Raw genomic sequence first — 144179 nt, forward strand, 5'->3', positions numbered from 1 at the left:
GCGGCACACCGCGCTCGTTCCCTTAATAGGGCAACTCCAATGCATTTTTTAACAGTTCGAAGTAGTGTCACCGCATAGCATAAACACATGTGCTCGTTAACCACTTCTAAGAGGACATGGCCTGCCATAAAAATGTTCATCCAGACAGCGGCACACCACGATCGTTCCCTTAATAGGGCAACTCCAATGCATTTTTGAACAGTTCGAAATAGTGTCACCGCTTGGCGTAAACACATGTATTGGTTAACCACTTCTAAGCGGACATGGCCTGCCATAAAATGTTGTCCATCCAGACGGTGGCACACCACGATCTTTCCCTTATCAGGGCAACTCGAATGCATTTTTGAACAGTTCGAAGTAGTGTCACCGCTTGGCGTAAACACGAATATTGGTTAACCACTTTAAACCGGACATGGCCTGCCATCAAATGTTGTCCATCCAGACGGCGGCACATCATGATCTTTCCCTTAATAGGGCAACTCCAACGCATTTTTGAACAGTTCGAAATAGTGTCACCGCTTGGCGCAAACACATGTACTCGTTAACCACCTCTAACCGGACATGGCCTGCCATAAAATGTTGTCCATCCAAACGGTGGCACACCATGATCGTTCCCTTAATAGGGCAACTCCGAGGAAATTTTGAACAGTTTGAAGTAAAGTCACCGCTTGGCGTAAACACATGTATTGGTTAAGCTCTTCTAACCGGACATGGCCTTCCATAAAATGTCCATCCAGACGGCGGCACACCACGATCGTTCCCTTAATAGGGCAACTCTAATGCATTTTTGAAGAGTTCGAAGTAGTGTCACTGCTTGGCGTAAACACATGTACTCGTTAACCACTTCTAACCGGACATGGCCATCCATAAAATGTTGTCCATCCAGACGGCGGCACACCACGATCGTTCCCTCAATAGGGCAACACATGTACTCGTAACCACTTCTAACCCGACATGGCCTTCCATAAAATGTGGTCCATCCAGACGGCGGCACACCACGATCGTTCCCTTAATAGGGCAACTCCAATGCATTTTTGAAAAGTTCGAAGTAGTGTCACCGCATGGCATAAACACATGTGCTCGTTAACCACTTCTAAGAGGACATGGCCTGCCATAAAAATGTTCATCCAGACAGCGGCACACCACGATCGTTCCCTTAATAGGGCAACTCCAACGCATTTTTGAACAGTTCGAAGTAGTATCACCGCTAGGCGTAAACACATGTACTCTTTAACTACTTCTAAACGGATATGGCCTGCCGTAAAATGTCTGCCCAGACGGCGGCACACCACGATCGTTCCCTTAATAGGGCAACTCCAATGCATTTTTGAAAAGTTCGAAGTAGTGTCACCGCATGGCATAAACACATGTGCTCGTTCACCACTTCTAAGAGGACATGGTCTGCCATAAAATGTTGTCCATCCAGACGGCGGGACACCGCGCTCGTTCCCTTAATAGGGCAACTCCAATGCATTTTTTAACAGTTCGAAATAGTGTCACCGCTTGGCGCAAACACATGTACTCGTTAACCACCTCTAACCGGGCATGGCCTGCCATAAAATGTTGTCCATCCTAACGGTGGCACACCATGATCGTTCCCTTAATAGGGCAACTCCGAGGCAATTTTGAACAGTTTGAAGTAAAGTCACCGCTTGGCGTAAACACATGTATTGGTTAAGCTCTTCTAACCGGACATGGCCTGCAATAAAATGTTGTTCATCCAGACGGCGACAAACAACGATCGCTCCCTTAATAGGGCAACTCCAATGAAAGTTTGAAGATTTCGAAGTAGTGTCGCCGCATGGCGTAAACACATGTGCTCTTTAACTACTTCTAACCGGACATGACCTGCCATTAAATGTCCATCCAGACGGCGGCACACTACGATCTTTCCCTTCATAGGGAAACTCCAATGCATTTTTGAGGAGTTAGAAGTAGTGTGACCGCTTGGCGTCAACACATGTATTGGTTAACCACTTCTAACCGGAAATGGCCTGTCATAAATTGTTGTCCATCCAGACGGCGGCACACCCACGATCGTTCCCTTAATAGGGCAACTCCAATGCATTTTTGAAAAGTTAGAAGTAGTGTCACCGCATGGCATAAACACATGTGCTCGTTAACCACTTCTAAGAGGACATGGCCCTGCCATAAAAATGTTCATCCAGACAGCAGCACACCACGATCTTTCCCTTAACAGGGCAACTCCAACGCATTTTTGAACAGTTCGAAGTAGTGTCACCGCTAGGCGTAAACACATGTACTCTTTAACTACTTCTAAACGGATATGGCGTGCCATAAAATGTCTGTCCAGACGGCGGCACATCACGATCTTTCCCTTAATAGGGAAACTCCAATGCACTTTTGAACAGTTCGAAGTAGTGTCACCGCACATGTACTCTTTAACTACTTCTGCCCGGACATGGCCTACCATAAAATGTGGTCCACCCAGAAGGCGGCGCACCACGATCGTTCCCTTAATAGGGCAACTCCAATGCATTTTTGAAAAGTTCGAAGTAGTGTCACCGCATGGCATAAAACACATGTGCTCGTTAACCACTTCTAAGAGGACATGGCTTGCCATAAAATGTCTATCCAGACGGCGGCACACCACGATCTTTTCCTTAATAGGGCAACTCCAACGCATTTTTGAACAGTTCGAAGTAGTGTCACCGCTTGGCGTAAACTCATGTACTCGTTAACCACTTCTAACCGGACATAGCCTTCCATAAAATGTTGTCCATCCAGACGGCGGCACCCCACGAACGTTTCCTTAATAGGGCACCTCTAATGCATTTTTGAAGAGTTCGAAGTAGTGTCACCGCTTGGCGTAAACACACCTACTCGTTAACCACTTCTAACATCACATGGCCATCCATAAAATGTTGTCCATCCAGACGGCGGCACACCACGATCGTTCCCTTAATAGGGCAACTCCAATGCATTTTTGAAAAGTTCGAAGTAGTGTCACCGCATGGCATAAACACATGTGCTCGTTAACCACTTCTAAGAGGACATGGCCTGCCATAAAAATGTTCATCCAGACAGCGGCACACCACGATCGTTCCCTTAATAGGGCAACTCCAACGCATTTTTGAACAGTTCGAAGTAGTATCACCGCTAGGCGTAAACACATGTACTCTTTAACTACTTCTAAACGGATATGGCCTGCCGTAAAATGTCTGCCCAGACGGCGGCACACCACGATCGTTCCCTTAATAGGGCAACTCCAATGCATTTTTGAAAAGTTCGAAGTAGTGTCACCGCATGGCATAAACACATGTGCTCGTTCACCACTTCTAAGAGGACATGGTCTGCCATAAAATGTTGTCCATCCAGACGGCGGGACACCGCGCTCGTTCCCTTAATAGGGCAACTCCAATGCATTTTTTAACAGTTCGAAATAGTGTCACCGCTTGGCGCAAACACATGTACTCGTTAACCACCTCTAACCGGACATGGCCTGCCATAAAATGTTGTCCATCCTAACGGTGGCACACCATGATCGTTCCCTTAATAGGGCAACTCCGAGGCAATTTTGAACAGTTTGAAGTAAAGTCACCGCTTGGCGTAAACACATGTATTGGTTAAGCTCTTCTAACCGGACATGGCCTGCAATAAAATGTTGTTCATCCAGACGGCGACAAACAACGATCGCTCCCTTAATAGGGCAACTCCAATGAAAGTTTGAAGATTTCGAAGTAGTGTCGCCGCATGGCGTAAACACATGTGCTCTTTAACTACTTCTAACCGGACATGACCTGCCATTAAATGTCCATCCAGACGGCGGCACACTACGATCTTTCCCTTCATAGGGAAACTCCAATGCATTTTTGAGGAGTTAGAAGTAGTGTGACCGCTTGGCGTCAACACATGTATTGGTTAACCACTTCTAACCGGAAATGGCCTGTCATAAATTGTTGTCCATCCAGACGGCGGCACCCCACGATCGTTCCCTTAATAGGGCAACTCCAATGCATTTTTGAAAAGTTAGAAGTAGTGTCACCGCATGGCATAAACACATGTGCTCGTTAACCACTTCTAAGAGGACATGGCCTGCCATAAAAATGTTCATCCAGACAGCAGCACACCACGATCTTTCCCTTAACAGGGCAACTCCAACGCATTTTTGAACAGTTCGAAGTAGTGTCACCGCTAGGCGTAAACACATGTACTCTTTAACTACTTCTAAACGGATATGGCGTGCCATAAAATGTCCATCCAGACGGCGGCACACTACGATCTTTCCCTTCATAGGGAAACTCCAATGCATTTTTGAGGAGTTAGAAGTAGTGTGACCGCTTGGCGTCAACACATGTATTGGTTAACCACTTCTAACCGGAAATGGCCTGTCATAAATTGTTGTCCATCCAGACGGCGGCACCCCACGATCGTTCCCTTAATAGGGCAACTCCAATGCATTTTTGAAAAGTTAGAAGTAGTGTCACCGCATGGCATAAACACATGTGCTCGTTAACCACTTCTAAGAGGACATGGCCTGCCATAAAAATGTTCATCCAGACAGCAGCACACCACGATCTTTCCCTTAACAGGGCAACTCCAACGCATTTTTGAACAGTTCGAAGTAGTGTCACCGCTTGGCGTAAACTCATGTACTCGTTAACCACTTCTAACCGGACATAGCCTTCCATAAAATGTTGTCCATCCAGACGGCGGCACCCCACGAACGTTTCCTTAATAGGGCACCTCTAATGCATTTTTGAAGAGTTCGAAGTAGTGTCACCGCTTGGCGTAAACACACCTACTCGTTAACCACTTCTAACATCACATGGCCATCCATAAAATGTTGTCCATCCAGACGGCGGCACACCACGATCGTTCCCTTAATAGGGCAACTCCAATGCATTTTTGAAAAGTTCGAAGTAGTGTCACCGCATGGCATAAACACATGTGCTCGGTAACCACTTCTAAGAGGACATGGCCTGCCATAAAAATGTTCATCCAGACAGCGGCACACCACGATCGTTCCCTTAATAGGGCAACTCCAACGCATTTTTGAACAGTTCGAAGTAGTATCACCGCTAGGCGTAAACACATGTACTCTTTAACTACTTCTAAACGGATATGGCCTGCCGTAAAATGTCTGCCCAGACGGCGGCACACCACGATCGTTCCCTTAATAGGGCAACTCCAATGCATTTTTGAAAAGTTCGAAGTAGTGTCACCGCATGGCATAAACACATGTGCTCGTTCACCACTTCTAAGAGGACATGGTCTGCCATAAAATGTTGTCCATCCAGACGGCGGGACACCGCGCTCGTTCCCTTATAGGGCAACTCCAATGCATTTTTTAACAGTTCGAAATAGTGTCACCGCTTGGCGCAAACACATGTACTCGTTAACCACCTCTAACCGGACATGGCCTGCCATAAAATGTTGTCCATCCTAACGGTGGCACACCATGATCGTTCCCTTAATAGGGCACCTCCTAGGCAATTTTGAACAGTTTGAAGTAAAGTCACCGCTTGGCGTAAACACATGTATTGGTTAAGCTCTTCTAACCGGACATGGCCTGCAATAAAATGTTGTTCATCCAGACGGCGACAAACAACGATCGCTCCCTTAATAGGGCAACTCCAATGAAAGTTTGAAGATTTCGAAGTAGTGTCGCCGCATGGCGTAAACACATGTGCTCTTTAACTACTTCTAACCGGACATGACCTGCCATTAAATGTCCATCCAGACGGCGGCACACTACGATCTTTCCCTTCATAGGGAAACTCCAATGCATTTTTGAGGAGTTAGAAGTAGTGTGACCGCTTGGCGTCAACACATGTATTGGTTAACCACTTCTAACCGGAAATGGCCTGTCATAAATTGTTGTCCATCCAGACGGCGGCACCCCACGATCGTTCCCTTAATAGGGCAACTCCAATGCATTTTTGAAAAGTTAGAAGTAGTGTCACCGCATGGCATAAACACATGTGCTCGTTAACCACTTCTAAGAGGACATGGCCTGCCATAAAAATGTTCATCCAGACAGCAGCACACCACGATCTTTCCCTTAACAGGGCAACTCCAACGCATTTTTGAACAGTTCGAAGTAGTGTCACCGCTAGGCGTAAACACATGTACTCTTTAACTACTTCTAAACGGATATGGCGTGCCATAAAATGTCTGTCCAGACGGCGGCACATCACGATCTTTCCCTTAATAGGGAAACTCCAATGCACTTTTGAACAGTTCGAAGTAGTGTCACCGCACATGTACTCTTTAACTACTTCTGCCCGGACATGGCCTACCATAAAATGTGGTCCACCCAGAAGGCGGCGCACCACGATCGTTCCCTTAATAGGGCAACTCCAATGCATTTTTGAAAAGTTCGAAGTAGTGTCACCGCATGGCATAAACACATGTGCTCGTTAACCACTTCTAAGAGGACATGGCTTGCCATAAAATGTCTATCCAGACGGCGGCACACCACGATCTTTTCCTTAATAGGGCAACTCCAACGCATTTTTGAACAGTTCGAAGTAGTGTCACCGCTTGGCGTAAACTCATGTACTCGTTAACCACTTCTAACCGGACATAGCCTTCCATAAAATGTTGTCCATCCAGACGGCGGCACCCCACGAACGTTTCCTTAATAGGGCACCTCTAATGCATTTTTGAAGAGTTCGAAGTAGTGTCACCGCTTGGCGTAAACACACCTACTCGTTAACCACTTCTAACATCACATGGCCATCCATAAAATGTTGTCCATCCAGACGGCGGCACACCACGATCGTTCCCTTAATAGGGCAACTCCAATGCATTTTGAAAAGTTCGAAGTAGTGTCACCGCATGGCATAAACACATGTGCTCGTTAACCACTTCTAAGAGGACATGGCCTGCCATAAAAATGTTCATCCAGACAGCGGCACACCACGATCGTTCCCTTAATAGGGCAACTCCAACGCATTTTTGAACAGTTCGAAGTAGTATCACCGCTAGGCGTAAACACATGTACTCTTTAACTACTTCTAAACGGATATGGCCTGCCGTAAAATGTCTGCCCAGACGGCGGCACACCACGATCGTTCCCCTTAATAGGGCAACTCCAATGCATTTTGAAAGTTCGAAGTAGTGTCACCGCATGGCATAAACAACATGTGCTCGTTCACCACTTCTAAGAGGACATGGCCTGCCATAAAAATGTTCATACAGACAGCGGCACACCACGATCGTTCCCTTAATAGGGCAACTCCAATGCATTTTTGAACAGTTCGAAATAGTGTCACCGCTTCGCGTAAAACACATGTATTGGTTAACCACTTCTAACCGAACATGGCCTGCCAAAAATGTTGTCCCTCCTGACGGCGGCACACCGCGCTCGTTCTCTTAATAGGGCAACTCCAATGCATTTTTTAACAGTTCGAAGTAGTGTCACCGCATAGCATAAACACATGTGCTCGTTAACCACTTCTAAGAGGACATGGGCCTGCCATAAAAATGTTCATCCAGACAGCGGCACACCACGATCGTTCCCTTAATAGGGCAACTCCAATGCATTTTTGAACAGTTCGAAATAGTGTCACCGCTTGGCGTAAACACATGTATTGGTTAACCACTTCTAAGCGGACATGGCCTGCCATAAAATGTTGTCCATCCAGACGGTGGCACACCACGATCTTTCCCTTATCAGGGCAACTCGAATGCATTTTTGAACAGTTCGAAGTAGTGTCACCGCTTGGCGTAAACACGAATATTGGTTAACCACTTTAAACCGGACATGGCCTGCCATCAAATGTTGTCCATCCAGACGGCGGCACATCATGATCTTTCCCTTAATAGGGCAACTCCAACGCATTTTTGAACAGTTCGAAATAGTGTCACCGCTTGGCGCAAACACATGTACTCGTTAACCACCTCTAACCGGACATGGCCTGCCATAAAATGTTGTCCATCCAAACGGTGGCAAACCATGATCGTTCCCTTAATAGGGCAACTCCGAGGAAATTTTGAACAGTTTGAAGTAAAGTCATCGCTTGGCGTAAACACATGTATTGGTTAAGCTCTTCTAACCGGACATGGCCTTCCATAAAATGTCCATCCAGACGGCGGCACACCACGATCGTTCCCTTAATAGGGCAACTCTAATGCATTTTTGAAGAGTTCGAAGTAGTGTCACTGCTTGGCGTAAACACATGTACTCGTTAACCACTTCTAACCGGACATGGCCATCCATAAAATGTTGTCCATCCAGACGGCGGCACACCACGATCGTTCCCTCAATAGGGCAACACCTCGTAACCACTTCTAACCCGACATGGCCTTCCATAAAATGTGGTCCATCCAGACGGCGGCACACCACGATCGTTCCCTTAATAGGGCAACTCCAATGCATTTTTGAAAAGTTCGAAGTAGTGTCACCGCATGGCATAAACACATGTGCTCGTTAACCACTTCTAAGAGGACATGGCCTGCCATAAAAATGTTCATCCAGACAGCGGCACACCACGATCGTTCCCTTAATAGGGCAACTCCAACGCATTTTTGAACAGTTCGAAGTAGTATCACCGCTAGGCGTAAACACATGTACTCTTTAACTACTTCTAAACGGATATGGCCTGCCGTAAAATGTCTGCCCAGACGGCGGCACACCACGATCGTTCCCTTAATAGGGCAACTCCAATGCATTTTGAAAAGTTCGAAGTAGTGTCACCGCATGGCATAAACACATGTGCTCGTTCACCACTTCTAAGAGGACATGGTCCTGCCATAAAATGTTGTCATCCAGACGGCGGGACACCGCGCTCGTTCCCTTAATAGGGCAACTCCAATGCATTTTTTAACAGTTCGAAATAGTGTCACCGCTTGGCGCAAACACATGTACTCGTTAACCACCTCTAACCGGACATGGCCTGCCATAAATGTTGTCCCATCCTAACGGTGCACACCATGATCGTTCCCTTTAATAGGGCAACTCCGAGGCAATTTTGAACAGTTTGAAGTAAAGTCACCGCTTGGCGTAAACACATGTATTGGTTAAGCTCTTCTAACCGGACATGGCCTGCAATTAAAATGTTGTTCATCCAGACGGCGACAAACAACGGATCGCTCCCTTAATAGGGCAACTCCAATGCAAGTTTGAAGATTTCGAAGTAGTGTCGCCGCATGGCGTAAACACATGTGCTCTTTAACTACTTCTAACCGACATGAACCTGCCATTAAATGTCCATCCAGACGGCGGCACACTACGATCTTTCCCTTCATAGGGAAACTCCAATGCATTTTTGAGGAGTTAGAAGTAGTGTGACCGCTTGGCGTCAACACATGTATGGTTAACCACTTCTAACCGGAAATGGCCTGTCATAAATTGTTGTCCATCCAGACGGCGGCACCCCACGATCGTTCCCTTAATAGGGCAACTCCAATGCATTTTTGAAAAGTTAGAAGTAGTGTCACCGCATGGCATAAACACATGTGCTCGTTAACCACTTCTAAGAGGACATGGCCTGCCATAAAAATGTTCATCAGACAGCAGCACACCACGATCTTTCCCTTAACAGGGCAACTCCAACGCATTTTTGAACAGTTCGAAGTAGTGTCACCGCTAGGCGTAAACACATGTACTCTTTAACTACTTCTAAACGGATATGGCCGTGCCATAAAATGTCTGTCCAGACGGCGGCACATCACGATCTTTCCCTTAATAGGGAAACTCCAATGCACTTTTGAACAGTTCGAAGTAGTGTCACCGCACATGTACTCTTTAACTACTTCTGCCCGGACATGGCCTACCATAAAATTGTGGTCCACCCAGAAGGCGGCGCACCACGATCGTTCCCTTAATAGGGCAACTCCAATGCATTTTTGAAAAGTTCGAAGTAGTGTCACCGCATGGCATAAAACATGTGCTCGTTAACCACTTCTAAGAGGACATGGCTTGCCATAAAATGTCTATCCAGACGGCGGCACACCACGATCTTTTCCTTAATAGGGCAACTCCAACGCATTTTTGAACAGTTCGAAGTAAGTGTCACCGCTTGGCGTAAACTCATGTACTCGTTAACCACTTCTAACCGGACATAGCCTTCCATAAAATGTTGTCCATCCAGACGGCGGCACCCCACGAACTTTTCCTTAATAGGGCACCTCTAATGCATTTTTGAAGAGTTCGAAGTAGTGTCACCGCTTGGCGTAAACACACCTACTCGTTAACCACTTCTAACATCACATGGCCATCCATAAAATGTTGTCCATCCAGACGGCGGCACACCACGATCGTTCCCTTAATAGGGCAACTCCAATGCATTTTTGAAAAGTTCGAAGTAGTGTCACCGCATGGCATAAACACATGTGCTCGTTAACCACTTCTAAGAGGACATGGCCTGCCATATAAATGTTCATCCAGACAGCGGCACACCACGATCGTTCCCTTATAGGGCAACTCCAACGCATTTTTGAACAGTTCGAAGTAGTATCACCGCTAGGCGTAAACACATGTACTCTTTAACTACTTCTAAACGGATATGGCCTGCCGTAAAATGTCTGCCCAGACGGCGGCACACCACGATCGTTCCCTTAATAGGGCAACTCCAATGCATTTTGAAAAGTTCGAAGTAGTGTCACCGCATGGCATAAACACATGTGCTCGTTCACCACTTCTAAGAGGACATGGCCTGCCATAAAAATGTTCATACAGACAGCGGCACACCACGATCGTTCCCTTAATAGGGCAACTCCAATGCATTTTTGAACAGTTCGAAATAGTGTCACCGCTTCGCGTAAACACATGTATTGGTTAACCACTTCTAACCGAACATGGCCTGCCAAAAATGTTGTCCCTCCTGACGGTGGCACACCACGATCTTTCCTTATCAGGGTAACTCGAATGCATTTTTGAACAGTTCGAAGTAGTGTCACCGCTTGGCGTAAACACGAATATTGGTTAACCACTTTAAACCGGACATGGCCTGCCATCAAATGTTGTCCATCCAGACGGCGGCACATCATGATCTTTCCCTTAATAGGGCAACTCCAACGCATTTTTGAACAGTTCGAAATAGTGTCACCGCTTGGCGCAAACACATGTATTCGTTAACCACCTCTAACCGGACATGGCCTGCCATAAAATGTCCATCCAGACGGCGGCACACCACGATCATTCCCTTAATAGGGCAACTCCAATGCATTTTTGAACAGTTCGAAATAGTGTCACCGCTTGGCGCAAACACATGTACTCGTTAACCACCTCTAACCGGACATGGCCTGCCATAAAATGTTGTCCATCCTAACGGTGGCACACCATGATCGTTCCCTTAATAGGGCAACTCCGAGGCAATTTTGAACAGTTTGAAGTAAAGTCACCGCTTGGCGTAAACACATGTATTGGTTAAGCTCTTCTAACCGGACATGGCCTGCAATAAAATGTTGTTCATCCAGACGGCGACAAACAACGATCGCTCCCTTAATAGGGCAACTCCAATGCAAGTTTGAAGATTTCGAAGTAGTGTCGCCGCATGGCGTAAACACATGTGCTCTTTAACTACTTCTAACCGGACATGACCTGCCATTAAATGTCCATCCAGACGGCGGCACACTACGATCTTTCCCTTCATAGGGAAACTCCAATGCATTTTTGAGGAGTTAGAAGTAGTGTGACCGCTTGGCGTCAACACATGTATTGGTTAACCACTTCTAACCGGAAATGGCCTGTCATAAATTGTTGTCCATCCAGACGGCGGCACCCCACGATCGTTCCCTTAATAGGGCAACTCCAATGCATTTTTGAAAAGTTAGAAGTAGTGTCACAGCATGGCATAAACACATGTGCTCGTTAACCACTTCTAAGAGGACATGGCCTGCCATAAAAATGTTCATCCAGACAGCAGCACACCACGATCTTTCCCTTAACAGGGCAACTCCAACGCATTTTTGAACAGTTCGAAGTAGTGTCACCGCTAGGCGTAAACACATGTACTCTTTAACTACTTCTAAACGGATATGGCGTGCCATAAAATGTCTGTCCAGACGGCGGCACATCACGATCTTTCCCTTAATAGGGAAACTCCAATGCACTTTTGAACAGGTCGAAGTAGTGTCACCGCACATGTACTCTTTAACTACTTCTGCCCGGACATGGCCTACCATAAAATGTGGTCCACCCAGAAGGCGGCGCACCACGATCGTTCCCTTAATAGGGCAACTCCAATGCATTTTTGAAAAGTTCGAAGTAGTGTCACCGCATGGCATAAACACATGTGCTCGTTAACCACTTCTAAGAGGACATGGCTTGCCATAAAATGTCTATCCAGACGGCGGCACACCACGATCTTTTCCTTAATAGGGCAACTCCAACGCATTTTTGAACAGTTCGAAGTAGTGTCACCGCTTGGCGTAAACTCATGTACTCGTTAACCACTTCTAACCGGACATAGCCTTCCATAAAATGTTGTCCATCCAGACGGCGGCACCCCACGAACGTTTCCTTAATAGGGCACCTCTAATGCATTTTTGAAGAGTTCGAAGTAGTGTCACCGCTTGGCGTAAACACACCTACTCGTTAACCACTTCTAACATCACATGGCCATCCATAAAATGTTGTCCATCCAGACGGCGGCACACCACGATCGTTCCCTTAATAGGGCAACTCCAATGCATTTTTGAAAAGTTCGAAGTAGTGTCACCGCATGGCATAAACACATGTGCTCGTTAACCATTTCTAAGAGGACATGGCCTGCCATAAAAATGTTCATCCAGACAGCGGCACACCACGATCGTTCCCTTAATAGGGCAACTCCAACGCATTTTTGAACAGTTCGAAGTAGTATCACCGCTAGGCGTAAACACATGTACTCTTTAACTACTTCTAAACGGATATGGCCTGCCGTAAAATGTCTGCCCAGACGGCGGCACACCACGATCGTTCCCTTAATAGGGCAACTCCAATGCATTTTTGAAAAGTTCGAAGTAGTGTCACCGCATGGCATAAACACATGTGCTCGTTCACCACTTCTAAGAGGACATGGCCTGCCATAAAAATGTTCATACAGACAGCGGCACACCACGATCGTTCCCTTAATAGGGCAACTCCAATGCATTTTTGAACAGTTCGAAATAGTGTCACCGCTTCGCGTAAACACATGTATTGGTTAACCACTTCTAACCGAACATGGCCTGCCAAAAATGTTGTCCCTCCTGACGGCGGCACACCACGCTCGTTCCCTTAATAGGGCAACTCCAATGCATTTTTTAACAGTTCGAAGTAGTGTCACCGCATAGCATAAACACATGTGCTCGTTAACCACTTCTAAGAGGACATGGCCTGCCATAAAAATGTTCATCCAGACAGCGGCACACCACGATCGTTCCCTTAATAGGGCAACTCCAATGCATTTTTGAACAGTTCGAAATAGTGTCACCGCTTGGCGTAAACACATGTATTGGTTAACCACTTCTAAGCGGACATGGCCTGCCATAAAATGTTGTCCATCCAGACGGTGGCACACCACGATCTTTCCCTTATCAGGGTAACTCGAATGCATTTTTGAACAGTTCGAAGTAGTGTCACCGCTTGGCGTAAACACGAATATTGGTTAACCACTTTAAACCGGACATGGCCTGCCATCAAATGTTGTCCATCCAGACGGCGGCACATCATGATCTTTCCCTTAATAGGGCAACTCCAACGCATTTTTGAACAGTTCGAAATAGTGTCACCGCTTGGCGGAAACACATGTATTCGTTAACAACCTCTAACCGGACATGGCCTGCCATAAAATGTTGTCCATCCAAACGGTGGCACACCATGATCGTTCCCTTAATAGGGCAACTCCGAGGAAATTTTGAACAGTTTGAAGTAAAGTCACCGCTTGGCGTAAACACATGTATTGGTTAAGCTCTTCTAACCGGACATGGCCTTCCATAAAATGTTGTCCATCCAAACGGTGGCACACCATGATCGTTCCCTTAATAGGGCAACTCCGAGGCAATTTTGAACAGTTTGAAGTAAAGTCACCGCTTGGCGTAAACACATGTATTGGTTAAGCTCTTCTAACCGGACATGGCCTGCAATAAAATGTTGTTCATCCAGACGGCGACAAACAACGATCGCTCCCTTAATAGGGCAACTCCAATGCAAGTTTGAAGATTTCGAAGTAGTGTCGCCGCATGGCGTAAACACATGTGCTCTTTAACTACTTCTAACCGGACATGACCTGCCATTAAATGTCCATCCAGACGGCGGCACACTACGATCTTTCCCTTCATAGGGAAACTCCAATGCATTTTTGAGGAGTTAGAAGTAGTGTGACCGCCTGGCGTCAACACATGTATTGGTTAACCACTTCTAACCGGAAATGGCCTGTCATAAATTGTTGTCCATCCAGACGGCGGCACCCCACGATCGTTCCCTTAATAGGGCAACTCCAATGCATTTTTGAAAAGTTCGAAGTAGTGTCACCGCATGGCATAAACACATGTGCTCGTTAACCACTTCTAAGAGGACATGGCCTGCCATAAAAATGTTCATCCAGACAGCAGCACACCACGATCTTTCCCTTAACAGGGCAACTCCAATGCATTTTTGAACAGTTCGAAGTAGTGTCACCGTTAGGCGTAAACACATGTATCGGTTAACCACTTCTAACCGGACATGGCCTGCCATAAAATGTTGTCCATCCAGACGGCGGCACACCACGATCTTTCCCTTAATAGGGCAACTCCAACGCATTTTTGAACAGTTCGAAGTAGTGTCACCGCTAGGCGTAAACACATGTACTCTTTAACTACTTCTAAACGGATATGGCGTGCCATAAAATGTCTGTCCAGACGGCGGCACATCACGATCTTTCCCTTAATAGGGAAACTCCAATGCACTTTTGAACAGTTCGAAGTAGTGTCACCGCACATGTACTCTTTAACTACTTCTGCCCGGACATGGCCTACCATAAAATGTGGTCCACCCAGAAGGCGGCGCACCACGATCGTTCCCTTAATAGAGCAACTCCAATGCATTTTTGAAAAGTTCGAAGTAGTGTCACCGCATGGCATAAACACATGTGCTCGTTAACCACTTCTAAGAGGACATGGCTTGCCATAAAATGTCTATCCAGACGGCGGCACACCACGATCTTTTCCTTAATAGGGCAACTCCAACGCATTTTTGAACAGTTCGAAGTAGTGTCACCGCTTGGCGTAAACTCATGTACTCGTTAACCACTTCTAACCGGACATAGCCTTCCATAAAATGTTGTCCATCCAGACGGCGGCACCCCACGAACGTTTCCTTAATAGGGCACCTCTAATGCATTTTTGAAGAGTTCGAAGTAGTGTCACCGCTTGGCGTAAACACACCTACTCGTTAACCACTTCTAACATCACATGGCCATCCATAAAATGTTGTCCATCCAGACGGCGGCACACCACGATCGTTCCCTTAATAGGGCAACTCCAATGCATTTTTGAAAAGTTCGAAGTAGTGTCACCGCATGGCATAAACACATGTGCTCGTTAACCACTTCTAAGAGGACATGGCCTGCCATAAAAATGTTCATCCAGACAGCGGCACACCACGATCGTTCCCTTAATAGGGCAACTCCAACGCATTTTTGAACAGTTCGAAGTAGTATCACCGCTAGGCGTAAACACATGTACTCTTTAACTACTTCTAAACGGATATGGCCTGCCGTAAAATGTCTGCCCAGACGGCGGCACACCACGATCGTTCCCTTAATAGGGCAACTCCAATGCATTTTTGAAAAGTTCGAAGTAGTGTCACCGCATGGCATAAACACATGTGCTCGTTCACCACTTCTAAGAGGACATGGCCTGCCATAAAAATGTTCATACAGACAGCGGCACACCACGATCGTTCCCTTAATAGGGCAACTCCAATGCATTTTTGAACAGTTCGAAATAGTGTCACCGCTTCGCGTAAACACATGTATTGGTTAACCACTTCTAACCGAACATGGCCTGCCAAAAATGTTGTCCCTCCTGACGGCGGCACACCGCGCTCGTTCCCTTAATAGGGCAACTCCAATGCATTTTTTAACAGTTCGAAGTAGTGTCACCGCATAGCATAAACACATGTGCTCGTTAACCACTTCTAAGAGGACATGGCCTGCCATAAAAATGTTCATCCAGACAGCGGCACACCACGATCGTTCCCTTAATAGGGCAACTCCAATGCATTTTTGAACAGTTCGAAATAGTGTCACCGCTTGGCGTAAACACATGTATTGGTTAACCACTTCTAAGCGGACATGGCCTGCCATAAAATGTTGTCCATCCAGACGGTGGCACACCACGATCTTTCCCTTATCAGGGCAACTCGAATGCATTTTTGAACAGTTCGAAGTAGTGTCACCGCTTGGCGTAAACACGAATATTGGTTAACCACTTTAAACCGGACATGGCCTGCCATCAAATGTTGTCCATCCAGACGGCGGCACATCATGATCTTTCCCTTAATAGGGCAACTCCAACGCATTTTTGAACAGTTCGAAATAGTGTCACCGCTTGGCGCAAACACATGTACTCGTTAACCACCTCTAACCGGACATGGCCTGCCATAAAATGTTGTCCATCCAAACGGTGGCACACCATGATCGTTCCCTTAATAGGGCAACTCCGAGGAAATTTTGAACAGTTTGAAGTAAAGTCACCGCTTGGCGTAAACACATGTATTGGTTAAGCTCTTCTAACCGGACATGGCCTTCCATAAAATGTCCATCCAGACGGCGGCACACCACGATCGTTCCCTTAATAGGGCAACTCTAATGCATTTTTGAAGAGTTCGAAGTAGTGTCACTGCTTGGCGTAAACACATGTACTCGTTAATCACTTCTAATCGGACATGGCCATCCATAAAATGTTGTCCATCCAGACGGCGGCACACCACGATCGTTCCCTCAATAGGGCAACACATGTACTCGTAACCACTTCTAACCCGACATGGCCTTCCATAAAATGTGGTCCATCCAGACGGCGGCACACCACGATCGTTCCCTTAATAGGGCAACTCCAAAGCATTTTTGAACAGTTCGAAGTAGTGCCACCGCTTGGCGCAAACATATGTACTCAATAACCACTTCTAACCAGACATGGCCTGATATAAAATGTTGTCCATCCAGACGGCGGCACACCACGATCGTTCCATTAATAGGGCAAATGTAATGCATTTTTGATGAGTTCGAAGTAGTGTCACCGATTGGCGTAAACACATGTACTCGTTAACCACTTCTAACCGGACATGGCCTGCTATAAAAAGTTGTCCATCCAGACGGCGGCACATCACGATCTTTCCCTTAATAGGGCAACTCCAATGCATTTTTGATCAGTTCGAAGAAGTGTCATCGCTAGGCTTAAACACATGTACTCGTTAACCACTTCTAACCGGACATGGCCTGCCAAAATGTTGTCCATCCTGACGGCAGCACTCCGCGCTCGTTCCCTTAATAGGGCAACTCCAATGCATTTTTGAACAGTTCGATGTAGTGTCACCGCTTGGCGTAAACACATGTATTGGATAACCACTTCTAAGCGGACATGGCCTGCCATGAAATGTTGTCCATCCAGACGGCGGCATATCACGATCTTTCCCTAAATAGGGCAACTCCAATGCAAGTTTGAACATTTGGAAGTAGTGTCGCCGCTAGGCGTAAACACATGTACTCTTTAACTACTTCTAAACGGATATGGCCTGCCATAAAATTTCTGTCCTGACGGTGGCACACCACGATCTTTCCCTTAATAGGGCAACTCCAACGCATTTTTGAACAGTTCGAAGTAGTGTCACCGCTAGGCGTAAACACATGTACTCTTTAACTACTTCTAAACGGATATGGCGTGCCATAAAATGTCTGTCCAGACGGCGGCACATCACGATCTTTCCCTTAATAGGGAAACTCCAATGCACTTTTGAACAGTTCGAAGTAGTGTCACCGCACATGTACTCTTTAACTACTTCTGCCCGGACATGGCCTACCATAAAATTTGGTCCACCCAGAAGGCGGCGCACCACGATCGTTCCCTTAATAGGCCAACTCCAATGCATTTTTGAAAAGTTCGAAGCAGTGTCACCGCATGGCATAAACACATGTGCTCGTCAACCACTTCTAAGAGGACATGGCCTGCCATAAAAATGTTCATCCAGACAGCGGCACACCACGATCGTTCCCTTAATAGGGCAACTCCAATGCATTTTTGAACAGTTCGAAATAGTGTCACCGCTTGGCGTAAACACATGTATTGGTTAACCACTTCTAAGCGGACATGGCCTGCCATCAAATGTCCATCCAGACGGTGGCACACCACTATCTTTCCCTTATCAGGGCAACTCGAATGCATTTTTGAACAGTTCGAAGAAGTGTAACCGCTTGGCGTAAACACTTGTACTCGTTAACCACTTCTAACCGGACATGGTCTGCCATAAAATGTTGTCCATCCAGACGGCGGGACACCGCGCTCGTTCCCTTAATAGGGCAACTCCAATGCATTTTTTAACAGTTCGAAGTAGTGTCACCGCATGGCATAAACACATGTGCTCGTTAAGCACTTCTAAGAGGACATGGCCTGCCATAAAATGTTCATCCAGACAGCGGCACACCACGATCGTTCCCTCAATAGGGCAACTCCAAAGCATTTTTGAACAGTTCGAAATAGTGTCACCGCTTGGCGTAAACACATGTATTGGTTAACCACTTCTAAGCGGACATGGCCTGCCATAAAATGTTGTCCATCCAGACGGCGGCACACCGCGATCGTTCCCTTAATAGGGCAACTTCAATGCATTTTGAACAGTTCAAAATAGTGTCACCGCTTGGCGTAAACACAGGTACTCGTTAACGACATCTAAATGGACATGGCCTGCCATAAAATGTCCATCCAGACGGCGGCACACCACGATCATTCCCTTAATAGGGCAACTCCAATGCATTTTTGAACAGTTCGAAATAGTGTCACCGCTTGGCGCAAACACATGTACTCGTTAACCACCTCTAACCAGACATGGCCTGCCATAAAATGTTGTCCATCCAAACGGTGGCACACCATGATCGTTCCCTTAATAGGCCAACTCCGAGGCAATTTTGAACAGTTTGAAGTAAAGTCACCGCTTGGCGTAAACACATGTATTGGTTAAGCTCTTCTAACCGGACATGGCCTGCAATAAAATGTTGTTCATCCAGACGGCGACAAACAACGATCGCTCCCTTAATAGGGCAACTCCAATGCAAGTTTGAACATTTCGAAGTAGTGTCGCCGCATGGCGTAAACACATGTACTTTTTAACTACTTCTAACCGGACATGACCTGCCATTAAATGTCCATCCAGACGGCGGCGCACTACGATCTTTCCCTTCATAGGGAAACTCCAATGCATTTTTCAGGAGTTAGAAGTAGTGTGACCGCTTGGCGTAAACACATGTATTGGTTAACCACTTCTAACCGGAAATGGCCTGTCATAAATTGTTGTCCATCCAGACGGCGGCGCACCATGATCGTTACGTTAAGAGGGCATCTCCAATGCATTTTTGAACATTTCGAAGTAGTGTCAGCGCTTCGCGTAAACACATATACTCGTTAACCACTTCTAACCGGACATAGCCTTCCATAAAATGTTGTCCATCCAGACGGCGGCACCCCACGAACGTTTCCTTAATAGGGCACCTCTAATGCATTTTTGAAGAGTTCGAAGTAGTGTCACCGCTTGGCGTAAACACACCTACTCGTTAACCACTTCTAACCTGACATGGCCATCCATAAAATGTTGTCCATCCAGACGGCGGCACACCACGATCGTTCCCTTAATAGGGCAACTCCAATGCATTTTTGAACAGTTCGAAATAGTGTCACCGCTTGGCGTAAACACATGTATTGGTTAACCACTTCTAAGCGGACATGGCCTGCCATAAAATGTTGTCCATCCAGACGGTGGCACACCACGATCTTTCCCTTATCAGGGCAACTCGAATGCATTTTTGAACAGTTCGAAGTAGTGTCACCGCTTGGCGTAAACACGAATATTGGTTAACCACTTTAAACCGGACATGGCCTGCCATCAAATGTTGTCCATCCAGACGGCGGCACATCATGATCTTTCCCTTAATAGGGCAACTCCAACGCATTTTTGAACAGTTCGAAATAGTGTCACCGCTTGGCGCAAACACATGTACTCGTTAACCACCTCTAACCGGACATGGCCTGCCATAAAATGTTGTCCATCCAAACGGTGGCACACCATGATCGTTCCCTTAATAGGGCAACTCCGAGGCAATTTTGAACAGTTTGAAGTAAAGTCACCGCTTGGCGTAAACACATGTATTGGTTAAGCTCTTCTAACCGGACATGGCCTTCCATAAAATGTCCATCCAGACGGCGGCACACCACGATCGTTCCCTTAATAGGGCAACTCTAATGCATTTTTGAAGAGTTCGAAGTAGTGTCACTGCTTGGCGTAAACACATGTACTCGTTAACCACTTCTAACCGGACATGGCCATCCATAAAATGTTGTCCATCCAGACGGCGGCAGACCACGATCGTTCCCTCAATAGGGCAACACATGTACTCGTAACCACTTCTAACCCGACATGGCCTTCCATAAAATGTGGTCCATCCAGACGGCGGCACACCACGATCGTTCCCTTAATAGGGCAACTCCAAAGCATTTTTGAACAGTTCGAAGTAGTGCCACCGCTTGGCGCAAACATATGTACTCAATAACCACTTCTAACCAGACATGGCCTGATATAAAATGTTGTCCATCCAGACGGCGGCACACCACGATCGTTCCATTAATAGGGCAAATGTAATGCATTTTTGATGAGTTCGAAGTAGTGTCACCGATTGGCGTAAACACATGTACTCGTTAACCACTTCTAACCGGACATGGCCTGCTATAAAAAGTTGTCCATCCAGACGGCGGCACATCACGATCTTTCCCTTAATAGGGCAACTCCAATGCATTTTTGATCAGTTCGAAGAAGTGTCATCGCTAGGCTTAAACACATGTATTGGTTAACCACTTCTAACCGGACATGGCCTGCCATAAAATGTTGTCCATCCAGACGGCGGCACTCCACGATCTTTTCATTAATAGGGCAACTCTAATGCATTTTTGAACAGTTTGAAGTAGTTTCACCGCTTGGCGTAAACTCATGTACTCGTTAACCACTTCTAACCGGACATGGCCTGCCAAAATGTTGTCCATCCTGACGGCAGCACTCCGCGCTCGTTCCCTTAATAGGGCAACTCCAATGCATTTTTGAACAGTTCGAAATAGTGTCACCGCTTGGCGTAAACACATGTATTGGTTAACCACTTCTAAGATGACATGGCCTGCCATAAAAATGTTCATCCAGACAGCGGCACACCACGATCGTTCCCTTAATAGGGCAACTCCAATGCATTTTTGTACAGTTCGATATAGTGTCACCGCTTGGCGTAAACACATGTATTGGTTAACCACTTCTAAGCGGACATGGCCTGCCATGAAATGTTGTCCATCCAGACGGCGGCACACCACGATCTTTCCCTTAATAGGGCAACTCCAATGCATTTTTGAACAGTTCGAAGAAGTGTAACCGCTAGGCGTAAACACATGTACTCTTTAACTACTTCTAAACGGATATGGCGTGCCATAAAATGTCTGTCCAGACGGCGGCACATCACGATCTTTCCCTTAATAGGGAAACTCCAATGCACTTTTGAACAGTTCGAAGTAATGTCACCGCTAGGCGTAAACACATGTACTCTTTAACTACTTCTGCCCGGACATGGCCTGCCATAAAATGTTGTCCACCCAGAAGGCGGCGCACCACGATCTTTCCCTTAATAGGGCAACTCCAACGCATTTTTGAACAGTTCAAAGTAGTGTCACCGCTTGGCGTAAACACATGTATTGGTTAACCACTTCTACCCGGACATGGCCTGCCATAAAATGTTGTCCATCCAGACGGCGGCACACCACGATCTTTCCCTTAATAGGGCAACTCCAATGCATTTTTGAACAGTTCGAAGAAGTGTAACCGCTTGGCGTAAACACATGTGCTCGTTAACCACTTCTAAGAGGACATGGCCTGCCATAAAATGTTCATCCAGACAGCGGCACACCACGATCGTTCCCTTAATAGGGCAACTCCAATGCATTTTTGAACAGTTCGAAGAAGTGTAACCGCTTGGCGTAAACACTTGTACTCGTTAACCACTTCTAACCGGACATGGTCTGCCATAAAATGTTGTCCATCCAGACGGCGGGACACCGCGCTCGTTCCCTTAATAGGGCAACTCCAATGCATTTTTTAACAGTTCGAAGTAGTGTCACCGCATAGCATAAACACATGTGCTCGTTAAGCACTTCTAAGAGGACATGGCCTGCCATAAAATGTTCATCCAGACAGCGGCACACCACGATCGTTCCCTTAATAGGGCAACTCCAAAGCATTTTTGAACAGTTCGAAATAGTGTCACCGCTTGGCGTAAACACATGTATTGGTTAACCACTTCCAAGCGGACATGGCCTGCCATAAAATGTTGTCCATCCAGACGGCGGCACACCGCGATCGTTCCCTTAATAGGGCAACTTCAATGCATTTTGAACAGTTCAAAATAGTGTCACCGCTTGGCGTAAACACAGGTACTCGTTAACGACATCTAAATGGACATGGCCTGCCATAAAATGTCCATCCAGACGGCGGCACACCACGATCATTCCCTTAATAGGGCAACTCCAATGCATTTTTGAACAGTTCGAAATAGTGTCACCGCTTGGCGCAAACACATGTACTCGTTAACCACCTCTAACCAGACATGGCCTGCCATAATATGTTGTCCATCCAAACGGTGGCACACCATGATCGTTCCCTTAATAGGCCAACTCCGAGGCAATTTTGAACAGTTTGAAGTAAAGTCACCGCTTGGCGTAAACACATGTATTGGTTAAGCTCTTCTAACCGGACATGGCCTGCAATAAAATGTTGTTCATCCAGACGGCGACAAACAACGATCGCTCCCTTAATAGGGCAACTCCAATGCAAGTTTGAACATTTCGAAGTAGTGTCGCCGCATGGCGTAAACACATGTACTCTTTAACTACTTCTAACCGGACATGACCTGCCATTAAATGTCCATTCAGACGGCGGCACACTACGATCTTTCCCTTCATAGGGAAACTCCAATGCATTTTTGAGGAGTTAGAAGTAGTGTGACCGCTTGGCGTAAACACATGTATTGGTTAACCACTTCTAACCGGAAATGGCCTGTCATAAATTGTTGTCCATCCAGTCGGCGGCGCACCATGATCGTTACGTTAAGAGGGCATCTCCAATGCAAGTTTGAACATTTCGAAGTAGTGTCAGCGCTTCGCGTAAACACATATACTCGTTAACCACTTCTAACCGGACATAGCCTTCCATAAAATGTTGTCCATCCAGACGGCGGCACCCCACGAACGTTTCCTTAATAGGGCAGCTCTAATGCAATTTTGAAGAGTTCGAAGTAGTGTCACCGCTTGGCGTAAACACACCTACTCGTTAACCACTTCTAACCGGACATGGCCATCCATAAAATGTTGTCCATCCAGACGGTGGCACACCACGATCGTTCCCTTAATAGGGCAACTCCAATGCATTTTTCAAAAGTTCGAAGTAGTGTCACCGCATGGCATAAACACATGTGCTCGTTAACCACTTCTAAGAGGACATGGCCTGCCATAAAAATGTTCATCCAGACAGCGGCACACCACGATCGTTCCCTTAATAGGGCAACTCCAACGCATTTTTGAACAGTTCGAAGTAGTATCACCGCTAGGCATAAACACATGTACTCTTTAACAACTTCTAAACGGATATGGCCTGCCGTAAAATGTCTGTCCAGACGGCGGCACACCACGATCGTTCCCTTAATAGGGCAACTCCAATGCATTTTTGAAAAGTTCGAAGTAGTGTCACCGCATGGCATAAACACATGTGCTCGTTCACCACTTCTAAGAGGACATGGCCTGCCATAAAAATGTTCATACCGACAGCGGCACACCACGATCGTTCCCTTAATAGGGCAACTCCAATGCATTTTTGAACAGTTCGAAATAGTGTCAACGCTTCGCGTAAACACATGTATTGGTTAACCACTTCTAACCGAACATGGCCTGCCAAAAATGTTGTCCCTCCTGACGGCGGCACACCGTGCTCGTTCCCTTAATAGGGCAACTCCAATGCATTTTTTAACAGTTCGAAGTAGTGTCACCGCATGGCATAAACACATGTGCTCGTTAACCACTTCTAAGAGGACATTGCCTGCCATAAAAATGTTCATCCAGACAGCGGCACACCACGATCGTTCCCTTAATAGGGCAACTCCAATGCATTTTTGAACAGTTCGAAATAGTGTCACCGCTTGGCGTAAACACATGTTTTGGTTAACCACTTCTAAGCGGACATGGCCTGCCATAAAATGTTGTCCATCCAGACGGTGGCACACCACGATCTTTCCCTTATCAGGGCAACTCGAATGCATTTTTGAACAGTTCGAAGTAGTGTCACCGCTTGGCGTAAACACGTGTATTGGTTAACCACTTCAAACCGGACATGGCCTGCCATCAAATGTTGTCCATCCAGACGGCGGCACATTATGATCTTTCCCTTAATAGGGCAACTCCAACGCATTTTTGAACAGTTCGAAATAGTGTCACCGCTTGGCGCAAACACATGTACTCGTTAAACACCTCTAACCGGACATGGCCTGCCATAAAATGTTGTCCATCCAAACGGTGGCACACCATGATCGTTCCCTTAATAGGGCAACTCCGAGGCAATTTTGAACAGTTTGAAGTAAAGTCACCGCTTGGCGTAAACACATGTATTGGTTAAGCTCTCCTAACCGGACATGGCCTGCAATAAAATGTTGTTCATCCAGACGGCGACAAACAACGATCGCTCCCTTAATAGGGCAACTCCAATGCAAGTTTGAATATTTCGAAGTAGTGTCGCCGCATGGCGTAAACACATGTACTCTTTAACTACTTCTAACGGGACATGACCTGCCATTAAATGTCCATCCAGACGGCGGCACACTACGATCTTTCCCTTCATAGGGAAACTCCAATGCATTTTTGAGGAGTTAGAAGTAGTGTGACCGCTTGGCGTAAACAGATGTATTGGTTAACCACTTCTAACCGGAAATGGCCTGTCATAAATTGTTGTCCATCCAGACGGCGGCGCACCATGATCGTTACGTTAAGAGGGCATCTCCAATGCATTTTTGAACATTTCGAAGTAGTGTCAGCGCTTCGCGTAAACACATATACTCGTTAACCACTTCTAACCGGACATAGCCTTCCATAAAATGTCGTCCATCCAGACGGCGGCACCCCACGAACGTTTCCTTAATAGGGCACCTCTAATGCAATTTTGAAGAGTTCGAAGTAGTGTCACCGCTTGGCGTAAACACACCTACTCGTTAACCACTTCTAACCTGACATGGCCATCCATAAAATGTTGTCCATCCAGACGGCGGCACACCACGATCGTTCCCTTAACAGGGCAACTCCAATGCATTTTTGAACAGTTCGAAATAGTGTCACCGCTTGGCGTAAACACTTGTACTCGTTAACCACTTCTAACCGGTCATGGTCTGCCATAAAATGTTGTCCATCCAGACGGCGGCACACCACGATCGTCCCCTTAATAGGGCAACTCCAATGCATTTTTGAACAGTTCGAAATAGTGTCACCGCTTGGCGTAAACACATGTATTGGTTAACCACTTCTAAGCGGACATGGCCTGCCATAAAATGTTGTCCATCCAGACGGCGGCACACCACGATCTTTCCCTTAATAGGGCAACTCGAATGCATTTTAGAACAGTTCGAAGTAGTGTCACCGCTTGGCGTAAACACGTGTATTGGTTAACCACTTCAAACCGGACATGGCCTGCCATAAAATGGTGTCCATCCAGACGGCGGCACATCACGATCTTTTCCTTAATAGGGCAACTCCAATGCATTTTTGAACAGTTAGAAGTAGTGTCACCGCTAGGCATAAACACTTGTACTCTTTAACTACTTCTAAACGCATATGGCCTGCCATAAAATTTCTGTCCAGACGGCGGCACACCACGATCTTTCCCTTAATAGGGCAACTCCAACGCATTTTTGAACAGTTCGAAGTAGTGTCACCGCTAGGCGTAAACACATGTACTCTTTAACTACTTCTAAACGGATATGGCCTGCCATAAAATGTCTTTCCAGACGGCGGCACATCACGATCATTCCCTTAATAGGGCAACTCCAATGCATTTTTGAACAGTTCGAAGTAGTGTCACCACTAGGCGTAAACACTTGTACTCTTTAACTACTTCAAACGGATATGGCATGCCATAAAATGTCTGTCCAGACGGCGGCACACCACGATCTTTCCCTTAATAGGGCAACTCCAACGCATTTTTGAACAGTTCGAAGTAGTGTCACCGCTTGGCGTAAACACATGTATTGTTTAACCACTTCTACCCGGACATGGCCTGCCATAAAATGTTGTCCATCCAGACGGCGGCACACCACGATCTTTCCCTTAATAGGGCAACTCCAACGCATTTTTGAACAGTTCGAAGTAGTGTCACCGCTTGGCGTAAACACATGTATTGGTTAACCACTTCTACCCGGACATGGCCTGCCATAAAATGTTGTCCATCCAGACGGCGGCACACCACGATCTTTCGCTTAATATTGCAACTCCAATGCATTTTTGAACATTTCGAAGAAGTGTAACCGCTTGGCGTAAACACTTGTACTCGTTAACCACTTCTAACCGGACATGGTCTGCCATAAAATGTTGTCCATCCAGACGGCGGCACACCGCGCTCGTTCCCTTAATAGGGCAACTCCAATGCATTTTTTAACAGTTCGAAGTAGTGTCACCGCTAGGCGTAAACACATGTACTCTTTACCTACTTCTAAACGGATATGGCCTGCCATAAAATGTCTGCCCAGACGGCGGCACATCACGATCTTTCTCTTAATAGGGCAACTCCAATGCATTTTTGAACAGTTCGAAGTAGTGTCACCACTAGGCGTAAACACTTGTACTCTTTAACTACTTCAAACGGATATGGCCTGCCATAAAATGTCTGTCCAGACGGCGGCACACCACGATCTTTTCCTTAATAGGGCAACTCCAACGCATTTTTGAACAGTTCGAAGTAGTGTCACCGCTTGGCGTAAACACATGTATTGGTTAACCACTTCTACCCGGACATGGCCTGCCATAAAATGTTGTCCATCCAGACGGCGGCACACCACGATCTTTCCCTTAATAGGGCAACTCCAACGCATTTTTGAACAGTTCAAAGTAGTGTCACCGCTTGGCGTAAACACATGTATTGGTTAACCACTTCTACCCGGACATGGCCTGCCATAAAATGTTGCCCATCCAGACGGCGGCACACCACGATCTTTCCCTTAATATTGCAACTCCATTGCATTTTTGAACATTTCGAAGAAGTGTAACCGCTTGGCGTAAACACTTGTACTCGTTAACCACATCTAAACGGACATGGCCTGCCATAAAATGTTGTCCATCCAAACGGTGGCACACTATCATCGTTCCCTTAATAGGGCAACTCCGAGACAATTTTGAACAGTTGAAGTAATGTCACCGCTTGGCGTAAACACATGTATTGGTTAAGCTCTTCTAACCGGACATGGCCTGCAATAAAATGTTCATCCAGACGGCGACACACCACGATCGTTCCCTTAATAGGGCAACTCCGAGACAATTTTGAACAGTTTGAAGTAATGTCACCGCTTGGCGTAAACACATGTATTGGTTAAGCTCTTCTAACCGGACATGGCCTGCAATAAAATGTTGTTCATCCAGACGGCGACACACCACGATCGCTCTCTTAATAGGGCAACTCCAATGCAAGTTTGAACATTTCGAAGTAGTGTCGCCGCTAGGCGTAAACACATGTACTCTTTAGCTACTTCTAACCGGACATGACCTGCCATAAAATGTCCATCCAGACGGTGGCACACTACGATCTTTCCCTTATCAGGGCAACTCGAATGCATTTTTGAACAGTTCGAAGTAGTGTCACCGCTTGGCGTAAACACATGTATTGGTTAACCACTTCTAACCGGAAATGGCCTGCCATAAATTGTTGTCCATCTAGACGGCGGCACACCATGATCGTTACGTTAAGAGGGCATCTCCTATGCATTTTTGAACATTTCGAAGTAGTGTCAGCGCTTGGCGTAAACACATATACTCGTTAACTACTTCTAACCGGACATGGCCTGCCATAAAATGTTGTCCATCCAGACGGCGGCACACCGCGCTCGTTCCCTTAATAGGGCAACTCCAATGCATTTTTAACAGTTCGAAGTAGTGTCACCGAATGGCATAAACACATGTGCTCGTTAACCACCTCTAAGCGGACATGGCCTGCCATAAAATGTTGTCCATCCAAACGGTGGCACACCATGATCGTTCCCTTAATAGGGCAACTCCGAGACAATTTTGAACAGTTTGAAGTAATGCCAGCGCTTGGCGTAAACACATGTATTGGTTAAGCTCTTCTAACCGGACATGGCCTGCAATAAAATGTTGTTCATCCAGACGGCGACACACCACGATCGCTCTCTTAATAGGGCAACTCCAAGGCAAGTTTGAACATTTCGAAGTAGTGTCGCCACTAGGCGTAAACACCTGTACTCTATAACTACTTCTAACCGGACATGACCTGCCATAAAATGTCCATCCAGACGGCGGCACACTACGATCTTTCCCTTAATAGGGAAACTCCAATGCATTTTTGAGGAGTTAGAAGTAGTGTCACCGCGTGGCGTAAACACATGCATTGGCTAACCACTTCTAACCGGAAATGGCCTGTCATAAATTGTTGTCCATCAATACGGCGGCGCACCATGATCGTTACGTTAAGAGGGCATCTCCAATGCATTTTTGAACATTTCGAAGTAGTGTCACCGCTTAGCATAAACACATGTACTCGTTTACCACTTCTAACAGCACATGGCCTGCCATAAAATGTCCGTCCAGCCGGCGGCACACCACGATCTTTCCCTTAATAGGGAAACTCCAATGCATTTTTGAACAGTTCGAAGTAGTGTCACCGCTTGGCGTAAACACATGTATTGGCTAACCACTTCTAACCGGAAATGGCCTGTCATAAATTGTTGTCCATCAATACGGCGGCGCACCATGATCGTTACGTTAAGAGCGCATCTCCAATGCATTTTTGAACATTTCGAAGTAGTGTCACCGCTTAGCATAAACACATGTACTCGTTTACCACTTCTAACAGCACATGGCCTGCCATAAAATGTCCGTCCAGACGGCGGCACACCACGATCTTTCCCTTAATAGGGCAACTCCAATGCATTTTTGAACAGTTCGAAGTAGTGTCACCGCTTGGCGTAAACACATGTATTAGTTAACCACTTCTAACCGGACATGGCCTGTCATGAAATGTTGTCCATCCAGACGGCGGCACACCACGATCTTTCGCTTAAAAGGGCAACTCCAATGCATTTTTGAAAAGTTCGAACTAGTGTCACCACTTGGCGTAAAGACATGTATTTGTTAACCAATTCTAACCGGACATGGCCTGCCATAAAATTTCCTTCCAGGCGGCGGCGCACCTTGATATTTCCCTTAATTGGGCAATTCCAATGCATTTTGAACAGTTGGAAGTAGTGTCACCGCTTGGCGTAAACACATATACTCGTTAACCACTTCTGACCGGACATGGGCTGCCATAAAACGTTGTCCATCCAGACGGCGGCGCACCATGATATTTCCCTTAATATTGCAACTCCAATGCATTTTTAAACAGTTCGAAGTAGTGTCACCTCTTGGCGTAAACACATTTACTCGTTAACCACTTCTAACCTGACATGGGCTGCCATAAATTGTTGTCCATCCAGACGGCGCAACACCGCGATCGTTCCCTTTATAGGGCAACTCCAATGCATTTTTGAACAGTTCGAAGAAGTGTCACCGCTGGGCGTAAACACATGTACTCTTTAACTACTTCTAAACAGATATGGCCTGCGATAAAATGTCTGTTTAGACGGTGTCACACCACGATCTTTTCCTTAATAGGGCAACTCCAATGCTTTTTTGAACAGTTCGAAGAAGTGTAACCGCTTGGAGTAAACACTTGTACTCGTTAACCACTTCTAACCGGTCATGGTCTGCCATAAAATGTTGTCCATCCAGACGGCGGCACACCGCGATCGTTCCCTTAATAGGGCAACTCCAATGCATTTTTGAACAGTTCGAAGTAGTGTCACCGCTTGGCATAAACACATGTACTCGTTTACCACTTCTAACAGCACATGGCCTGCCAAAAAATGTCCATCCAGACGGCGGCACACCACGATCTTTCCCTTAATAGGGCAACTCCAATGCATTTTTGAACAGTTCGAAGTAGTGTCACCGCTTGGCGTAAACACATGTATTAGTTAACCACTTCTAACCGGACATGGCCTGTCATGAAATGTTGTCCATCCAGACGGCGGCACACCACGATCTTTCGCTTAAAAGGGCAACTCCAATGCATTTTTGAAAAGTTCGAACCAGTGTCACCACTTGGCGTAAAGACATGTACTCTTTAACTACTTCTATCAGGACATGGCCTGCAATAAAATGTTGTCCATCCAGACGGCTGCACACCACGATCATTCCCTTAATAGGGCAACTCCAATGCATTTTTGAACAGTTCGAAATAGTGTCACCGCTAGGCGTAAACACATGTACTCTTTAACTACTTCTAAACGGATATGGCCTGCCATAAAATGTCTGTCCAGACGGTGGCACACCACGTTCTTTCCCTTAATAGGGCAACTCCAATGCTTTTTTGAACAGTTCGAAGAAGTGTAACCGCTTGGCGTAAACACTTGTACTCGTTAACCACTTCTAACCGGTCATGGTCTGCCATAAAATGTTGTCCATCCAGACGGCGGCACACCGCGATCGTTCCCTTAATAGGCAGCTCCAATGCATTTTTGAACAGTTCGAAGTAGTGTCACCGCATGGCATAAACACATGTGCTCGTTAACCACTTCTAAGAGGACATGGCCTGCCATAAAAATGTTCACCCAGACAGCGGCACACCACGATCGTTCCCTTAATAGGGCAACTCCAATGCATTTTTGAACAGTTCGAAATAGTGTCACCGCTTGGCGTAAACACATGTATTGGTTAACCACTTCTAAGCGGACATGGCCTGCCATAAATTGTTGTCCATCAATACGGCGGCGCACCAAGATCGTTACGTTAAGAGGGCAACTCCAATGCATTTTTAAACAGTTCGAAGTAGTGTCACCGCTTGGCGTAAACACATTTACTCGTTAACCATTTCTAACCGGACATGGCCATCCATGAAATGCTGTCCATCCAGACGGCGGCACACCACGATCGTTCCCTCAATTGGGCAACACATGTACTCGTAACCACTTCTAACCTGACATGGGCTGCCATAAAGTGTTGTCCATCCAGACGGCGCAACACCGCGATCGTTCCATTTATAGGGCAACTCCAATGCATTTTTGAACAGTTCGAAGTAGTGTCACCGCTAGGCGTAAACACATGTACTCTTTAACTACTTCTATCCGGACATGGCCTGCCATAAAATGTCCGTCAAGACTGCGGCACATCACGAACTTTCCCTTAATAGGGCAACTCCAATGCATTTTTGAACAGTTCGAAGAAGTGTCACCGCTGGGCGTAAACACATGTACTCTTTAACTACTTCTAAACGGATATGGCCTACGATAAAATGTCTGTTTAGACGGTGGCACACCACGATCTTTCCATTAATAGGGCAACTCCAATGCTTTTTTGAACAGTTCGAAGAAGTGTAACCGCTTGGAGTAAACACTTGTAGTCGTTAACCCCTTCTAACCGGTCATGGTCTACCATAAAATGTTGTCCATACAGACGGCGGCACACCGCGACCGTTCCCTTAATAGGGCAACTCCAATGCTTTTTGAACAGTTCGAAGTAGTGTCACCGCTTGGCATAAACACATGTACTCGTTTACCACTTCTAACAGCACATGGCCTGCCATAAAATGTCCATCCAGACGGCGGCACACCACGGTCTTTCCCTTAATAGGGCAACTCCAATGCATTTTTGAACAGTTCGAAGTAGTGTCACCGCTTGGCGTAAACACATGTATTAGTTAACCACTTCTAACAGCACATGGCCTGCCAAAAAATGTCCATCCAGACGGCGGCACACCACGATCTTTCCCTTAATAGGGCAACTCCAATGCATTTTTGAACAGTTCGAAGTAGTGTCACCGCTTGGCGTAAACACATGTATTAGTTAACCACTTCTAACCGGACATGGCCTGTCATGAAATGTTGTCCATCCAGACGGCGGCACACCACGATCTTTCGCTTAAAAGGGCAACTCCAATGCATTTTTGAAAAGTTCGAACCAGTGTCACCACTTGGCGTAAAGACATGTACTCTTTAACTACTTCTATCAGGACATGGCCTGCAATAAAATGTTGTCCATCCAGACGGCTGCACACCACGATCATTCCCTTAATAGGGCAACTCCAATGCATTTTTGAACAGTTCGAAATAGTGTCACCGCTAGGCGTAAACACATGTACTCTTTAACTACTTCTAAACGGATATGGCCTGCCATAAAATGTCTGTCCAGACGGTGGCACACCACGTTCTTTCCCTTAATAGGGCAACTCCAATGCTTTTTTGAACAGTTCGAAGAAGTGTAACCGCTTGGCGTAAACACTTGTACTCGTTAACCACTTCTAACCGGTCATGGTCTGCCATAAAATGTTGTCCATCCAGACGGCGGCACACCGCGATCGTTCCCTTAATAGGGCAGCTCCAATGCATTTTTGAACAGTTCGAAGTAGTGTCACCGCATGGCATAAACACATGTGCTCGTTAACCACTTCTAAGAGGACATGGCCTGAAATAAAAATGTTCACCCAGACAGCGGCACACCACGATCGTTCCCTTAATAGGGCAACTCCAATGCATTTTTGAACAGTTCGAAATAGTGTCACCGCTTGGCGTAAACACATGTATTGGTTAACCACTTCTAAGCGGACATGGCCTGCCATAAATTGTTGTCCATCAATACGGCGGCGCACCAAGATCGTTACGTTAAGAGGGCATTTCCAATGCATTTTTGAACATTTCGAAGTAGTGTCACCACTTGGCGTAAAGACATGTATTTCTTAACCAATTCTAACCGGACATGGCCTGCCATAAAATTTCCTTAAAGGCGGCGGCGCACCATAATATTTCCCTTAATAGGGCAATTCCAATGCATTTTTGAACAGTTGGAAGTAGTGTCACCGCTTGGCGTAAACACATATACTCGTTAACCACTTCTAACCGGACATGGGCTGCCATAAAACGTTGTCCATCCAGACGGCGGCGCACCATGATATTTCCCTTAATAGGGCAGCTCCAATGCATTTTTGAACAGTTCGAAGTAGTGTCACCGCATGGCATAAACACATGTGCTCGTTAACCACTTCTAAGAGGACATGGCCTGCCATAAAAATGTTCACCCAGACAGCGGCACACCACGATCGTTCCCTTAATAGGGCAACTCCAATGCATTTTTGAACAGTTCGAAATAGTGTCACCGCTTGGCGTAAACACATGTATTGGTTAACCACTTCTAAGCGGACATGGCCTGCCATAAATTGTTGTCCATCAATACGGCGGCGCACCAAGATCGTTACGTTAAGAGGGCATTTCCAATGCATTTTTGAACATTTCGAAGTAGTGTCACCGCTTAGCATAAACACATGTACTCGTTTACCACGTCTAACAGCACATGGCCTGCCATAAAATGTCCATCCAGACGGCGGCACACCACGATCTTTCCCTTAATAGGGCAACTCCAATGCATTTTTGAACAGTTAGAAGTAGTGTCACCGCTTGGCGTAAACACATGTATTAGTTAACCACTTCTAACCGGACATGGCCTGTCATGAAATGTTGTCCATCCAGACGGCGGCACACCACGATCTTTCGCTTAAAAGGGCAACTCCAATGCATTTTTGAAAAGTTCGCACTAGTGTCACCACTTGGCGTAAAGACATGTATTTGTTAACCAATTCTAACCGGACATGGCCTGCCATAAAATTTCCTTAAAGGCGGCGGCGCACCATAATATTTCCCTTAATAGGGCAATTCCAATGCATTTTTGAACAGTTTGAAGTAGTGTCACCGCTTGGCGTAAACACATATACTCGTTAACCACTTCTAACCGGACATGGGCTGCCATAAAACGTTGTCCATCCAGACGGCGGCGCACCATGATATTTCCCTTAATAGGGCAACTCCAATGCATTTTTAAACAGTTCGAACTAGTGTCACCGCTTGGCGTAAACACATTTACTCGTTAACCATTTCTAACCGGACATGGCCATCCATGAAATGCTGTCCATCCAGACGGCGGCACACCACGATCGTTCCCTCAATTGGGCAACACATGTACTCGTAACCACTTCTAACCTGACATGGGCTGCCATAAAGTGTTGTCCATCCAGACGGCGCAACACCGCGATCGTTCCATTTATAGGGCAACTCCAATGCATTTTTGAACAGTTCGAAGTAGTGTCACCGCTAGGCGTAAACACATGTACTCTTTAACTACTTCTATCCGGACATGGCCTGCCATAAAATGTCCGTCAAGACTGCGGCACATCACGAACTTTCCCTTAATAGGGCAACTCCAATGCATTTTTGAACAGTTCGAAGAAGTGTCACCGCTGGGCGTAAACACATGTACTCTTTAACTACTTCTAAACGGATATGGCCTACGATAAAATGTCTGTTTAGACGGTGGCACACCACGATCTTTCCATTAATAGGGCAACTCCAATGCTTTTTTGAACAGTTCGAAGAAGTGTAACCGCTTGGAGTAAACACTTGTAGTCGTTAACCCCTTCTAACCGGTCATGGTCTACCATAAAATGTTGTCCATACAGACGGCGGCACACCGCGACCGTTCCCTTAATAGGGCAACTCCAATGCTTTTTGAACAGTTCGAAGTAGTGTCACCGCTTGGCATAAACACATGTACTCGTTTACCACTTCTAACAGCACATGGCCTGCCATAAAATGTCCATCCAGACGGCGGCACACCACGGTCTTTCCCTTAATAGGGCAACTCCAATGCATTTTTGAACAGTTCGAAGTAGTGTCACCGCTTGGCGTAAACACATGTATTAGTTAACCACTTCTAACCGGACATGGCCTGTCATGAAATGTTGTCCATCCAGACGGCGGCACACCACGATCTTTCGCTTAAAAGGGCAACTCCAATGCATTTTTGAAAAGTTCGAACTAGTGTCACCACTTTGCGTAAAGACATGTACTCTTTAACTACTTCTATCCGGACATGGCCTGCAATAAAATGTCCGTCAGGACTGCGGCACATCACGATCTTTCCCTTAATAGGGCAACTCCAATGCATTTTTGAACAGTTCGAAGAAGTGTCACCGCTAGGCGTAAACACATGTACTCTTTAACTACTTCTAAACGGATATGGCCTGCCATAAAATGTCTGTCCAGACGGTTGCACACTACGATCTTTCCCTTAATAGGGCAACTCCAATGCTTTTTTGAACAGTTCGAAGAAGTGTAACCGCTTGGCGTAAACACTTGTACTCGTTAACCACTTCTAACATGTCATGGTCTGCCATAAAATGTTGTCCATCCAGACGGCGGCACACCGCGATCGTTCCCTTAATAGGGCAACTCCAATGCATTTTTGAACAGTTCGAAGTAGTGTCACCGCATGGCATAAACACATGTGCTCGTTAACCACTTCTAAGAGGACATGGCCTGCCATAAAATGTTGTCCAACCAGACGGCGGCACACCACGATCTTTCTCTTAATATTGAAACTCCAATGCATTTTTGAACAGTTCGAAATAGTGTCACCGCTTGGCGTAAACACATGTATTGGTTAACCACTTCTAAGCGGACATGGCCTGCCATGAAATGTTGTCCATCCAGACGGCGGCACACCACGATCTTTCCCTTAATAGGGCAACTCGAATGCATTTTAGAACAGTTCGAAGTAGTGTCACCGCTAGGCGTAAACACATGTACTCTTTAACTACTTCTAAACGGATATGGCCTGCCATAAAATGTCTGTCCAGACGGCGGCACATCACGATCTTTCCCTTAATAGGGCAACTCCAATGCATTTTTGAACAGTTCGAAGTAGTGTCACCACTAGGCGTAAACACTTGTACTCTTTAACTACTTCAAACGGATATGGCCTGCCATAAAATGTCTGTCCAGACGGCGGCACACCACGATCTTTCCCTTAATGGGGCAACTCCAACGCATTTTTGAACAGTTCGAAGTAGTGTCACCGCTTGGCGTAAACACATGTATTGGTTAACCACTTCTACCCGGACATGGCCTGCCATAAAATGTTGTCCAACCAGACGGCGGCACACCACGATCTTTCTCTTAATATTGCAACTCCAATGCATTTTTGAACATTTCGAAGAAGTGTAACCGCTTGGCGTAAACACTTGTACTCTTTAACCACTTCTAAACGGATATGGCCTGCAATAAAATGTCTGTCCAGACGGCGGCACACCACGATCTTTCCCTTAATAGGGCAACTCCAATGCATTTTGAACAGTTCAAAGTAGTGTCACCGCTTGGCGTAAACACATGTACTCGTTAACCACATCTAAACGGACATGGCCTGCCATAAAATGTTGTCCATCCAAACGGTGGCACACCATGATCGTTCCCTTAATAGGGCAACTCCGAGACAATTTTGAACAGTTTGAAGTAATGTCACCGCTTGGCGTAAACACATGTATTGGTTAAGCTCTTCTAACAGGACATGGCCTGCAATAAAATGTTGTTCATCCAGACGGCGACACACCACGATCGCTCCCTTAACAGGGCAACTCTAATGAAAGTTTGAACATTTCGAAGTAGTGTCGCCGCTAGGCGTAAACACAAGCACTCTTTAACTACTTCTAACCGGACATGACCTGCCATAAAATGTCCATCCAGACGGCGGCACACTACGATCTTTCCCTTAATAGGGAAACGCCAATGCATTTTTGAGGAGTTTGAAGTAGTGTCACCGCTTGGCGTAAACACATGTATTGGTTAACCACTTCTAACCGGAAATGGCCTGCCATAAATTGTTGTCCATCCAGACGGCGGCACACCATGATCGTTACGTTAAGAGGGCATCTCCTATGCATTTTTGAACATTTAGAAGTAGCGTCAGCGCTTGGCGTAAACACATATACTCGTTAACTACTTCTAACCGGACATGGCCTGCCATAAAATGTTGTCCATCCAGACGGCGGCACACCATGATCGTTCCCTTAATAGGGCAACTCCAATGCATTTTGAACAGTTCAAAGTAGTGTCACCGCTTGGCGTAAACACATGTACTCGTTAACCACATCTAAACGGACATGGCCTGCCATAAAATGTCCATCCAGACGGCGGCAAACCACGATCATTCCCTTAATAGGGCAACTCCAATGCATTTTTGAACAGTTCGAAATAGTGTCACCGCTTGGCGCAAACACATGTACTCGTTAACCACCTCTAACCGGACATGGCCTGCCATAAAATGTTGTCCATCCAAACGGTGGCACACCATGATCGTTCCCTTAATAGGGCAACTCCAAGGCAATTTTGAACAGTTTGAAGTAATGTCACCGCTTGGCGTAAACACATGTATTGGTTAAGCTCTTCTAACCGCACATGGCCTGCAATAAAATGTTGTTCATCCAGACGGCGGCACACCACGATCGTTCCCTTATTAGGGCAACTCCAATGCAATTTTGAACATTTCAAAGTAGTGTCACCGCTAGGCGTAAACACATGTTCTCTAACTACTTCTAACCGAACATGGCCTGCCATAAAATGTCCATCCAGACGGCGGCACACCACGATCTTTCTCTTAATAGGGCAACTCCAATGCATTTGTGAACAGTTCGAAGTAGTGTCACCGCTTGATGTAAACACTTGTATTGGTTAACCACTTCTAACCGAGCCGCCGCGGTGGCTGAGTGGTTACGGCGCTCGGCTGCGGCCCGAAAGACGCGGGTCCGATCCCGGCCGCGGCGGTCGAATTTTGATGGAGGCGAAATTCTAGAGGCCCCTGTACTGTGCGATGTCAGTGCACAAAGAATCCCTGGTGGTCGAAATTTCCGGAGCCCTTCACTACGGCGTCTCTCATAGCCTTAGTCGCTTTGGGACGTTAAACCCCCATAAACCAAAGCAAACTTCTAACCGGACATGACCTTCCATAAAATGTTGTCCATCCAGACGGCGGCACACCACGATCGATCCCTTAATAGGGCAACTCTAATGCATTTTTGAAGAGTTCGAAGTAGTGTCACCGCTTGGTGTAAACACATGTACTCGTTAACCACTTCTAACCGGACATGGCCATCCATAAAATGTTGTCCATCCAGACGGCGGCACACCACGATCGTTCCCTCAATAGGGCAACACAAGTACTCGTAACCACTTCTAATCCGACATGGCCTTCCATAGAATGTTGTTCATCCAGACGGCGGCACACCACGATCGTTCCCTTACATTTTTGAACAGTTCGAAGTAGTGCCACCGCTTGGCGAAAACACATATATTGGTTAACCACTTCTAAGCGGACATGGCCTGCAATAAAATATCTGTCCAGACGGCGGCACACCACGATCTTTCCCTTAAAAGGGCAACTCCGACGCATTTTTGAACAGTTCGAAGTAGTGTCACCGCTAGGCGCAAACACATGTACTCTTTAACTACTTCTAAACGGATATGGCCTGCCATAAAATGTCTGTCCAGACGGCGGCACATCACGATCTTTCCCTTAATAGAGAACTCCAATGCACTTTTGAACAGTTCGAAGTAGTGTCACCGCTAGGCGTAAACACATGTACTCTTTAACTACTTCTACCCGGACATGGCCTGCCATAAAATGTTGTCCATCCAGAAGGCGGCACACCACGATCTTTCCCTTAATAGGGCAACTCCAACGAATTTTTGAACAGTTCGAAGAAGTGTAACCGCTTGGCGTAAACACTTGTACTCGTTAACCACTTCTAACCGGACATGGTCTGCCATAAAATGTTGTCCATCCAGACGGCGGGACACTGCGCTCGTTCCCTTAATAGGGCAACTCCAATGCATTTTTTAACATTTGGAAGTAGTGTCACCGCATGGCATAAACACATGTGCTCGTTAAGCACTTCTAAGAGGACATGGCCTGCCATAAAATGTTCATCCAGACGGCGGCACACCACGATCCTTCCCTTAATAGGGCAACTCCAATGCATTTTTCAACAGTTCGAAATAGTGTCACCGCCTGGCGTAAACACATGTATTGGTTAACCACTTCAAACCGGACATGGCCTGCCAAAAATATTGGCCATCCTGACGGCGGCACATCACGATCTTTCTCTTAATAGGGCAACTCCAATGCATTTTTGAACAGTTAGAAGTAGTGTCACCGCTAGGCATAAACACATGTACTCTTTAACTACTTCTAAACGGGGATGGCCTGCCATAAAATTTCTGTCCAGACGGCGGCACACCACGATCTTTCCCTTAATAGGGCAACTCCAACGCATTTTTGAACAGGTCGAAGTAGTGTCACCGCTTGGCGTAAACACATGTATTGGTTAACCACTTCTACCCGGACTTGGCCTGCCATAAAATGTTGTCCATCCAGACGGCGGCACACCACGATCTTTCCCTTAATATTGCAACTCCAATGCATTTTTGAACATTTCGAAGAAGTGTAACCGCTTGGCGTAAACACTTGTACTCGTTAACCACTTCTAACCGGACATGGTCTGCCATAAAATGTTGTCCATCCAGACGGCTGCACACCACGATCATTCCCTTAATAGGGCAACTCCAATGCATTTTTGAACAGTTCAAAATAGTGACACCGCTTGGCGTAAACACATGTATTGGTTAAGCTCTTCTAACCGGACATGGCCTGCAATAAAATGTTGTTCATCCAGACGGCGACACACCACGATCGCTCTCTTAATTGGGCAACTCCAATGCAAGTTTGAACAATTCGAAGTAGTGTCGCCGCTAGGCGTAAACACATGTACTCTTTAACTACTTCTAACCGGACATGACCTGCCATAAAATGTCCATCCAGACGGCGGCACACTACGATCTTTCCCTTAATAGGGAAACTCCAATGCATTTTTGAGGAGTTAGAAGTAGTGTCACCGCTTGGCGTAAACACATGTATTGGTTAACCACTTCTAACCGGAAATGGCCTGCCATAAATTGTTGTCCATCCAGACGGCGGCGCACCATGATCGTTACGTTAAGAGGGCATCTCGTATGCATTTTTGAACATTTCGAAGTAGTGTCAGCGCTTGGCGTAAACACATATACTCGTTAACCACTTCTAACCGGACATGGCCTGCCATAAAATGTTGTCCATCCAGACGGCGGCACACCGCGATCTTTCCCCTAATAGGGCAACTCCAATGCATTTTGAACAGTTCGAAATAGTGTCACCGCTTGGCGCAAACACATGTACTCGTTAACCACCTCTAACCGAACATGGCATGCCATAAAAAGTTGTCCATCCAAACGGTGGCACACCATGATCGTTCCCTTAATAGGGCAACTCCGAGGCAATTTTGAACAGTTTGAAGTAATGTCACCGCTTGGCGTAAACACATGTATTGGTTAAGCTCTTCTAACCGGACATGGCCTGCAATAAAATGTTGTTCATCCAGACGGCGGCACACCACGATCCTTCCCTTAATAGGGCAACTCCAATGCAATTTTGAACATTTCAAAGTAGTGTCACCGCTAGGCGTAAACACATGTCCTCTAACTACTTCTAACCGAACATGGCCTGCCATAAAATGTTGTCCATCCAGACGGCGGCACACCACGATCTTTCCCTTAATAGGACAACTCCAATGCATTTTTGAACAGTTCGAAGTAGTGTCACCGCTTGATGTAAACACTTGCATTGGTTAACCACTTCTAACCGTGCCGCCGCGGTCGCTGAGTGGTTACGGCGCTCGGCTGCCGGCCCGAAAGACGCGGGTCCGATCCCGGCCGCGGCGGTCGAATTTCGATGGAGGCGAAATTCTAGAGGCCCCTGTACTGTGCGATGTCAGTGCACGTTAAAGAACCCCAGGTGGTCAAAATTTCCGGAGCCCTTCACTACGGCGTCTCTCATAGCCTGAGTCGCTTTGGGACGTACAAACCCCCATAAACCAAAGCAAACTTCTAACCGGACATGGCCTTCCATAAAATGTTGTCCATCCAGACTGCGGCACACCACGATCGATCCCTTAATAGGGCAACCCCAATGCATTTTTGAACAGTTCGAAGTAGTGTCACCGCTAGGCGCAAACACATGTACTCCTTAACCAGTTCTAACCGGACATGGCCTTCCATAAAATGTCCATCCAGACGGCGGCACACCACGATCGTTCCCTTAATAGGGCAACTCTAATGCATTTTTGAACAGTTCGAAGTAGTGTCACCGCTTGGCGTAAACACATGTACTCGTTAACCACTTCTAACCGGACATGGCCATCCATAAAATGTTGTCCATCCAGACGGCGGCACACCACGATCGTTCCCTCAATAGGGCAACACATGTACTCGTAACCACATCTAACCCGACATGGCCTGCCATAAAATGTGGTCCATCCAGACGGCGGCACACCACGATCTTTCCCTTAATAGGGCAACTCCAACGCATTTTTGAACAGTTCGAAGTAGTGTCACCGCTTGGCGTAAACACATGTATTGGTTAACCACTTCTACCCGGACATGGCCTGCCATAAAATGTTGTCCATCCAGACGGCGGCACACCACGATCTTTCTCTTAATATTGCAACTCCAATGCATTTTTGAACATTTCGAAGAAGTGTAACCGCTTGGCGTAAACACTTGTACTCTTTAACCACTTCTAACCGGACATGGTCTGCCATAAAATGTCCATCCTGACGGCGGCACACCGCGCTCGTTCCCTTAATAGGGCAAGTCCAATGCATTTTTTAACAGTTCGAAGTAGTGTCACCACTAGGCGTAATTACATGTACTCTTTAACTACTTCTAAACGGATATGGCCTGCCATAAAATGTCTGCCCAGACGGCGGCACATCACGATCTTTCCCTTAATAGGGCAACTCCAATGCATTTTTGAACAGTTCGAAGTAGTGTGACCACTAGGCGTAAACACTTGTACTCTTTAACTACTTCAAACGGATATGGCCTGCCATAAAATGTCTGTCCAGACGGCGGCACACAATGATCTTTCCCTTAATAGGGCAACTCCAACGCATTTTTGAACAGTTCGAAATAGTGTCACCGCTTGGCGTAAACACATGTATTGGTTAACCACTTCTACCCGGACATGGCCTGCCATAAAATGTTTTCCATCCAGACGGCGGCACACCACGATCTTTCCCTTAATAGGGCAACTCCAACGCATTTTTGAACAGTTCGAAGTAGTGTCACCGCTTGGCGTAAACACATGTATTGGTTAACCACTTCTACCCGGCCATGGCCTGCCATAAAATGTTGTCCATCCAGACGGCGGCACACCACGATCTTTCCCTTAATATTGCAACTCCATTGCATTTTTGAACATTTCGAAGAAGTGTAACCGCTTGGCGTAAACACTTGTACTCGTTAACCACTTCTAACCGGACATGGTCTGCCATAAAATGTTGTCCATCCAGACGGCGGCACACCGCGCTCGTTCCCTTAATAGGGCAACTCCAATGCATTTTTTAACAGTTCGAAGTCGTGTCACTGCATGGCATAAACACATGTGCTCGTTAACCACTTCTAAGAGGACATGGCCTGCCATAAAATGTTCATCCAGACAGCGGCACACCACGATCGTTCCCTTAATAGGGCAACTTCAATGCATTTTTGAACAGTTCGAAATAGTGTCACCGCTTGGCGTAATCACATGTATTGGTTAACCACTTCTACCCGGACATGGCCTGCCATAAAATGTTGTCCATCCAGACGGCGGCACACCACGATCTTTCCCTTAATATTGCAACTCCAAAGCATTTTTGAACAGTTCGAAATAGTGTCACCGCTTGGCGTAAACACATGTATTGGTTAACCACTTCTACCCGGACATGGCCTGCCATAAAATGTTGTCCATCCAGATGGCAGCAGACCACGATCTTTCCCTTAATAGGGCAACTCCAATGCATTTTTGAACATTTCGAAGTAGTGTCAGCGCTTGGCGTAAACACATATACTCGTTAACCACTTCTAACCGGACATGGCCTGCCATAAAATGTTGTCCATCCAGACGGCGGCACACCGCGATCTTTCCCCTAATAGGGCAACTCCAATGCATTTTTTAACAGTTCGAAATAGTGTCACCGCTTGGCGTAAACACATGTACTCTTTAACTACTTCTAAACGGATATGGCCTGCCATAAAATGTCTGTCCAGACGGTTGCACACTACGATCTTTCCCTTAATAGGGCAACTCCAATGCTTTTTTGAACAGTTCGAAGAAGTGTAACCGCTTGGCGTAAACACTTGTACTCGTTAACCACTTCTAACCGGTCATGGTCTGCCATAAAATGTTGTCCATCCAGACGGCGGCACACCGCGATCGTTCCCTTAATAGGGCAACTCCAATGCATTTTTGAACAGTTCGAAGTAGTGTCACCGCATGGCATAAACACATGTGCTCGTTAACCACTTCTAAGAGGACATGGCCTGCCATAAAAATGTTCACCCAGACAGCGGCACACCACGATAGTTCCCCTAAGAGGGCAACTCCAATGCATTTTTGAACAGTTCCAAATAGTGTCACCGCTTGGCGTAAACACATGTATTGGTTAACCACTTCTAAGCGGACATGGCCTGCCATAAAATGTTGTCCATCCAGACGGCGGCACACCACGATCTTTCCCTTAATAGGGCAACTCGAATGCATTTTAGAACAGTTCGAAGTAGTGTCACCGCTAGGCGTAAACACATGTACTCTTTAACTACTTCTAAACGGATATGGCCTGCCATAAAATGTCTGTCCAGACGGCGGCACATCACGATCTTTCCCTTAATAGGGCAACTCCAATGCATTTTTGAACAGTTCGAAGTAGTGTCACCACTAGGCGTAAACACTTGTACTCTTTAACTACTTCAAACGGATATGGCCTGCCATAAAATGTCTGTCCAGACGGCGGCACACCACGATCTTTCCCTTAATGGGGCAACTCCAACGCATTTTTGAACAGTTCGAAGTAGTGTCACCGCTTGGCGTAAACACATGTATTGGTTAACCACTTCTACCCGGACATGGCCTGCCATAAAATGTTGTCCAACCAGACGGCGGCACACCACGATCTTTCTCTTAATATTGCAACTCCAATGAATTTTTGAACATTTCGAAGAAGTGTAACCGCTTGGCGTAAACACTTGTACTCTTTAACCACTTCTAACCCGGCATGGTCTGCCATAAAACGTTGTCCATCCAGACGGCGGCACACCGCGCTCGTTCCCTTAATGGGGCAACTCCAATGCACTTTTTAACAGTTCGAAGTAGTGTCACCGCTAGGCGTAAACACATGTACTCTTTAACTACTTCTAAACGGATATGGCCTGCAATAAAATGTCTGTCCAGACGGCGGCACACCACGATCTTTCCCTTAATAGGGCAACTCCAATGCATTTTGAACAGTTCAAAGTAGTGTCACCGCTTGGCGTAAACACATGTACTCGTTAACCACATCTAAACGGACATGGCCTGCCATAAAATGTTGTCCATCCAAACGGTGGCACACCATGATCGTTCCCTTAATAGGGCAACTCCGAGACAATTTTGAACAGTTTGAAGTAATGTCACCGCTTGGCGTAAACACATGTATTGGTTAAGCTCTTCTAACAGGACATGGCCTGCAATAAACTGTTGTTCATCCAGACGGCGACACACCACGATCGCTCCCTTAACAGGGCAACTCTAATGAAAGTTTGAACATTTCGAAGTAGTGTCGCCGCTAGGCGTAAACACAAGCACTCTTTAACTACTTCTAACCGGACATGACCTGCCATAAAATGTCCATCCAGACGGCGGCACACTACGATCTTTCCCTTAATAGGGAAACGCCAATGCATTTTTGAGGAGTTAGAAGTAGTGTCACCGCTTGGAGTAAACACATGTATTGGTTAACCACATCTAACCGGAAATGGCCTGCCATAAATTGTTGTCCATCCAGACGGCGGCACACCATGATCGTTACGTTAAGAGGGCATCTCCTATGCATTTTTGAACATTTAGAAGTAGTGTCAGCGCTTGGCGTAAACACATGTACTCGTTAACCACATCTAAACGGACATGGCCTGCCATAAAATGTCCATCCAGACGGCGGCACACCACGATCATTCCCTTAATAGGGCAACTCCAATGCATTTTTGAACAGTTCGAAATAGTGTCACCGCTTGGCGCAAACACATGTACTCGTTAACCACCTCTAACCGGACATGGCCTGCCATAAAATGTTGTCCATCCAAACGGTGGCACACCATGATCGTTCCCTTAATAGGGCAACTCCAAGGCAATTTTGAACAGTTTGAAGTAATGTCACCGCTTGGCGTAAACACATGTATTGGTTAAGCTCTTCTAACCGCACATGGCCTGCAATAAAATGTTGTTCATCCAGACGGCGGCACACCACGATCGTTCCCTTAATAGGGCAACTCCAATGCAATTTTGAACATTTCAAAGTAGTGTCACCGCTAGGCGTAAACACATGTTCTCTAACTGCTTCTAACCGAACATGGCCTGCCATAAAATGTCCATCCAGACGGCGGCACACCACGATCTTTCTCTTAATAGGGCAACTCCAATGCATTTGTGAACAGTTCGAAGTAGTGTCACCGCTTGATGTAAACACTTGTATTGGTTAACCACTTCTAACCGAGCCGCCGCGGTGGCTGAGTGGTTACGGCGCTCGGCTGCCGGCCCGAAAGACGCGGGTCCGATCCCGGCCGCGGCGGTCGAATTTTGATGGAGGCGAAATTCTAGAGGCCCCTGTACTGTGCGATATCAGTGCACAAAGAATCCCAGGTGGTCGAAATATCCGGAGCCCTTCACTACGGCGTCTCTCATAGCCTTAGTCGCTTTGGGACGTTAAACCCCCATAAACCAAAGCAAACTTCTAACCGGACATGGCCTTCCATAAAATGTTGTCCATCCAGACGGCGGCACACCACGATCGATCCCTTAATAGGGCAACTCTAATGCATTTTTGAAGAGTTCGAAGTAGTGTCACCGCTTGGTGTAAACACATGTACTCGTTAACCACTTCTAACCGGACATGGCCATCCATAAAATGTTGTCCATCCAGACGGCGGCACACCACGATCGTTCCCTCAATAGGGCAACACAAGTACTCGTAACCACTTCTAATCCGACATGGCCTTCCATAGAATGTTGTTCATCCAGACGGCGGCACACCACGATCGTTCCCTTACATTTTTGAACAGTTCGAAGTAGTGCCACCGCTTGGCGAAAACACATATATTGGTTAACCACTTCTAAGCGGACATGGCCTGCCATAAAATATCTGTCCAGACGGCGGCACACCACGATCTTTCCCCTAAAAGGGCAACTCCAACGCATTTTTGAACAGTTCGAAGTAGTGTCACCGCTAGGCGCAAACACATGTACTCTTTAACTACTTCTAAACGGATATGGCCTGCCATAAAATGTCTGTCCAGACGGCGGCACATCACGATCTTTCCCTTAATAGAGAACTCCAATGCACTTTTGAACAGTTCGAAGTAGTGTCACCGCTAGGCGTAAACACATGTACTCTTTAACTACTTCTACCCGGACATGGCCTGCCATAAATGTTGTCCATCCAGAAGGCGGCACACCACGATCTTTCCCTTAATAGGGCAACTCCAACGAATTTTTGAACAGTTCGAAGAAGTGTAACCGCTTGGCGTAAACACTTGTACTCGTTAACCACTTCTAACCGGACATGGTCTGCCATAAAATGTTGTCCATCCAGACGGCGGGACACTGCGCTCGTTCCCTTAATAGGGCAACTCCAATGCATTTTTTAACATTTGGAAGTAGTGTCACCGCATGGCATAAACACATGTGCTCGTTAAGCACTTCTAAGAGGACATGGCCTGCCATAAAATGTTCATCCAGACGGCGGCACACCACGATCCTTCCCTTAATAGGGCAACTCCAATGCATTTTTCAACAGTTCGAAATAGTGTCACCGCCTGGCATAAACACATGTATTGGTTAACCACTTCAAACCGGACATGGCCTGCCAAAAATGTTGGCCATCCTGACGGTGGCACACCGCGCTCGTTCCCTTAATAGGGCAACTCCAATGCATTTTTTAACAGTTTGAAGTAGTGTCACCGCTTGGCGTAAACACGTGTATTGGTTAACCACTTCAAACCGGACATGGCCTGCCATAAAATGGTGCCCATCCAGACGGCGGCACATCACGATCTTTCCCTTAATAGGGCAACTCCAATGCATTTTTGAACAGTTAGCAGTAGTGTCACCGCTAGGCATAAACACATGTACTCTTTAACTACTTCTAAACGGGGATGGCCTGCCATAAAATTTCTGTCCAGACGGCGGCACACCACGATCTTTCCCTTAATAGGGCAACTCCAACGCATTTTTGAACAGGTCGAAGTAGTGTCACCGCTTGGCGTAAACACATGTATTGGTTAACCAGTTCTACCCGGACATGGCCTACCATAAAATGTTGTCCATCCAGACGGCGGCACACCACGATCTTTCCCTTAATAGGGCAACTCCAACGCATTTTTGAACAGTTCGAAGTAGTGTCACCGCTTGGCGTAAACACATGTATTGGTTAACCACTTCTACCCGGACTTGGCCTGCCATAAAATGTTGTCCATCCAGACGGCGGCACACCACGATCTTTCCCTTAATATTGCAACTCCAATGCATTTTTGAACATTTCGAAGAAGTGTAACCGCTTGGCGTAAACACTTGTACTCGTTAACCACTTCTAACCGGACATGGTCTGCCATAAAATGTTGTCCATCCAGACGGCTGCACACCACGATCATTCCCTTAATAGGGCAACTCCAATGCATTTTTGAACAGTTCGAAATAGTGACACCGCTTGGCGTAAACACATGTATTGGTTAAGCTCTTCTAACCGGACATGGCCTGCAATAAAATGTTGTTCATCCAGACGGCGACACACCACGATCGCTCTCTTAATTGGGCAACTCCAATGCAAGTTTGAACAATTCGAAGTAGGGTCGCCGCTAGGCGTAAACACATGTACTCTTTAACTACTTCTAACCGGACATGACCTGCCATAAAATGTCCATCCAGACGGCGGCACACTACGATATTTCCCTTAATAGGGAAACTCCAATGCATTTTTGAGGAGTTAGAAGTAGTGTCACCGCTTGGCGTAAACACATGGATTGGTTAACCACTTCTAACCGGAAATGGCCTGCCATAAATTGTTGTCCATCCAGACGGCGGCGCACCATGATCGTTACGTTAAGAGGGCATCTCGTATGCATTTTTGAACATTTCGAAGTAGTGTCAGCGCTTGGCGTAAACACATATACTCGTTAACCACTTCTAACCGGACATGGCCTGCCATAAAATGTTGTCCATCCAGACGGCGGCACACCGCGATCTTTCCCCTAATAGGGCAACTCCAATGCATTTTGAACAGTTCGAAATAGTGTCACCGCTTGGCGCAAACACATGTACTCGTTAACCACCTCTAACCGGACATGGCATGCCATAAAAAGTTGTCCATCCAAACGGTGGCACACCATGATCGTTCCCTTAATAGGGCAACTCCGAGGCAATTTTGAACAGTTTGAAGTAATGTCACCGCTTGGAGTAAACACATGTATTGGTTAAGTTCTTCTAACCGGACATGGCCTGCAATAAAATGTTGTTCATCCAGACGGCGGCACACCACGATCCTTCCCTTAATAGGGCAACTCCAATGCAATTTTGAACATTTCAAAGTAGTGTCACCGCTAGGCGTAAACACATGTCCTCTAACTACTTCTAACCGAACATGGCCTGCCATAAAATGTTGTCCATCCAGACGGCGGCACACCACGATCTTTCCCTTAATAGGACAACTCCAATGCATTTTTGAACAGTTCGAAGTAGTGTCACCGCTTGATGTAAACACTTGCATTGGTTAACCACTTCTAACCGTGCCGCCGCGGTCGCTGAGTGGTTACGGCGCTCGGCTGCCGGCCCGAAAGACGCGGGTCCGATCCCGGCCGCGGCGGTCGAATTTCGATGGAGGCGAAATTCTAGAGGCCCCTGTACTGTGCGATGTGAGTGCACGTTAAAGAACCCCAGGTGGTCGAAATTTCCGGAGCCCTTCACTACGGCGTCTCTCATAGCCTGAGTCGCTTTGGGACGTACAAACCCCCATAAACCAAAGCAAACTTCTAACCGGACATGGCCTTCCATAAAATGTTGTCCATCCAGACGGCGGCACACCACGATCGATCCCTTAATAGGGCAACTCTAATGCATTTTTGAAGAGTTCGAAGTAGTGTCACCGCTTGGTGTAAACACATGTACTCGTTAACCACTTCTAACCGGACATGGCCATCCATAAAATGTTGTCCATCCAGACGGCGGCACACCACGATCGTTCCCTCAATAGGGCAACACAAGTACTCGTAACCACTTCTAATCCGACATGGCCTTCCATAGAATGTTGTTCATCCAGACGGCGGCACACCACGATCGTTCCCTTACATTTTTGAACAGTTCGAAGTAGTGCCACCGCTTGGCGAAAACACATATATTGGTTAAACACTTCTAAGCGGACATGGCCTGCCATAAAATATCTGTCCAGACGGCGGCACACCACGATCTTTCCCTTAAAAGGGCAACTCCAACGCATTTTTGAACAGTTCGAAGTAGTGTCACCGCTAGGCGCAAACACATGTACTCTTTAACTACTTCTAAACGGATATGGCCTGCCATAAAATGTCTGTCCAGACGGCGGCACATCACGATCTTTCCCTTAATAGAGAACTCCAATGCACTTTTGAACAGTTCGAAGTAGTGTCACCGCTAGGCGTAAACACATGTACTCTTTAACTACTTCTACCCGGACATGGCCTGCCATAAATGTTGTCCATCCAGAAGGCGGCACACCACGATCTTTCCCTTAATAGGGCAACTCCAACGAATTTTTGAACAGTTCGAAGAAGTGTAACCGCTTGGCGTAAACACTTGTACTCGTTAACCACTTCTAACCGGACATGGTCTGCCATAAAATGTTGTCCATCCAGACGGCGGGACACTGCGCTCGTTCCCTTAATAGGGCAACTCCAATGCATTTTTTAACATTTGGAAGTAGTGTCACCGCATGGCATAAACACATGTGCTCGTTAAGCACTTCTAAGAGGACATGGCCTGCCATAAAATGTTCATCCAGACGGCGGCACACCACGATCCTTCCCTTAATAGGGCAACTCCAATGCATTTTTCAACAGTTCGAAATAGTGTCACCGCCTGGCGTAAACACATGTATTGGTTAACCACTTCAAACCGGACATGGCCTGCCAAAAATGTTGGCCATCCTGACGGCGGCACACCGCGCTCGTTCCCTTAATAGGGCAACTCCAATGCATTTTTTAACAGTTTGAAGTAGTGTCACCGCTTGGCGTAAACACGTGTATTGGTTAACCACTTCAAACCGGACATGGCCTGCCATAAAATGGTGCCCATCCAGACGGCGGCACATCACGATCTTTCCCTTAATAGGGCAACTCCAACGCATTTTTGAACAGGTCGAAGTAGTGTCACCGCTTGGCGTAAACACATGTATTGGTTAACCAGTTCTACTGGACATGGCCTACCATAAAATGTTGTCCATCCAGACGGCGGCACACCACGATCTTTCCCTTAATAGGGCAACTCCAACGCATTTTTGAACAGTTCGAAGTAGTGTCACCGCTTGGCGTAAACACATGTATTGGTTAACCACTTCTACCCGGACTTGGCCTGCCATAAAATGTTGTCCATCCAGACGGCGGCACACCACGATCTTTCCCTTAATAGGGCAACTCCAACGCATTTTTGAACAGTTCGAAGTAGTGTCACCGCTTGGCGTAAACACATGTATTGGTTAACCACTTCTACCCGGACTTGGCCTGCCATAAAATGTTGTCCATCCAGACGGCGGCACACCACGATCTTTCCCTTAATATTGCAACTCCAATGCATTTTTGAACATTTCGAAGAAGTGTAACCGCTTGGCGTAAACACTTGTACTCGTTAACCACTTCTAACCGGACATGGTCTGCCATAAAATGTTGTCCATCCAGACGGCTGCACACCACGATCATTCCCTTAATAGGGCAACTCCAATGCATTTTTGAACAGTTCGAAATAGTGACACCGCTTGGCGTAAACACATGTATTGGTTAAGCTCTTCTAACCGGACATGGCCTGCAATAAAATGTTGTTCATCCAGACGGCGACACACCACGATCGCTCTCTTAATTGGGCAACTCCAATGCAAGTTTGAACAATTCGAAGCAGTGTCGCCGCTAGGCGTAAACACATGTACTCTTTAACTACTTCTAACCGGACATGACCTGCCATAAAATGTCCATCCAGACGGCGGCACACTACGATATTTCCCTTAATAGGGAAACTCCAATGCATTTTTGAGGAGTTAGAAGTAGTGTCACCGCTTGGCGTAAACACATGGATTGGTTAACCACTTCTAACCGGAAATGGCCTGCCATAAATTGTTGTCCATCCAGACGGCGGCGCACCATGATCGTTACGTTAAGAGGGCATCTCGTATGCATTTTTGAACATTTCGAAGTAGTGTCAGCGCTTGGCGTAAACACATATACTCGTTAACCACTTCTAACCGGACATGGCCTGCCATAAAATGTTGTCCATCCAGACGGCGGCACACCGCGATCTTTCCCCTAATAGGGCAACTCCAATGCATTTTGAACAGTTCGAAATAGTGTCACCGCTTGGCGCAAACACATGTACTCGTTAACCACCTCTAACCGGACATGGCATGCCATAAAAAGTTGTCCATCCAAACGGTGGCACACCATGATCGTTCCCTTAATAGGGCAACTCCGAGGCAATTTTGAACAGTTTGAAGTAATGTCACCGCTTGGAGTAAACACATGTATTGGTTAAGTTCTTCTAACCGGACATGGCCTGCAATAAAATGTTGTTCATCCAGACGGCGGCACACCACGATCCTTCCCTTAATAGGGCAACTCCAATGCAATTTTGAACATTTCAAAGTAGTGTCACCGCTAGGCGTAAACACATGTCCTCTAACTACTTCTAACCGAACATGGCCTGCCATAAAATGTTGTCCATCCAGACGGCGGCACACCACGATCTTTCCCTTAATAGGACAACTCCAATGCATTTTTGAACAGTTCGAAGTAGTGTCACCGCTTGATGTAAACACTTGCATTGGTTAACCACTTCTAACCGTGCCGCCGCGGTCGCTGAGTGGTTACGGCGCTCGGCTGCCGGCCCGAAAGACGCGGGTCCGATCCCGGCCGCGGCGGTCGAATTTCGATGGAGGCGAAATTCTAGAGGCCCCTGTACTGTGCGATGTGAGTGCACGTTAAAGAACCCCAGGTGGTCGAAATTTCCGGAGCCCTTCACTACGGCGTCTCTCATAGCCTGAGTCGCTTTGGGACGTACAAACCCCCATAAACCAAAGCAAACTTCTAACCGGACATGGCCTTCCATAAAATGTTGTCCATCCAGACGGCGGCACACCACGATCGATCCCTTAATAGGGCAACTCTAATGCATTTTTGAAGAGTTCGAAGTAGTGTCACCGCTTGGTGTAAACACATGTACTCGTTAACCACTTCTAACCGGACATGGCCATCCATAAAATGTTGTCCATCCAGACGGCGGCACACCACGATCGTTCCCTCAATAGGGCAACACAAGTACTCGTAACCACTTCTAATCCGACATGGCCTTCCATAGAATGTTGTTCATCCAGACGGCGGCACACCACGATCGTTCCCTTACATTTTTGAACAGTTCGAAGTAGTGCCACCGCTTGGCGAAAACACATATATTGGTTAAACACTTCTAAGCGGACATGGCCTGCCATAAAATATCTGTCCAGACGGCGGCACACCACGATCTTTCCCTTAAAAGGGCAACTCCAACGCATTTTTGAACAGTTCGAAGTAGTGTCACCGCTAGGCGCAAACACATGTACTCTTTAACTACTTCTAAACGGATATGGCCTGCCATAAAATGTCTGTCCAGACGGCGGCACATCACGATCTTTCCCTTAATAGAGAACTCCAATGCACTTTTGAACAGTTCGAAGTAGTGTCACCGCTAGGCGTAAACACATGTACTCTTTAACTACTTCTACCCGGACATGGCCTGCCATAAATGTTGTCCATCCAGAAGGCGGCACACCACGATCTTTCCCTTAATAGGGCAACTCCAACGAATTTTTGAACAGTTCGAAGAAGTGTAACCGCTTGGCGTAAACACTTGTACTCGTTAACCACTTCTAACCGGACATGGTCTGCCATAAAATGTTGTCCATCCAGACGGCGGGACACTGCGCTCGTTCCCTTAATAGGGCAACTCCAATGCATTTTTTAACATTTGGAAGTAGTGTCACCGCATGGCATAAACACATGTGCTCGTTAAGCACTTCTAAGAGGACATGGCCTGCCATAAAATGTTCATCCAGACGGCGGCACACCACGATCCTTCCCTTAATAGGGCAACTCCAATGCATTTTTCAACAGTTCGAAATAGTGTCACCGCCTGGCGTAAACACATGTATTGGTTAACCACTTCAAACCGGACATGGCCTGCCAAAAATGTTGGCCATCCTGACGGCGGCACACCGCGCTCGTTCCCTTAATAGGGCAACTCCAATGCATTTTTTAACAGTTTGAAGTAGTGTCACCGCTTGGCGTAAACACGTGTATTGGTTAACCACTTCAAACCGGACATGGCCTGCCATAAAATGGTGCCCATCCAGACGGCGGCACATCACGATCTTTCCCTTAATAGGGCAACTCCAACGCATTTTTGAACAGGTCGAAGTAGTGTCACCGCTTGGCGTAAACACATGTATTGGTTAACCAGTTCTACCCGGACATGGCCTACCATAAAATGTTGTCCATCCAGACGGCGGCACACCACGATCTTTCCCTTAATAGGGCAACTCCAACGCATTTTTGAACAGTTCGAAGTAGTGTCACCGCTTGGCGTAAACACATGTATTGGTTAACCACTTCTACCCGGACTTGGCCTGCCATAAAATGTTGTCCATCCAGACGGCGGCACACCACGATCTTTCCCTTAATATTGCAACTCCAATGCATTTTTGAACATTTCGAAGAAGTGTAACCGCTTGGCGTAAACACTTGTACTCGTTAACCACTTCTAACCGGACATGGTCTGCCATAAAATGTTGTCCATCCAGACGGCTGCACACCACGATCATTCCCTTAAAAGGCCAACTCCAATGCATTTTTGAACAGTTCGAAATAGTGACACCGCTTGGCGTAAACACATGTATTGGTTAAGCTCTTCTAACCGGACATGGCCTGCAATAAAATGTTGTTCATCCAGACGGCGACACACCACGATCGCTATCTTAATTGGGCAACTCCAATGCAAGTTTGAACAATTCGAAGTAGTGTCGCCGCTAGGCGTAAACACATGTACTCTTTAACTACTTCTAACCGGACATGACCTGCCATAAAATGTCCATCCAGACGGCGGCACACTACGATATTTCCCTTAATAGGGAAACTCCAATGCATTTTTGAGGAGTTAGAAGTAGTGTCACCGCTTGGCGTAAACACATGGATTGGTTAACCACTTCTAACCGGAAATGGCCTGCCATAAATTGTTGTCCATCCAGACGGCGGCGCACCATGATCGTTACGTTAAGAGGGCATCTCGTATGCATTTTTGAACATTTCGAAGTAGTGTCAGCGCTTGGCGTAAACACATATACTCGTTAACCACTTCTAACCGGACATGGCCTGCCATAAAATGTTGTCCATCCAGACGGCGGCACACCGCGATCTTTCCCCTAATAGGGCAACTCCAATGCATTTTGAACAGTTCGAAATAGTGTCACCGCTTGGCGCAAACACATGTACTCGTTAACCACCTCTAACCGGACATGGCATGCCATAAAAAGTTGTCCATCCAAACGGTGGCACACCATGATCGTTCCCTTAATAGGGCAACTCCGAGGCAATTTTGAACAGTTTGAAGTAATGTCACCGCTTGGAGTAAACACATGTATTGGTTAAGCTCTTCTAACCGGACATGGCCTGCAATAAAATGTTGTTCATCCAGACGGCGGCACACCACGATCCTTCCCTTAATAGGGCAACTCCAATGCAATTTTGAACATTTCAAAGTAGTGTCACCGCTAGGCGTAAACACATGTCCTCTAACTACTTCTAACCGAACATGGCCTGCCATAAAATGTTGTCCATCCAGACGGCGGCACACCACGATCTTTCCCTTAATAGGACAACTCCAATGCATTTTTGAACAGTTCGAAGTAGTGTCACCGCTTGATGTAAACACTTGCATTGGTTAACCACTTCTAACCGTGCCGCCGCGGTCGCTGAGTGGTTACGGCGCTCGGCTGCCGGCCCGAAAGACGCGGGTCCGATCCCGGCCGCGGCGGTCGAATTTCGATGGAGGCGAAATTCTAGAGGCCCCTGTACTGTGCGATGTCAGTGCACGTTAAAGAACCCCAGGTGGTCGAAATTTCCGGAGCCCTTCACTACGGCGTCTCTCATAGCCTGAGTCGCTTTGGGACGTACAAAACCCCATAAACCAAAGCAAACTTCTAACCGGACATGGCCTTCCATAAAATGTTGTCCATCCAGACGGCGGCACACCACGATCGATCCCTTAATAGGGCAACCCCAATGCATTTTTGAACAGTTCGAAGTAGTGTCACCGCTAGGCGCAAACACATGTACTCCTTAACCAGTTCTAACCGGACATGGCCTTCCATAAAATGTCCATCCAGACGGCGGCACACAACGATCTTTCCCTTAATAGGGCAACTCCAACGCATTTTTGAACAGTTCGAAGTAGTGTCACCGCTTGGCGTAAACACATGTATTGGTTAACCACTTCTACCCGGACATGGCCTGCCATAAAATGTTGTCCATCCAGACGGCGGCACACCACGATCTTTCCCTTAATATTGCAACCCCATTGCATTTTTGAACATTTCGAAGAAGTGTAACCGCTTGGCGTAAACACTTGTACTCGTTAACCACTTCTAACCGGACATGGTCTGCCATAAAATGTTGTCCATCCAGACGGCGGCACACCGCGCTCGTTCCCTTAATAGGGCAACTCCAATGCATTTTTTAACAGTTCGAAGTCGTGTCACTGCATGGCATAAACACATGTGCTCGTTAACCACTTCTAAGAGGACATGGCCTGCCATAAAATGTTCATCCAGACAGCGGCACACCACGATCGTTCCCTTAATAGGGCAACTTCAATGCATTTTTGAACAGTTCGAAATAGTGTCACCGCTTGGCGTAAACACATGTATTGGTTACCACTTCTACCCGGACATGGCCTGCCATAAAATGTTGTCCATCCAGACGGCGGCACACCACGATCTTTCCCTTAATATTGCAACTCCAAAGCATTTTTGAACAGTTCGAAATAGTGTCACCGCTTGGCGTAAACACATGTATTGGTTAACCACTTCTACCCGGACATGGCCTGCCATAAAATGTTGTCTATCCAGATGGCAGCAGACCACGATCTTTCCCTTAATAGGGCAACTCCTATGCATTTTTGAACATTTCGAAGTAGTGTCAGCGCTTGGCGTAAACACATATACTCGTTAACCACTTCTAACCGGACATGGCCTGCCATAAAATGTTGTCCATCCAGACGGCGGCACACCGCGATCTTTCCCCTAATAGGGCAACTCCAATGCATTTTTTAACAGTTCGAAATAGTGTCACCGCTTGGCGTAAACACATGTATTGGTTAACCACTTCTACCCGGACATGGCCTGCCATAAAATGTTGTCCATCCAGACGGCGGCACACCACGATCTTTCCCTTAATAGGGCAACTCCAACGCATTTTTGAACAGTTCGAAGTAGTGTCACCGCTTGGCGTAAACACATGTATTGGTTAACCACTTCTACCCGGACTTGGCCTGCCATAAAATGTTGTCCATCCAGACGGCGGCACACCACGATCTTTCCCTTAATATTGCAACTCCAATGCATTTTTGAACATTTCGAAGAAGTGTAACCGCTTGGCGTAAACACTTGTACTCGTTAACCACTTCTAACCGGACATGGTCTGCCATAAAATGTTGTCCATCCAGACGGCTGCACACCACGATCATTCCCTTAAAAGGCCAACTCCAATGCATTTTTGAACAGTTCGAAATAGTGACACCGCTTGGCGTAAACACATGTATTGGTTAAGCTCTTCTAACCGGACATGGCCTGCAATAAAATGTTGTTCATCCAGACGGCGACACACCACGATCGCTATCTTAATTGGGCAACTCCAATGCAAGTTTGAACAATTCGAAGTAGTGTCGCCGCTAGGCGTAAACACATGTACTCTTTAACTACTTCTAACCGGACATGACCTGCCATAAAATGTCCATCCAGACGGCGGCACACTACGATATTTCCCTTAATAGGGAAACTCCAATGCATTTTTGAGGAGTTAGAAGTAGTGTCACCGCTTGGCGTAAACACATGGATTGGTTAACCACTTCTAACCGGAAATGGCCTGCCATAAATTGTTGTCCATCCAGACGGCGGCGCACCATGATCGTTACGTTAAGAGGGCATCTCGTATGCATTTTTGAACATTTCGAAGTAGTGTCAGCGCTTGGCGTAAACACATATACTCGTTAACCACTTCTAACCGGACATGGCCTGCCATAAAATGTTGTCCATCCAGACGGCGGCACACCGCGATCTTTCCCCTAATAGGGCAACTCCAATGCATTTTGAACAGTTCGAAATAGTGTCACCGCTTGGCGCAAACACATGTACTCGTTAACCACCTCTAACCGGACATGGCATGCCATGAAAAGTTGTCCATCCAAACGGTGGCACACCATGATCGTTCCCTTAATAGGGCAACTCCGAGGCAATTTTGAACAGTTTGAAGTAATGTCACCGCTTGGAGTAAACACATGTATTGGTTAAGCTCTTCTAACCGGACATGGCCTGCAATAAAATGTTGTTCATCCAGACGGCGGCACACCACGATCCTTCCCTTAATAGGGCAACTCCAATGCAATTTTGAACATTTCAAAGTAGTGTCACCGCTAGGCGTAAACACATGTCCTCTAACTACTTCTAACCGAACATGGCCTGCCATAAAATGTTGTCCATCCAGACGGCGGCACACCACGATCTTTCCCTTAATAGGACAACTCCAATGCATTTTTGAACAGTTCGAAGTAGTGTCACCGCTTGATGTAAACACTTGCATTGGTTAACCACTTCTAACCGTGCCGCCGCGGTCGCTGAGTGGTTACGGCGCTCGGCTGCCGGCCCGAAAGACGCGGGTCCGATCCCGGCCGCGGCGGTCGAATTTCGATGGAGGCGAAATTCTAGAGGCCCCTGTACTGTGCGATGTCAGTGCACGTTAAAGAACCCCAGGTGGTCGAAATTTCCGGAGCCCTTCACTACGGCGTCTCTCATAGCCTGAGTCGCTTTGGGACGTACAAACCCCCATAAACCAAAGCAAACTTCTAACCGGACATGGCCTTCCATAAAATGTTGTCCATCCAGACGGCGGCACACCACGATCGATCCCTTAATAGGGCAACCCCAATGCATTTTTGAACAGTTCAAAGTAGTGTCACCGCTAGGCGCAAACACATGTACTCCTTAACCAGTTCTAACCGGACATGGCCTTCCATAAAATGTCCATCCAGACGGCGGCACACCACGATCTTTCCCTTAATAGGGCAACTCCAACGCATTTTTGAACAGTTCGAAGTAGTGTCACCGCATGGCGTAAACACATGTATTGGTTAACCACTTCTACCCGGACATGGCCTGCCATAAAATGTTGTCCATCCAGACGGCGGCACACCACGATCTTTCCCTTAATATTGCAACCCCATTGCATTTTTGAACATTTCGAAGAAGTGTAACCGCTTGGCGTAAACACTTGTACTCGTTAACCACTTCTAACCGGACATGGTCTGCCATAAAATGTTGTCCATCCAGACGGCGGCACACCGCGCTCGTTCCCTTAATAGGGCAACTCCAATGCATTTTTTAACAGTTCGAAGTCGTGTCACTGCATGGCATAAACACATGTGCTCGTTAACCACTTCTAAGAGGACATGGCCTGCCATAAAATGTTCATCCAGACAGCGGCACACCACGATCGTTCCCTTAATAGGGCAACTTCAATGCATTTTTGAACAGTTCGAAATAGTGTCACCGCTTGGCGTAAACACATGTATTGGTTAACCACTTCTACCCGGACATGGCCTGCCATAAAATGTTGTCCATCCAGACGGCGGCACACCACGATCTTTCCCTTAATATTGCAACTCCAAAGCATTTTTGAACAGTTCGAAATAGTGTCACCGCTTGGCGTAAACACATGTATTGGTTAACCACTTCTACCCGGACATGGCCTGCCATAAAATGTTGTCTATCCAGATGGCAGCAGACCACGATCTTTCCCTTAATAGGGCAACTCCTATGCATTTTTGAACATTTCGAAGTAGTGTCAGCGCTTGGCGTAAACACATATACTCGTTAACCACTTCTAACCGGACATGGCCTGCCATAAAATGTTGTCCATCCAGACGGCGGCACACCGCGATCTTTCCCCTAATAGGGCAACTCCAATGCATTTTTTAACAGTTCGAAATAGTGTCACCGCTTGGCGTAAACACATGTATTGGTTAACCACTTCTACCCGGACATGGCCTGCCATAAAATGTTGTCCATCCAGACGGCGGCACACCACGATCTTTCCCTTAATATTGCAACTCCAAAGCATTTTTGAACAGTTCGAAATAGTGTCACCGCTTGGCGTAAACACGTGTATTGGTTAACCACTTCAAACCGGACATGGCCTGCAATAAAGTGTTGTTCATCGAGACGGCGGCACACCACGATCGTTCCCTTAATAGGGCAACTCCAATGCAATTTTTGAACAGTTAGAAGTAGTGTCACCGCTAGGCATAAACACATGTACTCTTTAACTACTTCTAAACGGGGATGGCCTGCCATAAAATTTCTGTCCAGACGGCGGCACACCACGATCTTTCCCTTAATGGGGCAACTCCAATGCATTTTTGAACAGTTCGAAGTAGTGTCACCACTAGGCGTAAACACTTGTACTCTTTAACTACTTCAAACGGATATGGCCTGCCATAAAATGTCTGTCCAGACGGCGGCACACCACGATCTTTCCCTTAATAGGGCAACTCCAACGCATTTTTGAACAGTTCGAAGTAGTGTCACCGCTTGGCGTAAACACATGTATTGGTTAACCACTTCTACCCGGACATGGCCTACCATAAAATGTTGTCCATCCAGACGGCGGCACACCACGATCTTTCCCTTAATAGGGCAACTCCTACGCATTTTTGAACAGTTCGATGTAGTGTCACCGCTTCGCGTAAACACATGTATTGGTTAACCACTTCTACCCGGACATGGCCTGCCATAAAATGTTGTCCATCCAGACGGCGGCACACCACGATCTTTCCCTTAATATTGCAACTCCAATGCATTTTTGAACATTTCGAAGAAGTGTAACCGCTTGGCGTAAACACTTGTACTCGTTAACCACTTCTAACCGGACATGGTCTGCCATAAAATGTTGTCCATCCAGACGGCTGCACACCACGATCATTCCCTTAATAGGGCAACTCCAATGCATTTTTGAACAGTTCGAAATAGTGTCACCGCTTGGCGCAAACACATGTACTCGTTAACCACCTCTAAGCGGACATGGCCTGCCATAAAATGTTGTCGATCCAAACGGTGGCACACCATGATCGTTCCCTTAATAGGGCAACTCCGAGACAATTTTGAACAGTTTGAAGTAATGTCACCGCTTGGCGTAAACACATGTATTGGTTAAGCTCTTCTAACCGGACATGGCCTGCAATAAAATGTTGTTCATCCAGATGGCGACACACCACGATCGCTCTCTTAATAGGGCAACTCCAATGCAAGTTTGAACATTTCGAAGTAGTGTCCACGCTAGGCGTAAACACATGTACTCTTTAACTACTTCTAACATGACATGACCTGCCATAAAATGTCCATCCAGACGGCGGCACACTACGATCTTTCCCTTAATAGGGAAACTCCAATGCATTTTTGAGGAGTTAGAAGTAGTGTCACCGCTTGATGTAAACACTTGCATTGGTTAACCACTTCTAACCGAGCCGCCGCGGTCGCTGAGTGGTTACGGCGCTCGGCTGCCAGCCCGAAAGACGCGGGTCCGGTCCCGGCCGCGGCGGTCGAATTTCGATGGAGGCGAAATTCTAGAGGCACCTGTACTGTGCGATGTCAGTGCACGTTAAGGAACCCCAGGTGGTCGAAATTTCCGGAGCCCTTCACTACGGCGTCTCTCATAGCCTGAGTCGCTTTGGGACGTTTAACCCCCATAAACCAAAGCAAACTTCTAACCGGACATGGCCTTCCATAAAATGTCCATCCAGACGGCGGCACACCACGATCGTTCCCTTAATAGGGCAACTCCAAAGCATTTTTGAACAGTTAGAAGTAGTGCCACCGCTTGGCGCAAACATATGTACTCAATAACCACTTCTAAACAGACATGGCCTGATATAAAATGTTGTCCATCCAGACGGCGGCACACCACGATCGTTCCATTAATAGGGCAAATGTAATGCATTTTTGATGAGTTCGAAGTAGTGTCACCGATTGGCGTAAACACATGTACTCGTTAACCACTTCTAACCGGACATGGCCTGCTATAAAAAGTTGTCCATCCAGACGGCGGCACATCACGATCTTTCCCTTAATAGGGCAACTCCAATGCATTTTTGATCAGTTCGAAGTAGTGTCATCGCTAGGCTTAAACGTAATTCACAAGGGTAGAAACTTGGGCGAGTCGGTAACGGTGATCCATGGAAAGTGAGAGTAGCGCAAAACGGGACAAAGGGACAGAGAAAGACAGACACAACACAGGCGCTAACTTCCGACTGAAAGAAACCAGGGCGGCCAAGACGAACGTAATCCGTGAGGGGAAACAGGCGCATGCGCCCAGAAAGATAATGAAAAACAGGTGAAAAAGGATCTACGGATGTGCACGATTCAGCGTTTCTTTAAGAAGGCCAGCTCTCTTTTGGACAGGGAGATAGACGGCTTGCTAACACATTTATCGTCCAAGGCAGCGATACGAGCTGCTTCAATAATCTCTCGCGTTAACTGATCCCGGTGTCTGGCAACGATCGAGCACTTGTCCAGAAATGGCACACAACCACACTCCTTGCAGTGTAAAGCCAGATTACTGCCAGTAAAAGTTCTCAAGTTATTTTTGTGTTCGCGAAGTCTCTCATTCAAGCACCGACCTGACTGACCAACATACCGCTTACCGCAAGAGAGAGGGATGTCATAAACAATGCCTTCAGTACATTTCACGAATTTCTTTCTGTGGTTAATGGTGCACTGCAGCTTTTGGGGACGTTTATCAGCGGGCAAAGTTTTTTTGGAAAGCGCACTTAGTTTTTCAGGGGCAGAAAAAACGACACGAACATTAGCTTTTGTCCCAATTTTCTTGAGATTGTGGGACAGGCAATGAATGTAAGGAATAACGGCAATTTTGTCTTTTTTTCTTTCTGAAGGCACGGACGGCAGTTGACCTTCCTGGCGCTTCTTCTTTAGTATGCCTTCGGCGACAGAAACACAAATATCAGCTGGGTAGCCTGCTTGATGGAACCTTGCGAGTTGAGCGTGAAAGCTCTCGCTGATGAGGTGGGGGCATGACTTTTCCAGAGCATTCTTCAAGCATAAATTAATAATGCCCCTTTTAACGAGTTTAGAATGGGCAGATATATAGGGGAGTAGAGGTTTGTTTGCCCGAGGTGCATAGCTCCAACACAGGTGGTTGTCCAGGAATTTAAAACGGATATCAAGAAAGCGAATCTCGTTGTCGGTTGGCATTTCGTTAGTCAATAGCAGCGGTGAAAAACACTCTTGTACCTTAGCTAAAATACCGGATGCAACTTGCTCTAAGCACGATGGCGTACACTCAACAAGGAAAAAGAAATCGTCAACAAAACGAAAGATCTTGACGACATGAGGGCTGGTAAGCCTCTCTTGGAGGCTCCTGTCAAGATGTGCCAGATACAGGTCACTAAGTACAGGGGCTAGACAAGACCCAATGCATATTCCCTGTTTCTGAATGTGAGCAGCGCCTTGCCAGTTTATGAAAGTGGAGCGGAGATAAAAGTGTAGCAATTCTAAAAAACCACTGACGGATAAACCGGATTCATTCTGAAATGACACAGCGCCGAAATGATGGATCGAATCTTCGACAATTGTAAGCAGGTTATGATGGGGCAAGGAGTAATAAAGATCTTTCACATCAATTGAGAAACCAAGAAGGCTCATGTCAGAAAGCGATTTTACAGCACTTAACACTTCCTCTGAACTACGTACTAGAAATGGGTCATCTATCGTCAACATGTTTAGTTTTTCTTTTAGAAACACAGCGATTGACTTTTGCCAAGTGTCCTGTTCGGAAACGATTACCCTTAAGGGAACGCCAGCCTTATGCGTTTTTGCGCTGAAAAACACTATCCGTCAGTGGTTTTTTAGAATTGCTACACTTTTATCTCCGCTCCACTTTCATAAACTGGCAAGGCGCTGCTCACATTCAGAAACAAGGAATATGCATTGGGTCTTGTCTAGCCCCTGTACTTAGTGACCTGTATCTGGCACATCTTGACAGGAGCCTCCAAGAGAGGCTTACCAGCCCTCATGTCGTCAAGATCTTTCGTTTTGTTGACGATTTCTTTTTCCTTGTTGAGTGTACGCCATCGTGCTTAGAGCAAGTTGCATCCGGTATTTTAGCTAAGGTACAAGAGTGTTTTTCACCGCTGCTATTGACTAACGAAATGCCAACCGACAACGAGATTCGCTTTCTTGATATCCGTTTTAAATTCCTGGACAACCACCTGTGTTGGAGCTATGCACCTCGGGCAAACAAACCTCTACTCCCCTATATATCTGTTCATTCTAAACTCGTTAAAAGGGGCATTATTAATTTATGCTTGAAGAATGCTCTGGAAAAGTCATGCCCCCACCTCATCAGCGAGAGCTTTCACGCTCAACTCGCAAGGTTCCATCAAGCAGGCTACCCAGCTGATATTTGTGTTTCTGTCGCCGAAGGCATACTAAAGAAGAAGCGCCAGGAAGGTCAACTGCCGTCCGTGCCTTCAGAAAGAAAAAAAGACAAAATTGCCGTTATTCCTTACATTCATTGCCTGTCCCACAATCTCAAGAAAATTGGGACAAAAGCTAATGTTCGTGTCGTTTTTTCTGCCCCTGAAAAACTAAGTGCGCTTTCCAAAAAAACTTTGCCCGCTGATAAACGTCCCCAAAAGCTGCAGTGCACCATTAACCACAGAAAGAAATTCGTGAAATGTACTGAAGGCATTGTTTATGACATCCCTCTCTCTTGCGGTAAGCGGTATGTTGGTCAGTCAGGTCGGTGCTTGAATGAGAGACTTCGCGAACACAAAAATAACTTGAGAACTTTTACTGGCAGTAATCTGGCTTTACACTGCAAGGAGTGTGGTTGTGTGCCATTTCTGGACAAGTGCTCGATCGTTGCCAGACACCGGGATCAGTTAACGCGAGAGATTATTGAAGCAGCTCGTATCGCTGCCTTGGACGATAAATGTGTTAGCAAGCCGTCTATCTCCCTGTCCAAAAGAGAGCTGGCCTTCTTAAAGAAACGCTGAATCGTGCACATCCGTAGATCCTTTTTCACCTGTTTTTCATTATCTTTCTGGGCGCATGCGCCTGTTTCCCCTCACGGATTACGTTCGTCTTGGCCGCCCTGGTTTCTTTCAGTCGGAAGTTAGCGCCTGTGTTGTGTCTGTCTTTCTCTGTCCCTTTGTCCCGTTTTGCGCTACTCTCACTTTCCATGGAGGCTTAAACACATGTATTGGTTAACCACTTCTAACCGGACATGGCCTGCCATAAAATGTTGTCCATCCAGACGGCGGCACACCACGATCTTTTCCTTAATAGGGCAACTCTAATGCATTTTTGAACAGTTTGAAGTAGTTTCACCGCTTGGCGTAAACTCATGTACTTGTTAACCACTTCTAACCGGACATGGCCTGCCAAAAATGTTGTCCATCCTGACGGCAGCACTCCGCGCTCGTTCCCTTAATAGGGCAACTCCAATGCATTTTTGAACAGTTCGAAATAGTGTCACCGCTTGGCGTAAACACATGTATTGGTTAACCACTTCTAAGAGGACATGGCCTGCCATAAAAATGTTCATCCAGACAGCGGCACACCACGATCGTTCCCTTAATAGGGCAACTCCAATGCATTTTTGAACAGCTCGATATAGTGTCACCGCTTGGCGTAAACACATGTATTGGTTAAACACTTCTAAGCGGACATGGCCTGCCATGAAATGTTGTCCATCCAGACGGCGGCATATCACTATCTTTCCCTAAATAGGGCAACTCCAATGCAAGTTTGAACATTTCGAAGTAGTGTCGCCGCTAGGCGTAAACACATGTACTCTTTAACTACTTCTAAACGCATATGGCCTGCCATAAGATTTCTGTCCAGACGGCGGCACACCACGATCTTTCCCTTAATAGGGCAACTCCAACGCATTTTTGAACAGTTCGAAGTAGTGTCACCGCTAGGCGTAAACACATGTACTCTTTAACTACTTCTAAACGGATATGGCATGCCATAAAATGTCTGTCCAGACGGCGGCACATCACGATCTTTCCCTTAATAGGGAAACTCCAATGCACTTTTGAACAGTTCGAAGTAGTGTCACCGCTAGGCTTAAACACATGTACTCTTTAACTACTTCTGCCCGGACATGGCCTGCCATAAAATGTTGTCCATCCAGAAGGCGGCACACCACGATCTTTCCCTTAATAGGGCAACTCCAACGCATTTTTGAACAGTTCAAAGTAGTGTCACCGCTTGGCGTAAACACATGTACTCGTTAACCACTTCTAACCGGACATGGCCATCCATAAAATGTTGTCCATCCAGACGGCGGCACACCACGATCGTTCCCTCAATAGGGCAACACATGTACTCGTAACCACTTCTAACCCGACATGGCCTTCCATAAAATGTTGTCCATCCAGACGGCGGCACACCACGATCGTTCCCTTAATAGGGCAACTCCAAAGCATTTTTGAACAGTTCGAAGTAGTGCCACCACTTGGCGCAAACATATGTACTCAATAACCACTTCTAACCAGACATGGCCTGATATAAAATGTTGTCCATCCAGACGGCGGCACACCACGATCGTTCCATTAATAGGGCAAATGTAATGCATTTTTGATGAGTTCGAAGTAGTGTCACCGATTGGCGTAAACACATGTACTCGTTAACCACTTCTAACCGGACATGGCCTGCTATAAAAAGTTGTCCATCCAGACGGCGGCACATCACGATCTTTCCCTTAATAGGGCAACTCCAATGCATTTTTGATCAGTTCGAAGTAGTGTCATCGCTAGGCTTAAACACATGTATTGGTTAACCACTTCTAACCGGACATGGCCTGCCATAAAATGTTGTCCATCCAGACGACGGCACACCACGATCTTTTCCTTAATAGGGCAACTCTAATGCATTTTTGAACAGTTTGAAGTAGTTTCACCGCTTGGCGTAAACTCATGTACTCGTTAACCACTTCTAACCGGACATGGCCTCCAAAAATGTTGTCCATCCTGACGGCAGCACTCCGCGCTCGTTCCCTTAATAGGGCAACTCCAATGCATTTTTGAACAGTTCGAAATAGTGTCACCGCTTGGCGTAAACACATGTATTGGTTAACCACTTCTAAGAGGACATGGCCTGCCATAAAAATGTTCACCCAGACAGCGGCACACCACGATCGTTCCCTTAATAGGGCAACTCCAATGCATTTTTGAACAGTTCGATATAGTGTCACCGCTTGGCGTAAACACATGTATTGGTTAACCACTTCTAACCGGACATGGTCTGCCATAAAATGTTGTCCATCCAGACGGCGGGACACCGCGCTCGTTCCCTTAATAGGGCAACTCCAATGCATTTTTTAACAGTTCGAAGTAGTGTCACCGCATGGAATAAACACATGTGCTCGTTAAGCACTTCTAAGAGGACATGGCCTACCATAAAATGTTCATCCAGACAGCGGCACACCACGATCGTTCCCTTAATAGGGCAACTCCAAAGCATTTTTGAACAGTTCGAAATAGTGTCACCGCTTGGCGTAAACACATGTATTGGTTAACCACTTCTAAGCGGACATGGCCTGCCATAAAATGTTGTCCATCCAGACGACGGCACACCGCGATCGTTCCCTTAATAGGGCAACTCCAATGCATTTTGAACAGTTCAAAATAGTGTCACCGCTTGGCGTAAACACATGTACTCGTTAACCACATCTAAATGGACATGGCCTGCCATAATATGTACATCCAGACGGCGGCACACCACGATCATTCCCTTAATAGGGCTACTCCAATGCATTTTTGAACAGTTCGAAATAGTGTCACCGCTTGGCGCAAACACATGTACCCGTTAACCACCTCTAACCGGACATGGCCTGCCATAAAATGTTGTCCATCCAAACGGTGGCACACCATGATCGTTCCCTTAATAGGGCAACTCCGAGGCAATTTTGAACAGTTTGAAGTAAAGTCACCGCTTGGCGTAAACACATGTATTGGTTAAGCTCTTCTAACCGGACATGGCCCGCAATAAAATGTTGTTCATCCAGACGGCGACAAACAACGATCGCTCCCTTAATAGGGCAACTCCAATGCAAGTTTGAACATTTCGAAGTAGTGTCGCCGCATGGCGTAAACACATGTGCCCTTTAACTACTTCTAACCGGACATGACCTGCCATTAAATGTCCATCCAGACGGCGGCACACTACGATCTTTCCCTTCATAGGGAAACTGCAATGCATTTTTGAGGAGTTAGTAGTGTGACCGCTTGGCGTAAACACATGTATTGGTTAACCACTTCTAACCGGAAATGGCCTGTCATAAATTGTTGTCCATCCAGACGGCGGCGCACCATGATCGTTACGTTAAGAGGGCATCTCCAATGCATTTTTGAACATTTCGAAGTAGTGTCACCGCTTGGCGTAAACACACCTGCTCGTTAACCACTTCTAACATGACATGGCCATCCATAAAATGTTGTCCATCCAGACGGCGGCACACCACGATCGTTCCCTTAATAGGACAACTCCAATGCATTTTTGAAAAGTTCGAAGTAGTGTCACCGCATGGCATAAACACATGTGCTCGTTAACCACTTCTAAGAGGACATGGCCTGCCATAAATATGTTCATCCAGACAGCGGCACACTACGATCGTTCCCTTAATAGGGCAACTCCAACGCATTTTTGAACCGTTCGAAGTAGTATCACCGCTAGGCGTAAACACATGTACTCTTTAACTACTTCTAACCGGACATGACCTGCCATAAAATGTCCATCCAGACGGCGGCACACTACGATCTTTCCCTTAATAGGGAAACTCCAATGCATTTTTGAGGAGTTAGAAGTAGTGTCACCGCTTGGCGTAAACACATGTAATGGTTAACCACTTCTAACCGGAAATGGCCTGCCATAAATTGTTGTCCATCCAAACGGTGGCACACCATGATTGTTCCCTTAATAGAGCAACTCCGAGACAATTTTGAACAGTTTGAAGTAATGTCACCGCTTGGCGTAAACACATGTATTGGTTAAGCTCTTCTAACCGGTCATGGCCTGCAATAAAATGTTGTTCATCCAGACGGCGGCACACCACGATCGTTCCCTTAATAGGGCAACTCCAATGCAATTTTGAACATTTCAAAGTAGTGTCACCGCTATGCGTAAACACATGTCCTCTAACTACTTCTAACCGAACATGGCCTGCCATAAAATGTCCATCCAGACGGCGGCACACCACGATCTTTCTCTTAATAGGGCAACTCCAATGCATTTTTGAACAGTTCGAAGTAGTGTCACCGCTTGATGTAAACACTTGTGTTGGTTAACCACTTCTAACCGAGCCGCCGCGGTGGCTGAGTGGTTACGGCGCTCGGCTGACGGCCCGAAAGACGCGGGTCCGATCCCGGCCGCGGCGGTCGAATTTCGATGGAGGCGAAATTCTAGAGGCCCCTGTACTGTGCGATGTCAGTGCACAAAGAATCCCAGGTGGTCGAAATTTCCGGAGCCCTTCACTACGGCGTCTCTCATAGCCTTAGTCACTTTGGGCCGTTAAACCCCCATAAACCAAAGCAAACTTCTAACCGGACATGGCCTTCCATAAAATGTTGTCCATCCAGACGGCGGCACACCACGATCGATCCCTTAATAGGGCAACTCTAATGCATTTTTGAAGAGTTCGAAGTGGTGCCACCGCTTGGTGTAAACACATGTACTCGTAACCACTTCTAATCCGACATGGCCTTCCATAAAATGTTGTTCATCCAGACGGCGGCACACCACGATCGTTCCCTTAATAGGGCAACTCTAAAGCATTTTTGAACAGTTCGAAGTAGTGCCACCGCTTGGCGAAAACATATGTACTCAATAACCACTTCTAACCAGACATGGCCTGCTATAAAATGTTGTCCATCCAGACGGCGGCACACCACGATCGTTCCATTAATAGGGCAAATGTAATGCATTTTTGATGAGTTCGAAATAGTGTCACCGCTTGGCGTAAACACATGTACTGGTTAACCACTTCTAAGAGGACATGGCCTGCCATAAAAATGTTCATCCAGACAGCGGCACACCACGAACGTTCCCTTAATAGGGCAACTCCAATGCATTTTTGAACAGTTCGAAATAGTGTCACCGCTTGGCGTAAACACATGTATTGGTTAACCACTTCTAAGCGGACATGACCTGCCATAAAATGTTGTCCATCCAGACGGCGGCACATCACGATCTTTCCCAAAATAGGGCAACTCCAATGCAAGTTTGAACATTTGAAGTAGTGTCCCCGCTAGGCGTAAACACATGTACTCTTTAACTGCTTCTAAACGGATATGGCCTGCCATAAAATATCTGTCCAGACGGCGGCACACCACGATCTTTCCCTTAATAGGGCAACTCCAACGCATTTTTGAACAGTTCGAAGTAGTGTCACCGCTAGGCGTAAACACATGTACTCTTTAACTACTTCTAAACGGATATGGCCTGCCATAAAATGTCTGTCCAGACGGCGGCACATCACGATCTTTCCCTTAATAGAGAACTCCAATGCACTTTTGAACAGTTCAAAGTAGTGTCACCGCTAGGCATAAACACATGTACTCTTTAACTACTTCTACCCGGACATGACCTGCCATAAAATGTTGTCCATCCAGAAGGCACCACACCACGATCTTTCCCTTAATAGGGCAACTCCAACGAATTTTTGAACAGTTCGGAGAAGTGTAACCGCTTGGCGTAAACACTTGTACTCGTTAACCACTTCTAACCGGACATGGTCTGCCATAAAATGTTGTCCATCCAGACGGCGGCACACCACGATCCTTCCCTTAATAGGGCAACTCCAATGCATTTTTCAACAGTTCGAAATAGTGTCACCGCCTGGCGTAAACACATGTATTGGTTAACCACTTCAAACCGGACATGGCCTGCCAAAAATGTTGGCCATCCTGACGGCGGCACACCGCGCTCGTTCCCTTAATAGGGCAACTCCAATGCATTTTTTAACAGTTCGAAGTAGTGTCACCGCTTGGCGTAAACACGTGTATTGGTTAACCACTTCAAACCGGACATGGCCTGCCATAAAAGGGTGTCCATCCAGACGGCGGCACATCACGATCTTTCCCTTAATAGGGCAACTCCAATGCATTTTTGAACAGTTAGAAGTAGTGTCACCGCTAGGCATAAACACATGTACTCTTTAACTACTTCTAAACGGGGATGGTCTGCCATAAAATTTCTGTCCAGACGGCGGCACACCACGATCTTTCCCTTAATAGGGCAACTCCAACGCATTTTTGAACAGTTCGAAGTAGTGTCACCGCTAGGCGTAAACACATGTACTCTTTAACTACTTCTAAACGGATATGGCCTGCCATAAAACGTCTGTCCAGACGGCGGCACACCACGATCTTTCCCTTAATAGGGCAACTCCAACGCATTTTTGAACAGTTCGAAGTAGTGTCACCGCTTGGCGTAAATACATGTATTGGTTAACCACTTCTACCCGGACATGGCCTGCCATAAAATGTCCATCCAGACGGCGGCACACCACGATCGTTCCCTTAATAGGGCAACTCCAATGCAATTTTGAACATTTCAAAGTAGTGTCACCGCTAGGCGTAAACACATGTCCTCTAACTACTTCTAACCGAACATGGCCTGCCATAAAATGTTGTCCATCCAGACGGCGGCACACCACGATCGATCCCTTAATAGGGCAACCCCAATGCATTTTTGAACAGTTCGAAGTAGTGTCACCGCTAGGCGCAAACACATGTACTCGTTAACCACTTCTAACCGGACATGGCCATCCATAAAATGTTGTCCATTCAGACGGCGGCACACCACGATCGTTCCCTCAATAGGGCAACACATGTACTCGTAACCACTTCTAACCCGACATGGCCTGCCATAAAATGTCAATCCAGACGGCGGCACACCACGATCTTTCCTTTAATAGGGCACTCCAACGCATTTTTGAACAGTTCGAAGTAGTGTCACCGCTTGGCGTAAACACATGTATTGGTTAACCACTTCTACCCGGACATGGCCTGCCATAAATTGTTGTCCATCCAGACGGCGGCACACCACGATCTTTCCCTTAATATTGCAACTCCATTGCATTTTTGAACATTTCGAAGAAGTGTAACCGCTTGCCGTAAACACTTGTACTCGTTAACCACTTCTAACCGGACATGGTCTGCCATAAAATGTTGTCCATCCAGACGGCGGCACACCGTGCTCGTTCCCTTAATAGGGCAACTCCAATGCATTTTTTAACAGTTCGAAGTAGTGTCACCGCATGGCATAAACACATGTGCTCGTTAACCACTTCTAAGAGGACATGGCCTGCCATAAAATGTTCATCCAGACAGCGGCACACCACGATCGTTCCCTTAATAGGGCAACTCCAAAGCATTTTTGAACAGTTCGAAATAGTGTCACCGCTTGGCGTAAACACATGTATTGGTTAACCACTTCTAAGCGGACATGGCCTGCCATAAAATGTCCATCCAGACGGCGGCACACCGCGATCGTTCCCTTAATAGTGCAACTCCAATGCATTTTGAACAGTTCAAAGTAGTGTCACCGCTTGGCGTAAACACATGTACTCGTTAACCACATCTAAATGGACATGGCCTGCAATAAAATGTCCATCCAGACGGCTGCACACCACGATTATTCCCTTAATTGGGCAACTCCAATACATTTTTGAACAGTTCGAAATAGTGTCACCGCTTGGCGCAAACACATGTACTCGTTAACCACCTCTAAGCGGACATGGCCTGCAATAAAATGTTGTTCATCCAGACGTGCGACACACCACGATCGCTCTCTTAATAGGGCAACTCCAATGCAAGTTTGAACATTTCGAAGTAATGTCACCGCTTGGCGTAAACACATGTATTGGTTAAGCTCTTCTAACCGGACATGGCCTGCAATAAAATGTTGTTCATCCAGACGGTATTGGTTAAGCTCTTCTAACCGGACATGGCCTGCAATAAAATGTTGTTCATCCAGACGGCGGCACACCACGATCGTTCCCTTAATAGGGCAACTCCAATGCAATTTTGAACATTTCAAAGTAGTGTCACCGCTAGGCGTAAACACATGTCCTCTAACTACTTCTAACCGAACATGGCCTGCCATAAAATGTCCATCCAGACGGCGGCACACCACGATCTTTCCCTTAATAGGGCAACTCCAATGCATTTTTGAACAGTTCGAAGTAGTGTCACCGCTTGATGTAAACACTTGTATTGGTTAACCACTTCTAACCGAGCCGCCGCGGTGGCTGAGTGGTTACGGCGCTCGGCTGCCGGCCCGAAAGACGCGGGTCCGATCCCGGACGCGGCGGTCGAATTTCGATGGAGGCGAAATTCTAGAGGCCCCTGTACTGTGCGATGTCAGTGCACAAAGAATCCCAGGTGGTCGAAATTTCTGGAGCCCTTCACTACGGCGTCTCTCATAGCCTTAGTCGCTTTGGGACGTTAAACCCCCATAAACCAAAGCAAACTTCTAACCGGACATGGCCTTCCATAAAATGTTGTCCATCCAGACGGCGGCACACCACGATCGATCCCTTAATAGGGCAACTCTAATGCATTTTTGAAGAGTTCGAAGTAGTGTCACCGCTTGGTGTAAACACATGTACTCGTTAACCACTTCTAACCGGACATGGCCATCCATAAAATGTTGTCCATCCAGACGGCGGCACACCACGATCGTTCCCTCAATAGGGCAACACATGTACTCGTAACCACTTCTAATCCCACATGGCCTTCCATAAAATGTTGTTCATCCAGACGGCGGCACACCACGATCGTTCCTTTAATAGGGCAACTCCAAAGCATTTTTGAACAGTTCGAAGTAGTGCCACCGCTTGGCGAAAACATATGTACTCAATAACCACTTCAACCAGACATGGCCTGCTATAAAATGTTGTCCATCCAGACGTCGGCACACCACGATCGTTCCATTAATAGGGCAAATGTAATGCATTTTTGATGAGTTCGAAATAGTGTCACCGCTTGGCGTAAACATATGTACTGGTTAACCACTTCTAAGAGGACATGGCCTGCCATAAAAATGTTCATCCAGACAGCGGCACACCACGATCGTTCCCTTAATAGGGCAACTCCAATGCATTTTTGAACAGTTCGAAATAGTGTCACCGCTTGGCGTAAACACATGTATTGGTTAACCACTTCAAAGCGGACATGGCCTGCCATAAATGTTGTCCATCCAGACGGCGGCACATCACGATCTTTCCCTAAATAGGGCAACTCCAATGCAAGTTTGAACATTTCGAAGTAGTGTCGCCGCTAGGCGTAAACACATGTACTCTTTAACTACTTCTAATCGGATATGGCCTGCCATAAAATATCTGTCCAGACGGCGGCACACCACGATCTTTCCCTTAATAGGGCAACTCCAACGCATTTTTGAACAGTTCGAAGTAGTGTCACCGCTAGGCGTAAACACATGTACTCTTTAACTTCTTCTACCCGGACATGGCCTGCCATAAAATATTGTCCATCCAGAAGGCGGCACACCACGATCTTTCCCATAATAGGACAACTCCAAGGAATTTTTGAACAGTTCGAAGTAGTGTCACCGCTTGGCCTAAACACATGTATGGTTAACCACTTCTACCCGGACATGGCCTGCCATAAAATGTTGTCCATCCAGATGGCGGCACACCACGATCTTTCCCTTAATAGGGCAACTCCAATGCATTTTTGAACAGTTCGAAGAAGTGTAACCGCTTGGCGTAAACACTTGTACTCGTTAACCACTTCTAACCGGACATGGTCTGCCATAAAATGTTGTCCATCCAGACGGCGGGACACCGCGCTCGTTCCCTTAATAGGGCAACTCCAATGCATTTTTTAACATTCGAAGTAGTGTCATCGCATGGCATAAACACATGTGCTCGTTAAGCACTTCTAAGAGGACATGGCCTGCCATAAAATGTTCATCCAGACGGCGGCACACCACGATCCTTCCCTTAATAGGGCAACTCCAATGCATTTTTCAACAGTTCGAAATAGTGTCACCGCCTGGCGTAAACACATGTATTGGTTAACCACTTCAAACCGGACATGACCTGCCAAAAATGTTGGCCATCCTGACGGCGGCACACCGCGCTCGTTCCCTTAATAGGGCAACTCCAATGCATTTTTTAACAGTTCGAAGTAGTGTCACCGCTTGGCGTAAACACGTGTATTGGTTAACCACTTCAAACCGGACATGGCCTGCCATAAAATGGTGTCCATCCAGACGGCGGCACATCACGATCTTTCCCTTAATAGGGCAACTCCAATGCATTTTTGAACAGTTAGAAGTAGTGTCACCGCTAGGCATAAACACATGTACTCTTTAACTACTTCTAAACGGGGATGGCCTGCCATAAAATTTCTGTCCAGACGGCGGCACACCACGATCTTTCCCTTAATAGGGCAACTCAACGCATTTTTGAAAAGTTCAAAGTAGTGTCACCGCTAGGCGTAAACACATGTACTCTTTAACTACTTCTAAACGGATATGGCCTGCCATAAAATGTCTGTCCAGACGGCGGCACATCACGATCTTTCCCTTAATGGGGCAACTCCAATGCATTTTTGAACAGTTCGAAGTAGTGTCACCACTAGGCGTAAACACTTGTACTCTTTAACTAGCTTCAAACGGATATGGCCTGCCATAAAATGTCTGTCCAGACGGCGGCACACCACGATCTTTCCCTTAATAGGGAAACTCCAATGCATTTTTGAGGAGTTAGAAGTAGTGTCACCGCTTGGCGTAAACACATGTATTGGTTAACCACTTCTAACCGGAAATGGCCTGCCATAAATTGTTGTCCATCCAGACGGCGGCGCACAATGATCGTTACGTTAAGAGGGCATCTCGTATGCATTTTTGAACATTTCGAAGTAGTGTCAGCGCTTGGCGTAAACACATATACTCGTTAACCACTTCTAACCGGACATGGCCTGCCATAAAATGTTGTCCATCCAGACGGCGGCACACCGCGATCTTTCCCCTAATAGGGCAACTCCAATGCATTTTGAACAGTTCGAAATAGTGTCACCGCTTGGCGCAAACACATGTACTCGTTAACCACCTCTAACCGGACATGGCCTGCAATAAAATGTTGTCCATCCAGACGGCGGCACACCACGATCGATCCCTTAATAGGGGGGCAACTCTAATGCATTTTTGAAGAGTTCGAAGTAGTGTCACCGCTTGGTGCAAACACATGTACTCGTTAACCACTTCTAACCGGACATGGCCATCCATAAAATGTTGTCCATCCAGACGGCGGCACACCACGATCGTTCCCTCAATAGGGCAACACATGTACTCGTAACCACTTCTAATCCGACATGGCCTTCCATAAAATGTTGTTCATCCAGACGGCGGCACACCACGATCGTTCCTTTAATAGGGCAACTCCAAAGCATTTTTGAACAGTTCGAAGTAGTGCCACCGCTTGGCGAAAACATATGAACTCAATAACCACTTCTAACCAGACATGGCCTGCTATAAAATGTTGTCCATCCAGACGTCGGCACACCACGATCGTTCCAATAATAGGGCAAATGTAATGCATTTTTGATGAGTTCGAAATAGTGTCACCGCTTGGCGTAAACATATGTACTGGTTAACCACTTCTAAGAGGACATGGCCTGCCATAAAAATTTTCATCCAGACAGCGGCACACCACGATCGTTCCCTTAATAGGGCAACTCCAATGCATTTTGAACAGTTCGAAATAGTGTCACCGCTTGGCGTAAACACATGTATTGGTTAACCACTTCAAAGCGGACATGGCCTGCCATAAAATGTTGTCCATCCAGACGGCGGCACATCACGATCTTTCCCTTAATAGGGCAACTCCAATGCATTTTTTAACATTCGAAGTAGTGTCATCGCATGGCATAAACACATGTGCTCGTTAAGCACTTCTAAGAGGACATGTCCTGCCATAAAATGTTCATCCAGACGGCGGCACACCACGATCCTTCCCTTAATAGGGCAACTCCAATGCATTTTTCACAGTTCGAAATAGTGTCACCGCCTGGCGTAAACACATGTATTGGTTACCACTTCAAACCGGACATGGCCTGCCAAAAATGTTGGCCATCCTGACGGCGGCACACCGCGCTCGTTCCCTTAATAGGGCAACTCCAATGCATTTTTTAACAGTTCGAAGTAGTGTCACCGCTTGGCGTAAACACGTGTATTGGTTAACCACTTCAAACCGGACATGGCCTGCCATAAAATGGTGTCCATCCAGACGGCGGCACATCACGATCTTTCCCTTAATAGGGCAACTCCAATGCATTTTTGAACAGTTAGAAGTAGTGTCACCGCTAGGCATAAACACATGTACTCTTTAACTACTTCTAAACGGGGATGGCCTGCCATAAAATTTCTGTCCAGACGGCGGCACACCACGATCTTGCCCTTAATAGGGCAACTCCAACGCATTTTTGAACAGTTCAAAGTAGTGTCACCGCTAGGCGTAAACACATGTACTCTTTAACTACTTCTAAACGGATATGGCCTGCCAAAAAATGTCTGTCCAGACGGCGGCACATCACGATCTTTCCCTTAATGGGGCAACTCCAATGCATTTTTGAACAGTTCGAAGTAGTGTCACCACTAGGCGTAAACACTTGTACTCTTTAACTACTTCAAACGGATATGGCCTGCCATAAAATGTCTGTCCAGACGGCGGCACACCACGATCTTTCCCTTAATAGGGCAACTCCAACGCATTTTTGAACAGTTCGAAGTAGTGTCACCGCTTGGCGTAAACACATGTATTGGTTAACCACTTCTACCCGGACATGGCCTACCATAAAATGTTGTCCATCCAGACGGCGGCACACCACGATCTTTCCCCTAATAGGGCAACTCCATCGCATTTTTGAACAGTTCGAAGTAGTGTCACCGCTTGGCGTAAACACATGTATTGGTTAACCACTTCTACCCGGACATGGCCTGCCATAAAATGTTGTCCATCCAGACGGCGGCACACCACGATCTTTCCCTTAATATTGCAACTCCAATGCATTTTTGAACATTTCGAAGAAGTGTAACCGCTTGGCGTAAACACTTGTACTCGTTAACCACTTCTAACCGGACATGGTCTGCCATAAAATGTTGTCCATCCAGACGGCTGCACACCACGATCATTCCCTTAATAGGGCAACTCCAATGCATTTTTGAACAGTTCGAAATAGTGTCACCGCTTGGCGAAAACACATGTACTCGTTAACCACCTCTAAGCGGACATGGCCTGCCATAAAATGTTGTCCATCCAAACGGTGGCACACCATGATCTTTCCATTAATAGGGCAACTCCGAGACAATTTTGAACAGTTTGAAGTAATGTCACCGCTTGGCGTAAACACATGTATTGGTTAAGCTCTTCTAACCGGACATGGCCTGCAATAAAATGTTGTTCATCCAGATGGCGACACACCACGATCGCTCTCTTAATAGGGCAACTCCAATGCAAGTTTGAACATTTCGAAGTAGTGTCGCCGCTAGGCGTAAACACATGTACTCTTTAACTACTTCTAACCGGACATGACCTGCCATAAATGTCCATCCAGACGGCGGCACACTACGATCTTTCCCTTAATAGGGAAACTCCAATGCATTTTTGAGGAGTTAGATGTAGTGTCACCGCTTGGCGTAAACACATGTATTGGTTAACCACTTCTAACCGGAAATGGCCTGCCATAAATTGTTGTCCATCCAGACGGCGGCGCACAATGATCGTTACGTTAAGAGGGCATCTCGTATGCATTTTTGAACATTTCGAAGTAGTGTCAGCGCTTGGCGTAAACACATATACTCGTTAACCACTTCTAACCGGACATGGCCTGCCATAAAATGTTGTCCATCCAGACGGCGGCACACCGCGATCTTTCCCCTAATAGGGCAACTCCAATGCATTTTGAACAGTTCGAAATAGTGTCACCGCTTGGCGCAAACACATGTACTCGTTAACCACCTCTAACCGGACATGGCCTGCAATAAAATGTTGTTCATCCAGACGGCGGCACACCACGATCGTTCCCTTATTAGGGCAACTCCAATGCAATTTTCAACATTTCAAAAAAGTGTCACCGCTAGGCGTAAACACATGTCCTCTAACTACTTCTAACCGAACATGGCCTGCCATAAAATGTTGTCCATCCAGACGGCGGCACACCACGATCTTGCCCTTAATAGGACAACTCCAATGCATTTTTGAACAGTTCGAAGTAGTGTCACCACTTGATGTAAACACTTGCATTGGTTAACCACTTCTAACCGAGCCGCCGCAGTCGCTGAGTGGTTACGGCGCTCGGCTGCCGGCCCGAAAGACGCGGGTCCGATCCCGGCCGCGGCGGTCGAATTTCGATGGAGGCGAAATTCTAGAGGCCCCTGTACTGTGCGATGTCAGTGCACGTAAAGAACCCCAGGTGGTCGAAATTTCCGGAGCCCTTCACTACGGCGTCTCTCATAGCCTGAGTCGCTTTGGGACGTTAAACCCCCATAAACCAAAGCAAACTTCTAACCGGACATGGCCTTCCATAAAATGTTGTCCATCCAGACGGCGGCACACCATGATCGATCCCTTAATAGGGCAACCCCAATGCATTTTTCAAGAGTTCGAAGTAGTGTCACCGCTTGGCGTAAACACATGTACTCGTTAACCACTTCTAACCGGACATGGCCATCCATAAAATGTTGTCCATCCAGACGGCGGCACAACACGATCGTTCCCTTAATAGGGCAACTCCAAAGCATTTTTGAACAGTTCGAAGTAGTGCCACCGCTTGGCGCAAACATATGTACTCAATAACCACTTCTAACCAGACATGGCCTGATATAAAATGTTGTCCATCCAGACGGCGGCACACCACGACCGTTCCATTAATAGGGCAAATGTAATGCATTTTTGATGAGTTCGAAGTAGTGTCACCGATTGGCGTAAACACATGTACTCGTTAACCACTTCTAACTGGACATGGCCTGCTATAAAAAGTTGTCCATCCAGACGGCGGCACATCACGATCTTTCCCTTAATAGGGCAACTCCAATGCATTTTTGATCAGTTCGAAGTATTGTCGCCGCTAGGCGTAAACACATGTACTCTTTAACTACTTCTAAACGGATATGGCCTGCCATAAAATTTCTGTCCAGACGGCGGCACACCACGATCTTTCCCTTAATAGGGCAACTCCAACGCATTTTTGAACAGTTCGAAGTAGTGTCACCGCTAGGCGTAAACACATGTACTCTTTAACTACTTCTGCCCGGACATGGCCTGCCATAAAATGTTGTCCATCCAGAAGGCGGCACACCACGATCTTTCCCTTAATAGGGCAACTCCAACGCATTTTTGAACAGTTCAAAGTAGTGTCACCGCTTGGCGTAAACACATGTATTGGTTAACCACTTCTACCCGGACATGGCCTGCCATAAAATGTTGTCGATCCAGACGGCGGCACACCACGATCTTTCCCTTAATAGGGCAACTCCAATGCATTTTTGAACAGTTCGAAGAAGTGTAACTGCTTGGCGTAAACACTTGTACTCGTTAACCACTTCTAACCGGACATGGTCTGCCATAAAATGTTGTCCATCCAGACGGCGGGACACCACGCTCGTTCCCTTAATAGGGCAACTCCAATGCATTTTTTAACAGTTCGAAGTAGTGTCACCGCTAGGCGTAAACACATGTCCTCTTTAACTACTTCTAAACGGATATGGCCTGCCATAAAATGTTCATCCAGACAGCGGCACACCACGATCGTTCCCTTAATAGGGCAACTCCGAGGAAATTTTGAACGGTTTGAAGTAAAGTCACCGCTTGGCGTAAACACACGTATTGGTTAAGCTCTTCTAACCGGACATGGCCTGCAATAAAATGTTGTTCATCCAGACGGCGACAAACAACGATCGCTCCCTTAATAGGGCAACTCCAATGCATTTTTGAACAGTTCGAAATAATGTCACCGCTTGGCGTAAACACATGTATTGGTTAACCACTTCTACCCGGACATGGCCTGCCATAAATTGTTGTCCATCCAGACGGCGGCACACCACGATCTTTCCCTTAATATTGCAACTCCATTGCATTTTTGAACATTTCGAAGAAGTGTAACCGCTTGCCGTAAACACTTGTACTCGTTAACCACTTCTAACCGGACATGGTCTGCCATAAAATGTTGTCCATCCAGACGGCGGCACACCGTGCTCGTTCCCTTAATAGGCCAACTCCAATGCATTTTTTAACAGTTCGAAGTAGTGTCACCGCATGGCATAAACACATGTGCTCGTTAACCACTTCTAAGAGGACATGGCCTGCCATAAAATGTTCATCCAGACAGCGGCACACCACGATCGTTCCCTTAATAGGGCAACTCCAAAGCATTTTTGAACAGTTCGAAATAGTGTCACCGCTTGGCGTAAACACATGTATTGGTTAACCACTTCTAAGCGGACATGGCCTGCCATAAAATGTTGTCCATCCAGACGGCGGCACACCGCGATCGTTCCCTTAATAGTGCAACTCCAATGCATTTTGAACAGTTCAAAGTAGTGTCACCGCTTGGCGTAAAGACATGTACTCGTTAACCACATCTAAATGGACTTGGCCTGCCATAAAATGTCCATCCAGACGGCTGCACACCACGATTATTCCCTTAATAGGGCAACTCCAATACATTTTTGAACAGTTCGAAATAGTGTCACCGCTTGGCGCAAACACATGTACTCGTTAACCACCTCTAAGCGGACATGGCCTGCAATAAAATGTTGTTCATCCAGACGGCGACACACCACGATCGCTCTCTTAATAGGGCAACTCCAATGCAAGTTTGAACATTTCGAAGTAGTGTCGCCGCTAGGCGTAAACACATGTACTATTTAACTACTTCTAACCGGACATCACCTTCCATAAAATGTCCATCCAGACGGCGGCACACTACGATATTTCCCTTAATAGGGAAACTCCAATGCATTTTTGAGGAGTTAGAAGTAGTGTCACCGCTTGGCGCAAACACATGTACTCGTTAACCACCTCTAACCGGACATGGCCTGCCATAAAATGTTGTCCATCCAAACGGTGGCACACCATGATCGCTCCCTTAATAGGGCAACTCCGAGGCAATTTTGAACAGTTTGAAGTAATGTCACCGCTTGGCGTAAACACATGTATTGGTTAAGCTCTTCTAACCGGACATGGCCTGCAATAAAATGTTGTTCATCCAGACGGCGGCACACCACGATCGTTCCCTTAATAGGGCAACTCCAATGCAATTTTGAACATTTCAAAGTAGTGTCACCGCTAGGCGTAAACACATGTCCTCTAACTACTTCTAACAGAACATGGCCTGCCATAAAATGTCCATCCAGACGGCGGCACACCACGATCTTTCCCTTAATAGGGCAACTCCAATGCATTTTTGAACAGTTCGAAGTAGTGTCACCGCTTGATGTAAACACTTGTATTGGTTAACCACTTCTAACCGAGCCGCCGCGGTGGCTGAGTGGTTACGGCGCTCGGCTGCCGGCCCGAAAGACGCGGGTCCGATCCCCGCCGCGGCGGTCGAATTTCAATGGAGGCGAAATTCTAGAGGCCCCTGTACTGTGCGATGTCAGTGCACAAAGAATCCCCGGTGGTCGAAATTTCCGGAGCCCTTCACTACGGCGTCTCTCATAGCCTTAGTCGCTTTGGGACGTTAAACCCCCATAAACCAAAGCAAACTTCTAACCGGACATGGCCTTCCATAAAATGTTGTCCATCCAGACGGCGGCACACCACGATCGATCCCTTAATAGGGCAACTCTAATGAATTTTTGAAGAGTTCGAAGTAGTGTCACCGCTTGGTGTAAACACATGTACTCGTTAACCACTTCTAACCGGACATGGCCATCCATAAAATGTTGTCCATCCAGACGGCGGCACACCACGATCGTTCCCTCAATAGGGCAACACATGTACTCGTAACCACTTCTAATCCGACATGGCCTTCCATAAAATGTTGTTCATCCAGACGGCGGCACACCACGATCGTTCCTTTAATAGGGCAACTCCAAAGCATTTTTGAACAGTTCGAAGTAGTGCCACCGCTTGGCGAAAACATATGTACTCAATAACCACTTCTAACCAGACATAGCCTGCTATAAAATGTTGTCCATCCAGACGTCGGCACCACGATCGTTCTATTATTAGGCCAAATGTAATGCATTTTTGATGAGTTCGAAATAGTGTCACCGCTTGGCGTAAACATATGTACTGGTTAACCACTTCTAAGAGGACATGGCCTGCCATAAAAATGTTCATCCAGACAGCGGCACACCACGATCGTTCCCTTAATAGGGCAACTCCAATGCATTTTTGAACAGTTCGAAATAGTGTCACCGCTTGGCGTAAACACATGTATTGGTTAACCACTTCAAAGCGGACATGGCCTGCCATAAAATGTTGTCCATCCAGACGGCGGCACATCACGATCTTTCCCTAAATAGGGCAACTCCAATGCAAGTTTGAACATTTCGAAGTAGTGTCGCCGCTAGGCGTAAACACATGTACTCGTTAACTACTTCTAATCGGATATGGCCTGCCATAAAATATCTGTCCAAACGGCGGCACACCACGATCTTTCCCTTATTAGGGCAACTCCAACGCATTTTTGAACAGTTCGAAGTAGTGTCACCGCTTGGCGTAAACACATGTATTGGTTAACCACTTCTACTCGGACATGGCCTGCCATAAAATGTTGTCCATCCAGACGGCGGCACACCACGATCTTTCCCTTAATAGGGCAACTCCAACGAATTTTTGAACAGCTCGAAGTAGTGTCACCGCTTGGCCTAAACACATGTATGGTTAACCACTTCTACCCGGACATGGCCTGCCATAAAATGTTTTCCATCCAGATGGCGGCACACCACGATCTTTCCCTTAATAGGGCAACTCCAATGCATTTTTGAACAGTTCGAAGAAGTGTAACCGCTTGGCGTAAACACTTGTACTCGTTAACCACTTCTAACCGGACATGGTCTGCCATAAAATGTTGTCCATCCAGACGGCGGGACACCGCGCTCGTTCCCTTAATAGGGCAACTCCAATGCACTTTTTAACATTTCGAAGTAGTGTCATCGCATGGCATAAACACATGTGCTCGTTAAGCACTTCTAAGAGGACATGGCCTGCCATAAAATGTTCATCCAGACGGCGGCACACCACGATCCTTCCCTTAATAGGGCAACTCCAATGCATTTTTCAACAGTTCGAAATAGTGTCACCGCCTTGCGTAAACACATGTATTGGTTAACCACTTCAAACCGGACATGGCCTGCCAAAAATGTTGGCCATCCTGACGGCGGCACACCGCGCTCGTTCCCTTAATAGGGCAACTCCAATGCATTTTTTAACAGTTCGAAGTAGTGTCACCGCTTGGCGTAAACACGTGTATTGGTTAACCACTTCAAACCGGACATGGCCTGCCATAAAATGGTGTCCATCCAGACGGCGGCACATCACGATCTTTTCCTTAATAGGGCAACTCCAATGCATTTTTGAACAGTTAGAAGTAGTGTCACCGCTAGGCATAAACACATGTACTCTTTAACTACTTCTAAACGGGGATGGCCTGCCATAAAATTTCTGTCCAGACGGCGGCACACCACGATCTTTCCCTTAATAGGGCAACTCCAACGCATTTTTGAACAGTTCAAAGTAGTGTCACCGCTAGGCGTAAACACATGTACTCTTTAACTACTTCTAAACGGATATGGCCTGCCATAAAATGTCTGTCCAGACGGCGGCACATCACGATCTTTCCCTTAATGGGGCAACTCCAATGCATTTTTGAACAGTTCGAAGTAGTGTCACCACTAGGCGTAAACACTTGTACTCTTTAACTACTTCAAACGGATATGGCCTGCCATAAAATGTCTGTCCAGACGGCGGCACACCACGATCTTTCCCTTAATAGGGCAACTCCAACGCATTTTTGAACAGTTCGAAGTAGTGTCACCGCTTGGCGTAAACACATGTATTGGTTTACCACTTCTACCCGGACATGGCCTACCATAAAATGTTGTCCATCCAGACGGCGGCACACCACGATCTTTCCCCTAATAGGGCAACTCCATCGCATTTTTGAACAGTTCGAAGTAGTGTCACCGCTTGGCGTAAACACGTGTATTGGCTAACCACTTCTACCCGGACATGGCCTGCCATAAAATGTTGTCCATCCAGACGGCGGCACACCACGATCTTTGCCTTAATATTGCAACTCCAATGCATTTTTGAACATTTCGAAGAAGTGTAACCGCTTGGCGTAAACACTTGTACTCGTTAACCACCTCTAAGCGGACATGGCCTGCCATAAAATGTTGTCCATCCAAACGGTGGCACACCATGATCTTTCCATTAATAGGGCAACTCCGAGACAATTTTGAACAGTTTGAAGTAATGTCACCGCTTGGCGTAAACACATGTATTGGTTAAGCTCTTCTAACCGGACATGGCCTGCAATAAAATGTTGTTCATCCAGACGGCGACACACCACGATCGCTCTCTTAATAGGGCAACTCCAATGCAAGTTTGAACATTTCGAAGTAGTGTCGCCGCTAGGCGTAAACACATGTACTCTTTAACTACTTCTAACCGGACATGACCTGCCATAAAATGTCCATCCAGACGGCGGCACACTACGATCTTTCCCTTAATAGGGAAACTCCAATGCATTTTTGAGGAGTTAGAAGTAGTGTCACCGCTTGGCGTAAACACATGTATTGGTTAACCACTTCTAACCGGAAATGGCCTGCCATAAATTGTTGTCCATCCAGACGGCGGCGCACAATGATCGTTACGTTAAGAGGGCATCTCGTATGCATTTTTGAACATTTCGAAGTAGTGTCAGCGCTTGGCGTAAACACATATACTCGTTAACCACTTCTAACCGGACATGGCCTGCCATAAAATGTTGTCCATCCAGACGGCGGCACACCGCGATCTTTCCCCTAATAGGGCAACTCCAATGCATTTTGAACAGTTCGAAATAGTGTCACCGCTTGGCGCAAACACATGTACTCGTTAACCACCTCTAACCGGACATGGCCTGCAATAAAATGTTGTTCATCCAGACGGCGGCACACCACGATCGTTCCCTTAATAGGGCAACTCCAATGCAATTTTCAACATTTCAAAGTAGTGTCACCGCTAGGCGTAAACACATGTCCTCTAACTACTTCTAACCGAACATGGCCTGCCATAAAATGTTGTCCATCCAGACGGCGGCACACCACGATCTTGCCCTTAATAGGACAACTCCAATGCATTTTTGAACAGTTCGAAGTAGTGTCTCCACTTGATGTAAACACTTGCATTGGTTAACCACTTCTAACCGAGCCGCCGCGGTCGCTGAGTGGTTACGGCGCTCGGCTGCCGGCCCGAAAGACGCGGGTCCGATCCCGGCCGCGGCGGTCGAATTTCGATGGAGGCGAAATTCTAGAGGCCCCTGTACTGTGCGATGTCAGTGCACGTTAAAGAACACCAGGTGGTCGAAATTTCCGGAGCCCTTCACTACGGCGTCTCTCATAGCCTGAGTCGCTTTGGGACGTTAAACCCCCATAAACCAAAGCAAACTTCTAACCGGACATGGCCTTCCATAAAATGTTGTCCATCCAGACGGCGGCACACCATGATCGATCCCTTAATAGGGCAACCCCAATGCATTTTTCAAGAGTTTGAAGTAGTGTCACCGCTTGGCGTAAACACATGTACTCGTTAACCACTTCTAACCGGACATGGCCATCCATAAAATGTTGTCCATCCAGACGGCGGCACACCACGATCGTTCCCTTAATAGGGCAACTCCAAAGCATTTTTGAACAGTTCGAAGTAGTGCCACCGCTTGGCGCAAACATATGTACTCAATAACCACTTCTAACCAGACATGGCCTGATATAAAATGTTGTCCATCCAGACGGCGGCACACCACGACCGTTCCATTAATAGGGCAAATGTAATGCATTTTTGATGAGTTCGAAGTAGTGTCACCGATTGGCGTAAACACATGTACTCGTTAACCACTTCTAACCGGACATGGCCTGCTAGAAAAAGTTGTCCATCCAGACGGCGGCACATCACGATCTTTCCCTTAATAGGGCAACTCCAATGCATTTTTGATCAGTTCGAAGTAGTGTCATCGCTAGGCTTAAACACATGAATTGGTTAACCACTTCTAACCGGACATGGCCTGCCATAAAATGTTGTCCATCCAGACGGCGGCACACCACGATCTTTTCCTTAATAGGGCAACTCTAATGCATTTTTGAACAGTTTGAAGTAGTTTCACCGCTTCGCGTAAACTCATGTACTCGTTAACCACTTCTAACCGGACATGGCCTGCCAAAAATGTTGTCCATCCTGACGGCAGCACTCCGCGCTCGTTCCCTTAATAGGGCAACTCCAATGCATTTTTGAACAGTTCGAAATAGTGTCACCGCTTGGCGTAAACACATCTATTGTTTAACCACTTCTAAGAGGACATGGCCTGCCATAAAAATGTTCATCCAGACAGCTAAACACCACGATCGTTCCCTTAATAGGGCAACTCCAATGCATTTTTGAACAGTTCGATATAGTGTCACCGCTTGGCATAAATACATGTATTGGTTAACCACTTCTAAGCGGACATGGCCTGTCATGAAATGTTGTCCATCCAGACGGCGGCATATCACGATCTTTCCCTAAATAGGGCAACTCCAATGCAAGTTTGTACATTTCGAAGTAGTGTCGCCGCTAGGCGTAAACACATGTACTCTTTAACTACTTCTGCCCGGACATGGCCTGCCATAAAATGTTGTCCATCCATAAGGCGGCACACCACGATCTTTCCATTAATAGGGCAACTCCAACGCATTTTTGAACAGTTCAAAGTAGTGTCACCGCTTGGCGTAAACACATGTATTGGTTAACCACTTCTACCCGGACATTGCCTGCCATAAAATGTTGTCGATCCAGACGGCGGCACACCACGATCTTTCCCTTAATAGGGCAACTCCAATGCATTTTTGAACAGTTCGAAGAAGTGTAACTGCTTGGCGTAAACACTTGTACTCGTTAACCACTTCTAACCGGACATGGTCTGCGATAAAATGTTGTCCATCCAGACGGCGGGACACCACGCTCGTTCCCTTAATAGGGCAACTCCAATGCATTTTTTAACAGTTCGAAGTAGTGTCACCGCATGGCATAAACACATGTGCTCGTTAAGAACTTCTAAGAGGACATGGCCTGCCATAAAATGTTCATCCAGACAGCGGGACACCACGATCGTTCCCTTAATAGGGCAACTCCGAGGAAATTTTGAACAGTTTGAAGTAAAGTCACCGCTTGGCGTAAACACACGTATTGGTTAAGCTCTTCTAACCGGACATGGCCTGCAATAAAATGTTGTTCATCCAGACGGCGACAAACAACGATCGCTCCCTTAATAGGGCAACTCCAATGCAAGTTTGAACATTTCGAAGTAGTGTCGCCGCATGGCGTAAACACATGTGCTCTTTAACTACTTCTAACCGGACATGACCTGCCACAAAATGTCCATCCAGACGGCGGCACACTACGATCTTTCCTTTCATAGGGAAACTCCAATGCATTTTTGAGGAGTTAGAAGTAGTGTGACCGCTTGGCGTAAACACATATACTCGTTAACCACTTCTAACCGGACATAGCCTTCCATAAAATGTTGTCCATCCAGACGGCGGCACCCCACGAACGTTTCCTTAATAGGGCACCTCTAATGCAATTTTGAAGAGTTCGAAGTAGTGTCACCGCTTGGCGTAAACACACCTACTCGTTAACCACTTCTAACCTGACATGGCCATCAATAAAATGTTGTCCATCCAGACGGCGGCACACCACGATCGTTCCCTTAATAGGGCAACTCCAATGCATTTTTGAAAAGTTCGAAGTAGTGTCACCGCATTTCCTAAACACATGTGCTCGTTAACCACTTCTAAGAGGACATGGCCTGCCATAAAAATGTTCATCCAGACAGCGGCACACCACGATCTTTCCCTTAACAGGGCAACTCCAATGCATTTTTGAACAGTTCGAAGTAGTGTCACCGTTAGGCGTAAACACATGTATCGGTTAACCACTTCTAACCGGACATGGCCTGCCATAAAATGTTGTCCATCCAAACGGCGGCACACCACGATCTTTCCCCTAATAGGGCAACTCCAATGCATTTTTGAACAGTTTGAAGTAGTTTCACCGCTTGGCGTAAACTCATGTACTCGTTAACCACTTCTAACCGGACATAGCCTTCCATAAAATGTTGTCCATCCAGTCGGCGGCACCCCACGAACGTTTCCTTAATAGGGCACCTCTAATGCATTTTTGAAGAGTTCGAAGTAGTGTCACCGCTTGGCGTAAACACACCTGCTCGTTAACCACTTCTAACATGACATGGCCATCCATAAAATGTTGTCCATCCAGACGGCGGCACACCACGATCGTTCCCTTCATAGGGCAACTCCAATGCATTTTTGAAAAGTTCGAAGTAGTGTCACCGCATGGCATAAACACATGTGCTCGTTAACCACTTCTAAGAGGACATGGCCTGCCATAAAAATGTTCATCCAGACAGCGGCACACCACGATCGTTCCCTTAATAGGGCAACTCCAACGCATTTTTGAACAGTTCGAAGTAGTATCACCGCTAGGCGTAAACACATGTACTCTTTAACTACTTCTAAACGGATATGGCCTGCCGTAAAATGTCTGTCCAGACGGCGGCACACCACGATCGTTCCCTTAATAGGGCAACTCCAATGCATTTTTGAAAAGTTCGAAGTAGTGTCACCGCATGGCATAAACACATGTGCTCGTTCACCACTTCTAAGAGGACATGGCCTGCCATAAAAATGTTCATACAGACAGCGGCACACCACGATCGTTCCCTTAATAGGGCAACTCCAATGCATTTTTGAACAGTTCGAAATAGTGTCACCGCTTCGCGTAAACACATGTATTGGTTAACCACTTCTAACCGAACATGGCCTGCCAAAAATGTTGTCCCTCCTGACGGCGGCACACAGCGCTCGTTCCCTTAATAGGGCAACTCCAATGCATTTTTAACAGTTCGAAGTAGTGTCACCGCATGGCATAAACACATGTGCTCGTTAACCACTTCTAAGAGGACATGGCCTGCCATAAAAATGTTCATCCAGACAGCGGCACACCACGATCGTTCCCTTACCAGGGCAACTCCAATGAATTTTTGAACAGTTCGAAATAGTGTCACCGCTTGGCGTAAACACTTGTATTGGTTAACCACTTCAAACCGGACATGGCCTGCCATCAAATGTTGTCCATCCAGACGGCGGCACATCATGATCTTTCCCTTAATAGGGCAACTCCGAGGCAATTTTGAACAGTTTGAAGTAAAGTCACCGCTTGGCGTAAACACATGTATTGGTTAAGCTCTTCTAACCGGACATGGCCTGCAATAAAATGTTGTTCATCCAGACGGCGACAAACAACGATCGCTCCCTTAATAGGGCAACTCCAATGCAAGTTTGAACATTTCGAAGTAGTGTCGCCGCATGGCGTAAACACATGTGCTCTTTACCTACTTCTAACCGGACATGACCTGCCATTAAATGTCCATCCAGACGGCGGCACACTACGATCTTCCCTTCATAGGGAAACTCCAATGCATTTTTGAGGAGTTAGAAGTAGTGTGACCGCTTGGCGTAAACACATGTATTGGTTAACCACTTCTAACCGGAAATGGCCTGTCATAAATTGTTGTCCATCCAGACGGCGGCGCACCATGATCGTTACGTTAAGAGGGCATCTCCAATGCATTTTTGAACATTTCGAAGTAGTGTCAGCGCTTCGCGTAAACACATATACTCGTTAACCACTTCTAACCGGACATAGCCTTCCATAAAATGTTGTCCATCCAGACGGCGGCACCCCACGAACGTTTCCTAAATAGGGCACCTCTAATGCATTTTTGAAGAGTTCGAAGTAGTGTCACCGCTTGGCGTAAACACACCTACTCGTTAACCACTTCTAACCTGACATGGCCATCCATAAAATGTTGTCCATCCAGACGGCGGCACACCACGATCGTTCCCTTATTAGGGCAACTCCAATGCATTTTTGAAAAGTTCGAAGTAGTGTCACCGCATGGCATAAACACATGTGCTCGTTAACCACTTCTAAGAGGACATGGCCTGCCATAAAAATGTTCATCCAGACAGCGGCACACCACGATCTTTCCCTTAACAGGGCAACTCCAATGCATTTTTGAACAGTTCGAAGTAGTGTCACCGTGAGGCGTAAACACATGTATCGGTTAACCACTTCTAACATGACATGACCATCCATAAAATGTTGTCCATCCAGACGGCGGCACACCACGATCGTTCCCTTCATAGGGCAACTCCAATGCATTTTTGAAAAGTTCGAAGTAGTGTCACCGCATGGCATAAACACATGTGCTCGTTAACCACTTCTAAGAGGACATGGCCTGCCATAAAAATGTTCATCCAGACAGCGGCACACCACGATCGTTCCCTTAATAGGGCAACTCCAACGCATTTTTGAACAGTTCGAAGTAGTATCACCGCTAGGCGTAAACACATGTACTCTTTAACTACTTCTAAACGGATATGGCCTGCCGTAAAATGTCTGTCCAGACGGCGGCACACCACGATCGTTCCCTTAATAGGGCAACTCCGATGCATTTTTGAAAAGTTCGAAGTAGTGTCACCGCATGGCATAAACACATGTGCTCGTTCACCACTTCTAAGAGGACATGGCCTGCCATAAAAATGTTTATACAGACAGCGGCACACCACGATCGTTCCCTTAATAGGGCAACTCCAATGCATTTTTGAACAGTTCGAAATAGTGTCACCGCTTCGCGTAAACACATGTATTGGTTAACCACTTCTAACCGAACATGGCCTGCCAAAAATGTTGTCCCTCCTGACGGCGGCACACAGCGCTCGTTCCCTTAATAGGGCAACTCCAATGCATTTTTAACAGTTCGAAGTAGTGTCACCGCATGGCATAAACACATGTGCTCGTTAACCACTTCTAAGAGGACATGGCCTGCCATAAAAATGTTCATCCAGACAGCGGCACACCACGATCGTTCCCTTACCAGGGCAACTCCAATGAATTTTTGAACAGTTCGAAATAGTGTCACCGCTTGGCGTAAACACTTGTATTGGTTAACCACTTCAAACCGGACATGGCCTGCCATCAAATGTTGTCCATCCAGACGGCGGCACATCATGATCTTTCCCTTAATAGGGCAACTCCGAGGCAATTTTGAACAGTTTGAAGTAAAGTCACCGCTTGGCGTAAACACATGTATTGGTTAAGCTCTTCTAACCGGACATGGCCTGCAATAAAATGTTGTTCATCCAGACGGCGACAAACAACGATCGCTCCCTTAATAGGGCAACTCCAATGCAAGTTTGAACATTTCGAAGTAGTGTCGCCGCATGGCGTAAACACATGTGCTCTTTACCTACTTCTAACCGGACATGACCTGCCATTAAATGTCCATCCAGACGGCGGCACACTACGATCTTCCCTTCATAGGGAAACTCCAATGCATTTTTGAGGAGTTAGAAGTAGTGTGACCGCTTGGCGTAAACACATGTATTGGTTAACCACTTCTAACCGGAAATGGCCTGTCATAAATTGTTGTCCATCCAGACGGCGGCGCACCATGATCGTTACGTTAAGAGGGCATCTCCAATGCATTTTTGAACATTTCGAAGTAGTGTCAGCGCTTCGCGTAAACACATATACTCGTTAACCACTTCTAACCGGACATAGCCTTCCATAAAATGTTGTCCATCCAGACGGCGGCACCCCACGAACGTTTCCTTAATAGGGCACCTCTAATGCATTTTTGAAGAGTTCGAAGTAGTGTCACCGCTTGGCGTAAACACACCTACTCGTTAACCACTTCTAACCTGACATGGCCATCCATAAAATATTGTCCATCCAGACGGCGGCACACCACGATCGTTCCCTTAATAGGGCAACTCCAATGTATTTTTGAAAAGTTCGAAGTAGTGTCACCGCATGGCATAAACACATGTGCTCGTTAACCACTTCTAAGAGGACGTGGCCTGCCATAAAAATGTTCATCCAGACAGCGGCACACCACAATCTTTCCCTTAATAGGACAACTCTAATGCATTTTTGAACAGTTCGAAGTAGTGTCACCGCTTGATGTAAACACATGCATTGGTTAACCACTTCTAACCGAGCCGCCGCGGTCGCTGAGTGGTTACGGCGCTCGGCTGCCGGCCCGAAAGACGCGGGTCCGATCCCGGCCGCGGCGGTCGAATTTCGATGGAGGCGAAATTCTAGAGGCCCCTGTACTGTGCGATGTCAGTGCACGTTAAAGAACCCCAGGTGGTCGAAATTTCCGGAGCCCTTCACTACGGCGTCTCTCATAGCCTGAGTCGCTTTGGGACGTTAAACCCCCATAAACCAAAGCAAACTTCTAACCGGACATGGCCTTCCATAAAATGTTGTCCATCCAGACGGCGGCACACCACGATCGATCCCTTAATAGGGCAACCCCAATGCATTTTTGAACAGTTCGAAGTAGTGTCACCGCTAGGCGCAAACACATGTACTCCTTAACCAGTTCTAACCGGACATGGCCTTCCATAAAATGTCCATCCAGACGGCGGCACACCACGATCGTTCCCTTAATAGGGCAACTCTAATGCATTTTTGAAGAGTTCGAAGTAGTGTCACCGCTTGGCGTAAACACATGTACTCGTTAACCACTTCTAACCGGACATGGCCATTCATAAAATGTTGTCCATCCAGACGGCGGCACACCACGATCGTTCCCTCAATAGGGCAACACATGTACTCGTAACCACTTCTAACCCGACATGGCCTTCCATAAAATGTTGTCCATCCAGACGGCGGCACACCACGATCGTTCCCTTAATAGGGCAACTCCAAAGCATTTTTGAACAGTTCGAAGTAGTGGCACCGCTTGGCGCAAACATATGTACTCAATAACCACTTCTAACCAGACATGGCCGGATATAAAATGTTGTCCATCCAGACGGCGGCACACCACGATCGTTCCCTTAATAGGGCAACTCCAATGCATTTTTGAACAGTTCGAAATAGAGTCACCGCTTGGCGTAAACACATGTATTGGTTAACCACTTCTAAGAGGACATGGCCTGCCATAAAAACGTTCATCCAGACAGCGGCACACCACGATCGTTCCCTTAATAGGGCAACTCCAATGCATTTTTGTACAGTTCGATATAGTGTCACCGCTTGGCGTAAACACATGTATTGGTTAACCACTTCTAAGCGGACATGGCCTGCCATGAAATGTTGTCCATCCAGACGGCGGCATATGACGATCTTTCCCTAAATAGGGCAACTCCAATGCAAGTTTGAACATTTCGAAGTAGTGTCGCCGCTAGGCGGAAACACATGTACTCTTTAACTACTTCTAAACGGATATGGCGTGCCATAAAATGTCTGTCCAGACGGCGGCACATCACGATCTTTCCCTTAATAGGGAAACTCCAATGCACTTTTGAACAGTTCGAAGTAGTGTCACCGCTAGGCGTAAACACATGTACTCTTTAACTACTTCAGCCCGGACATGGCCTGCCATAAAATGTTGTCCATCCAGAAGGCGGCACACCACGATCTTTCCCTTAATAGGGCAACTCCAACGCATTTTTGAACAGTACAAAGTAGTGTCACCGCTTGGCGTAAACACATGTATTGGTTAACCACTTCTACCCGGACATGGTCTGCCATAAAATGTTGTCCATCCAGACGGCGGGACACCGCGCTCGTTCCCTTAATAGGGCAACTCCAATGCATTTTTTAACAGTTCGAAGTAGTGTCACCGCATGGCATAAACACATGTGCTCGTTAAGCACTTCTAAGAGGACATGGCCTGGCATAAAATGTTCATCCAGACAGCGGCACACCACGATCGTTCCCTTAATAGGGCAACTCCAAAGCATTTTTGAACAGTTCGAAATAGTGTCACCGCTTGGCGTAAACACATGTATTGGTTAACCACTTCTAAGCGGACATTGCCTGCCATAAAATGTTGTCCATCCAGACGGCGGCACACCGCGATCGTTCTCTTAATAGGGCAACTCCAATGCATTTTGAACAGTTCAAAATAGTGTCACCGCTTGGCGTAAACACATGTACTCGTTAACCACATCTAAATGGACATGGCCTGCCATAAAATGTCCATCCAGACGGCGGCACACCACGATCATTCCCTTAATAGGGCAACTCCAATGCATTTTTGAACAGTTCGAAATAGTGTCACCGCTTGGCGCAAACACATGTACTCGTTAACCACCTCTAACCGGACATGGCCTGCCATAAAATGTTGTCCATCCAAACGGTGGCACACCATGATCGTTCCCTTAATAGGGCAACTCCGAGGCAATTTTGAACAGTTTGAAGTAAAGTCACCGCTTGGCGTAAACACATGTATTGGTTAAGCTCTTCTAACCGGACATGGCCTGCAATAAAATGTTGTTCATCCAGACGGCGGCAAACAACGATCGCTCCCTTAATAGGGCAACTCCAATGCAAGTTTGAACATTTCGAAGTAGTGTCGCCGCATGGCGTAAACACATGTGCTCTTTAACTACTTCTAACCGGACATGACCTGCCATTAAATGTCCATCCAGACGGCGGCACACTACGATCTTTCCCTTCATAGGGAAACTCCAATGCATTTTTGAGTAGTTCGAAGTAGTGTCACCGCATGGCATAAACACATGTGCTCGTTAACCACTTCTAAGAGGACATGGCCTGCCATAAAAATGTTCATCCAGACAGCGGCACACCACGATCTTTCCCTTAACAGGGCAACTCCAATGCATTTTTGAACAGTTCGAAGTAGTGTCACCGTTAGGCGTAAACACATGTATCGGTTAACCACTTCTAACCGGACATGGCCTGCCATAAAATGTTGTCCATCCAGACGGCGGCACACCACGATCTTTCCCTTAATAGGGCAACTCCAATGCATTTTTGAACAGTTCGAAATAGTGTCACCGCTTGGCGTAAACACATGTACTGGTTAACCAATCTAAGCGGACATGGCCTGCCATAATATGTTGTCCATCCAGACGGTGGCACACCACGATCTTTCCCTTATCAGGGCAACTCGAATGAATTTTTGAACAGTTCGAAGTAGTGTCACCGCTTGGCGTAGACTCGTGTATTGGTTAACCACTTCAAACCGGACATGGCCCGCCATCAAATGTTGTCCATCCAGACGGCTGCACATCATGATCTTTCCCTTAATAGGGCAACTCCAACGCATTTTTGAACAGTTCGAAATAGTGTCACCGCTTGGCGCAAGCACATGTACTCGTTAACCACCTCTAACCGGACATGGCCTGCCATAAAATGTTGTCCATCCAAACGGTGGCACACCATGATCGTTCCCTTAATAGGGCAACTCCGAGGCATGTTTGAACAGTTTGAAGTAAAGTCACCCCTTGGCGTAAACACATGTATTGGTTAAGCTCTTCTAACCGGACATGGCCTGCAATAAAATGTTGTTCATCCAGACGGCGACAAACAACGATCGCTCCCTTAATAGGGCAACTCCAATGCAAGTTTGAACATTTCGAAGTAGTGTCGCCGCATGGCGTAAACACATGTACTCTTTAACTACTTCTAACCGGACATGACCTGCCATTAAATGTCCATCCAGACGGCGGCACACTACGATCTTTCCCTTCATAGGGAAACTCCAATGCATTTTTGAGGACTTAGAAGTAGTGTGACCGCTTGGCGTAAACACATGTATTGGTTAACCACTTCTAACCGGAAATGGCCTGTCATAAATTGTTGTCCATCCAGACGGCGGCGCACCATGATCGTTACGTTAAGAGGGCGTCTCCAATGCATTTTTGAACATTTCGAAGTAGTGTCAGCGCTTCGCGTAAACACATATACTCGTTAACCACTTCTAACCGGACATAGCCTTCCATAAAATGTTGTCCATCCAGACGGCGGCACACCACGATCGTTCCCTTAATAGGGCAACACCAATGCATTTTTGAAAAGTTCGAAGTAGTGTCACCGCATGGCATAAACACATGTGCTCGTTAACCACTTCTAAGTGGACATGGCCTGCCATAAAAATCTTCATCCAGACAGCGGCACACCACGATCTTTCCCTTAATAGGACAACTCCAATGCATTTTTGAACAGTTCGAAGTAGTGTCACCGCTTGATGTAAACACTTGCATTGGTTAACCACTTCTAACCGAGCCGCCGCGGTCGCTGAGTGGTTACGGCGCTCGGCTGCCGGCCCGAAAGACGCGGGTCCGATCCCTGCCGCGGCGGTCGAATTTCGATGGAGGCGAAATTCTAGAGGCCCCTGTACTGTGCGATGTCAGTGCACGTTAAAGAACCCCAGGTGGTCGAAATTTCCGGAGCCCTTCACTACGGCGTCTCTCATAGCCTGAGTCGCTTTGGGACGTTAAACCCCCATAAACCAAAGCAAACTTCTAACCGGACATGGCCTTCCATAAAATGTTGTCCATCCAGACGGCGGCACACCACGATCGATCCCTTAATAGGGCAACCCCAATGCATTTTTGAACAGTTCGAAGTAGTGTCACCGCTAGGCGCAAACACATGTACTCCTTAACCAGTTCTAACCGGACATGGCCTTCCATAAAATGTCCATCCAGACGGCGGCACACCACGATCGTTCCCTTAATAGGGCAACTGTAATGCATTTTTGAAGAGTTCGAAGTAGTGTCACCGCTTGGCGTAAACACATGTACTCGTTAACCACTTCTAACCGGACATGGCCATCCATAAAATGTTGTCCATCCAGACGGTGGCACACCACGATCGTTCCCTCAATAGGGCAACACATGTACTCGTAACCACTTCTAACCCGACATGGCCTTCCATAAAATGTTGTCCATCCAGACGGCGGCACACAACGATCGTTCCCTTAATAGGGCAACTCCAAAGCATTTTTGAACTGTTCGAAGTAGTGCCACCACTTGGCGCAAACATATGTACTCAATAACCACTTCTAACCAGACATGGCCTGATATAAAATGTTGTCCATCCAGACAGCGGCACACCACGATCGTTCCATTAATAGGGCAAATGTAATGCATTTTTGATGAGTTCGAAGTAGTGTCACCGATTGGCGTAAACACATGTACTCGTTAACCACTTCTAACCGGACATGGCCTGCTATAAAAAGTTGTCCATCCAGACGGCGGCACATCACGATCTTTCCCTTAATAGGGCAACTCCAATGCATTTTTGATCAGTTCGAAGTAGTGTCATCGCTAGGCTTAAACACATGTATTGGTTAACCACTTCTAACCGGACATGGCCTGCCATAAAATGTTGTCCATCCAGACGGCGGCACACCACGATCTTTTCCTTAATAGGGCAACTCTAATGCATTTTTGAACAGTTTGAAGTAGTTTCACCGCTTGGCGTAAACTCATGTACTCGTTAACCACTTCTAACCGGACATGGCCTGCCAAAAATGTTGTCCATCCTGACGGCAGCACTCCGCGCTCGTTCCCTTAATAGGGCAACTCCAATGCATTTTTGAACAGTTCGAAATAGTGTCACCGCTTGGCGTAAACACATGTATTGGTTAACCACTTCTAAGAGGACATGGCCTGCCATAAAAATGTTCATCCAGACAGCGGCACACCACGATCGTTCCCTTAATAGGGCAACTCCAATGCATTTTTGAACAGTTCGAAATAGTGTCACCGCTTGGCGCAAACACATGTACTCGTTAACTACTTCTGCCCGGACATGGCCTGCCATAAACTTTTGTCCGTCCAGAAGGCGGCACACCACGATCTTTCCTTTAATAGGGCAACTCCAACGCATTTTTGAACAGTTCAAAGTAGTGTCACCGCTTGGCGTAAACACATGTATTGGTTAACCACTTCTACCCGGACATGGCCTGCCATAAAATGTTGTCCATCCAGACGGCGGCACACCACGATCTTTCCCTTAATAGGGCAACTCCAATGCATTTTTGAACATTTCGAAGTAGTGTCGCCGCATGGCGTAAACACATGTGCTCTTTAACTACTTCTAACCGGACATGACCTGCCAATAAATGTCCATCCAGACGGCGGCACACTACGATCTTTCCCTTCATAGGGAAACTCCAATGCATTTTTGAGGAGTTAGAAGTAGTGTGACCGCTTGGCGTAAACACATGTATTGGTTAACCACTTCTAACCGGAAATGGCCTGTCATAAATTGTTGTCCATCCAGACGGCGGCGCACCATGATCGTTACGTTAAGAGGGCATCTCCAATGCATTTTTGAACATTTCGAAGTAGTGTCAGCGCTTCGCGTAAACACATATACTCGTTAACCACTTCTAACCGGACATAGCCTTCCATAAAATGTTGTCCATCCAGACGGCGGCACCCCACGAACGTTTCCTTATTAGGGCACCTCTAATGCAATTTTGAAGAGTTCGAAATAGTGTCACCGCTTGGCGTAAACACACCTACTCGTTAACCACTTCTAACCTGACATGGCCATCCATAAAATGTTGTCCATCCAGACGGCGGCACACCACGATTGTTCCCTTAATAGGGCAACTCCAATGCATTTTTGAAAAGTTCGAAGTAGTGTCACCGCATGGCATAAACACATGTATCGGTTAACCACTTCTAACCGGACATGGCCTGCCATAAAATGTTGTCCATCCAGACGGCGGCACACCACGATCTTTCCCTTAATAGGGCAACTACAATGCATTTTTGAAGAGTTCGAAGTAGTTTCACCGCTTGGCGTAAACACACCTACTCGTTAACCACTTCTAACATGACATGGCCATCCATAAAATGTTGTCGATCCAGACGGCGGCACACCACGATCGTTCCCTTAATAGGGCAACTCCAATGCATTTTTGAAAAGTTCGAAGTAGTGTCACCGCATGGCATAAACACATGTGCTCGTTAACCACTTCTAAGAGGACCTGGCCTGCCATAAAAATGTTCATCCAGACAGCGGCACACCACGATCGTTCCCTTAATAGGGCAACTCCAACGCATTTTTGAACAGTTCGAAGTAGTATCACCGCTAGGCATAAACACATGTACTCTTAAACTACTTCTAAACGGATATGGCCTGCCGTAAAATGTCTGTCCAGACGGCGGCACACCACGATCGTTCCCTTAATAGGGCCACTCCAATGCATTTTTTAACAGTTCGAAGTAGTGTCACCGCATGGCATAAACACATGTGCTCGTTAACCACTTCTAACCGGACATGGCCTGCCATAAAATGTTGTCCATCCAGACGGCGGCACACCACGATCTTTCCCTTAATAGGGCAACTCCAATGCATTTTTGAACTGTTTGAAGTAGTTTCACCGCTTGGCGTAAACTCATGTACTCGTTAACCACTTCTAACCTGACATGGCCATCCATAAAATGTTGTCCATCCAGACGGCGGCACACCACGATCGTTCCCTTAATAGGGCAACTCCAATGCATTTTTGAAAAGTTCGAAGTAGTGTCACCGCATGGCATAAACACATGTGCTCGTTAACCACTTCTAAGAGGACATGGCCTGCCATAAAAATGTTCATCCAGACAGCGGCACACCACGATCGTTCCCTTAATAGGGCAACTCCAACGCTTTTTTGAACAGTTCGAAGTAGTATCACCGCTAGGCGTAAACACATGTACTCTTTAACTACTTCTAAACGGATATGGCCTGCCGTAAAATGTCTGTCCAGACGGCGGCACACCACGATCGTTCCCTTAATAAGGCAACTCCAATGCATTTTTGAAAAGTTCGCAGTAGTGTCACCGCATGGCATAAACACATGTGCTCGTTAACCACTTCTAAGAGGACATGGCCTGCCATAAAAATGTTCATCCAGACGGCGGCACACCACGATCGTTCCCTTAATAGGGCAACTCCAATGCATTTTTGAACAGTTCGAAATAGTGTCACCGCTTGGCGTAAACACATGTATTGGTTAACCACTTCTAAGCGGACATGGCCTGCCATCAAATGTCCATCCAGACGGCGGGACACCGCGCTCGTTCCCTTAATAGGGCAACTCCAATGCATTTTTTAACAGTTCGAAGTAGTGTCACCGCATGGCATAAACACATGTGCTCGTTAAGCACTTCTAAGAGGACATGGCCTGCCATAAAATGTTCATCCAGACAGCGGCACACCACGATCGTTCCCTTATTAGGGCAACTCCAAAGCATTTTTGAACAGTTCGAAATAGTGTCACCGCTTGGCGTAAACACATGTATTGGTTAACCACTTCTATGCGGACATGGCCTGCCATAAAATGTTGTCCATCCAGACGGCGGCACACCGCGATCGTTCCCTTAATAGGGCAACTCCAATGCATTTTGAACAGTTCAAAATAGTGTCACCGCTTGGCGTAAACACATGTACTAGTTAACCACATCTAAATGGACATGGCCTGCCATAAAATGTCCATCCAGACGGCGGCACACCACGATCATTCCCTTAATAGGGCAACTCCAATGCATTTTTGAACAGTTCGAAATAGTGTCACCGCTTGGCGCAAACACATGTACTCGTTAACCACCTCTAACCGGACATGGCCTGCCATAAAATGTTGTCCATCCAAACGGTGGCACACCATGATCGTTCCCTTAATAGGGCAACTCCGAGGCAATTTTGAACAGTTTGAAGTAAAGTCACCGCTTGGCGTAAACACATGTATTGGTTAAGCTCTTCTAACCGGACATGGCCTGCAATAAAATGTTGTTCATCCAGACGGCGACAAACAACGATCGCTCCCTTAATAGGGCAACTCCAATGCAAGTTTGAAGATTTCGAAGTAGTGTCGCCGCATGGCGTAAACACATGTGCTCTTTAACTACTTCTAACCGGACATGACCTGCCATTAAATGTCCATCCAGACGGCGGCACACTACGATCTTTCCCTTCATAGGGAAACTCCAATGCATTTTTGAGGAGTTAGAAGTAGTGTGACCGCTTGGCGTCAACACATGTATTGGTTAACCACTTCTAACCGGAAATGGCCTGTCATAAATTGTTGTCCATCCAGACGGCGGCACACCACGATCGTTCCCTTAATAGGGCAACTCCAATGCATTTTTGAAAAGTTCGAAGTAGTGTCACCGCATGGCATAAACACATGTGCTCGTTAACCACTTCTAAGAGGACATGGCCTGCCATAAAAATGTTCATCCAGACAGCAGCACACCACGATCTTTCCCTTAACAGGGCAACTCCAATGCATTTTTGAACAGTTCGAAGTAGTGTCACCGTTAGGCGTAAACACATGTATCGGTTAACCACTTCTAACCGGACATGGCCTGCCATAAAATGTTGTCCATCCAGGCGGCGGCACACCACGATCTTTCCCTTAATAGGGCAACTCCAATGCATTTTTGAACAGTTTGAAGTAGTTTCACCGCTTGGCGTAAACTCATGTACTCGTTAACCACTTCTAACCGGACATAGCCTTCCATAAAATGTTGTCCATCCAGACGGCGGCACCCCACGAACGTTTCCTTAATAGGGCACCTCTAATGCATTTTTGAAGAGTTCGAAGTAGTGTCACCGCTTGGCGTAAACACACCTACTCGTTAACCACTTCTAACATCACATGGCCATCCATAAAATGTTGTCCATCCAGACGGCGGCACACCACGATCGTTCCCTTAATAGGGCAACTCCAATGCATTTTTGAAAAGTTCGAAGTAGTGTCACCGCATGGCATAAACACATGTGCTCGTTAACCACTTCTAAGAGGACATGGCCTGCCATAAAAATGTTCATCCAGACAGCGGCACACCACGATCGTTCCCTTAATAGGGCAACTCCAACGCATTTTTGAACAGTTCGAAGTAGTATCACCGCTAGGCGTAAACACATGTACTCTTTAACTACTTCTAAACGGATATGGCCTGCCGTAAAATGTCTGCCCAGACGGCGGCACACCACGATCGTTCCCTTAATAGGGCAACTCCAATGCATTTTTGAAAAGTTCGAAGTAGTGTCACCGCATGGCATAAACACATGTGCTCGTTCACCACTTCTAAGAGGACATGGTCTGCCATAAAATGTTGTCCATCCAGACGGAGGGACACCGCGCTCGTTCCCTTAATAGGGCAACTCCAATGCATTTTTTAACAGTTCGAAGTAGTGTCACCGCATGGCATAAACACATGTGCTCGTTAAGCACTTCTAAGAGGACATGGCCTGCCATAAAAATGTTCATCCAGACAGCGGCACACCACGATCGTTCCCTTAATAGGGCAACTCCAAAGCATTTTTGAACAGTTCGAAATAGTGTCACCGCTTGGCGTAAACACATGTATTGGTTAACCACTTCTATGCGGACATGGCCTGCCATAAAATGTTGTCCATCCAGACGGCGGCACACCGCGATCGTTCCCTTAATAGGGCAACTCCAATGCATTTTGAACAGTTCAAAATAGTGTCACCGCTTGGCGTAAACACATGTACTAGTTAACCACATCTAAATGGACATGGCCTGCCATAAAATGTCCATCCAGACGGCGGCACACCACGATCATTCCCTTAATAGGGCAACTCCAATGCATTTTTGAACAGTTCGAAATAGTGTCACCGCTTGGCGCAAACACATGTACTCGTTAACCACCTCTAACCGGACATGGCCTGCCATAAAATGTTGTCCATCCAAACGGTGGCACACCATGATCGTTCCCTTAATAGGGCAACTCCGAGGCAATTTTGAACAGTTTGAAGTAAAGTCACCGCTTGGCGTAAACACATGTATTGGTTAAGCTCTTCTAACCGGACATGGCCTGCAATAAAATGTTGTTCATCCAGACGGCGACAAACAACGATCGCTCCCTTAATAGGGCAACTCCAATGCATTTTTGAAAAGTTCGAAGTAGTGTCACCGCATGGCATAAACACATGTGCTCGTTAACCACTTCTAAGAGGACATGGCCTGCCATAAAAATGTTCATCCAGACAGCAGCACACCACGATCTTTCCCTTAACAGGGCAACTCCAATGCATTTTTGAACAGTTCGAAGTAGTGTCACCGTTAGGCGTAAACACATGTATCGGTTAACCACTTCTAACCGGACATGGCCTGCCATAAAATGTTGTCCATCCAGACGGCGGCACACCACGATCTTTCCCTTAATAGGGCAACTCCAACGCATTTTTGAACAGTTCGAAGTAGTGTCACCGCTAGGCGTAAACACATGTACTCTTTAACTACTTCTAAACGGATATGGCGTGCCATAAAATGTCTGTCCAGACGGCGGCACATCACGATCTTTCCCTTAATAGGGAAACTCCAATGCACTTTTGAACAGTTCGAAGTAGTGTCACCGCACATGTACTCTTTAACTACTTCTGCCCGGACATGGCCTACCATAAAATGTGGTCCACCCAGAAGGCGGCGCACCACGATCGTTCCCTTAATAGGGCAACTCCAATGCATTTTTGAAAAGTTCGAAGTAGTGTCACCGCATGGCATAAACACATGTGCTCGTTAACCACTTCTAAGAGGACATGGCTTGCCATAAAATGTCTATCCAGACGGCGGCACACCACGATCTTTTCCTTAATAGGGCAACTCCAACGCATTTTTGAACAGTTCGAAGTAGTGTCACCGCTTGGCGTAAACTCATGTACTCGTTAACCACTTCTAACCGGACATAGCCTTCCATAAAATGTTGTCCATCCAGACGGCGGCACCCCACGAACGTTTCCTTAATAGGGCACCTCTAATGCATTTTTGAAGAGTTCGAAGTAGTGTCACCGCTTGGCGTAAACACACCTACTCGTTAACCACTTCTAACATCACATGGCCATCCATAAAATGTTGTCCATCCAGACGGCGGCACACCACGATCGTTCCCTTAATAGGGCAACTCCAATGCATTTTTGAAAAGTTCGAAGTAGTGTCACCGCATGGCATAAACACATGTGCTCGTTAACCACTTCTAAGAGGACATGGCCTGCCATAAAAATGTTCATCCAGACAGCGGCACACCACGATCGTTCCCTTAATAGGGCAACTCCAACGCATTTTTGAACAGTTCGAAGTAGTATCACCGCTAGGCGTAAACACATGTACTCTTTAACTACTTCTAAACGGATATGGCCTGCCGTAAAATGTCTGCCCAGACGGTGGCACACCACGATCGTTCCCTTAATAGGGCAACTCCAATGCATTTTTGAAAAGTTCGAAGTAGTGTCACCGCATGGCATAAACACATGTGCTCGTTCACCACTTCTAAGAGGACATGGCCTGCCATAAAAATGTTCATACAGACAGCGGCACACCACGATCGTTCCCTTAATAGGGCAACTCCAATGCATTTTTGAACAGTTCGAAATAGTGTCACCGCTTCGCGTAAACACATGTATTGGTTAACCACTTCTAACCGAACATGGCCTGCCAAAAATGTTGTCCCTCCTGACGGCGGCACACCGCGCTCGTTCCCTTAATAGGGCAACTCCAATGCATTTTTTAACAGTTCGAAGTAGTGTCACCGCATAGCATAAACACATGTGCTCGTTAACCACTTCTAAGAGGACATGGCCTGCCATAAAAATGTTCATCCAGACAGCGGCACACCACGATCGTTCCCTTAATAGGGCAACTCCAATGCATTTTTGAACAGTTCGAAATAGTGTCACCGCTTGGCGTAAACACATGTATTGGTTAACCACTTCTAAGCGGACATGGCCTGCCATAAAATGTTGTCCATCCAGACGGTGGCACACCACGATCTTTCCCTTATCAGGGCAACTCGAATGCATTTTTGAACAGTTCGAAGTAGTGTCACCGCTTGGCGTAAACACGAATATTGGTTAACCACTTTAAACCGGACATGGCCTGCCATCAAATGTTGTCCATCCAGACGGCGGCACATCATGATCTTTCCCTTAATAGGGCAACTCCAACGCATTTTTGAACAGTTCGAAATAGTGTCACCGCTTGGCGCAAACACATGTACTCGTTAACCACCTCTAACCGGACATGGCCTGCCATAAAATGTTGTCCATCCAAACGGTGGCACACCATGATCGTTCCCTTAATAGGGCAACTCCGAGGAAATTTTGAACAGTTTGAAGTAAAGTCACCGCTTGGCGTAAACACATGTATTGGTTAAGCTCTTCTAACCGGACATGGCCTTCCATAAAATGTTGTCCATCCAAACGGTGGCACACCATGATCGTTCCCTTAATAGGGCAACTCCGAGGCAATTTTGAACAGTTTGAAGTAAAGTCACCGCTGGGCGTAAACACATGTATTGGTTAAGCTCTTCTAACCGGACATGGCCTGCAATAAAATGTTGTTCATCCAGACGGCGACAAACAACGATCGCTCCCTTAATAGGGCAACTCCAATGCAAGTTTGAAGATTTCGAAGTAGTGTCGCCGCATGGCGTAAACACATGTGCTCTTTAACTACTTCTAACCGGACATGACCTGCCATTAAATGTCCATCCAGACGGCGGCACACTACGATCTTTCCCTTCATAGGGAAACTCCAATGCATTTTTGAGGAGTTAGAAGTAGTGTGACCGCTTGGCGTCAACACATGTATTGGTTAACCACTTCTAACCGGAAATGGCCTGTCATAAATTGTTGTCCATCCAGACGGCGGCACCCCACGATCGTTCCCTTAATAGGGCAACTCCAATGCATTTTTGAAAAGTTCGAAGTAGTGTCACCGCATGGCATAAACACATGTGCTCGTTAACCACTTCTAAGAGGACATGGCCTGCCATAAAAATGTTCATCCAGACAGCAGCACACCACGATCTTTCCCTTAACAGGGCAACTCCAATGCATTTTTGAACAGTTCGAAGTAGTGTCACCGTTAGGCGTAAACACATGTATCGGTTAACCACTTCTAACCGGACATGGCCTGCCATAAAATGTTGTCCATCCAGACGGCGGCACACCACGATCTTTCCCTTAATAGGGCAACTCCAACGCATTTTTGAACAGTTCGAAGTAGTGTCACCGCTAGGCGTAAACACATGTACTCTTTAACTACTTCTAAACGGATATGGCGTGCCATAAAATGTCTGTCCAGACGGCGGCACATCACGATCTTTCCCTTAATAGGGAAACTCCAATGCACTTTTGAACAGTTCGAAGTAGTGTCACCGCACATGTACTCTTTAACTACTTCTGCCCGGACATGGCCTACCATAAAATGTGGTCCACCCAGAAGGCGGCGCACCACGATCGTTCCCTTAATAGGGCAACTCCAATGCATTTTTGAAAAGTTCGAAGTAGTGTCACCGCATGGCATAAACACATGTGCTCGTTAACCACTTCTAAGAGGACATGGCTTGCCATAAAATGTCTATCCAGACGGCGGCACACCACGATCTTTTCCTTAATAGGGCAACTCCAACGCATTTTTGAACAGTTCGAAGTAGTGTCACCGCTTGGCGTAAACTCATGTACTCGTTAACCACTTCTAACCGGACATAGCCTTCCATAAAATGTTGTCCATCCAGACGGCGGCACCCCACGAACGTTTCCTTAATAGGGCACCTCTAATGCATTTTTGAAGAGTTCGAAGTAGTGTCACCGCTTGCCGTAAACACACCTACTCGTTAACCACTTCTAACATCACATGGCCATCCATAAAATGTTGTCCATCCAGACGGCGGCACACCACGATCGTTCCCTTAATAGGGCAACTCCAATGCATTTTTGAAAAGTTCGAAGTAGTGTCACCGCATGGCATAAACACATGTGCTCGTTAACCACTTCTAAGAGGACATGGTCTGCCATAAAAATGTTCATCCAGACAGCGGCACACCACGATCGTTCCCTTAATAGGGCAACTCCAACGCATTTTTGAACAGTTCGAAGTAGTATCACCGCTAGGCGTAAACACATGTACTCTTTAACTACTTCTAAACGGATATGGCCTGCCGTAAAATGTCTGCCCAGACGGCGGCACACCACGATCGTTCCCTTAGTAGGGCAACTCCAATGCATTTTTGAAAAGTTCGAAGTAGTGTCACCGCATGGCATAAACACATGTGCTCGTTCACCACTTCTAAGAGGACATGGCCTGCCATAAAAATGTTCATACAGACAGCGGCACACCACGATCGTTCCCTTAATAGGGCAACTCCAATGCATTTTTGAACAGTTCGAAATAGTGTCACCGCTTCGCGTAAACACATGTATTGGTTAACCACTTCTAACCGAACATGGCCTGCCAAAAATGTTGTCCCTCCTGACGGCGGCACACCGCGCTCGTTCCCTTATTAGGGCAACTCCAATGCATTTTTTAACAGTTCGAAGTAGTGTCACCGCTTGGCGTAAACTCATGTACTCGTTAACCACTTCTAACCGGACATAGCCTTCCATAAAATGTTGTCCATCCAGACGGCGGCACCCCACGAACGTTTCCTTAATAGGGCACCTCTAATGCATTTTTGAAGAGTTCGAAGTAGTGTCACCGCTTGGCGTAAACACACCTACTCGTTAACCACTTCTAACATCACATGGCCATCCATAAAATGTTGTCCATCCAGACGGCGGCACACCACGATCGTTCCCTTAATAGGGCAACTCCAATGCATTTTTGAAAAGTTCGAAGTAGTGTCACCGCATGGCATAAACACATGTGCTCGTTAACCACTTCTAAGAGGACATGGCCTGCCATAAAAATGTTCATCCAGACAGCGGCACACCACGATCGTTCCCTTAATAGGGCAACTCCAACGCATTTTTGAACAGTTCGAAGTAGTATCACCGCTAGGCGTAAACACATGTACTCTTTAACTACTTCTAAACGGATATGGCCTGCCGTAAAATGTCTGCCCAGACGGTGGCACACCACGATCGTTCCCTTAATAGGGCAACTCCAATGCATTTTTGAAAAGTTCGAAGTAGTGTCACCGCATGGCATAAACACATGTGCTCGTTCACCACTTCTAAGAGGACATGGCCTGCCATAAAAATGTTCATACAGACAGCGGCACACCACGATCGTTCCCTTAATAGGGCAACTCCAATGCATTTTTGAACAGTTCGAAATAGTGTCACCGCTTCGCGTAAACACATGTATTGGTTAACCACTTCTAACCGAACATGGCCTGCCAAAAATGTTGTCCCTCCTGACGGCGGCACACCGCGCTCGTTCCCTTAATAGGGCAACTCCAATGCATTTTTTAACAGTTCGAAGTAGTGTCACCGCATAGCATAAACACATGTGCTCGTTAACCACTTCTAAGAGGACATGGCCTGCCATAAAAATGTTCATCCAGACAGCGGCACACCACGATCGTTCCCTTAATAGGGCAACTCCAATGCATTTTTGAACAGTTCGAAATAGTGTCACCGCTTGGCGTAAACACATGTATTGGTTAACCACTTCTAAGCGGACATGGCCTGCCATAAAATGTTGTCCATCCAGACGGTGGCACACCACGATCTTTCCCTTATCAGGGCAACTCGAATGCATTTTTGAACAGTTCGAAGTAGTGTCACCGCTTGGCGTAAACACGAATATTGGTTAACCACTTTAAACCGGACATGGCCTGCCATCAAATGTTGTCCATCCAGACGGCGGCACATCATGATCTTTCCCTTAATAGGGCAACTCCAACGCATTTTTGAACAGTTCGAAATAGTGTCACCGCTTGGCGCAAACACATGTACTCGTTAACCACCTCTAACCGGACATGGCCTGCCATAAAATGTTGTCCATCCAAACGGTGGCACACCATGATCGTTCCCTTAATAGGGCAACTCCGAGGAAATTTTGAACAGTTTGAAGTAAAGTCACCGCTTGGCGTAAACACATGTATTGGTTAAGCTCTTCTAACCGGACATGGCCTTCCATAAAATGTTGTCCATCCAAACGGTGGCACACCATGATCGTTCCCTTAATAGGGCAACTCCGAGGCAATTTTGAACAGTTTGAAGTAAAGTCACCGCTTGGCGTAAACACATGTATTGGTTAAGCTCTTCTAACCGGACATGGCCTGCAATAAAATGTTGTTCATCCAGACGGCGACAAACAACGATCGCTCCCTTAATAGGGCAACTCCAATGCAAGTTTGAAGATTTCGAAGTAGTGTCGCCGCATGGCGTAAACACATGTGCTCTTTAACTACTTCTAACCGGACATGACCTGCCATTAAATGTCCATCCAGACGGCGGCACACTACGATCTTTCCCTTCATAGGGAAACTCCAATGCATTTTTGAGGAGTTAGAAGTAGTGTGACCGCTTGGCGTCAACACATGTATTGGTTAACCACTTCTAACCGGAAATGGCCTGTCATAAATTGTTGTCCATCCAGACGGCGGCACCCCACGATCGTTCCCTTAATAGGGCAACTCCAATGCATTTTTGAAAAGTTCGAAGTAGTGTCACCGCATGGCATAAACACATGTGCTCGTTAACCACTTCTAAGAGGACATGGCCTGCCATAAAAATGTTCATCCAGACAGCAGCACACCACGATCTTTCCCTTAACAGGGCAACTCCAATGCATTTTTGAACAGTTCGAAGTAGTGTCACCGTTAGGCGTAAACACATGTATCGGTTAACCACTTCTAACCGGACATGGCCTGCCATAAAATGTTGTCCATCCAGACGGCGGCACACCACGATCTTTCCCTTAATAGGGCAACTCCAACGCATTTTTGAACAGTTCGAAGTAGTGTCACCGCTAGGCGTAAACACATGTACTCTTTAACTACTTCTAAACGGATATGGCGTGCCATAAAATGTCTGTCCAGACGGCGGCACATCACGATCTTTCCCTTAATAGGGAAACTCCAATGCACTTTTGAACAGTTCGAAGTAGTGTCACCGCACATGTACTCTTTAACTACTTCTGCCCGGACATGACCTACCATAAAATGTGGTCCACCCAGAAGGCGGCGCACCACGATCGTTCCCTTAATAGGGCAACTCCAATGCATTTTTGAAAAGTTCGAAGTAGTGTCACCGCATGGCATAAACACATGTGCTCGTTAACCACTTCTAAGAGGACATGGCTTGCCATAAAATGTCTATCCAGACGGCGGCACACCACGATCTTTTCCTTAATAGGGCAACTCCAACGCATTTTTGAACAGTTCGAAGTAGTGTCACCGCTTGGCGTAAACTCATGTACTCGTTAACCACTTCTAACCGGACATAGCCTTCCATAAAATGTTGTCCATCCAGACGGCGGCACCCCACGAACGTTTCCTTAATAGGGCACCTCTAATGCATTTTTGAAGAGTTCGAAGTAGTGTCACCGCTTGCCGTAAACACACCTACTCGTTAACCACTTCTAACATCACATGGCCATCCATAAAATGTTGTCCATCCAGACGGCGGCACACCACGATCGTTCCCTTAATAGGGCAACTCCAATGCATTTTTGAAAAGTTCGAAGTAGTGTCACCGCATGGCATAAACACATGTGCTCGTTAACCACTTCTAAGAGGACATGGCCTGCCATAAAAATGTTCATCCAGACAGCGGCACACCACGATCGTTCCCTTAATAGGGCAACTCCAACGCATTTTTGAACAGTTCGAAGTAGTATCACCGCTAGGCGTAAACACATGTACTCTTTAACTACTTCTAAACGGATATGGCCTGCCGTAAAATGTCTGCCCAGACGGCGGCACACCACGATCGTTCCCTTAGTAGGGCAACTCCAATGCATTTTTGAAAAGTTCGAAGTAGTGTCACCGCATGGCATAAACACATGTGCTCGTTCACCACTTCTAAGAGGACATGGCCTGCCATAAAAATGTTCATACAGACAGCGGCACACCACGATCGTTCCCTTAATAGGGCAACTCCAATGCATTTTTGAACAGTTCGAAATAGTGTCACCGCTTCGCGTAAACACATGTATTGGTTAACCACTTCTAACCGAACATGGCCTGCCAAAAATGTTGTCCCTCCTGACGGCGGCACACCGCGCTCGTTCCCTTATTAGGGCAACTCCAATGCATTTTTTAACAGTTCGAAGTAGTGTCACCGCATAGCATAAACACATGTGCTCGTTAACCACTTCTAAGAGGACATGGCCTGCCATAAAAATGTTCATCCAGACAGCGGCACACCACGATCGTTCCCTTAATAGGGCAACTCCAAAGCATTTTTGAACAGTTCGAAATAGTGTCACCGCTTGGCGTAAACACATGTATTGGTTAACCACTTCTAAGCGGACATGGCCTGCCATAAAATGTTCTCCATCCAGACGGTGGCACACCACGATCTTTCCCTTATCAGGGCAACTCGAATGCATTTTTGAACAGTTCGAAGTAGTGTCACCGCTTGGCGTAAACACGAATATTGGTTAACCACTTTAAACCGGACATGGCCTGCCATCAAATGTTGTCCATCCAAACGGTGGCACACCATGATCGTTCCCTTAATAGGGCAACTCCGAGGAAATTTTGAACAGTTTGAAGTAAAGTCACCGCTTGGCGTAAACACATGTATTGGTTAAGCTCTTCTAACCGGACATGGCCTTCCATAAAATGTCCATCCAGACGGCGGCACACCACGATCGTTCCCTTAATAGGGCAACTCTAATGCATTTTTGAAGAGTTCGAAGTAGTGTCACTGCTTGGCGTAAACACATGTACTCGTTAACCACTTCAAACCGGACATGGCCATCCATAAAATGTTGTCCATCCAGACGGCGGCACACCACGATCGTTCCCTCAATAGGGCAACACATGTACTCGTAACCACTTCTAACCCGACATGGCCTTCCATAAAATGTGGTCCATCCAGACGGCGGCACACCACGATCGTTCCCTTAATAGGGCAACTCCAAAGCATTTTTGAACAGTTCGAAGTAGTGCCACCGCTTGGCGCAAACATATGTACTCAATAACCACTTCTAACCAGACATGGCCTGATATAAAATGTTGTCCATCCAGACGGCGGCACACCACGATCGTTCCATTAATAGGGCAAATGTAATGCATTTTTGATGAGTTCGAAGTAGTGTCACCGATTGGCGTAAACACATGTACTCGTTAACCACTTCTAACCGGACATGGCCTGCTATAAAAAGTTGTCCATCCAGACGGCGGCACATCACGATCTTTCCCTTAATAGGGCAACTCCAATGCATTTTTGATCAGTTCGAAGAAGTGTCATCGCTAGGCTTAAACACATGTATTGGTTAACCACTTCTAACCGGACATGGCCTGCCATAATATGTTGTCCATCCAGACGGCGGCACACCACGATCTTTTCATTATTAGGGCAACTCTAATGCATTTTTGAACAGTTTGAAGTAGTTTCACCGCTTGGCGTAAACTCATGTACTCGTTAACCACTTCTAACCGGACATGGCCTGCCAAAATGTTGTCCATCCTGACGGCAGCACTCCGCGCTCGTTCCCTTAATAGGGCAACTCCAATGCATTTTTGAACAGTTCGAAATAGTGTCACCGCTTGGCGTAAACACATGTATTGGTTAACCACTTCTAAGATGACATGGCCTGCCATAAAAATGTTCATCCAGACAGCGGCACACCACGATCGGTCCCTTAATAGGGCAACTAAAATGCATTTTTGTACAGTTCGATATAGTGTCACCGCTTGGCGTAAACACATGTATTGGTTAACCACTTCTAAGCGGACATGGCCTGCCATGAAATGTTGTCCATCCAGACGGCGGCATATCACGATCTTTCCCTAAATAGGGCAACTCCAATGCAAGTTTGAACATTTGGAAGTAGTGTCGCCGCTAGGCGTAAACACATGTACTCTTTAACTACTTCTAAACGGATATGGCCTGCCATAAAATTTCTGTCCAGACGGTGGCACACCACGATCTTTCCCTTAATAGGGCAACTCCAACGCATTTTTGAACAGTTCGAAGTAGTGTCACCGCTAGGCGTAAACACATGTACTCTTTAACTACTTCTAAACGGATATGGCGTGCCATAAAATGTCCGTCCAGACGGCGGCACATCACGATCTTTCCCTTAATAGGGAAACTCCAATGCACTTTTGAACAGTTCGAAGTAGTGTCACCGCACATGTACTCTTTAACTACTTCTGCCCGGACATGGCCTACCATAAAATGTGGTCCACCCAGAAGGCGGCGCACCACGATCGTTCCCTTAATAGGGCAACTCCAATGCATTTTTGAAAAGTTCGAAGTAGTGTCACCGCATGGCATAAACACATGACCTCGTTAACCACTTCTAAGAGGACATGGCCTGCCATAAAAATGTTCATCCAGACAGCGGCACACCACGATCGTTCCCTTAATAGGGCAACTCCAATGCATTTTTGAAGAGTTCGAAATAGTGTCACCGCTTGGCGTAAACACATGTATTGGTTAACCACTTATAAGCGGACATGGCCTGCCATCAAATGTCCATCCAGACGGTGGCACACCACTATCTTTCCCTTATCAGGGCAACTCGAATGCATTTTTGAACAGTTCGAAGAAGTGTAACCGCTTGGCGTAAACACTTGTACTCGTTAACCACTTCTAACCGGACATGGTCTGCCATAAAATGTTGTCCATCCAGACGGCGGGACACCGCGCTCGTTCCCTTAATAGGGCAACTCCAATGCATTTTTTAACAGTTCGAAGTAGTGTCACCGCATGGCATAAACACATGTGCTCGTTAAGCACTTCTAAGAGGACATGGCCTGCCATAAAATGTTCATCCAGACAGCGGCACACCACGATCGTTCCCTTAATAGGGCAACTCCAAAGCATTTTTGAACAGTTCGAAATAGTGTCACCGCTTGGCGTAAACACATGTATTGGTTAACCACTTCTAAGCGGACATGGCCTGCCATAAAATGTTGTCCATCCAGACGGCGGCACACCGCGATCGTTCCCTTAATAGGGCAACTTCAATGCATTTTGAACAGTTCAAAATAGTGTCACCGCTTGGCGTAAACACAGGTACTCGTTAACGACATCTAAATGGACATGGCCTGCCATAAAATGTCCATCCAGACGGCGGCACACCACGATCATTCCCTTAATAGGGCAACTCCAATGCATTTTTGAACAGTTCGAAATAGTGTCACCGCTTGGCGCAAACACATGTACTCGTTAACCACCTCTAACCAGACATGGCCTGCCATAAAATGTTGTCCATCCAAACGGTGGCACACCATGATCGTTCCCTTAATAGGCCAACTCCGAGGCAATTTTGAACAGTTTGAAGTAAAGTCACCGCTTGGCGTAAACACATGTATTGGTTAAGCTCTTCTAACCGGACATGGCCTGCAATAAAATGTTGTTCATCCAGACGGCGACAAACAACGATCGCTCCCTTAATAGGGCAACTCCAATGCAAGTTTGAACATTTCGAAGTAGTGTCGCCGCATGGCGTAAACACATGTACTCTTTAACTACTTCTAACCGGACATGACCTGCCATTAAATGTCCATCCAGACGGCGGCAAACTACGATCTTTCCCTTCATAGGGAAACTCCAATGCATTTTTCAGGAGTTAGAAGTAGTGTGACCGCTTGGCGTAAACACATGTATTGGTTAACCACTTCTAACCGGAAATGGCCTGTCATAAATTGTTGTCCATCCAGACGGCGGCGCACCATGATCGTTACGTTAAGAGGGCATCTCCAATGCATTTTTGAACATTTCGAAGTAGTGTCAGCGCTTCGCGTAAACACATATACTCGTTAACCACTTCTAACCGGACATAGCCTTCCATAAAATGTTGTCCATCCAGACGGCGGCACCCCACGAACGTTTCCTTAATAGGGCACCTCTAATGCATTTTTGAAGAGTTCGAAGTAGTGTCACCGCTTGGCGTAAACACACCTACTCGTTAACCACTTCTAACCTGACATGGCCATCCATAAAATGTTGTCCATCCAGACGGCGGCACACCACGATCGTTCCCTTAATAGGGCAACTCCAATGCATTTTTGAAAAGTTCGAAGTAGTGTCACCGCATGGCATAAACACATGTGCTCGTTAACCACTTCTAAGAGGACATGGCCTGCCATAAAAATGTTCATCCAGACAGCGGCACACCACGATCTTTCCCTTAACAGGGCAACTCCAATGCATTTTTGAACAGTTCGAAGTAGTGTCACCGTTAGGCGTAGACACATGTATCGGTTAACCACTTCTAACCGGACATGGCCTGCCATAAAATGTTGTCCATCCAGACGGCGGCACACCACGATCTTTCCCTTAATAGGGCAACTCCAATGCATTTTTGAACAGTTTGAAGTAGTTTCACCGCTTGGCGTAAACTCATGTACTCGTTAACCACTTCTAACCGGACATAGCCTTCCATAAAATGTTGTCCATCCAGACGGCGGCACCCCACGAACGTTTCCTTAATAGGGCACCTCTAATGCATTTTTGAAGAGTTCGAAGTAGTGTCACCGCTTGGCGTAAACACACCTACTCGTTAACCACTTCTAACATCACATGGCCATCCATAAAATGTTGTCCATCCAGACGGCGGCACACCACGATCGTTCCCTTAATAGGGCAACTCCAATGCATTTTTGAAATGTTCGAAGTAGTGTCACCGCATGGCATAAACACATGTGCTCGTTAACCACTTCTAAGAGGACATGGCCTGCCATAAAAATGTTCATCCAGACAGCGGCACACCACGATCGTTCCCTTAATAGGGCAACTCCAACGCATTTTTGAACAGTTCGAAGTAGTATCACCGCTAGGCGTAAACACATGTACTCTTTACCTACTTCTAAACGGATATGGCCAGCCGTAAAATGTCTGCCCAGACGGCGGCACACCACGATCGTTCCCTTAATAGGGCAACTCCAATGCATTTTTGAAAAGTTCGAAGTAGTGTCACCGCATGGCATAAACACATGTGCTCGTTCACCACTTCTAAGAGGACATGGCCTGCCATAAAAATGTTCATACAGACAGCGGCACACCACGATCGTTCCCTTAATAGGGCAACTCCAATGCATTTTTGAACAGTTCGAAATAGTGTCACCGCTTCGCGTAAACACATGTATTGGTTAACCACTTCTAACCGAACATGGCCTGCCAAAAATGTTGTCCCTCCTGACGGCGGCACACCGCGCTCGTTCCCTTAATAGGGCAACTCCAATGCATTTTTTAACAGTTCGAAGTAGTGTCACCGCATAGCATAAACACATGTGCTCGTTAACCACTTCTAAGAGGACATGGCCTGCCATAAAAATGTTCATCCAGACAGCGGCACACCACGATCGTTCCCTTAATAGGGCAACTCCAATGCATTTTTGAACAGTTCGAAATAGTGTCACCGCTTGGCGTAAACACATGTATTGGTTAACCACTTCTAAGCGGACATGGCCTGCCATAAAATGTTGTCCATCCAGACGGTGGCACACCACGATCTTTCCCTTATCAGGGCAACTCGAATGCATTTTTGAACAGTTCGAAGTAGTGTCACCGCTTGGCGTAAACACGAATATTGGTTAACCACTTTAAACCGGACATGGCCTGCCATCAAATGTTGTCCATCCAGACGGCGGCACATCATGATCTTTCCCTTAATAGGGCAACTCCAACGCATTTTTGAACAGTTCGAAATAGTGTCACCGCTTGGCGCAAACACATGTACTCGTTAACCACCTCTAACCGGACATGGCCTGCCATAAAATGTTGTCCATCCAAACGGTGGCACATCATGATCGTTCCCTTAATAGGGCAACTCCGAGGCAATTTTGAACAGTTTGAAGTAAAGTCACCGCTTGGCGTAAACACATGTATTGGTTAAGCTCTTCTAACCGGACATGGCCTTCCATAAAATGTCCATCCAGACGGCGGCACACCACGATCGTTCCCTTAATAGGGCAACTCTAATGCATTTTTGAAGAGTTCGAAGTAGTGTCACTGCTTGGCGTAAACACATGTACTCGTTAACCACTTCTAACCGGACATGGCCATCCATAAAATGTTGTCCATCCAGACGGCGGCAGACCACGATCGTTCCCTCAATAGGGCAACACATGTACTCGTAACCACTTCTAACCCGACATGGCCTTCCATAAAATGTGGTCCATCCAGACGGCGGCACACCACGATCGTTCCCTTAATAGGGCAACTCCAAAGCATTTTTGAACAGTTCGAAGTAGTGCCACCGCTTGGCGCAAACATATGTACTCAATAACCACTTCTAACCAGACATGGCCTGATATAAAATGTTGTCCATCCAGACGGCGGCACACCACGATCGTTCCATTAATAGGGCAAATGTAATGCATTTTTGATGAGTTCGAAGTAGTGTCACCGATTGGCGTAAACACATGTACTCGTTAACCACTTCTAACCGGACATGGCCTGCTATAAAAAGTTGTCCATCCAGACGGCGGCACATCACGATCTTTCCCTTAATAGGGCAACTCCAATGCATTTTTGATCAGTTCGAAGAAGTGTCATCGCTAGGCTTAAACACATGTATTGGTTAACCACTTCTAACCGGACATGGCCTGCCATAAAATGTTGTCCATCCAGACGGCGGCAATCCACGATCTTTTCATTAATAGGGCTACTCTAATGCATTTTTGAACAGTTTGAAGTAGTTTCACCGCTTGGCGTAAACTCATGTACTCGTTAACCACTTCTAACCGCACATGGCCTGCAAAAATGTTGTCCATCCTGACGGCAGCACTCCGCGCTCGTTCCCTTAATAGGGCAACTCCAATGCATTTTTGAACAGTTCGAAATAGTGTCACCGCTTGGCGTAAACACATGTATTGGTTAACCACTTCTAAGATGACATGGCCTGCCATAAAAATGTTCATCCAGACAGCGGCACACCACGATCGTTCCCTTAATAGGGCAACTCCAATGCATTTTTGTACAGTTCGATATAGTGTCACCGCTTGGCGTAAACACATGTATTGGTTAACCACTTCTAAGCGGACATGGCCTGCCATGAAATGTTGTCCATCCAGACGGCGGCACACCACGATCTTTCCCTTAATAGGGCAACTCCAATGCATTTTTGAACAGTTCGAAGAAGTGTAACCGCTAGGCGTAAACACATGTACTCTTTAACTACTTCTAAACGGATATGGCGTGCCATAAAATGTCTGTCCAGACGGCGGCACATCACGACCTTTCCCTTAATAGGGAAACTCCAATGCACTTTTGAACAGTTCGAAGTAGTGTCACCGCTAGGCGTAAACACATGTACTCTTTAACTACTTCTGCCCGGACATGGCCTGCCATAAAATGTTGTCCACCCAGAAGGCGGCGCACCACGATCTTTCCCTTAATAGGGCAACTCCAACGCATTTTTGAACAGTTCAAAGTAGTGTCACCGCTTGGCGTAAACACATGTATTGGTTAACCACTTCTACCCGGACATGGCCTGCCATAAAATGTTGTCCATCCAGACGGCGGCACACCACGATCTTTCCCTTAATAGGGGAACTCCAATGCATTTTTGAACAGTTCGAAGAAGTGTAACCGCTTGGCGTAAACACATGTGCTCGTTAACCACTTCTAAGAGGACATGGCCTGCCATAAAATGTTCATCCAGACAGCGGCACACCACGATCGTTCCCTTAATAGGGCAACTCCAATGCATTTTTGAACAGTTCGAAGAAGTGTAACCACTTGGCGTAAACACTTGTACTCGTTAACCACTTCTAACCGGACATGGTCTGCCATAAAATGTTGTCCATCCAGACGGCGGGACACCGCGCTCGTTCCCTTAAGAGGGCAACTCCAATGCATTTTTTAACAGTTCGACGTAGTGTCACCGCATGGCATAAACACATGTGCTCGTTAAGCACTTCTAAGAGGACATGGCCTGCCATAAAATGTTCATCCAGACAGCGGCACACCACGATCGTTCCCTTAATAGGGCAACTCCAAAGCATTTTTGAACAGTTCGAAATAGTGTCACCGCTTGGCGTAAACACATGTATTGGTTAACCACTTCTAAGCGGACATGGCCTGCCATAAAATGTTGTCCATCCAGACGGCGGCACACCGCGATCGTTCCCTTAATAGGGCAACTTCAATGCATTTTGAACAGTTCAAAATAGTGTCACCGCTTACCGTAAACACAGGTACTCGTTAACGACATCTAAATGGACATGGCCTGCCATAAAATGTCCATCCAGACGGCGGCACACCACGATCATTCCCTTAATAGGGCAACTCCAATGCATTTTTGAACAGTTCGATATAGTGTCACCGCTTGGCGCAAACACATGTACTCGTTAACCACCTCTAACCAGACATGGCCTGCCATAAAATGTTGTCCATCCAAACGGTGGCACACCATTATCGTTCCCTTAATAGGCCAACTCCGAGGCAATTTTGAACAGTTTGAAGTAAAGTCACCGCTTGGCGTAAACACATGTATTGGTTAAGCTCTTCTAACCGGACATGGCCTGCAATAAAATGTTGTTCATCCAGACGGCGACAAACAACGATCGCTCCCTTAATAGGGCAACTCCAATGCAAGTTTGAACATTTCGAAGTAGTGTCGCCGCATGGCGTAAACACATGTACTCTTTAACTACTTCTAACCGGACATGACCTGCCATTAAATGTCCATCCAGACGGCGGCACACTACGATCTTTCCCTTCAAAGGAAAATCCAATGCATTTTTGAGGAGTTAGAAGTAGTGTGACCGCTTGGCGTAAACACATGTATTGGTTTACCACTTCTAACCGGAAATGGCCTGTCATAAATTGTTGTCCATCCAGTCGGCGGCGCACCATGATCGTTACGTTAAGAGGGCATCTCCAATGCAAGTTTGAACATTTCGAAGTAGTGTCAGCGCTTCGCGTAAACACATATACTCGTTAACCACTTCTAACCGGACATAGCCTTCCATAAAATGTTGTCCATCCAGACGGCGGCACCCCACGAACGTTTCCTTAATAGGGCAGCTCTAATGCAATTATGAAGAGTTCGAAGTAGTGTCACCGCTTGGCGTAAACACACCTACTCGTTAACCACTTCTAACCTGACATGGCCATCCATAAAATCTTGTCCATCCAGACGGTGGCACACCACGATCGTTCCCTTAATAGGGCAACTAAAATGCATTTTTGAAAAGTTCGAAGTAGTGTCACCGCATGGCATAAACACATGTGCTCGTTAACCACTTCTAAGAGGACATGGCCTGCCATAAAAATGTTCATCCAGACAGCGGCACACCACGATCGTTCCCTTAATAGGGCAACTCCAACGCATTTTTGAACAGTTCGAAGTAGTATCACCGCTAGGCATAAACACATGTACTCTTTAACTACTTCTAAACGGATATGGCCTGCCGTAAAATGTCTGTCCAGACGGCGGCACACCACGATCGTTCCCTTAATAGGGCAACTCCAATGCATTTTTGAAAAGTTCTAAGTAGTGTCACCGCATGGCATAAACGCATGTGCTCGTTCACCACTTCTAAGAGGACATGGCCTGCCATAAAAATGTTCATACCGACAGCGGCACACCACGATCGTTCCCTTAATAGGGCAACTCCAATGCATTTTTGAACAGTTCGAAATAGTGTCAACGCTTCGCGTAAACACATGTATTGGTTAACCACTTCTAACCGAACATGGCCTGCCAAAAATGTTGTCCCTCCTGACGGCGGCACACCGTGCTCGTTCCCTTAATAGGGCAACTCCAATGCATTTTTGAACAGTTCGAAATAGTGTCACCGCTTGGCGTAAACACATGTTTTGGTTAACCACTTCTAAGCGGACATGGCCTGCCATAAAATGTTGTCCATCCAGACGGTGGCACACCACGATCTTTCCCTTATCAGGGCAACTCGAATGCATTTTTGAACAGTTCGAAGTAGTGTCACCGCTTGGCGTAAACACGTGTATTGGTTAACCACTTCAAACCGGACATGGCCTGCCATCAAATGTTGTCCATCCAGACGGCGGCACATTATGATCTTTCCCTTAATAGGGCAACTCCAACGAATTTTTGAACAGTTCGAAATAGTGTCACCGCTTGGCGCAAACACATGTACTCGTTAAACACCTCTAACCGGACATGGCCTGCCATAAAATGTTGTCCATCCAAACGGTGGCACACCATGATCGTTCCCTTAATAGGGCAACTCCGAGGCAATTTTGAACAGTTTGAAGTAAAGTCACCGCTTGGCGTAAACACATGTATTGGTTAAGCTCTCCTAACCGGACATGGCCTGCAATAAAATGTTGTTCATCCAGACGGCGACAAACAACGATCGCTCCCTTAATAGGGCAACTCCAATGCAAGTTTGAATATTTCGAAGTAGTGTCGCCGCATGGCGTAAACACATGTACTCTTTAACTACTTCTAACCGGACATGACCTGCCATTAAATGTCCATCCAGACGGCGGCACACTACGATCTTTCCCTTCATAGGGAAACTCCAATGCATTTTTGAGGAGTTAGAAGTAGTGTGACCGCTTGGCGTAAACACATGTATTGGTTAACCACTTCTAACCGGAAATGGCCTGTCATAAATTGTTGTCCATCCAGACGGCGGCGCACCATGATCGTTACGTTAAGAGGGCATCTCCAATGCATTTTTGAACATTTCGAAGTAGTGTCAGCGCTTCGCGTAAACACATATACTCGTTAACCACTTCTAACCGGACATAGCCTTCCATAAAATGTCGTCCATCCAGACGGCGGCACCCCACGAACGTTTCCTTAATAGGGCACCTCTAATGCAATTTTGAAGAGTTCGAAGTAGTGTCACCGTTTGGCGTAAACACACCTACTCGTTAACCACTTCTAACCTGACATGGCCATCCATAAAATGTTGTCCATCCAGACGGCGGCACACCACGATCGTTCCCTTAATAGGGCAACTCCAATGCATTTTTGAAAAGTTCGAAGTAGTGTCACCGCATGGCATAAACACATGTGCTCGTTAACCACTTCTAAGAGGACATGGCCTTCCATAAAAATGTTCATCCAGACAGCGGCACACCACGATCTTTCCCTTAACAGGGCAACTCCAATGCATTTTTGAACAGTTCGAAGTAGTGTCACCGTTAGGCGTAAACACATGTATCGGTTAACCACTTCTAACCGGACATGGCCTGCCATAAAATGTTGTCCATACAGACGGCGGCACACCACGATCTTTCCCTTAATAAGGCAACTCCAATGCATTTTTGAACAGTTTGAAGTTGTTTCACCGCTTGGCGTAAACTCATGTACTCGTTAACCACTTCTAACCGGACATAGCCTTCCATAAAATGTTGTCCATCCAGACGGCGGCACCCCACGAACGTTTCCTTAATAGGGCACCTCTAATGCATTTTTGAAGAGTTCGAAGTAGTGTCACCGCTTGGCGTAAACACACCTACTCGTTAACCACTTCTAACATCACATGGCCATCCATAAAATGTTGTCCATCCAGACGGCGGCACACCACGATCGTTCCCTTAATAGGGCAACTCCAATGCATTTTTGAAAAGCTCGAAGTAGTGTCACCGCATGGCATAAACACATGTGCTCGTTAACCACTTCTAAGAGGACATGGCCTGCCATAAAAATGTTCATCCAGACAGCGGCACACCACGATCGTTCCCTTAATAGGGCAACTCCAACGCATTTTTGAACAGTTCGAAGTAGTATCACCGCTAGGCGTAAACACATGTACTCTTTAACTACTTCTAAACGGATATGGCCTGCCGTAAAATGTCTGTCCAGACGGCGGCACACCACGATCGTTCCCTTAATAGGGCAACTCCAATGCATTTTTGAAAAGACCGAAGTAGTGTCACCGCGTGGCATAAACACATGTGCTCGTTCACCACTTCTAAGAGGACACGGCCTGCCATAAAAATGTTCATAGACAGCGGCACACCACGATCGTTCCCTTAATAGGGCAACTCCAATGCATTTTTGAACAGTTCGAAATAGTGTCACCGCTTCGCGTAAACACATGTATTGGTTAACCACTTCTAACCGAACATGGCCTGCCAAAAATGTTGTCCCTCCTGACGGCGGCACACCGCGCTCGTTTCCTTAATAGGGCAACTCCAATGCATTTTTTAACAGTTCGAAGTAGTGTCACCGCATAGCATAAACACATGTGCTCGTTAACCACTTCTAAGAGGACATGGCCTGCCATAAAAATGTTCATCAAGACAGCGGCACACCACGATCGTTCCCTTAATAGGGCAACTCCAATGCATTTTTGAACAGTTCGAAGTAGTGTCACCGCTTGGCGTAAACACGAATATTGGTTAACCACTTTAAACCGGACATGGCCTGCCATCAAATGTTGTTCATCCAGACGGCGGCACATCATGATCTTTCCCTTAATAGGGCAACTCCAACGCATTTTTGAACAGTTCGAAATAGTGTCACCGCTTGGCGCAAACACATGTACTCGTTAACCACCTCTAACCGGACATGGCCTGCTATAAAATGTTGTCCATCCAAACGGTGGCACACCATGATCGTTCCCTTAATAGGGCAACTCCGAGGCAATTTTGAACAGTTTGAAGTAAAGTCACCGCTTGGCGTAAACACATGTATTGGTTAAGCTCTTCTAACCGGACATGGCCTTCCATAAAATGTCCATCCAGACGGCGGCACACCACGATCGTTCCCTTAATAGGGCAACTCTAATGCATTTTTGAAGAGTTCGAAGTAGTGTCACCGCTTGGCGTAAACACATGTAGTCGTTAACCACTTCTAACCGGACATGGCCATCCATAAAATATTGTCCATCCAGACGGTGGCACACCACGATCGTTCCCTCAATAGGGCAACACATGTACTCGTAACCACTTCTAACCCGACATGGCCTTCCATAAAATGTTGTCCATCCAGACGGCGGCACACAACGATCGTTCCCTTAATAGGGCAACTCCAAAGCATTTTTGAACTGTTCGAAGTAGTGCCACCGCTTGGCGCAAACATATGTACTCAATAACCACTTCTAACCAGACATGGCCTGATATAAAATGTTGTCCATCCAGACGGCGGCACACCACGATCGTTCCATTAATAGGGCAAATGTAATGCATTTTTGATGAGTTCGAAGTAGTGTCACCGATTGGCGTAAACACATGTACTCGTTAACCACTTCTAACCGGACATGGCCTGCTATAAAAAGTTGTCCATCCAGACGGCGGCACATCACGATCTTTCCCTTAATAGGGCAACTCCAATGCATTTTTGATCAGTTCGAAGTAGTGTCATCGCTAGGCTTAAACACATGTATTGGTTAACCACTTCTAAGATGACATGGCCTGCCATAAAAATGTTCATCCAGACAGCGGCACACCACGATCGTTCCCTTAATAGGGCAACCCCAATGCATTTTTGTACAGTTCGATATAGTTTCACCGCTTGGCGTAAACTCATGTACTCGTTAACCACTTCTAACCGGACATGGCCTGCCAAAAATGTTGTCCATCCTGACGGCAGCACTCCGCGCTCGTTCCCTTAATAGGGCAACTCCAATGCATTTTTGAACAGTTCGAAATAGTGTCACCGCTTGGCGTAAACACATGTATTGGTTAACCACTTCTAAGAGGACATGGCCTGCCATAAAAATGTTCATCCAGACAGCGGCACACCACGATCGTTCCCTTAATAGGGCAACTCCAATGCATTTTTGTACAGTTCGATATAGTGTCACCGCTTGGCGTAAACACATGTATTGGTTAACCACTTCTAAGCGGACATGGCCTGCCATGAAATGTTGTCCATCCAGACGGCGGCATATCACGATCTTTCCCTAAATAGGGCAACTCCAATGCAAGTTTGAACATTTCGAAGTAGTGTCGCCGCTAGGCGTAAACACATGTACTCTTTAACTACTTCTAAACGGATATGGCATGCCATAAAATTTCTGTCCAGACGGCGGCACACCACGATCTTTCCCTTAATAGGGCAACTCCAACGCATTTTTGAACAGTTCGAAGTAGTGTCACCGCTAGGCGTAAACACATGTACTTTTTAACTACTTCTAAACGGATATGGCGTGCCATAAAATGTCTGTCCAGACGGCGGCACATCACGATCTTTCCCTTAATAGGGAAACTCCAATGCACTTTTGAACAGTTCGAAGTAGTGTCACCGCTAGGCGTAAACACATGTACTCTTTAACTACTTCTGCCCGGACATGGCCTGCCATAAAATTTTGTCCGTCCAGAAGGCGGCACACCACGATCTTTCCTTTAATAGGGCAACTCCAACGCATTCTTGAACAGTTCAAAGTAGTGTCACCGCTTGGCGTAAACACATGTATTGGTTAACCACTTCTACCCGGACATGGCCTGCCATAAAATGTTGTCCATCCAGACGGCGGCACACCACGATCTTTCTCTTAATAGGGCAACTCCAATGCATTTTTGAACAGTTCGAAGAAGTGTAACCGCTTGGCGTAAACACATGTATTGGTTAAGCTCTTCTAACCGGACATGGCCTGCAATAAAATGTTGTTCATCCAGACGGCGACAAACAACGATCGCTCCCTTAATAGGGCAACTCCAATGCAAGTTTGAACATTTCGAAGTAGTGTCGCCGCATGGCGTAAACACATGTGCTCTTTAACTACTTCTAACCGGACATGACCTGCCATTAAATGTCCATCCAGACGGCGGCACACTACGATCTTTCCCTTCATAGGGAAACTCCAATGCATTTTTGAGGAGTTAGAAGTAGTGTGACCGCTTGGCGTAAACACATGTATTGGTTAACCACTTCTAACCGGAAATGGCCTGTCATAAATTGTTGTCCATCCAGACGGCGGCGCACCATGATCGTTACGTTAAGAGGGCATCTCCAATGCATTCTTGAACATTTCGAAGTAGTGTCAGCGCTTCGCGTAAACACATATACTCGTTAACCACTTCTAACCGGACATAGCCTTCCATAAAATGTTGTCCATCCAGACGGCGGCACCCCACGAACGTTTCCTTATTAGGGCACCTCTAATGCAATTTTGAAGAGTTCGAAATAGTGTCACCGCTTGGCGTAAACACACCTACTCGTTAACCACTTCTAACCTGACATGGCCATCCATAAAATGTTGTCCATCCAGACGGCGGCACACCACGATCGTTCCCTTAATAGGGCAACTCCAATGCATTTTTGAAAAGTTCGAAGTAGTGTCACCGCATGGCATAAACACATGTGCTCGTTAACCACTTCTAAGAGGACATGGCCTGCCATAAAAATGTTCATCCAGACAGCGGCACACCACGATCTTTCCCTTAACGGGGCAACTCCAATGCATTTTTGAACAGTTCGAAGTAGTGTCACCGTTAGGCGTAAACACATGTATCGGTTAACCACTTCTAACCGGACATGGCCTGCCATAAAATGTTGTCCATCCAGACGGCGGCACACCACGATCTTTCCCTTAATAGGGCAACTCCAATGCATTTTTGAACAGTTTGAAGTAGGTTCACCGCTTGGCGTAAACTCATGTACTCGTTAACCACTTCTAACCGGACATAGCCTTCCATAAAATGTTGTCCATCCAGACGGCGGCACCCCACGAACGTTTCCTTAATAGGGCACCTCTAATGCATTTTTGAAGAGTTCGAAGTAGTGTCACCGCTTGGCGTAAACACACCTACTCGTTAACCACTTCTAACATCACATGGCCATCCATAAAATGTTGTCCATCCAGACGGCGGCACACCACGATCGTTCCCTTAATAGGGCAACTCCAATGCATTTTTGAACAGTTTGAAGTAGTTTCACCGCTTGGCGTAAACTCATGTACTCGTTAACCACTTCTAACCGGACATAGCCTTCCATAAAATGTTGTCCATCCAGACGGCGGCACCCCACGAACGTTTCCTTAATAGGGCACCTCTAATGCATTTTTGAAGAGTTCGAAGTAGTGTCACCGCTTGGCGTAAACACACCTACTCGTTAACCACTTCTAACATCACATGGCCATCCATAAAATGTTGTCCATCCAGACGGCGGCACACCACGATCGTTCCCTTAATAGGGCAACTCCAATGCATTTTTGAAATGTTCGAAGTAGTGTCACCGCATGGCATAAACACATGTGCTCGTTAACCACTTCTAAGAGGACATGGCCTGCCATAAAAATGTTCATCCAGACAGCGGCACACCACGATCGTTCCCTTAATAGGGCAACTCCAACGCATTTTTGAACAGTTCGAAGTAGTATCACCGCTAGGCGTAAACACATGTACTCTTTAACTACTTCTAAACGGATATGGCCAGCCGTAAAATGTCTGCCCAGACGGCGGCACACCACGATCGTTCCCTTAATAGGGCAACTCCAATGCATTTTTGAAAAGTTCGAAGTAGTGTCACCGCATGGCATAAACACATGTGCTCGTTCACCACTTCTAAGAGGACATGGCCTGCCATAAAAATGTTCATACAGACAGCGGCACACCACGATCGTTCCCTTAATAGGGCAACTCCAATGCATTTTTGAACAGTTCGAAATAGTGTCACCGCTTCGCGTAAACACATGTATTGGTTAACCACTTCTAGCCGAACATGGCCTGCCAAAAATGTTGTCCCTCCTGACGGCGGCACACCGCGCTCGTTCCCTTAATAGGGCAACTCCAATGCATTTTTTAACAGTTCGAAGTAGTGTCACCGCATAGCATAAACACATGTGCTCGTTAACCACTTCTAAGAGGACATGGCCTGCCATAAAAATGTTCATCCAGACAGCGGCACACCACGATCGTTCCCTTAATAGGGCAACTCCAATGCATTTTTGAACAGTTCGAAATAGTGTCACCGCTTGGCGTAAACACATGTATTGGTTAACCACTTCTAAGCGGACATGGCCTGCCATAAAATGTTGTCCATCCAGACGGTGGCACACCACGATCTTTCCCTTATCAGGGCAACTCGAATGCATTTTTGAACAGTTCGAAGTAGTGTCACCGCTTGGCGTAAACACGAATATTGGTTAACCACTTTAAACCGGACATGGCCTGCCATCAAATGTTGTCCATCCAGACGGCGGCACATCATGATCTTTCCCTTAATAGGGCAACTCCAACGCATTTTTGAACAGTTCGAAATAGTGTCACCGCTTGGCGCAAACACATGTACTCGTTAACCACCTCTAACCGGACATGGCCTGCCATAAAATGTTGTCCATCCAAACGGTGGCACATCATGATCGTTCCCTTAATAGGGCAACTCCGAGGCAATTTTGAACAGTTTGAAGTAAAGTCACCGCTTGGCGTAAACACATGTATTGGTTAAGCTCTTCTAACCGGACATGGCCTTCCATAAAATGTCCATCCAGACGGCGGCACACCACGATCGTTCCCTTAATAGGGCAACTCTAATGCATTTTTGAAGAGTTCGAAGTAGTGTCACTGCTTGGCGTAAACACATGTACTCGTTAACCACTTCTAACCGGACATGGCCATCCATAAAATGTTGTCCATCCAGACGGCGGCAGACCACGATCGTTCCCTCAATAGGGCAACACATGTACTCGTAACCACTTCTAACCCGACATGGCCTTCCATAAAATGTGGTCCATCCAGACGGCGGCACACCACGATCGTTCCCTTAATAGGGCAACTCCAAAGCATTTTTGAACAGTTCGAAGTAGTGCCACCGCTTGGCGCAAACATATGTACTCAATAACCACTTCTAACCAGACATGGCCTGATATAAAATGTTGTCCATCCAGACGGCGGCACACCACGATCGTTCCATTAATAGGGCAAATGTAATGCATTTTTGATGAGTTCGAAGTAGTGTCACCGATTGGCGTAAACACATGTACTCGTTAACCACTTCTAACCGGACATGGCCTGCTATAAAAAGTTGTCCATCCAGACGGCGGCACATCACGATCTTTCCCTTAATAGGGCAACTCCAATGCATCTTTGATCAGTTCGAAGAAGTGTCATCGCTAGGCTTAAACACATGTATTGGTTAACCACTTCTAACCGGACATGGCCTGCCATAAAATGTTGTCCATCCAGACGGCGGCAATCCACGATCTTTTCATTAATAGGGCAACTCTAATGCATTTTTGAACAGTTTGAAGTAGTTTCACCGCTTGGCGTAAACTCATGTACTCGTTAACCACTTCTAACCGGACATGGCCTGCAAAAATGTTGTCCATCCTGACGGCAGCACTCCGCGCTCGTTCCCTTAATAGGGCAACTCCAATGCATTTTTGAACAGTTCGAAATAGTGTCACCGCTTGGCGTAAACACATGTATTGGTTAACCACTTCTAAGATGACATGGCCTGCCATAAAAATGTTCATCCAGACAGCGGCACACCACGATCGTTCCCTTAATAGGGCAACCCCAATGCATTTTTGTACAGTTCGATATAGTGTCACCGCTTGGCGTAAACACATGTATTGGTTAACCACTTCTAAGCGGACATGGCCTGCCATGAAATGTTGTCCATCCAGACGGCGGCACACCACGATCTTTCCCTTAATAGGGCAACTCCAATGCATTTTTGAACAGTTCGAAGAAGTGTAACCGCTAGGCGTAAACACATGTACTCTTTAACTACTTCTAAACGGATATGGCGTGCCATAAAATGTCTGTCCAGACGGCGGCACATCACGACCTTTCCCTTAATAGGGAAACTCCAATGCACTTTTGAACAGTTCGAAGTAGTGTCACCGCTAGGCGTAAACACATGTACTCTTTAACTACTTCTGCCCGGACATGGCCTGCCATAAAATGTTGTCCACCCAGAAGGCGGCGCACCACGATCTTTCCCTTAATAGGGCAACTCCAACGCATTTTTGAACAGTTCAAAGTAGTGTCACCGCTTGGCGTAAACACATGTATTGGTTAACCACTTCTACCCGGACATGGCCTGCCATAAAATGTTGTCCATCCAGACGGCGGCACACCACGATCTTTCCCTTAATAGGGGAACTCCAATGCATTTTTGAACAGTTCGAAGAAGTGTAACCGCTTGGCGTAAACACATGTGCTCGTTAACCACTTCTAAGAGGACATGGCCTGCCATAAAATGTTCATCCAGACAGCGGCACACCACGATCGTTCCCTTAATAGGGCAACTCCAATGCATTTTTGAACAGTTCGAAGAAGTGTAACCGCTTGGCGTAAACACTTGTACTCGTTAACCACTTCTAACCGGACATGGTCTGCCATAAAATGTTGTCCATCCAGACGGCGGGACACCGCGCTCGTTCCCTTAAGAGGGCAACTCCAATGCATTTTTTAACAGTTCGAAGTAGTGTCACCGCATGGCATAAACACATGTGCTCGTTAAGCACTTCTAAGAGGACATGGCCTGCCATAAAATGTTCATCCAGACAGCGGCACACCACGATCGTTCCCTTAATAGGGCAACTCCAAAGCATTTTTGAACAGTTCGAAATAGTGTCACCGCTTGGCGTAAACACATGTATTGGTTAACCACTTCTAAGCGGACATGGCCTGCCATAAAATGTTGTCCATCCAGACGGCGGCACACCGCGATCGTTCCCTTAATAGGGCAACTTCAATGCATTTTGAACAGTTCAAAATAGTGTCACCGCTTACCGTAAACACAGGTACTCGTTAACGACATCTAAATGGACATGGCCTGCCATAAAATGTCCATCCAGACGGCGGCACACCACGATCATTCCCTTAATAGGGCAACTCCAATGCATTTTTGAACAGTTCGAAATAGTGTCACCGCTTGGCGCAAACACATGTACTCGTTAACCACCTCTAACCAGACATGGCCTGCCATAAAATGTTGTCCATCCAAACGGTGGCACACCATTATCGTTCCCTTAATAGGCCAACTCCGAGGCAATTTTGAACAGTTTGAAGTAAAGTCACCGCTTGGCGTAAACACATGTATTGGTTAAGCTCTTCTAACCGGACATGGCCTGCAATAAAATGTTGTTCATCCAGACGGCGACAAACAACGATCGCTCCCTTAATAGGGCAACTCCAATGCAAGTTTGAACATTTCGAAGTAGTGTCGCCGCATGGCGTAAACACATGTACTCTTTAACTACTTCTAACCGGACATGACCTGCCATTAAATGTCCATCCAGACGGCGGCACACTACGATCTTTCCCTTCAAAGGAAAATCCAATGCATTTTTGAGGAGTTAGAAGTAGTGTGACCGCTTGGCGTAAACACATGTATTGGTTAACCACTTCTAACCGGAAATGGCCTGTCATAAATTGTTGTCCATCCAGTCGGCGGCGCACCATGATCGTTACGTTAAGAGGGCATCTCCAATGCAAGTTTGAACATTTCGAAGTAGTGTCAGCGCTTCGCGTAAACACATATACTCGTTAACCACTTCTAACCGGACATAGCCTTCCATAAAATGTTGTCCATCCAGACGGCGGCACCCCACGAACGTTTCCTTAATAGGGCAGCTCTAATGCAATTTTGAAGAGTTCGAAGTAGTGTCACCGCTTGGCGTAAACACACCTACTCGTTAACCACTTCTAACCTGACATGGCCATCCATAAAATGTTGTCCATCCAGACGGTGGCACACCACGATCGTTCCCTTAATAGGGCAACTCCAATGCATTTTTGAAAAGTTCGAAGTAGTGTCACCGCATGGCATAAACACATGTGCTCGTTAACCACTTCTAAGAGGACATGGCCTGCCATAAAAATGTTCATCCAGACAGCGGCACACCACGATCGTTCCCTTAATAGGGCAACTCCAACGCATTTTTGAACAGTTCGAAGTAGTATCACCGCTAGGCATAAACACATGTACTCTTTAACTACTTCTAAACGGATATGGCCTGCCGTAAAATGTCTGTCCAGGCGGCGGCACACCACGATCGTTCCCTTAATAGGGCAACTCCAATGCATTTTTGAAAAGTTCGAAGTAGTGTCACCGCATGGCATAAACGCATGTGCTCGTTCACCACTTCTAAGAGGACATGGCCTGCCATAAAAATGTTCATACCGACAGCGGCACACCACGATCGTTCCCTTAATAGGGCAACTCCAATGCATTTTTGAACAGTTCGAAATAGTGTCAACGCTTCGCGTAAACACATGTATTGGTTAACCACTTCTAACCGAACATGGCCTGCCAAAAATGTTGTCCCTCCTGACGGCGGCACACCGTGCTCGTTCCCTTAATAGGGCAACTCCAATGCATTTTTGAACAGTTCGAAATAGTGTCACCGCTTGGCGTAAACACATGTTTTGGTTAACCACTTCTAAGCGGACATGGCCTGCCATAAAATGTTGTCCATCCAGACGGTGGCACACCACGATCTTTCCCTTATCAGGGCAACTCGAATGCATTTTTGAACAGTTCGAAGTAGTGTCACCGCTTGGCGTAAACACGTGTATTGGTTAACCACTTCAAACCGGACATGGCCTGCCATCAAATGTTGTCCATCCAGACGGCGGCACATTATGATCTTTCCCTTAATAGGGCAACTCCAACGAATTTTTGAACAGTTCGAAATAGTGTCACCGCTTGGCGCAAACACATGTACTCGTTAAACACCTCTAACCGGACATGGCCTGCCATAAAATGTTGTCCATCCAAACGGTGGCACACCATGATCGTTCCCTTAATAGGGCAACTCCGAGGCAATTTTGAACAGTTTGAAGTAAAGTCACCGCTTGGCGTAAACACATGTATTGGTTAAGCTCTCCTAACCGGACATGGCCTGCAATAAAATGTTGTTCATCCAGACGGCGACAAACAACGATCGCTCCCTTAATAGGGCAACTCCAATGCAAGTTTGAATATTTCGAAGTAGTGTCGCCGCATGGCGTAAACACATGTACTCTTTAACTACTTCTAACCGGACATGACCTGCCATTAAATGTCCATCCAGACGGCGGCACACTACGATCTTTCCCTTCATAGGGAAACTCCAATGCATTTTTGAGGAGTTAGAAGTAGTGTGACCGCTTGGCGTAAACACATGTATTGGTTAACCACTTCTAACCGGAAATGGCCTGTCATAAATTGTTGTCCATCCAGACGGCGGCGCACCATGATCGTTACGTTAAGAGGGCATCTCCAATGCATTTTTGAACATTTCGAAGTAGTGTCAGCGCTTCGCGTAAACACATATACTCGTTAACCACTTCTAACCGGACATAGCCTTCCATAAAATGTCGTCCATCCAGACGGCGGCACCCCACGAACGTTTCCTTAATAGGGCACCTCTAATGCAATTTTGAAGAGTTCGAAGTAGTGTCACCGCTTGGCGTAAACACACCTACTCGTTAACCACTTCTAACCTGACATGGCCATCCATAAAATGTTGTCCATCCAGACGGCGGCACACCACGATCGTTCCCTTAATAGGGCAACTCCAATGCATTTTTGAAAAGTTCGAAGTAGTGTCACCGCATGGCATAAACACATGTGCTCGTTAACCACTTCTAAGAGGACATGGCCTTCCATAAAAATGTTCATCCAGACAGCGGCACACCACGATCTTTCCCTTAACAGGGCAACTCCAATGCATTTTTGAACAGTTCGAAGTAGTGTCACCGTTAGGCGTAAACACATGTATCGGTTAACCACTTCTAACCGGACATGGCCTGCCATAAAATGTTGTCCATACAGACGGCGGCACACCACGATCTTTCCCTTAATAAGGCAACTCCAATGCATTTTTGAACAGTTTGAAGTTGTTTCACCGCTTGGCGTAAACTCATGTACTCGTTAACCACTTCTAACCGGACATAGCCTTCCATAAAATGTTCTCCATCCAGACGGCGGCACCCCACGAACGTTTCCTTAATAGGGCACCTCTAATGCATTTTTGAAGAGTTCGAAGTAGTGTCACCGCTTGGCGTAAACACACCTACTCGTTAACCACTTCTAACATCACATGGCCATCCATAAAATGTTGTCCATCCAGACGGCGGCACACCACGATCGTTCCCTTAATAGGGCAACTCCAATGCATTTTTGAAAAGCTCGAAGTAGTGTCACCGCATGGCATAAACACATGTGCTCGTTAACCACTTCTAAGAGGACATGGCCTGCCATAAAAATGTTCATCCAGACAGCGGCACACCACGATCGTTCCCTTAATAGGGCAACTCCAACGCATTTTTGAACAGTTCGAAGTAGTATCACCGCTAGGCGTAAACACATGTACTCTTTAACTACTTCTAAACGGATATGGCCTGCCGTAAAATGTCTGTCCAGACGGCGGCACACCACGATCGTTCCCTTAATAGGGCAACTCCAATGCATTTTTGAAAAGACCGAAGTAGTGTCACCGCATGGCATAAACACATGTGCTCGTTCACCACTTCTAAGAGGACACGGCCTGCCATAAAAATGTTCATAGACAGCGGCACACCACGATCGTTCCCTTAATAGGGCAACTCCAATGCATTTTTGAACAGTTCGAAATAGTGTCACCGCTTCGCGTAAACACATGTATTGGTTAACCACTTCTAACCGAACATGGCCTGCCAAAAATGTTGTCCCTCCTGACGGCGGCACACCGCGCTCGTTTCCTTAATAGGGCAACTCCAATGCATTTTTTAACAGTTCGAAGTAGTGTCACCGCATAGCATAAACACATGTGCTCGTTAACCACTTCTAAGAGGACATGGCCTGCCATAAAAATGTTCATCAAGACAGCGGCACACCACGATCGTTCCCTTAATAGGGCAACTCCAATGCATTTTTGAACAGTTCGAAGTAGTGTCACCGCTTGGCGTAAACACGAATATTGGTTAACCACTTTAAACCGGACATGGCCTGCCATCAAATGTTGTTCATCCAGACGGCGGCACATCATGATCTTTCCCTTAATAGGGCAACTCCAACGCATTTTTGAACAGTTCGAAATAGTGTCACCGCTTGGCGCAAACACATGTACTCGTTAACCACCTCTAACCGGACATGGCCTGCTATAAAATGTTGTCCATCCAAACGGTGGCACACCATGATCGTTCCCTTAATAGGGCAACTCCGAGGCAATTTTGAACAGTTTGAAGTAAAGTCACCGCTTGGCGTAAACACATGTATTGGTTAAGCTCTTCTAACCGGACATGGCCTTCCATAAAATGTCCATCCAGACGGCGGCACACCACGATCGTTCCCTTAATAGGGCAACTCTAATGCATTTTTGAAGAGTTCGAAGTAGTGTCACCGCTTGGCGTAAACACATGTAGTCGTTAACCACTTCTAACCGGACATGGCCATCCATAAAATATTGTCCATCCAGACGGTGGCACACCACGATCGTTCCCTCAATAGGGCAACACATGTACTCGTAACCACTTCTAACCCGACATGGCCTTCCATAAAATGTTGTCCATCCAGACGGCGGCACACAACGATCGTTCCCTTAATAGGGCATCTCCAAAGCATTTTTGAACTGTTCGAAGTAGTGCCACCGCTTGGCGCAAACATATGTACTCAATAACCACTTCTAACCAGACATGGCCTGATATAAAATGTTGTCCATCCAGACGGCGGCACACCACGATCGTTCCATTAATAGGGCAAATGTAATGCATTTTTGATGAGTTCGAAGTAGTGTCACCGATTGGCGTAAACACATGTACTCGTTAACCACTTCTAACCGGACATGGCCTGCTATAAAAAGTTGTCCATCCAGACGGCGGCACATCACGATCTTTCCCTTAATAGGGCAACTCCAATGCATTTTTGATCAGTTCGAAGTAGTGTCATCGCTAGGCTTAAACACATGTATTGGTTAACCACTTCTAACCGGACATGGCCTGCCATAAAATGTTGTCCATCCAGACGGCGGCACACCACGATCTTTTCCTTAATAGGGCAACTCTAATGCATTTTTGAACAGTTTGAAGTAGTTTCACCGCTTGGCGTAAACTCATGTACTCGTTAACCACTTCTAACCGGACATGGCCTGCCAAAAATGTTGTCCATCCTGACGGCAGCACTCCGCGCTCGTTCCCTTAATAGGGCAACTCCAATGCATTTTTGAACAGTTCGAAATAGTGTCACCGCTTGGCGTAAACACATGTATTGGTTAACCACTTCTAAGAGGACATGGCCTGCCATAAAAATGTTCATCCAGACAGCGGCACACCACGATCGTTCCCTTAATAGGGCAACTCCAATGCATTTTTGTACAGTTCGATATAGTGTCACCGCTTGGCGTAAACACATGTATTGGTTAACCACTTCTAAGCGGACATGGCCTGCCATGAAATGTTGTCCATCCAGACGGCGGCATATCACGATCTTTCCCTAAATAGGGCAACTCCAATGCAAGTTTGAACATTTCGAAGTAGTGTCGCCGCTAGGCGTAAACACATGTACTCTTTAACTACTTCTAAACGGATATGGCCTGCCATAAAATGTCTGTCCAGACGGCGGCACATCACGATCTTTCCCTTAATAGGGAAACTCCAATGCACTTTTGAACAGTTCGAAGTAGTGTCACCGCTAGGCGTAAACACATGTACTCTTTAACTACTTCTGCCCGGACATGGCCTGCCATAAAATTTTGTCCGTCCAGAAGGCGGCACACCACGATCTTTCCTTTAATAGGGCAACTCCAACGCATTCTTGAACAGTTCAAAGTAGTGTCACCGCTTGGCGTAAACACATGTATTGGTTAACCACTTCTACCCGGACATGGCCTGCCATAAAATGTTGTCCATCCAGACGGCGGCACACCACGATCTTTCTCTTAATAGGGCAACTCCAATGCATTTTTGAACAGTTCGAAGAAGTGTAACCGCTTGGCGTAAACACATGTATTGGTTAAGCTCTTCTAACCGGACATGGCCTGCAATAAAATGTTGTTCATCCAGACGGCGACAAACAACGATCGCTCCCTTAATAGGGCAACTCCAATGCAAGTTTGAACATTTCGAAGTAGTGTCGCCGCATGGCGTAAACACATGTGCTCTTTAACTACTTCTAACCGGACATGACCTGCCATTAAATGTCCATCCAGACGGCGGCACACTACGATCTTTCCCTTCATAGGGAAACTCCAATGCATTTTTGAGGAGTTAGAAGTAGTGTGACCGCTTGGCGTAAACACATGTATTGGTTAACCACTTCTAACCGGAAATGGCCTGTCATAAATTGTTGTCCATCCAGACGGCGGCACATTATGATCTTTCCCTTAATAGGGCAACTCCAACGAATTTTTGAACAGTTCGAAATAGTGTCACCGCTTGGCGCAAACACATGTACTCGTTAAACACCTCTAACCGGACATGGCCTGCCATAAAATGTTGTCCATCCAAACGGTGGCACACCATGATCGTTCCCTTAATAGGGCAACTCCGAGGCAATTTTGAACAGTTTGAAGTAAAGTCACCGCTTGGCGTAAACACATGTATTGGTTAAGCTCTCCTAACCGGACATGGCCTGCAATAAAATGTTGTTCATCCAGACGGCGACAAACAACGATCGCTCCCTTAATAGGGCAACTCCAATGCAAGTTTGAATATTTCGAAGTAGTGTCGCCGCATGGCGTAAACACATGTACTCTTTAACTACTTCTAACCGGACATGACCTGCCATTAAATGTCCATCCAGACGGCGGCACACTACGATCTTTCCGTTCATAGGGAAACTCCAATGCATTTTTGAGGAGTTAGAAGTAGTGTGACCGCTTGGCGTAAACACATGTATTGATTAACCACTTCTAACCGGAAATGGCCTGTCATAAATTGTTGTCCATCCAGACGGCGGCGCACCATGATCGTTACGTTAAGAGGGCATCTCCAATGCATTTTTGAACATTTCGAAGTAGTGTCAGCGCTTCGCGTAAACACATATACTCGTTAACCACTTCTAACCGGACATAGCCTTCCATAAAATGTCGTCCATCCAGACGGCGGCACCCCACGAACGTTTCCTTAATAGGGCACCTCTAATGCAATTTTGAAGAGTTCGAAGTAGTGTCACCGCTTGGCGTAAACACACCTACTCGTTAACCACTTCTAACCTGACATGGCCATCCATAAAATGTTGTCCATCCAGACGGCGGCACACCACGATCGTTCCCTTAATAGGGCAACTCCAATGCATTTTTGAAAAGTTCGAAGTAGTGTCACCGCATGGCATAAACACATGTGCTCGTTAACCACTTCTAAGAGGACATGGCCTTCCATAAAAATGTTCATCCAGACAGCGGCACACCACGATCTTTCCCTTAACAGGGCAACTCCAATGCATTTTTGAACAGTTCGAAGTAGTGTCACCGTTAGGCGTAAACACATGTATCGGTTAACCACTTCTAACCGGACATGGCCTGCCATAAAATGTTGTCCATACAGACGGCGGCACACCACGATCTTTCCCTTAATAAGGCAACTCCAATGCATTTTTGAACAGTTTGAAGTTGTTTCACCGCTTGGCGTAAACTCATGTACTCGTTAACCACTTCTAACCGGACATAGCCTTCCATAAAATGTTGTCCATCCAGACGGCGGCACCCCACGAACGTTTCCTTAATAGGGCACCTCTAATGCATTTTTGAAGAGTTCGAAGTAGTGTCACCGCTTGGCGTAAACACACCTACTCGTTAACCACTTCTAACATCACATGGCCATCCATAAAATGTTGTCCATCCAGACGGCGGCACACCACGATCGTTCCCTTAATAGGGCAACTCCAATGCATTTTTGAAAAGCTCGAAGTAGTGTCACCGCATGGCATAAACACATGTGCTCGTTAACCACTTCTAAGAGGACATGGCCTGCCATAAAAATGTTCATCCAGACAGCGGCACACCACGATCGTTCCCTTAATAGGGCAACTCCAACGCATTTTTGAACAGTTCGAAGTAGTATCACCGCTAGGCGTAAACACATGTACTCTTTAACTACTTCTAAACGGATATGGCCTGCCGTAAAATGTCTGTCCAGACGGCGGCACACCACGATCGTTCCCTTAATAGGGCAACTCCAATGCATTTTTGAAAAGACCGAAGTAGTGTCACCGCATGGCATAAACACATGTGCTCGTTCACCACTTCTAAGAGGACACGGCCTGCCATAAAAATGTTCAAAGACAGCGGCACACCACGATCGTTCCCTTAATAGGGCAACTCCAATGCATTTTTGAACAGTTCGAAATAGTGTCACCGCTTCGCGTAAACACATGTATTGGTTAACCACTTCTAACCGAACATGGCCTGCCAAAAATGTTGTCCCTCCTGACGGCGGCACACCGCGCTCGTTTCCTTAATAGGGCAACTCCAATGCATTTTTTAACAGTTCGAAGTAGTGTCACCGCATAGCATAAACACATGTGCTCGTTAACCACTTCTAAGAGGACATGGCCTGCCATAAAAATGTTCATCAAGACAGCGGCACACCACGATCGTTCCCTTAATAGGGCAACTCCAATGCATTTTTGAACAGTTCGAAGTAGTGTCACCGCTTGGCGTAAACACGAATATTGGTTAACCACTTTAAACCGGACATGGCCTGCCATCAAATGTTGTTCATCCAGACGGCGGCACATCATGATCTTTCCCTTAATAGGGCAACTCCAACGCATTTTTGAACAGTTCGAAATAGTGTCACCGCTTGGCGCAAACACATGTACTCGTTAACCACCTCTAACCGGACATGGCCTGCTATAAAATGTTGTCCATCCAAACGGTGGCACACCATGATCGTTCCCTTAATAGGGCAACTCCGAGGCAATTTTGAACAGTTTGAAGTAAAGTCACCGCTTGGCGTAAACACATGTATTGGTTAAGCTCTTCTAACCGGACATGGCCTTCCATAAAATGTCCATCCAGACGGCGGCACACCACGATCGTTCCCTTAATAGGGCAACTCTAATGCATTTTTGAAGAGTTCGAAGTAGTGTCACCGCTTGGCGTAAACACATGTAGTCGTTAACCACTTCTAACCGGACATGGCCATCCATAAAATATTGTCCATCCAGACGGTGGCACACCACGATCGTTCCCTCAATAGGGCAACACATGTACTCGTAACCACTTCTAACCCGACATGGCCTTCCATAAAATGTTGTCCATCCAGACGGCGGCACACAACGATCGTTCCCTTAATAGGGCAACTCCAAAGCATTTTTGAACTGTTCGAAGTAGTGCCACCGCTTGGCGCAAACATATGTACTCAATAACCACTTCTAACCAGACATGGCCTGATATAAAATGTTGTCCATCCAGACGGCGGCACACCACGATCGTTCCATTAATAGGGCTAATGTAATGCATTTTTGATGAGTTCGAAGTAGTGTCACCGATTGGCGTAAACACATATACTCGTTAACCACTTCTAACCGGACATGGCCTGCTATAAAAAGTTGTCCATCCAGACGGCGGCACATCACGATCTTTCCCTTAATAGGGCAACTCCAATGCATTTTTGATCAGTTCGAAGTAGTGTCATCGCCAGGCTTAAACACATGTATTGGTTAACCACTTCTAACCGGACATGGCCTGCCATAAAATGTTGTCCATCCAGACGGCGGCACACCACGATCTTTTCCTTAATAGGGCAACTCTAATGCATTTTTGAACAGTTTGAAGTAGTTTCACCGCTTGGCGTAAACTCATGTACTCGTTAACCACTTCTAACCGGACATGGCCTGCCAAAAATGTTGTCCATCCTGACGGCAGCACTCCGCGCTCGTTCCCTTAATAGGGCAACTCCAATGCATTTTTGAACAGTTCGAAATAGTGTCACCGCTTGGCGTAAACACATGTATTGGTTAACCACTTCTAAGAGGACATGGCCTGCCATAAAAATGTTCATCCAGACAGCGGCACACCACGATCGTTCCCTTAATAGGGCAACTCCAATGCATTTTTGTACAGTGCGATATAGTGTCACCGCTTGGCGTAAACACATGTATTGGTTAACCACTTCTAAGCGGACATGGCCTGCCATGAAATGTTGTCCATCCAGACGGCGGCATATCACGATCTTTCCCTAAATAGGGCAACTCCAATGCAAGTTTGAACATTTCGAAGTAGTGTCGCCGCTAGGCGTAAACACATGTACTCTTTAACTACTTCTAAACGGATATGGCCTGCCATAAAATTTCTGTCCAGACGGCGGCACACCACGATCTTTCCCTTAATAGGGCAACTCCAACGCATTTTTGAACAGTTCGAAGTAGTGTCACCGCTAGGCGTAAACACATGTACTTTTTAACTACTTCTAAACGGATATGGCGTGCCATAAAATGTCTGTCCAGACGGCGGCACATCACGATCTTTCCCTTAATAGGGAAACTCCAATGCACTTTTGAACAGTTCGAAGTAGTGTCACCGCTAGGCGTAAACACATGTACTCTTTAACTACTTCTGCCCGGACATGGCCTGCCATAAAATTTTGTCCGTCCAGAAGGCGGCACACCACGATCTTTCCTTTAATAGGGCAACTCCAACGCATTCTTGAACAGTTCAAAGTAGTGTCACCGCTTGGCGTAAACACATGTATTGGTTAACCACTTCTACCCGGACATGGCCTGCCATAAAATGTTGTCCATCCAGACGGCGGCACACCACGATCTTTCTCTTAATAGGGCAACTCCAATGCATTTTTGAACAGTTCGAAGAAGTGTAACCGCTTGGCGTAAACACATGTATTGGTTAAGCTCTTCTAACCGGACATGGCCTGCAATAAAATGTTGTTCATCCAGACGGCGACAAACAACGATCGCTCCCTTAATAGGGCAACTCCAATGCAAGTTTGAACATTTCGAAGTAGTGTCGCCGCATGGCGTAAACACATGTGCTCTTTAACTACTTCTAACCGGACATGACCTGCCATTAAATGTCCATCCAGACGGCGGCACACTACGATCTTTCCCTTCATAGGGAAACTCCAATGCATTTTTGAGGAGTTAGAAGTAGTGTGACCGCTTGGCGTAAACACATGTATTGGTTAACCACTTCTAACCGGAAATGGCCTGTCATAAATTGTTGTCCATCCAGACGGCGGCGCACCATGATCGTTACGTTAAGAGGGCATCTCCAATGCATTCTTGAACATTTCGAAGTAGTGTCAGCGCTTCGCGTAAACACATATACTCGTTAACCACTTCTAACCGGACATAGCCTTCCATAAAATGTTGTCCATCCAGACGGCGGCACCCCACGAACGTTTCCTTATTAGGGCACCTCTAATGCAATTTTGAAGAGTTCGAAATAGTGTCACCGCTTGGCGTAAACACACCTACTCGTTAACCACTTCTAACCTGACATGGCCATCCATAAAATGTTGTCCATCCAGACGGCGGCACACCACGATCGTTCCCTTAATAGGGCAACTCCAATGCATTTTTGAAAAGTTCGAAGTAGTGTCACCGCATGGCATAAACACATGTGCTCGTTAACCACTTCTAAGAGGACATGGCCTGCCATAAAAATGTTCATCCAGACAGCGGCACACCACGATCTTTCCCTTAACGGGGCAACTCCAATGCATTTTTGAACAGTTCGAAGTAGTGTCACCGTTAGGCGTAAACACATGTATCGGTTAACCACTTCTAACCGGACATGGCCTGCCATAAAATGTTGTCCATCCAGACGGCGGCACACCACGATCTTTCCCTTAATAGGGCAACTCCAATGCATTTTTGAACAGTTTGAAGTAGGTTCACCGCTTGGCGTAAACTCATGTACTCGTTAACCACTTCTAACCGGACATAGCCTTCCATAAAATGTTGTCCATCCAGACGGCGGCACCCCACGAACGTTTCCTTAATAGGGCACCTCTAATGCATTTTTGAAGAGTTCGAAGTAGTTTCACCGCTTGGCGTAAACACACCTACTCGTTAACCACTTCTAACATGACATGGCCATCCATAAAATGTTGTCGATCCAGACGGCGGCACACCACGATCGTTCCCTTAATAGGGCAACTCCAATGCATTTTTGAAAAGTTCGAAGTAGTGTCACCGCATGGCATAAACACATGTGCTCGTTAACCACTTCTAAGAGGACCTGGCCTGCCATAAAAATGTTCATCCAGACAGCGGCACACCACGATCGTTCCCTTAATAGGGCAACTCCAACGCATTTTTGAACAGTTCGAAGTAGTATCACCGCTAGGCATAAACACATGTACTCTTTAACTACTTCTAAACGGATATGGCCTGCCGTAAAATGTCTGTCCCGACGGCGGCACACCACG

The sequence above is a fragment of the Amblyomma americanum genome, chromosome 10 (genome assembly GCF_052857255.1).
Source record: "Amblyomma americanum isolate KBUSLIRL-KWMA chromosome 10, ASM5285725v1, whole genome shotgun sequence".
Lineage (NCBI taxonomy): Eukaryota > Metazoa > Arthropoda > Arachnida > Ixodida > Ixodidae > Amblyomma > Amblyomma americanum.